Source organism: Gopherus evgoodei, chromosome 1 (genome assembly GCF_007399415.2).
Source record: "Gopherus evgoodei ecotype Sinaloan lineage chromosome 1, rGopEvg1_v1.p, whole genome shotgun sequence".
Taxonomy (NCBI): Eukaryota; Metazoa; Chordata; order Testudines; family Testudinidae; genus Gopherus; species Gopherus evgoodei.
In genome coordinates, this window is record NC_044322.1 from 159521914 (window position 1) to 159651132 (window position 129219).

A 129219-nucleotide genomic window follows, 5' to 3' on the forward strand; every position below is an offset into this window, starting at 1 on the left:
GGAGGACTAGCCACCCACCTTCTTCTTTTTTTTTAAAATGAGTTAAGACTTCACATGCACCTTTGGAGCTTGCAGACATATGGCTTCAGTGTGTGTGCCCTTCAAAGAGAAACACAAGCATTCGTGGGCACCACGCCTTCCTTATGTGCTACTCTGCATATTTATAGCACAATCACAGAATAACCTAGGAGACAAAGCACAGAAATGGCAGCCTGTTTTCTTCCACCAAAAGAGTCTGATTAAAAGCATACCCATCTGAAAGCTACAGTGCAATACTTCTGTCATGTGAAGATTAAAAAACCTAGGGCCAAATTCTGCCCTCGGTAATACATCTGGAACTCTGTTCCAGGCTCTGTTGTGGCGTCTAGCCATGAACCTTCATTGGGGGCGGAATGGAGGAGCACTACTCCAGCACTGGCACTATTGTGCATGCAGCTTGGAATTCCCTTGTGTGCAGATGTAACTCTGGCTGAACATGTGCTACATCTGCCCCTCTCTGACGAGACCCAGAAGATAGGAGTTGTTGCAGTCCCTAGTGTGACAGACCCAGACCAGTGGGGTACAGGAGTCTGGTAGAGGGCAAATATACTGGTCACTGGATGAGTAGTTTTCTGTTTCCTGAGTGACCAGAACAGGGGCTGCATTAGAATAATCAGGAACCTGCTAGAACCAGTTAAGACAGACAGGCTGATTAGATCACCTGCAGCCAATCAAGGCAGACTAATCAGGGCACCTGGGTTTAAAAAGGAGCTCACTCCAGTCAGGGAGGGGGGAGCCAGAGGAGAGGAAGTGTGTGTGAGGAGCTGGGAGCAAGAGGCACAAGGAGCTGAGAGAGAGAGGGTGTGCTGCTGGAAGATTAAGGAGTACAAGTGTTATCAGACACACCAGGAGGAAGGTCCTGTGGTGAGGATAAAGAAGGTGTTTGGAGGAGGCCATGGGGAAGTAGCCCAGGGAGTTGTAGTTCATGCAGCTGTTACAAGAGGCACTATAGACAGCTGCAATCCACAGGGCCCTGGGCTGGAACCCGGCGTAGAGGGCGGGCCTGGGTTCCCCCCAAACCTCCCATCTCCTGATCAGACACAGGAGGAGTTGATCCAGACTGTGGGGAAGATCACTGAGGTGAGCAAATCTGCCAATATGCGCAGGACCCACCAAGGTAGAGGAGGAACTTTGTCACACTAGCTACAGAACTTTGGCTATTTAGCTCAAGCTGTAGCAGCTCATGTTTTCAGTTTGGACATCTCCTGCTCAGTTCCCCATGTGTCAGCCAAGAGGGCAGTTGTCAAGACAGAGCACATCCATGGATACACCCCAGCAGGGGGACTCCATTGTGCAGCTGGCCAACTCTGGCAGCTAGTGTCCCAGCCAGTGCTAGCAGGGACCAGTTCCTGCACTCAAGATTGCTCCAGGACTAAGATTGGGGCTCACCCCTGTAGCAGGAGCACAAGAAACAATGGTTCCTTAACACCCCTCGTCCTCCCTTGTATCCTTGCACAGGGATCAGTCACAATCTGGCCCTCAGTAGGGTAGCAGGGGCGGGAGGGACTAGGCCTTGTAAATAAACCTGCCTCTCCCACATGTCAGTGCATATCAACACTACTAGACCACCAGAGTCAAACTTTTTCTCCCTTTCCTTTAGTAACCATGTGAGGGTTAGTGTCCTGTGGGTATACACCAGGGCAGGATTTAGCTCCTAATATTTACATAACCATACATGAATAATAAAGCATTTTTCTGTTCTTACTGTTATGACACACACTATACCACATACAAATGTTTATAAAATGTCTCCTCTAAAAAGTCCAACACCCAACCCCTTCCTCCATGTACATATATGAAAACATTTTTCTTTGGGAACAGAAGCAGTTCTTTATATACACATCCATGAAAGGAAATAATTACAGCACCCAGGTTTGTATAAGAATATATTATTTAGAAGAGCAGTTGAAAAAAAAAACTATACATCAAAGTTTCCTTTTTTTGCATCCATGAGGATAACAACAGTTCTTACAAAATATGTTCTTGCCATGGCCTCGGCGGCTTTCTGCCATCTTTCCTCCGGGCTGAAGGATCCCATGATACTTAGCTGTATCAATCCACTCCACGAACAAACACAACAGACCTTTAAGGTCTCATCAGTTCTGTTCTGGTACAGAAGGGAAATTCAGATCAAATATATTAAATGTCAACTAAACATAATAAAATTCAGACAATTATATACACTGTTAGATCATAATCTCTGGAATATCACTAGGTAAACAAAGCATGTGCTGCTACACCCACTGACCCATAAATATTAGGATACAAAGATTAGTTAGATTATGCTATAATTGTCATATGGCTGCCTACAGGTATTTAGTGCATTAATCAGAATTACTTTTTTTGTTGGACTTCTGGGAATCATTTTCCAGAAAAGGGTGGCTGTTAAAACTTCATCTAATGTCTATGGACTTCCAGCCAAATTCTCTATGGGCACAAGAAGGGAAAAGTTCGCTGAAGTCAGTTGAGCTGCACCATCTTCTGTCCATGTGTGTCTACTTTTAAAATATTTAAAAAACAAACAAACTCACTTTGTGACTTTTGTGTAGCTCAGAGTGTTTTCCTTTTCACGTCTGTGTGCTGTCAGTTGTCAAACTTGTGCTTTTCTTCTTTTGCAACTAGAATAAAGAGCAAAGCAGAACAAATATTAGAACAGGTAGCAGTTGAATCGCTAATACAATAGTATATACCAGTTTGGTCATCAAAGGCCCCATTCCATCCAAAATAACTATGGTACTTGTCTGGAGAAAGTGCACCTCAGTATTTCTCATTATCTGTTGAGCTAATTTCTGAGATCATTCGCTACCTGCTATTGTTTGATGGCATTTCTGAGTTTACAGGGTTCTCATTATACCGGCCCTCCTTGTGCTGATATACTGTAATTAAGGCTCTATTTGTTTCCATAGAAACACTGTTTTTGACAGCTTTACATTTTGGATATAAAAATTCACTTCAGCTTGAAACTTCTCAAAGTATCAACAAGCCCCCACTATCATCTTGAACTTATTTTGGGTTTCTTTAAGGAATGTTTCATGTTTCTGTCATAGACTTGAGAATTTCCACAAGATTTTGTTTGCCCTTCTATAACGGCCCCCCCAAGGCCCGTCTTCTGCTCCTGTCCACTCTCAATCAGAATTAGAATTGAGCTCCCTGGAGAAGGAATTGCCCTTCCTAAGTGTTTGGAAAGTGCCTATCTCTAGTGGTGCTATGGCAAATAATCACCACCACCACCCAGGGAGTGAGGGACTAGGTCTGGTAAATAAATCTGCATCTCCCACATGTCAGTGCATCTCAACACTACTAGACCATCAGAGGCAAACTTTCTCTCACTTTCCTTTAGTAACCATGTGAGGATTAGTGTCTTGTCTGTGTGATATAAAAGCTGTATGTGCTATATAAACCGTGGGGAGTGGAATACTGTGCTCTGTATGTTTTGCTATGTAGAAATTAGCCTGCTTGGAAACTAATTTTTATTTGCATGACAATGAAACATTCTCTCAAAGAGCTGTTAAAGGGACTCAGTAACTAAAAAGATGTTATAGGAACTGCCTGCTGGTCATGTTTCCTTATAAGGCTTGTCTACACTGTGGTAGATTCATAGATTCAAAGTTCTTTTCAACTTTCCCTTATGGTACTTGTTGACTATTGGTCTCGTGCCAGTATTTAGCTTTAGATGGAGTTTACCACCCACTTTGGGCTGCATTTCCAAGCAACCCGACTCCGAGAACACCCAGTCCTGGCACGCCGGGGGCCGCCACCGGCCTCACACCGTCCACGGGCTGTGCCTCGATCAGAAGGACTTGGGCCTCCGAGAGCGGCACCAGGTGCGGACGCCACCCGTTTACCTCTTAACTGTTTCACGCCCTCTTGAAGTCTCTCATCCTGGTATCCTGTACTAATGTAACTACAAGAATGACACTGCACACATGCCACACTAGGGTAAACAAGCGATGTGCACTCATGCAATTTATCATGTTGTCAAAGCCAGGAAAGCTACACTGATGCAATCCTCTTTCTACTCAGTGCAGGGTGTGCACAAAACATGTTTTCACCAGTGCAACACTAGTGCAATTTATGTCAGTGTAAAACTCCCCAGTGTAGACAAGCCCTTAGATCCAATGTCTTGGAGGAAATGAGAAAATGTTTGTATTACATACAGATCAGTTTTCTTATAAACTTTGAAACAGGAAAAGACAAAACCCAACTGAATAGCTAGCATCTAACCATACAGGAAGCACATTGGTGTTATATGAAAAATGAACTTGGGTTGTGCAACAGGAAGAATTACACTGTATTACTGGATACTGACTCAGATAATGGAGTTGAGAGTTGGATACTCTCTTCACCATCATACCAAAGGGAAAAATGACTCTATGAACAGAAAGATCACTTAAATTAGAGTGCATGGAAGAGGAAAAATAATTTGAGATATCACACACACACACACACACACACACACACACACACTCTCTCTCTCTCTCTCTCTCTCTCTCTCTCTCTCTTCCTAAAACAGGTTGATATGAATCTAACACAGTAGGAGAAGAATCTTAAGGCAGACAAAAAAAAGTTTTCCTAACTATACGGTAAGTAACATTTCCATACTTTGTACCACCAGCTTTGTGCCCCTCAGTCAGTGCTTTTATCAGAGCATCCACCTAGATGAGCTTAATTTATTTTTGGATTTTTTTCTGTTTTCTCTCTTGTGCCCATAAACTCTGTTTTTATATAAGGTCACTGGATTTGGTGTAGTGAAGTTGGGGTTACCTTCTGTTGGGCATCATGACAGTATGAAAAGAAACCTAAACTCTGACCTCAGAGGGAGATGACTCTGGAGTAGAGGTCACAGTCTGAGCACTGTATCACTGAAGTCAATGGGAGCTATGTCATAACTGCAATGGGAGCAGGACCAAGCACAACACTGTGATTCTCTTGCTTGCACAGTGCTGAAAAGGATTTGGCAAAGGTTAGAGAGAGCTGAAAGACCTGATGCCTGCTTACAGCTCTCAGAGATCTTTCATGCCAAAGGGAGAGACATCTGGTAAATACCATTGATAGATAGTTTAATCTGGGCCATAAAATGAATTAATGTGGTCGTCTGTTTAATCGTATTGTATGGTATGTGTGTGTATGCAGTATAAGAGAGGGAAAGAGCAATTCCCGGTGTAATGCCAATGACATCTGGTAATATCTCCGCAGGCTCTTTTTAATTACTCATTCTGTGCATTGAGAATTTTTTTTGCCATTTTCTTTTCGGTGGTTGGGTATCATGACTGCTTCTCTTGCTCTAAATATTTATTATTACTATTAATTATCCTGTGCCATAGGTATGCCCGGTGCTTTACAAATACATAGAAAGAAAAAGTGACCATAGATATAATCAAAAGGAATAAACATCATCAAAATGAAGAACAACTTGAATTGTCTGTTTTGCTTCTTAGTACCACGCAGAGCATATGTACAGAGCAGAGAGAATAACTGATTTTTCAGTTCAAATAAAAAAAATCAGTTTGTTTTGAACGGAAACTGATTTTTTTCCTTGATGAAACAAAAAGGCTGAAAAAATCATTTTGGCTTGAACACAAAATGTAATTTGAGTGAAACAATTGTTTTCATTTTGTTACATTTTCGGTGTTTTACCCTTTGAAATAAAAATGTGAACAAATGGAGCTAGATTTCAAAAAGTAATGTTTTGACATGAAAAGTCAAAACATTTTGCCTTTAAAAAGCCAAAATAAACCCTTTAGACTTTTTCAACTTTTAAAAAAAAATTGTATTCAGCCAAAACTATTTGCTGAATTCAACCCATATTCACGAATAGGTTTGGTCACTCCTCACTGAATTTTTGAGCAAATTTAATATTTGACTGAAATATGTCACCCAGTTCTGGGTATGTATAGCTTGCCTCTTTCATAGCATCATCTAGTTGTTTTAATTCCTCATAGCGGTCCCTGGATTCCCAAAGAGGTTGGAGCATCACTTCGTCAACTTCTGGAAAAAGCTAAACAAAAGTGAGAAAAGTCAAACTACAATTTCTTTAAATATTTATTTATCTGTAAATGATAGAAATGGCACGATAGCAGGTGTCACTGGCTGATTAAATGTTTATCAAAATCAAAGCTGAAATGTTCTCAGCTCCAGGAGGCATCTTAGAACTGTAAAAACTTACCTTTGTCACTGTTTCAAACATTGGGATCAGGACAAACTTAAGGAACCCAATCTGTGCTGTTGGTTTGGTCACTTTATCTCGGTCCATGAAAGGTGCCACTGGAAGTCCCTCAGACTTTTCTCGATCACTCTGGGACAGATTCAATAGTTAACAAAGATTATTATCAACAGGGAGACTCAGGGCCGATGCAACCATTTAGGCGGACTAGGCAGTTGCCTAGGGCGCCGAGATTTGAGGGCTCCAAAAAGTGCCCCCCAATTTTTTTTTAAATGGTTGAGCAGCCGCTGCTGCTAGGACAGAGAGGGAGTCTGAGCTGCTGGCGGCAGCCAGCAGCCCAGGGTGTCCCCTGGGTCAGGACGCCGCTGCGGCAGCCAGCAGTCCAGGAGTGGGGGTCCCCTGGCCCAGGGAAACCCCGGGCTGCCGGATGCCGCGGCGGTGCCCTGACCCTCAGGGCGCCGCCGCGGCAGCCGGCAGCCCAGAGTGTCTGGAGGGGGCGGCAGACAGCTCCCGTGGAGCTGCCGCAGTCATGCCTGTGGACGGTTGGCTGCTTGCGCGGCTCCGGTGGACCTCCCGCAGACACCACTGTGGCAGCTCCACCGGAGCTGGGGGACCAGCACGCGGGGTGGTGAAATTGCCGTCTGCCTAGGGTGCTCAAAACCCTAGCGCCGGTCCTGGGGAGACAGTGAGGGCAGCAAAACACAAACTGTTTGCAGACCAGTAACTAAATCATTGATATTCTGTACACATGCCTCAGTGGTATATGTGACCAGAGCAAATGAAAGGGAAACTGTGTGTCATATCTTTTAGAAGCTGACTCTTATTGTTTTAATAACCTTTGTATTGTTGTTTCTTTTGGTTTGTCACAAATGCTGCATGTACAGAAAAGTATCATATTGTAACAAGACCATGAGAGTATATATGCAGTCAGGAGTGAGCCTCACTGCCCATGTAGACTGACTCACACTAGTGGGACTCGAGCTAGAGTGCTAAAATAGCTGTGTGGATGTTTCAGCACTGGAGGAGGCTAGCCACCCCACCTGGAACCCAGGGTTGGCTTTTGCACAGGTGGCTAGCTCAAGCCTCTGCTAGTGCAATGTCCACACAGCTATATTTAGAGTAAGCTAGGGGTGAAAGTGAGCCAGTACGGGCTGGTACTCCGTACTGGTAAGAACCCGCACCAGCCCATACCCAACCCACATTAAAGTTCTGCTGGGGCAGCACTTTAATGTCCCTACCCCTTTTGCCTCCCCTGTCGGGTGCCCTGCAGGTAGGGTCCGTACCAGCAAGGCCGCCAATGGGGGTTGGGGATGGGCAGCGACGTTAAAGCGCTGCCACAGCAAAGGACCATCCTTAAAGTGCTGCCGCGGTAGCACTTTAACATCGCTGCCCCTTCCCCCGTCAGCGGCCCTGGGGTTCATACCAGCAGGGCCGCTGATGGGAGAGGCAAAAGGGGCAGGGACATTAAAGCATTGCTGTGGCAGCACTTTAAGGATGGTCCTTTGCCACGGCAGCACTTTAACGTTTCTGTGGGCCCCCCCAGGGGGGGAGCAAAGGGAGCAGTTGCCCTGGGGCCAGCGATTTAAAAGTAAAGCAGTGACGTCCAGAGCTCCAGGCCCCTTTAAATCAACATGGGAGCCCTGAGTGGTCTGGGCCAGGCATTCTGAAAGGGCTGGTTGGGGGATGCTGACCCCCTGCCCCTTCTGCCTGAGGTCTCGCCCCTTTCATAGTCTTTCACAGAATATCAGGGTTGGAAGGGACCTCAGGAGGTCATCTAGTCCAACCCCCTGCTCAAAGCAGGACCAAGCCCCAGATCCCTAAATGGTCCCCTCAAGGAGCCCCCCAGCCCATACCGGTAAGTGGCCTAATTTACTTTCACCCCTGGTGTAAGCCCACTAGCACAAGTCTGCCTGTCTGGCTTAAGAGGCTTGTGTAACACCAACAGACCTGGTCATTGTTCATCAGTATCAAATCTGGGACTTCTGGATCTTAATGCATGAGCCAAAAGACAGGTCTCTTAGCCCAGGCTGTAGCAGGCATCAATCTCTAGCTGCCACTAGAGGGGGACAGAGTGCCACACTAAGTAGGCATGGGTTGCACTTGGTCCCTGTTATAGTGTAGACATACCATAGGAGGGAGATACTCAGAGGCATACAAGGCAGTTAGGCAGCCACCCAAAATCCATTGGACTTCTTGTGGAGTAAACCACTACTCAGTGTAAGACAAAGTAGCAGAATCTAGTCCTTAGCCATTCTGCATAGGAGGGAAAGGGTCCTTGACTTCCTTCTCCTCTGGAGAATTATTCTTTTAGGTATTAAGCTAGGACTAGCCAACCATGGTCAAAAACGTTTTTTGTTTCTAGTCTATCAAGTGGCTCATAGCACATACAGATTCAGGGAGGGAGGTTTCTCTGCATTCCAAACTTTGGAAAGATCTTTACAAATAATGGGCTGGATTCTCAGCTAGTATAAATCGGAGTAGCTCCATTGACTTAAATGGGTCTACAGTGATTGGAATCAGCTGACCCTCTGAATCATTATTCCTATAAGTGCATAGTTAGTAAGGGCACAGAATATGCCAAAAATTGACACCCCTTTAACTTCATTGCCAGCATTTACTCTCATCTGTCAGACTTGCTTTGATAATGTGCGTACTGTAGTACCTTTTGTCAGATATTAGGGTGAGGAACACAATAAAGTGCAGAGACAGATCGTTTTATTTTGCATAAAAATATTGCAGAGACAATGAGCTAAAGGTGCTTCTAACATTTTGTCATTAAGATTCCCTGATGTCAAGCCTTCCCCGTTGGATAAGTCTAATGTAATTTCTTTGTCAAACTGATTCCTTTAGCACAGGGGAAATGATTAAAAAAAAAATAAAAAGAAGAAAACTCTGGCATCTTGTTCCTCCAATCACGATAAAGCTTTGCATGCTGCAAGCTGTTGTACAGACAGCTTGGCTTGGGTGGGAGAGAGCAGAGGATTGCTGTTAGTTTTAATGTTGCCTTATACTACAAGAAACCACACTAGTGAGAGATGAGAATCCAGAAAGACTGTTTTGGGAGCATAAGCTGACTTTTCAGGACTAATGAAGCTGATGGTGTCCTTTGGAAATAATCAGAATATTTTCATTTTTAAAGCAAATGTTCATCCTATGCAGACTCGATCATTTCAGATCATCACAGATATAATTTAAACTTGGCCCATTTAATACTGCCCATTTAATTGACTTTTTCTATACCCACGCTTCTTGCCCTTTTGGCTTGACAGGGGTTTACATGCCAAATAAACTCACTAGCAGCCCTATTAGTAAAAACAAGCTGCAGTCCAATGACATTAGCAGTTCTACATTATTGTAATTCATCTTACAAATTGCAGTCAATTACAGTCACTTTTGTTCTGAACATACTGTCTTATGCCACACTTCTGTCACCTTATGCAAAAGAAACCTCCTCATCCTTGTGGCACTGGAATGGCATACAGTATTACCAGTCAGTTATATTAACATAGGAATTACTACTATTATGATGATGATTTTGTATCTGTGTCTCTGTTTCTCATTCTTACCTGCATAAAATATTCCTCTAATAAGCAGTCTACCCATGGTTCCGCCACTTCCATCGGGCGGACTTCATTTGAGATATCACAACATTTTATCAGTACCATCTTCAACTGAAGGAGGAAAAATACTTTAACACTCGGGTAATATAGAAGCCTGCCTCTTTGTCTTTATAGAAGACATAAAAGCCATGAGTCCTTCATTTTGAGATAGGAAGAGGGGAATGATCTCAGACAAGAAGGGTAGTCTTATAGCTAAGGCACAAGACTGATCTGGTTTCTTTTCCTCCTATCTAGAGATATTCTATTCCTGGTTCTGCCTGCCACATACTTCCTGTATGATCTTTGGCAAGTCACTTACCCCGCTGTATCTCAGTTTTCCTTTCCGTGAAAGAGGGATAATAGTTACTGACTCCATGGGAGGATTATGAGGCTTAATCCATGAATGATTGTAAAGGGCTTTGACATTCCTGGAGGGAAGGCACTATAGGGGCCCAATCACACCCTCATTAAAGTCAATGGAAAGATTCCCACTGAGTTCAATGGGATTGGTTTAGGTCTAAAACAAAGTATTGTTATGAAGGATGTAATGGAGACTAGAGTGAAACTAAGAATTTATATCATGACAGATACAACAATTATTTCTTGCTCAGATGACTCTAGGATTTCAAAATCTGAAAGAGGAATCTAGACTTTCTTTATATCAAGTGCTCCCAGACTTCATATTGTTTTTTGGGGAAAAAGCTTTTATAAAAATCTACAAGAAATACTTTGCCGTTTCTGTTAACGTTACAGTACAAACCGTTGTTTTTAGGCACACAATTCCCTGCAGTATTTGGTACTCACTCACAGTGCCAGCCTAAAAGGGGAGGACGGATGGTTCCATAGTTAGATAGCTAGGCTGGGACTAGGGAGAGCTGGGCTCAATACCCTGTTCCACCAAGGATTTCCTGTGAGACCTGGGGCAAGTCACTTAGTCTCTCTGGGTCTCACTTCTCCAGCTATAAAAGAAGTACTTCTCTACCTCACAGGAGTGTTGGAGGCACTTATATACTACACTGAGGGGAGTTATCCAAATATTCAGTTCAAATTGATCCAACCCAAAACAAACTATTTGGATTTTTTTCTTGTCAAAATCAAAATTTTCCCCACACAAAATTTCAAGTTTGCACAAACTTCACTTTCTATTAAAAAAAACCCGATTTTGACAGAAAAATTCTGACCACTTTTACTCAACATCATGCATGATCAAGCCAAAACCAAAGTTTAGAATGTAGCAGTATCACTATGAACCATAGTAGGTACTGAAAAACGATAAACACTTAGTCTCCTTACACAGGTCACATGTTCCTCATTTGAGTAATCAAAATTATCCATTTTTTCCTTGAAAGAGTCCAGTATTTCTGCATGTCTTGCCATGTCCGTTGCCAGAATTAATGTAATTATCCCCTATCAAAACAAACATAATAATACATTGATTTAACATGTCTCACAAGGCATAGCTATTGCTGTGTAAAGACATGTGCTTAAATTAACACAAATATCTTACAACACAGACAAGAACACCACATGCATCACATCAGCACCACTGAAAGAAGAACTTTCATACTTGAGGCCACTTGACAAACTAGACCATTAATTTAAAGAATTAACAGTAACATAAGAGAATGACTAACTATGTAAATGGTTTGTGTATAATTATATGCTGGAGAAACTTCTTGTTCTGAGCTTTGTTTGATTTTTAGTATGAATGCAAAGCGCAGAAAGAAATAAACTAAAAGCTCAGTTCTAAGTGCTGAGGCCTAAGCTTGGTCCCACAGAAGTCAATGGCAGTTTTGCATTTTTGCATTTTCATTTAATGTAGATGGGAGTTGCATCCATGAATCTGAGGGCGGAACTTGGCCCATAATGCTATGCGAATTACATCTTAGTTTATTGTCATGGAAAATATTGTGATGTCACAGAATTTATTCTTATGACTTCATTGCCTCACATAACAAAAAAAGAGATGGGCTGTACAGGTTGAAGCTTTTGTATAAACACAAATATTTTTAATAATGATGAAAAATGGGGGGAGGAGATGATAAAATGTGTAGAAGGTAAATATTTGTTTATGTCTTTACAAATTTTCTGCAGTTTGAATTCCCTGTTTAAGTTCAGCATAATGTTCTTTTAATGGTTAAGTTGTTACCATATGAGCATATTGGCCTACTTACAGTCCCATTCCAACAACTCCTTTCATAATGTAAGTTTCTACACAGAAGAGTATAAGTTTAATAGTCAAACTTGGCTCATTGGTACCCAAGGAAGGACAGCTCAACAGTCCAACAAGAGTTGCTAGAGAAATAGCCCAGGAATCTCTCTGTGTTACTTCAAGTTTGAGATTATTTGAGATCAGTTCTAACCGCTTGATGGAATTATTCTGTACAGAAGGTAGATTTGTGCACACTGAAACATCACGAGTGGTTTGCATGTCATAACCTCACTTCCGGATCAACGTTCATACCTGTCTTATCCGTTTGAATTGTTCCTGGGTGACATTGGAGAAAATGTTGCATTCTGGCTGGGCAATGATCTGGAAAGCCACAGCACAGTGATGGTTCTCCAGTGGGGAGATGTCATTGTAACGCACTGCAAGCTCTGTTCGGGCATTAATCTGGTAGCTGATGTGAAGGAAAATAGTGAGGTCTCACATGTTGCCTACACCCAACACTTAAAAACATACATTACGTTAGATATTGGTTATTTTTATGTATATTGTTGTAAATACCCAAATAATTATTTATTTATTGCAACAGTTAATATTAAATCCAAATTTTTTTTGAGAAAATGATCATACTTCCACATAATTTCAAAGACTCTCATTATTTACATGTTATTACTGAATTTCTATAATTTAAAAACATATGTGGGAAGGATAGAGAGGACTCTTCTCTTTAGCTCACAGGCTTGACTCTCACTAGCTCCCAGTAAAGTCAGTGGAAAGATGCTCATGGAGCTCCATGCAAATTGGATCAGGCCTTTATTTAATAGCTGATTGCAAGTAAATTAGAGTTTATATATAGTTCACACAAGCACACAGAAGTAATAATGATTAGCACTTCTAGAGCACCTTCCATCTGAGGCTCACTCTGTGCTTTACAGACATTTATGAAGTAACCTTCAGTCACCCTGCCAGCTATCTGTTATCTCCATTGTATAGATGGGCAAATGGTGAGAGACAGTGGTTAAATGCTTTGTTTATGGTCTTTGGCAGAGCTGGGAAAAGAACCAAAAACTCTTCCCATGTAATTGAGCCTCAACCATATGACCATTCTTCTGCTACATAGGATAATTAACAAAAGAATATGACCTGAGAATGTTTTCTAGCTGCCAATTTCCTTTAATGGAAAATACGTACACTTTATGAGAAAATTGAAGAGGGAGCCATTTTCCTTTCAGAGTTTAGCACAGTTAGCAGCCTCAGCTCAGGACTGAGTAAGCTAATGGCTAGCGTTGCATATAGCCTAACCCTGGGGTCAGCAACCTTTCAGAAGTGCTGTGCCGAGTCTTCATTTATTCACTCTACTTTAAGGTTTCATGTGCTGGTAATACGTTTTAACATTTTTAGAAGGTCTCTTTCTCTAAGTCTATAATATATAACTAAACTATTGTTGTATGTAAAGTAAATAAGGTTTTTAAAATGTTTAAGAAGCTTTATTTAAAATTAAATTAAAATGCAGAGCCCCCTGGACTGATGGCCAGGACCCAGGCAGTGTGGGTGACATTGAAAATCAGCTCACATGCCACCTTCGGCACACGTGCCATAGGTTGCCTACCCCTGGCCTAACCAGTGGTGGCTCTGTCCTTGTCAGTGTTTGATCATGATAGCAGAGCATTGTGGGTAGTTTACTACTCAGCTGCCCTACTCTCTGCTCTGGACGTGAGAAGAAAATGCTGATCTGCATTGTTTTCCCAATATATTTGAAAGGAACAAAAAATAAAGGGCACACATACGTGTTGTTGTATCCTGGATGATCCAAATCATGGCATACTGCGGCAGTCATTAGAATTAAGATATCAACTTGGGGAAATTTCTCCTGCAATAGAAAAAAATAATAATATAGTGTCTCACAATTTCTATACTTGTTTTCCTCCTAACACATTCACATTTCAGAAAAACAAATCATCTGGGTAAAATTAACCATTATTCATTAATTAAATGTACTGCAGATAAGAAAGAAGATTCCAGTGTTCACTGCAGCAACAAATGACTCAGATTTGGCTTTGACGCAGGAAATAGAAGCAGTTTGGAGGAGGTCAGTGGAATTTTGTCTGTATTATGTTTTAAAGCACAAAGATGTTAATACTCAGGCCTTTAGAAATCATTCCAGTGTCTACACTAGCTGAGGGAGGGTTGGAAGACAATTTACATACCATTATCTTTCACACTAACTAGAGATGGGAAGAGAGTGAGGAAATTTTTTCATAAACATTTCAGCAACTTCCAAATAAGATGAATGTTTGTGGAAGCAGTTTTGCTCATATGAATATCCACAAGAACACAAATTCTTGCCAGTACCTGGGATTCATTTTACCATGGAACAAAATGTGGTTCTGGGTGAAACTAAATTTGTTTTGTGTGGAAGTGAAAAGAGTTTCGAAATGTTAGGTCATCCAGTGAGGGAAAAATACATCTGGCTAAGATGACCATACAGAATAAATCTGAATCATGAACATAGAAAATGCAAAGCAATATTTTCAGTGAGTCGTTCATGAGGAACCCATAGGCTGAATCTAGTTTGCAGAAAACATTTGTTGAAATATTTTATATAGTGAATGAAGTCTCAATTCATAAGAGCATGAAAGTCACTTCACTGGGATTTTGACCAGGCCCCAAATTCATACAAATGTGAGACTACCTGCATTCAGGGAAAGGGTTACATTAATACATTGTGAATGGTTCTTCCAGCTTTAATAAGCGCTCTTTCTTTGAGCTGTGATTTGGGGGTCTTCTGAAGAAGTAGTGACAAGGAAGAGACAACTTTAGCTTGATGGTTTTTTTCTACTTCTTGGTCAATTTAAATGGGGAGACCTAAATTTGAGATTAAAATCAAAGAGGCCTGCCCTTGGGCTGTTGAAGGTCAGATATACTTCAGTCTCTCTAGTCACTCAATAATAGACCTAAAAGCGGTAATTCTTCAACAAAAAAAAAACTTCAAAACCAGACTCCAACGTGAAGCTGCAGAACTGGAATTAATTTGCAAACTGGATACCATCAGATTAGGCCTGAATAAAGACTGGGAGTGGTTGGGTCATTACAAAACCTAAATTTAATTTCCTCAATACTAATTTCTCCTTACTGTTACTCACATCTTCTTGTCAACTGTTTGTAATGGGCCACTCTCTTACCACTTGAAAAGTTGTTTTTCCTCCCTTGGTATCCTGCTGTTAATTAATTTATCTTGTTAGACTGACCTCACACTTGGTAAAGCAACCCCCATTCTTTCATGTATTTATACCTGCTCTTGTATTTTTCACTCCATGCATCTGATGAAGTGGGTTCTAGCCTATGAAAGCTTATGCCCAAATAAATTTGTTAGTCTCTAAGGTGCCACAAGGACTCCTCGTTGTTTTTGCTGATATAGACTAACACAGCTACCCCTGTGAAAGATATACTTCAGTCACAACTACACCTCTACCTCAATATAATGCTGTCCTTGAGAGCCAAAAATCTTACTGCGTTATAGGTGAAACCACGTTATATCGAACTTGATTTGATCCGCTGTAGTGCGCAGCCCTGCCCCCGCACCCAGAGCACTGCTTTACCGTGTTATATCTGAATTCGTGTTATATCGGGTGGTATTATAACAGGGTAGAGGTGTACTGTCTGGAAATCTGGCATTTTACTACATCCCTGGATCACTGATATCTTTGACAGGATGAGAGAAGGAGATGTTTTCTAGTCTTCCTATTTGTAGGATTCTATTATATTATAACTAAAGCTTAATTCATTCCATGGGGCATGCCAGTCATCCAGATGTCTTGTTGATTTTCAGAGGTGTTGAGTGCTCACAAATCCCAAAGAAGTTAGTGAGAGCTCTAGGGGTGCAGCACCTTGGACTATCCCTTGTCTCCATGGGATTACTCTGTCACTTTCCTAATGCTAAGCATGTGCTTAAGTGCTTTGCTGATTCGGGCCTAGATGACTAAATGAAAGTCTCTGAAATGACTGAGCATTTTATTCAGTGATTTAAATAATGATTTTTCATATAATCAAGGGCTATAGGTTCTCATTATAATTAGATGTAGATGAACCAATCAGGGTGAAATAAGAACTCACTGGAAACATTTTTTATTTCAGAACAAAACACAACCTCCTTTTCATGGCTGGATCTGTTCATTAAGTCTCTTCCCCACGTCTTGTGAACAGCCCAACCACTTATCTACAGTGGCAGATCCTCTTTTGAGGAAGACTGTAAAACTCCTTCCTTCCTTAGGTGGCAGCTTAGCCTTTGTAGTGGCCACTGGTGCTGCAGCTCTTGTCAAGCTTCCAGAGAGTCTAGAGTTTCCCTGATACATGTTCCCCAGAATGCCCTGATGGAGCACAGGCAGGCACAAGGTTTAATTGGCTCAGGGGCTTTAGAAGGTGATGGTGTAGTCTGGGACACAAGTACTTGGGAAGAGCCAGAATGAGTGAAGTGTGAAGGACCACTCAGTGGAGACACTACTGGGTCCTGTCCTCAGCTGCTGCTTCTGGTGAAAGGGAGAGAGAGGGGAGGGCTCCTGCATGGCTTTCCACTGAAGAGAGTACCACACAGGAGGAGTGGAGAAGTCCTCTTCCCTTGAAGAGGAACAAAGAGGAAGGAGCATTGATCAGCAAAGATAGAGGAGCTGGGACTTGTTTCATGGGGATGGAGCCAGCAGGGGACTATCCAAGGTTGAGAGTTTCCAGAAGTTTAGGTCATTTCTGGTAAAGCTCTTATGCTTATGGATACTTATCTAAACTTTTGAGACACGTCTTACCTATCTTCAGTACTTACATGGCCTCCATTACTGTCATATTTGAGCATCTCGCAATTGTAATGTATTTATCTTCACAACACCCCTATGAGGTAGGGCAGTGCTATTATCTCAATTTTACAGGCAGAGAACTGAGGCACAGAGAGGGTAAGGGCCTTGCTCAAGGTCACACAGGAAATCTGAGGCAAAACAGGGACTTGAATCCAGGTCTCCCAAGCCCTAGGCTAGTTCCCCAACCATTGACCAGCCTTTCTTTGCACTATAACCAATTATAGTTAGGTTTCCTAAAGTTTCTTGCTTGCTTTCAATAAATTAATGAGTCATGTACAAACAAAATCATGGTCCTTTTTGGAAGGAAAATGTCCTGGGTTTTATGATGCTTAGTGGATGAATATTTATCTGGTGATAGAAGTGGAAATACAGATAGCTATGTGGACAAACTAGAGACACACCTGGAGATTGCAGAGTGAGATCATACTGTACATCATCTGAGTCACACAGAAGCAGTGCCGAAAATTATGGAACGGGTTGTTTCTGTAATTGTCATGAATACACAGCTACAAAAAGAGGGAGTAAAACAGTTAATGACTATAGAGTTGTTTCTGAATGGAAAGATCTGAGTCCACGCACTTCCCACTTTCCCTCGAGGCCCTGCATGTCGCTATGTGAGACATATGGAGCCCCACATCATTCTCCACTTTCGCCCCTTCAGAAATCACAACACACAGCCCTGCAACAGCACCCTCCTGCTTTTGGCTGAGGAGAACTAGGTATGGCTCCCTATGAAGATTTCATTAACAGAATCCCTGAACCATCTAATGAAGTCACTGAAAAGCACCAGGGGGCATTCCTTCCCCAGCCACATGAGCAATATGAGGCCAGAGATTGTCAGTAGTCCCTGTCTTTGTTATCTGCCTCACCCAGTAGAATAGGCAGGCAATAGCAAGCTTTCCCAGTCCTGATGCACAACACGTGCTCGGGTCTTGCATCTCTCCTGAGCAGACACCTGCTGTGCCAAACTGTGCTGGTGACAAAGGCTCACTTAGGAATATACAGAGGCCACAAAACTCATTTGTGACATAATCTGAATGTCAACCCTCAGGTCTTCAAAGGCAAGAATGTAATATTTATCTAAGTTACAAACATACATTAAAGTCATCTTACCAGACAGTCAATCATCGCCAGCACTATTGAGCTCCACACACTTAGGGCTTGATTTTGCAAGGTGCTCAGCACTCTGGCCTCCAGCATGTGCTTAACTTTAAGCATGGGACTAGCCCCATTGCGCCACATGTGGGATTACACACATTCTTAAAGTTAAACTGAGTCTAAGTGCATTGCTGGATCACGACCAGAGTCCTCAGCACACTGCAGGATCAAGCCGCTTGTTCTTGGCCTTGATTTTTCAGATGTTCTTAGCATCCAAACCTCCAGCTGGAGTCAGTGGGAGCTGGGAAAGCTCAGCACTTCTGAAAAACCAGGCCTGTGTTGTTTGACTTCTATTCAGTAGAGAAGGATTTTTGAAAATAACTTTAAAAATTGTATGTTGAGGATCTCCTCAAATGTTATAAACATCATCTCATACAACTTCTGCACTGAAATGTGGGTCATACATACAGGGCCGGCACAACCCATTAGGTGAGCTAAGCGGTTGCCTGGGGCGCTAACATTTAGGGGTCGTCGTTGGTATTTCGGGGGCGAGACTGTCCGCTGCCTAAGGCGTCAAAAAGGCTGGCAGCGCTCCTGCATACACATTCATTGTGCAAGGTAACATGATTGTAATGCATGCATTGATCAGTGGAAGTCAGAACATTAAATGTGATTCCTGATTCAGAAGTTGTATCAGCCCTTTATGTTGAGCTATTAAAAATATTTGGTTGCAATAGTCATCTTGTTCCTCAGTTTCTCGGTGGCATTTTTGAGGCAGGTGAATGTGGGACTGAGAAAGGAAATGTTCAATAAAGTGAGGTAGCTCTTTTTGTCCACCTGAGTTCAACCCTAAACACACTGTAGTCTTTGGGAAAATATCAGCACCTGGAAGTAGGGACTGTATCATCCCTTTTTGAAAAGCCAATATTTGCAAAGGAATTTTTGTAATACTCAGATTTTTATAGAATATATAAGGAGCCACACACATGGTTCAGAATGAGATTGTATTAACTATTAATGGTAGCACTTTGAATTACTCAGGGAAATTTGAACTGATGTGAACGCATCTCTACACATATTGTAGGTGGCACAGATTCATAGTTTTTAATGTCAAAAGGGACCATTGTGATCACCTAATCTGACCTCCTGTATAACACAGGCCATAGAATGTCACCCCGTAATTCCTGAATTTTGCTCGACAATTTGTGGTTGAATAAGAGTGTATCTTAAAAAGACAGCCAATCCTGTTTTAAAGATTTCAGGTGATGGAGAATCCACTACATTGCTAGGTAAGTTGTCCCAATGGTTAAACACCCTCACTCTTAAAAATCTGCACCTTATTTCCAGTTTGAATTTCTAGCTTCACCTTTCAGCTGCAGGCTCTTGTTATGTTTTTCTCTATTAGTTTAAAGACCTATCTACTACCAGAAAGTTCTGTTTAGATCCTTATAGATCACACTCAAGTCACCTCTTGAATTTTTTTTCAGTAAGATAACTAAATTCATCTCCTTAAGTCTCTCACAGGAAAGCATGTTTTCCAGTCCTTGAATCATTCTTGCAGCTAGTGCCATTTTACCGACATTTACTACTTTTGGCCAGAGAAAGAGCAATCAAATAGTTTTCATTGCATCCTCCAGACAAAAATGATATAATCCTGCAGAGCAACATGCTACGTGACATGCACTTAAAAGGCAGTACATTTTCTGCTGTGCATAGAAGTGCAGGGGCAAGCCGTGTTTGTGAAAAACACTCAAACAGCCTACACACAGGGGTATCGTGAGTCAAATCACTTCCAGTACTAGTAATTTCAAGCTAAACCAATGTATAATATAGGAACACAGAAAATGCCATACTTGACATAGGTGTGGGAAGTAGTGGTGCGGGGATGCTGCCGGTCCCAGGCTCCTGGCAACAGGCCCCGCATGCAGGGTTCCAGCCACTGGCTCCACGCCTGGGGATCCGCCACTGCCCCTATCACTGGCCTCAGCCTCTGCTGCCTTACCTCTGTCTGCGTTCTCCCCTTTCCGGAGCCATGGCCTTGCTCTCAGCCCCAGCTCTAGGGGGCAGTGAGGGACGCAGACAGAGAAAGTGGGGTGCAGCTCAGCACCCCCACTCCAAAAACTGTTCCAGTGCCACTGATACAGGATCAAACCCAACGTCCATCTAGTACCAGATGCTTCAGAGGAAAATGTAAGAACCCCATAGGGAAAGTGGGATAATCTGCCCCCCCACATCAGATCTACCTCATTTATAATGTTAGAGATTGGCTTAAACTCTGAAACATGAGATGTAATGTCTCTTCCAAAAAAAAGTCTTAGTATTTATCGTGATAACTCTGGGTATTATTGATATCTATATGTGTCTAATCTCTTTCTGAATCTTGTTAAATTCCTGGTCTCAACAAAAGACGGTTACTCACCTTTGTAACTGTTGTTCTTCGAGATGTGTTGCTCACATCCATTCCAGTTAGGTGTGCGCGCCGCGCGTGCACGTTCGTCGGAAACTTTTTTACCCTAGCAACTCCAGTGGGCCGGCAGGTCGCCCCCTAGAGTGGCGCCGCCATGGCGCTCTATATATACCCCTGCCGGCCCGCCCGCTCCTCAGTTCCTTCTTGCCGGCTACTCCGACAGTGGGGAAGGAGGGCGGGTGTGGAATGGATGTGAGCAACACATCTCGAAGAACAACAGTTACAAAGGTGAGTAACCGTCTTTTCTTCTTCGAGTGATTGCTCACATCCATTCCAGTTAGGTGACTCCCAAGCCATACCTAGGCGGTGGGGTCGGAGTGAGAAGTCGCGGCCCGGAGCACTGCAGTTCCGAAGGCCGCATCCTCCCTCGACTGCTGGACCAGGGCGTAGTGGGAAGCAAAGGTGTGGACCGATGACCAGGTCGCTGCCCGACAGATTTCCTGGATGGGCACACGGGCTAGGAAAGCCAGCGACGACGCCTGCGCCCTGGTAGAATGCGCAGTCACACGGCCCGTAGGGACATGGGCCAAGTCATAACAAGTCCTGATACAGGACGTAACCCAAGAGGATATCCTCTGGGAGGAGATAGGAAGACCTTTCATACGGTCTGCTACCGCCACGAAAAGTTGGGGGGATTTTCGGAAGGGCTTCGTCCTCTCTATGTAGAACGCGAGAGCCCTACGGACATCCAGCGAGTGGAGCTGCTGCTCCCTGCCTGAGGAGTGAGGTTTTGGGAAAAAAACCGGAAGGAAAATCTCTTGGTTGATATGAAAGGCTGAGACCACCTTGGGCAGAAAAGCAGGGTGTGGCCTCAGCTGCACCTTATCCTTGTGGAAGACCGTATATGGGGGGTCTACCACCAGAGCTCGGAGCTCCGACACCCGTCTAGCTGAGGTGATAGCCACTAGAAAGGCAGTTTTCCAAGAGAGGTAGAGCAGGGAGCAAGTAGCTAACGGCTCAAAGGGGGGTCCCATGAGCCGGGACAACACCAGGTTAAGATCCCAGGTTGGAGCAGGGGGACGGACGTTAGGGAATAAACGTTCCAGCCCTTTAAGGAATCTCGACACCGTCGGGTGAGAAAAAACGGAGCGACCGTCCGCACCCGGGTGAAAGGTGGAGATAGCTGCTAGGTGGACTCGCAACGACGATAAGGGCAGACCTTGCCCTTTGAGGGACAAAACATAGTCTAAGATTTCGGAAACCGAAACTTCCATAGGGCGGAGATTTCTCTCGACGCACCAACAGGAGAAGCGCTTCCATTTCGCTGAATATGTGGCTCTTGTGGACGGTTTCCTGCTGCTCAAGAGCACCTCTCTCACAGGCGTAGAGCAGCGCAGCTCTGAACCAGTCAGCCACGCAGGAGCCACGCCGCTAGGTGCAGCGACTGCAGGTCTGGGTGACAGAGGGTCCCGTGGTCCTGGGTAATCAGGTCCGGATGAAGGGGCAGGGGAACTGGGTCGGCTATGGCCAAGTCCAGCAGCATGGTGTACCAGTGCTGCCTGGGCCACGCCGGGGCCACCATGATCACGAGAGCCCTGTCCCCGCGCACCTTCAGGAGGACCTTGTGGACCAGAGGGAACGGGGGAAATGCATAGTACAGGTGGGTTGACCACTGGATGAGGAAGGCATCCGCTATCGACCCCGGCTCCTTGCCCTGAAAGGAGCAGAACGCTTGGCACTTCCTGTTCCCCTTGGACGCGAAGAGGTCCACCCGGGGATAACCCCACCTCCGGAAAATGGAGAGAGCGACGTCCGGGCGAAGGGACCACTCGTGTGACAGGAAGGATCTGCTCAATCGATCTGCCAGAGTGTTCCGTACTCCAGGGAGGAAGGAAGCCCTGAGGTGAATGGAGTGGGCTACGCAAAAGTCCCAGAGACGTATCGCCTCGTGGCACAGGGAGGAGGACCTGGTGCCGCCCTGCTTGTTGATATAGTACATGGTCGTCGTGTTGTCCGTAAACACGGCGACACAACGACCCTGAAGCTGATGACAAAACGCTTGACAAGCAAGGCGGACCGCTCTCAACTCCCGTATGTTGATGTGGAGCCCCACCTCCTCCTGGGACCACAGGCCCTGTGTCCGCAGGGTCCCTAGGTGGGCCCCCCAGCCTAGATCTGAGGCATCCGTTGTCAGGGATACCGATGGCTGAGAGGGGTGAAAGGGAAGACCCGCACATAATACGGACTGGTCTAACCACCAGCCGAGAGAATCTAAGACCTTCTGGGGGATTGTGACTAACATGTCTAAAGGTTGCCTTTGCGGCCTGTAACGACTGATAAGCCACAGCTGGAGAGGCCTCATGTGGAGCCGAGCGTAGCCGGTCACAAAAGTGCACGCCGCCATGTGGCCTAACAGGGTTAGACATGTCCTCACTGATGTCAATGGGGCTGACCGCAAACGTTGAACGATCGCCGCCATGGTCTGGAACCGTTGCAGAGGCAGCGAGGCCCTGCCCACAGTGGCATCCAAGACGGCCCCGATAAATTCCACCTTCTGCGTGGGCCTCAGAGTGGACTTGTCTGTGTTTATCAAGAGGCCCAGACTTGCAAATATGGCGGTGATCATGCGGACATGGCTGTTGACCTGCTGTTCCGACGTGCCCCGAATCAACCAGTCGTCCAGATAAGGGAACACGTGGACACGGTTGCGCCGAAGATGCGCCACGACAACTGCCATGCATTTTGTAAACACCCTCGGGGCCGTGGACAGGCCGAATGGGAGGACTGCAAACTGATAATGAAGAGCCCCCACAACGAAGCGGAGAAAGCGTCTGTGGCGCGGCCAAATGGCAATGTGGAAATACGCGTCCTGCATGTCGAGGGCGGCGTACCAGTCTCCCGGATCCAGGGATGGAATAATGGTCCCCAGGGATACCATGCGGAACTTCAACTTCACGAGGTATTTGTTGAGTTCTCGCAGGTCGAGGATAGGCCTGAGGCCCCCCTTGGCCTTGGGGATCAGAAAGTAGCGGGAATAAAACCCCTTGCCTTTCTCGTTTTCCGGAACCGCCTCTATAGCTCCTTTGCTGAGGAGCGTCTGCACCTCCTGCCGAAGGAATTGCTCGTGAGAGGGGTCCCTGAAGAGGGACGAGGAAGGAGGGCGGGAAGGAGGAAACGAAACAAACTGCAGGCGGTATCCCGTCTGCACCAGGCTTAAGACCCAGCGGTCCGATGTTATTTGGGACCACGCCGGGAGGAAAAAACGAAAGGCGGTTTGAAAACGGGGGGAAAGGATCCATAGGGGAAACTGTTACCGCGCCCTCGGGCGCACCTTCAAAATGAAGGCTTAGGACCAGGCGGGGGTTTTGAGGAGCCTTGGTTCTGCCCCCCTTGGTTCCCAGACTGCCTGCGCCTGCCGTTCCTGCCGCGGCGCCTGTAAAGGTCCTGCCGCTGGCGGAACTGGGAAAACGGCCTACGTTGTTGCTGTTGTTGCGACCTAAAGGGTCTACGCTGCGTCACGGGGGTGTGCATCCCGAGGGACCGCATGATGACCCTGTTGTCTTTTAGACTCTTGAGTCTGGGGTCCGTCTTATCGGAAAACAGGCCCTGGCCTTCGAAAGGAAGGTCCTGTATAGTGTGCTGGAGCTCCGGCGGAAGGCCGGAAACCTGCAGCCAGGAGATGCGACGCATCGTAACTCCTGACGCGAGGGTGCGGGCAGCCGAGTCCGCAGCGTCCAAGGAGGCTTGTAAGGCCGTGCGTGCGACCTTCTTGCCTTCGTCCAAGATGGCCGTAAACTCTTGGCGAGCATCCTGTGGCAGCAGCTCCTTAAATTTGTCCACTGCCACCCAGGAGTTAAAGGCGTATCTGCTCAGCAGGGCCTGCTGGTTAGAGACCCTGAGCTGCAGCGCCCCAGCCGAATACACCTTACGGCCAAGGAGGTCCATCCGCCTGGCCTCTCTGGACTTGGGGGCCGGAGCCTCCTGGCCGTGACGCTCCCTATCGTTCACCGATTGCACTACCAGTGAACTGGGAGTCGGGTGAACATGTAGATATTCATAGCCCCTAGAAGGGGCCATGTACTTTCTCTCGACTCCTTTCGCTGTCGGAGGGATGGAGGCCGGGGACTGCCAGATAGTATTGGCATTGGCCTGGATGGTCCGTATGAAGGGCAGGGCGACCCTGGTGGGAGCATCAGAAGAGAGGATGGTGACAATTGGGTCCTCTATCTCCGAGACCTCCTCTGCCTGCAGACTCAGGTTTTGAGCCAATCGCCTGAGGAGGTCCTGGTGCGCCCTGAGATCCAGCGGGGGGGGGGACTGTTGGAGGAGGTACCCGCCACCGCCTCATCCGGGGAGGAGGATGATGAGACCCCAGGCACGATAGTGTCCAACTGAGGGTCTTCCTCAGCCCTCGCCTCTGCCTCCGGAGCCACAGCGGAGTCCTGCTGTTTGGACCCTTCGTCCCCTTCCGGGGAGGGAGGGGGGCGAGACAAGGAGGCTTCAGGGGCCCTACGCTCCGCAGTCGCCGGTCTAGCAGGGAGCTGCTGGGGGCCCTGGGCCTGATGGTATGCCCAGGGTGTCCAGAATCCCCACTGTTGTGGGCCTTGGTCTTGCAGCGGCGGATCCCCGAACAGCGCCGCCTGCCGGTCGGTGCCCAGCGCATACCCACTGTCCGTCTGGGAAGATACGGACGGCTGTCTCGAGGGCCACGGCGGGGCCGACCCCGGATGGTAAGGGTCTGCGCGGGCCGGCACGGAGGATCGTCTCGGTGCCGGGGACCGGTGCCGGGAGTCATATCGGTGTCGGGACCGGGATCTATCACGGTGCCGGGATCCTGATCGGTACCGGGTGCCGCTTCGGTACCGGGACCTGCCACCAGCTCGGTGCCGGGAGGTCGACCGGGACCTACCACCAGCTCGGCGCCGGGAGGTCGACCGGGACCTACCACCAGCTCGGCGCCGGGAGGTCGACCGAGACCGGGACCTGCCACCAGCTCGGTGCCGGGAGGTCGACCGGTGCGGCGAGTAGCGTCGGGACCTGCTCCTGGAGTCGCGGTGCTGGTGTCGCCGACTGGAGCCTGACCGCGACCGTCTCGATGCCGACCGTTGCCGCGAATGCGACCGGTACCGCTGAGGGGAGCGGTGCCGGGACTGCGAGCGGCGTCGGGATCCGGAGCGCCCAAGACGTCGGGACCTGGATGGCGAACGACTGTCTCTGGGCGGCGCCGACAGCATGGGCTTGCCTCTGGACACAACCCGCACCGGAGGTACCGGGGGTGGCAGCCGAGTGGGCTCAGTCAGGGCAATAAGGTCCCGAGCCGAGGCGAAGGTCTCCGGTGTGGATGGGACCACTATCTCAACCCCAGATCTCATGGGGGAGCTCGGCGGCACCGGACTCAACGGACCCGCCGGGCCCGGAGTCAACGGTGCTGACGGTGCCGGCGGCGCCGCGGCCGATGTCGAGGCCGGGCGCTCAAGCCGGGTCTGCCTGGCCGGAGTATCAGACTTCGACGGCCTTGGCTCTGATTCCGGTGCCGGAGAAGGTCGGTGCCGGGGAGTCTTCTCGGTGCCGGAGCGATCCGGTGCCGGTGCCGATACCACGGCCTGCGAAGCCGACGGGTCAAGTGCCGCCTCCATTAGGAGAGTTCGGAGCCTCTGATCCCTCTCCTTTTTGTCCTCGGCTTAAAAGCCTTACAGATGCGGCACTTGTCAGATCTGTGCGATTCCCCGAGGCACTTCAGGCACGCTTCGTGGGGATCGCTGGTAGGCATGGGCTTCTTGCAGGCCGCACACTGCTTGAAGCCCGGCGAAACAGGCATGAGCCTGGCGCCGGGTGCCGGGAAGGGTTAAGCCCCCGGCAAAGAACTACTTAACAACTATTTAACTAAACTATCTACTTAACAAACTAATTAACAACTATATGGAACTAGAGATAAACGATAGACAAGCGATAGAGAACTAGGAGAGCTAGGGACGTGGAGGACAGCTAAGCCGCGCTCCACAGTTCCAACGACCGACACGGCGGTAAGAAGGAACTGAGGAGCGGGCGGGCCGGCAGGGGTATATATAGAGCGCCATGGCGGCGCCACTCTAGGGGGCGACCTGCCGGCCCACTGGAGTTGCTAGGGTAAAAAAGTTTCCGACGAACGTGCACGCGCGGCGCGCACACCTAACTGGAATGGATGTGAGCAATCACTCGAAGAAGAACTTCCTGTGGCAATGAGTTCCAGAGTCTAATTATGCATTACATTTTCTATTTTGAATTTACCACCTTTTAATTTAACAGAATGTACTCTAATCATTCTGGTGACCCTTCTCTGAAACCTCTTTAATTCTGCAATATCCTTTCTGAGATACAGTGACCAGTACTACCCAAGGTATTCCAAATGAGGTCACATCATTGATTCACATAATGGCACCATACTATTTTCTGTGTTATTCTCCATCCCAATCCTTAGGAATTCTAATATCCTGTTAACTCTTTTGACCACCGCAGCACATTTTGCAGAGGTCTTCATTGAACTGTCTGCAATAACACCCAGGATATTTTCCTAAGGTGACACATCTAATTTAGAACCTTTTAAAGCATACTAGTAGCTTAATTTTTGCCTCCAATGTGTATTACTTGGAATTTATTGACACTGAATTTCATTTGCCAATTCATTTATTTAGGTCTCTCTGAAGTACTTCAGTCTACCTAGTCCTGACTAATTTATATAACTTTGTCTCATCTGTAAATTTTGCCACCTCGCTATTCACTTCCCTTTTCAGATCATTAATATTAAACACTGTACCTAATATCTAGTCTTGAAGCATCCTGTGTTAATCCATTTTTCCATTTAACAATTGAGTTACTCAAGGAATAAATTTGGCTGCAGTGAGTCCACAGAAAGCTCAGAATCAAGAATTAAGTAAACAAATACAGAGCTATTCTAAAACATGTCATCTGATCATGCAAACACTGGGACAAATGCTTAACTTTAAACGTGTGAGTAGTTCCACTGCCTTTAGTGGGATTACGCATTTGAATAAAGTTAATGTCATGAGGAAGTGTTTGCAGGATTCGGGGCTGTATTTTAAAAATCACAAATACTGGGAATTTTAAAGAAATACTTACCAACCATCTCTTCAGTGTGATAGGGTTGATATTAAAGTCTTTCACCAATCCGAGATCATGGTACATATGTTCCAAACAACTCAGCATCTGTAAAATGAATAGACAGGATATTGTTTTAATCACTGTAATGTAAATGTTCACATTACAAACACTAATGTCTAATGGAGCCCTACTGTTAATCATGAAACAAAGCTGTTCAAAGATTGCAAGATCAAAACCAGTTCACTAAGGACCAGATCCAAAGCCCACTGAAGACAAAATACAACCTTCTATTGACTTCAATATGATTTGGATTGGGCCCTAATTCATCCCAGAGCGCCTTAGTGATCATTGCTCATGAAAATCAAAACTATATCACCTCATGAAGAAGTAATTTGGTTTTGCTAATGGAACTGGTTTATGGGCCTGATTCAAAGCCCATTGAAGTTAATGATGGCCTTTCCATTGACTTCAATGGACTTTGTATTAGGACCCAACTGCATAGAAATATGACAACAGAAGAGAAGAGTGGCTGGAGGTAGAGTGGATTCTAGATAAGTGGGCACATCTAGTTCATGTGTGACTCCCTGGAATTTTTTACAAATCAAGTATCCTCAATAGACTAAACAGATTTAAAAAAAACCCTTAGATTGTAAAATTACAAAATTAGAACAAGTTTGTGCATATTCCCTTCCAGAACTGTGTATCTATGAATACTAAAACGCAAAGGCAAAATATTGTTTAAGACAACAGCATAGACATTCATTTGTGTTTTCAGAACAGAACACAACTAGATCAGCTATGCCATTCCAAGTCTAGATTTTGTTGTGTCTGGAAATATTATAGAAAATAACTTATTTATATGCTACTTTGGTCTTGGTGTAAGACTACCTGACCCAGTTTTTGCATCTCAATTATAGTGACATTGGAATAATGTTATAAATATGTCGTAAGAGATATTTGAATTTTAAGGCCTTATTTTTTAGGCATATATAGCTTCCCGGAAAATCTGCTTTAGTGAAATTTCCTATGTTTGTCAGCTCATATTTAATTTAATAACATGTTTAGTAAAATTCCATTACGGCTGGCTTTGGGTCGTTCCAATGTGAATGAAAAAGGTTTCCTCGCAAAATCTCAGAAGACTGATTGGTGCTCAGATAATACCATCACAATTTTGCTTTACAGCATTATGCTTGGTTCCCTGGCACCCAAGGCCAAAACATATTGTTTGATACATTAAAAAACAAACAAACAAAACAAAGCCTGTTACTGAAACAAAGATTTAAGCCTGGTCTACACTGAAAAGTTGAACTGGTATAATTTTGTCAGTTAAGGTTGTGATTTATTACCAAAATAGTTATACCTGTACAGCTGCTAGTGTAGATGCAGTTATAATGGTATAAAGTGCCAGTGCAGCTTATTTCCCTTCCCATACTGGTATAGCTATACCAGCATAAATCATCATTATGACTGCACTCATGCTAGGATTTTAGTTAACAAGGTAGAACATTTTATGTGAAGACGAGAGGATGTTGTGAAAGCCAAGACTATAACACGGTTCAAAAAAGAACTAGGTAAGTTCGTGGAGGATAGGTCTATCAATGGCTATTAGCCAGGATGGGTGGGGCTGCCCAGAGGATTTAGGGGGCCTGGGGCAAAGCAGGGGAGCTGCAGAGCTTGTACTCACCTGGTGGCGGTCCAGGTCTTCAGCAGCGCTGAAGGGCCCCCCGCCATCAAAATGCCGTCAAAGACCCGGACCGACGCTGGGTCAGGGCTCGCGGGGCCCCTGCGGGGCCCGGGGCAAATTTCCCCACTTGCCGCCCCCTCTGGACAGCCCTGGGATGGTGTCCCTAGCCTCTGTTTGCCAGAAGCTGGGAACAGGCGACAGGGGATGGTTCATTTTATGATTACCTGTTCTGTTCATTCACTCTGGGACAACTGGCATTGGCCACCATCAGAAGACAGGATACTGGGTCAGATGGACCTTTGGTCTGACCCAGTATGGCCGTTCTTATGTTCTTAAGAAATTGAATGCAGGGCATCATTATCAGTAGAACTTGAGTCAGAGGGCCCATGTTCCCTGGAGGTACTGTTATAGATGAGACACCAGTAGAACAGACAATGCAGGGAGGTTGGTTGGAAGCTCCTCAGCCGCATGGACAGAGCAGGACACAAGGTTTAATAAAATTCAATTTATTCAACTTGACCTGCATTCCACTTCACTCTTTGCTAATGAAACAAGCAGCATACTTCACATTTTCTGAGCTTTATTTTCCTTAATGATTAAACTGCATTTAGTGCAACAATTTAGCAGGCATATATTTGGATCTTGGCAAATTAAATCTTTTGGTTCAGTATAGGATCCCAGTCATTTATAATAAAATAAGGGAAATCTGATGCAAAATGACAACATTATGGTTGAAATTCTGCAGATACAAAATTCAGAAAATTCAAACTTTTAGTATTGACAGAAAAATTTTAATTTATAAATACTACACATCTATTATATATTTTATATCTGGCTGTCACAGTTTGGGCCTGGATGATGACATTATGGAGATGCTACACAACTAGTCCCAACCCCTGCTTAATCAATTTGCCAGTTTACAGGTTATTATAATTGGGCCAGATTTTCAAGTGCTCAGCTTCAATTGAGGCATCTAAATGAAGTGGCAAGATCTGCAAATATAGACCCAGTAGCTCCATTAAGGTTAATGAGAAGCTCCCTTGAGGAGGTGCTGGATGATGAGTACTTTTGAAAAGCTGGCACATTATTCATGTTCAATTACTCATTGTGATAGCACCCGGAGGCCAAATATGGATCAGAGCTCCACTGTACAAGGGACTGTACACAGATGTAGACACACACCTTGTCCTGAAGAGTTTACAGTCTAAGGCCCTGATTCTACTAGCTGGTGATCGGAGGGTGGAGTGGCGGAAGGGACACAGTGATGCTGACACAGAGCCCCATTTAACTCATTGGGCACAGGGGTTTGCCAGCATGGAATAGCTTGCAGGACTGGGATCAAAGAAGAAAAGTGGCAAACAAAATGTGGGGGAGAAGGAAATACTAAAATACAGCGTTGACTAGTCTTTGTGATTTTATTGTGAGTCTCACAATATTTGGAGTTTTTCTTAAAGCCCCAGCCCCTAGAATCAGGTGAAAACACGAGAACCTTGGGGATGGGAGTTAAGCCAGAAGGAAAATAACATCCCTCCTCCTCCATTTATTAATTTAAAAATCTCATGATTTGGGAGGGCGTTATGATTTTTGAACATTTGGGGTTGACAACACTGAAAACATATACAATTTTCACATATGATTTGTTAATGTACAGGTATATGGTAAGCTTCTTTCCTTCCTTTCCTTCCCTTCAGGGCTGAGCTTAAGCATCATCTATTGGCAGATACATTGTTAGCAATGTGGAAGAGGTGGCTTCCACATTGAGGAGAGATTTGAAAAAGATACTGACCTTTATGGACCAGTTCAAGGATGTAAGGAGTAACATGGGCTTAAAAATATATATGCAGCATAGTACCCCTCTCCAAAGACATGGGCATTAAAGGCTTGGAGTGAGGAGCCATTCTGGTTCCTCTCAATCTCCATGGGGAAGCTCCTTGTGAGGTATTTACAGCCCTATGGCTGCAATAACTTCTGATAGTCTGCTAGCCCTGTCTGGGGAGAGACGGGGCAACAGATTCACAGAGATACTCAGTGTGGGCAGGAAGTCAATTTATGAGTGCGCCCTATCTCCTGAGCAGCTCCATACATCCAAACAGAAAGTGGTCACCTCATTTCTTTTTCCTCCTTCTGCATGTAGCTCGACTGTACTCAGGATTGATCTGGTAAACTGCTTTAGAAGGGAACAAGGGACTAACACCCCACTTACTACTGCATAAGAGAAGGTTAGGTTTTAGCCCCACTGGACAAAATATGATTATAGTGTCATATATTCCTCAGGGAGCAAGAGATTCTCCAGGTGGGTTGATGAAATACTGTACACCAAACCATTACGTTATTGCCTTACGCACTGGTTACATTCTAGCATGGTGATTTATAACCCACTTGCTCAAAATCAGGCACATAAACCACCACTTACTGTTAAGTAAGTGTTAACATAATGGAAATCGTTCATGTAAACATAAACAGAGTCAAAAGGGTGAAAATGTCAACAGACATTACCATATGGTATTGTGCTCACAGTGGTTTGTGTGATTGTTTCTGAGCCTAAATCCCACATATGGTATGTTCCTAATCTCCATATCCTCATGCTATCAGTGTGCATGACACAATGTAATGGTTCCCATTACGATGAATGAGTTACGCTGTTAAAATACTGTGCTTCAGTGTACAAAAATCCATGGATAATGCTTTTTTCCCTAGTCCTACTCTTTATTAATGGTCTGCTAAACAATCTGCCAACATTTTTATGATCCACCTGGCATGTTGTAAATCTTAGGGCAGTAAAGACATCACAGGCTAGATATTTGAAAGATGGTGGGTAAGTCATTTTGCCTGACTAGTAAATGACTTTGATGCTTAACTATAGGTGCCTGGAAAAAAAATAACCATAAAGAATCTCCCTCAAACAGGCAAGAAGCGTGTGGTGAAAATTCTATTACCTTCTATGTGAATGTGCATGGCCATATATTCGAACAACCAACAGGAGACTGAACTCTGAACCACATAAAAGTCCTCCAGTTAGTCCTACCAACTGGAAGCATGTTAACAAATAAACTGAATGAAGAACATTATTCATATTGGTTTTTTTTAATCTTTGGAAATTTGCTTAGCCATGGAATATGTTCATCTAGCGATTTTGAAGCAGAATGGCTCCTGTTTGCATAACACTTCCCTGAAGATGTAATTTGTGCTGCAAGTTTGCAACTCCACTCTCTCTCCTTTTTTTTGTTGCTATTGTATTGATCTAGTTACGTCCTTCTTCTCCCTTTCCGTGCTATCATTTGTTACATCCACTGGTTGAATCATGTTTCACATTATAACTTTCCACAAAAGGGGCATCCTCTTCCGTTGTGTTTGTATAGCAGTTGGCACAATGGGGCCCCTAGGAGCTTCCATAACATAGATGATGATTAATAATTAATAAATAATAATATGCTGTGCACTTAGATTTGCATCTCCTCTGAATGTATTGCACACTAACATCCCTGTACAGGAGCATACAAATCAATGTCTGCACCCAGGCCCTGATTCAGCACAGCACCTAAATTACTTGTTTAATATTGAGCAGGTAAGTAGTGCCATTGATTTCAGTGGGATTGATCACTTGCCTAAAGTTAAGCATGTATTTAGGTGCTTTGCTGAATAGGCATAGACTCACTCATACTAGATGACATGAAAAAACACTGGCTGGCATTAACTTTGTTGCACTTGTCCTTGAATGACATTACCAATATTTGGACTATGAAGAAACAAACAAGGAATTCTATAATAAGGACAATCTATTTGGCACCTTTAGGGAGCAAAAATTATTGCACTCCAGAATGATTCACTCAGTAAAGAATTAGATTTCAGGCATATTACCCAGACCCACCAATTCCGTGTTTAAAATAGCAAATTTCAACTTAAAACCTGAGGTAAGGTAAGAGGATCTGAAAAGGAAAAAACAAAACTTTCTTGAATGGATATTTTTGGCCTCATCTACCTTTGGGAATAGCACTGATCCAGCAATTGGTGTGGCTAGCCAGGTGCTGCTCTAAGGATATGTCTACACTGCAATTAGATGCTCATGCCTGGCCAGTGCCAGCTGACTTGGGCTCAGAGGGCTCAGGGTAAGGGGCTGTTTAATTGCAATGTAGACATTTGGGCTTAGGCTGGAGCTTGAGCTCTGGGACCCTCCCACCTTGCTGAGTCCTAGAGCCTGGGCTCATGCCTGAGCCTGAATGTGAACACCACAATTAAACAGTCCCTGAGCCCTATGAGCCTGAGTCAGCTGGCATGGGACAACCCTGGGTTTTTAATTGCATAGACATACTCAAAGGCTATGTCTTCATTGCAAAAAAGGTATGTTTATCTTGCTGTAAAATCCTAGTGGAGTGAAGGCACAGGTAGTGTTTACCTCTGTCTAGCTAGGTGAGGTCATCCCTATGCCCTCCACCTGGGGTTTATCTTGACTAATTGCATGAAGGTAAGAACTATGTTGCCTTGTCTCCACTAGGATTATAGCTAGCTCGAGTTAGCTATCGCCATGTAAAAACACCCCCTTTTAAGCAGTGAAGGCATAGCCTTAGTGTAGAGAAGGGCATGCAGGGGTTTGTACAGACTGAGCAAACGAGGCGCACCCTTACTTGTAAGTGGCATAAAGCACGATGAGCTCAGACAGTGCAATCCCTTGCATGTTCATTTCTACTCTTTGGGGTCAGCACCCAGGTGGCCTCATTGACTTCTGGCTGCCAGTCGATGAACAGAGGGTATTTCTGAGTGTAGGCCAGGTCTTTCTTCCGCATTGCCTTCACTAGGCTTCCATTGCTAGATACTGAAGACGGCTTTCCTGACTGTCTCAGTGCTGTCATGGGAGAAGCCACAAGTACCAGCAACTTGTTTACTCATTGCCTCATTACCTCATTAGGCTCCCACAGCCAGACGTCAAATGTTGGTTTCCGAAGTGCTTCTATGGTCTCCTGAGACAGCATGTACTGTGGACAAAAAGACAGTGTCTATTATTAACCACTACTGTGTTCCCCTCATGTCTTTGTGGGAGCTGTGTTCTGCCCTCATCAGAAGTTCTCCAGCATACCATTAATTAATTTTCCAAAATGTAGTGCCTCAGCCGTGATTTGGTAAAATGCATCGTCTCTTGTTGGTTTTAATCTTAAATTCTTCATATTTTGGGGGATGAAATATTTAACTGCAGGTGATTTATATTGTTATTTTGAACAGCTGTTTTTCTCAAGGGTTCCCACATTTCAATCAGATGCCAGGCAGCAAAGCGGTTGCTTATTGTGTACTCAGAGCTCCAAAACAAAATCCAACTCAACCTCCAGCAGGACTTAAAGTGTGCCGGGCTGGCACAGGACACAGACCCTGGAAAGAACATTTCTAAAAAGCAAGCTGGGTCACCCAGGGTGCACATTTTTAGTACCCCCGGGGGTAAAGCCCCTCTGATTACTTGCTTTCCCTGCTTGCCTGCATCCTGCGGAAGTGCAGCCAATCAGAGCTTCTGCAGGAAGCAGGCAAGGCTCTTTCCCCCTCCCCTCAGGAGCTGACACTGTTCTCACAGAAGGGGAAGGGAGGAGGGAGTAGAAGGAGACCAGCAGCTCAGGGCTGGTGGTCGTGGTGGTGGGGCTGGGGGTTTCCTGATTGGTCCTCTGGTCAGGTGCTTCAGGTTACCTCTTTTCAGGTGTAAAAGACATTAACCCTTAGCTATCTATTTATAACAGGGCTGGGGAGACAGGATTGATTTGGAGGTTGAGGGCAGGGGACGGGCAGATGTGAAGGGGATCACAGACCTCTCCCCCCCACACATATTTTTTTCACAGAACTTTAAGCATTTGACCCTGTCAGGGTTCCTTCCCCACTCTGAACTCTAGGGTTTAGATGTGGGGACCTGCATGAAAGCCCCCTAAGGTTATTTCTACCAACTTAGGTTAAAACCTAGTACTCTGCCATCACCAAGTGATTTAACAAGAAACCAGGAAAGGACCACTTGGAGTTCCTTTTCCCCCAAAATATCCTCCCAAGCCCTTACACCTCCTTTCCTGGGGAGGCTTGAAAATAATATCCTAACCAATTGGTTACAAAGTGATCAAAGACCCAAACCCCTGGGTCTTTGGACAATGGAAAAATCAGTCAGGTTCTTAAAAGAAGGATTTTATTAAAAAGAAAATGTAAAAATCATCTCTGTAAAATCAGAATGGAAAATAACTTTACAGGGTAATCAGATTCAAAGAGCCCAGAAGAACCCCCTCTAGCCTTAGTTTCAAAGTTACAACAAAACAAGGATAAACCTCCTTCTAGCCACGAGCGGCTTTATGTTTTTTGCCGCTCCAAGCATGGCATTCAGGCGGCCTTCGGCAGCATGCCTGTGGGCAGTTTCCTGGTCACACAGATTTGGCGGCGTTTTGGCAGGTGATCTACTGCTCTCGCGCTTTCATCGTACCTTCAGCCAAATAGCTGCCGAATCCGCGGGACTGGTGGACCTCCCGCAGGCATGCTGCTGAAGGCTGCCTGACTGCCACTCTCACAGTGACCGGCAGGCCACCCCCCGTGGCTTGCCACCCCAGGCACGCGCTTGCTGCGCTGGTTCCTGAAGCCGCCCCTGCCTCTAGCAAAGGTAAAATTCACAAGTTGAGAAAACAAAGATAAACTAACATGCCTTGCCTGGCTGTTACTTACAAATCTGAAATATGAGAGACTTGTTCAGAAAGATTTGGAGAATATGGATTGATGTCCGGTCCCTCTTAGTCCCAAGAGCGAACAACAACAAAACAAAGAGCACAAACAAAAGCCTACCCCCCTCCTCACAAGATTGGAAAGTATCTGGTCCCTTATTGGTCCTTTGGGTCATGTGTCAGCCAGATTACTTGAGCTTCTTCACCCTGGCCAGGAAAGATTTTATAGTATTGTATACAGGAGGGTTGTTACCCTTCCCTTTATAGTTATGACAGACCCCAAGTGTTCTGGGTTGATACTGGATTGGTAACAATTGCCAGCAATTTGTAAAAAATTCTAGAGTATTAGGAGATGTGTTAGGTATCTAACCACTACTGAACTGTGTTTTTGAGACAATGTGATCAAAATATTCGTGGAATATGTCAACCTAGTAGCTTAATTGGTCCACTTACCATAGTTGGCTGTAATTAGTTTTGGTATACTATATTGAGAATATAAATGAAATTATCTGAGCCACTAAATTGTTATTTAATTCAAGCAAGAAATACATTTGAGGATTAATTCTCCATCTCCGGAAGGCAGTAATCTTGTGTTTGCATGATACTTTATTTGTAGTATAGAGTTTTACTAGACAGCTTTAAATTAGCAATATTGATGTATTAATTAATAACAGCACTGTAATTACCAAATCTGTTTCAAGCGACATGCCTGAGGTCACACAAATCCAGTATTTAAAGCCATAACAAATGTCACACACAGAGCAAACAAAACCTAAACTTCTCCTAAAACCATACAATTAAAAGCCTTTGGCTCTAGGCAGAAAGGAACAACAGCTTACCACTGTGTTCAGTTAGTGCAGCTCTCAACAGTAATGGTTAATCTCAGAAGACAAGCATTCTAGCAGTGGGTAAAAAGTTAATGTATTGTTGCCGTCTACATATCGTGGAACAAAGAAATGTAGAGCAGTTTGAAAAAGCATGTGTTAGTAGTGTCAACAACACATATACATTTAAGCAAAGCCAAAATGGAAATGACATTTTATAGCTCATTAAATCCATTTTCAAGAGACAGATGCCAGGACTACATAAATTACTTTAACTGAAAAATAATTCACTGAGAGGAAAAAAAAGTAAAGGCGCCATTACAGAATAGAGAATAAAGTTATAGACTATAATAAATCTTGCTCCGAGCCTGCAGACTAAGTATCATTAGATAAAACAGAACACTAAATGTTCAACAAATTTCAGGAATCCAGTAACATTTTCAGCATTAATGAGATTCTGAATATTAAAGGTCATTGAGGGTCGGATTTCAAACCCATTGAAATCAATGGGAGTGTCATGATACAATTCCCCACTCTGAACCTTAGCGTCCAAAAGATAGGGTACCAGCATGAATTCCTCTAAGCTCAATTACCAGCTTAGAACCTGTAGCGCTGCCACCAACCAGGAATTCCAGTGCCTGGTACACTCTGGTCCCCACAAAACCTTGCCCGGGGACCCCCAAGACCCAGACCCTCTGGATCTTAACACAAGGAAAGAAAACCCTTTCCCTCACTGTTGCATCTCCTAGGCTTCCCCTCCCTGGGTTACCCTGGAAGATCACTGTGTGATTCAAACTCCTTGAATCACAAAACAGACAATTCACCTTCCTCCCTCCTTCTCTTTCCCCCTCCCAGACTCTTCCTGAGAGAAAGTAATCCTGGCACAGAGAGAAATCAGCCTCTCTCTCCCCCTTCCCTCCTTTCTCCCCACCAATTCCCTGGTGAATCCAGAACCAGTCCCCTGGGGTCTCACCAGAACAAAAAAACAATCAGGTTCTTAAACAAGAAAAGCTTTTAATTAAAGAAGGAAAAACAGTAAAAATTATCTTTGTAAATTTAAAATGGAATAGGTACAGGGTCTTTCAGCCATAGACACTGGGAACACCCTCCCAGCCTAAGTATACAAGTACAAATTAAAATCTTTTCAGCAAAATACCAATTTGAACTCCTTTCAGCCAAATACACATTTGCAAATAAAGAAAACAAACATAAGCCTAACTCGCTTTATCTACCTAGTACTCACCATTCTGGATCTATAAGAAACTGTATCAGGGAGATTGGAGAGAAACCTGGTTGCACATCTGATCCCTCTGAGCCCCCAGAGTGAACAACAACCAAAATCTAACAGCACAGCACAAAAACTTCCCTCCGTCAAGATTTGAAAGTATCCTGTCCTCTGATTGGTCCTCGGGTCAGGTGACAGCCAGGCTCACTGTTCTTGTTAACCCTTTCCAGGCAAAAGAGATATGAAGCAGTTTTGTTCTATTAACTCTTACTTATCTGTTTATGACAGGGAGTCTTTCTATTGGCTTCCAGGGTCTTTGGATTAGGCCCTCCATCTACACCAATGGTTCCCAAAGTGGTGACTGTGGGAGATTTGCTATGTGTCATGTGGGGGTCCATCTCTTGAGCCAAGGCTGGAACATGCTAGAACAGCAATCCGGTATTTTTGTTGCATGGAGGAGGCTATTTTGTACTCAAAATGACATCCTCAGCGCAGCATGACTTTTCGCACACTGTGCATGAGAGGTCACACTGGCAGGGGTGTTCCCATATTGGTAGGGTTGTTCCAATAGTACAGGAAATGAAAGGGGTCCCAAACAGTTAGTTAGATGCCAAAGGCGTCCTTGGTGGGAAAAAGTTTGGAAATCAGTGACCTAAACAATTAAGCAATAGAGTGATGGGAAGTCATGCATTGTATTCCAGCTCCTCATGGGAAGGCATGCTCTATAAATTAATATCCTGAAAACAAAGTGCATCTCATGGTACCTTTGGATAGGATGGTACGTCTCTTCGGGGTGTCAACTTCTTGTTTTCATCTAAGAAGCTGTACTTACAGGGACAGCTGGTCCTGCAAATAAAAAATTCAGCCCTCAACACTGGGACAACAGCAGGTGCATTCTCTTGAGTAGCATTGACTATATTAAAATATCTTGGTATGTGGTCACATAGAGGGTATGTCTACACTGCATCTTAAGCCTGAGTTCTAACTCAGGTTGAGCCCAAGCCCCACTTCCATTCACACACAAATCAGTCTATCTTGGGTTAGCAAGCACTCGATGCCTGGGTTTTAGGACCCACTAGGGCAGGGATTCTCAAACTGGGGGTCAGGACCCCTCAGGGGGTTGTTAGGTTATTACATGCAGGGTCATGAGCTGTCAGCCTCCACCCCAAACCCCGCTTTGCATCCAGCATTTATAATGGTGTTAAATATATTAAAAAATGTTTTCATTTATAAGAGGGAGGGGTCACACTCAGAGGCTCTCTGTGTGAAAGGGGTCACCAGGACAAAAGTTTGAGAACCACTGCACTAGGGGTGACTCCGAGCCCAAGTCCTGCTGTAACTGAGGTTCAAGCCCTGTGATCTTGCAGTGTGGATGAAGCTCAAGCTGCAGACTCAAGTCAGAAGATCTGTGTGGTGCCATATGGATGTGTTGGCATGGCTGTGAGACCTGGGTCCAGCAATTGTAAACCCAGGTTTACAATGCAGTGTGGAAGCTGAAGCATAGGCTTGGAAACACCAAACCCACAAGCCAAGGTCCCAAAGACCTGGGTTTACAAAGTAGTGTAGACATACCCTTAGAGTTACACTGCTTCCCAATCTCTCTTAACAATCTCATTTTCTCTAATCATAAGAAACAGTCAGGGCCAAGTCATTTTTACCCCCTGTACGAGGCAATATATAATTGAGGCCACCGTAATATCTAAGAAACTCTCCGGAAACAAATATAGGTGTATCTGAAATTCATTCATACTCTTTAATTTAACAATCTTTCCATTCTACTGATTCGATCCTTTTATTATATTTTGTGTAAAATAGTTCTGCTTGAGTTTGGCATTTATTCCCAGAATCCTAATGTTTAGATTATCCCCCTTTATTTTAAAAACACCCAATAGTAAAACAAGAAGCAAAAAACAAAGAAAACTAAAAAACCCAAACCCAACAAAATCTAAACAACCTATCAACTTAATTTCCTCCTTTCATAATTTTGGAAATTTCTATTATGTCACAACGTTTCCTCTATTCCAGTGTGACTATCCCAACTCTCTAATTTCTTCCTTGTAACTTTGCTGTCTGCTTTCATCTCTGTTGCTGTATTTTATATTCTTTGCAAAGCAATTTTGGCTTTTGGTTGATGGTGATCAGTACTGAACACTGACTAACAAGGGCTTTACGAATTAGCAGTATCACTGGTGAGGTCAGAGATTGTCCAAAACAGTTCTAAGAAATCAATCAGTTTATGAACAGTAATAGTATTACTCTTAGTAGCTCATAGAGGTCCCAGCGGAGATTGGGACTCCATGGTGATGGCATTGTCCGGACATTGAATAAGACAGTCCTTGCTCCAAAGAGTTTACAATCTAAATACACAAAACGGACAAAGTACGGAAGGAAGGAATTATTATCCCAGTTTAAAAGGCAGGGTGCTGAGGCGCAGAGAAACCAATGGCTAGATCCACAAAGGGGATTTAAACTTAGCATTGCATCTCCTAAGTTCAGGTGCTCTGCCACCTACTGGAACCCACAGCCCCGAGTCAGGCACTCAGGCTCCCTATACAATACATGAGGAGAGTTAGGTGCCCAGAAATGGGATCTACAAAGCCAGCACATTGAATAGGGAGCTGCCTAAGCTAGCCAATAGGAAATACCAAGGAGATGGATGTGGCCTCCACCTACCCCTCTCAGGGATTTAGGTGCCTAACTCTGGCCCAGAGGTTGGTACCTATCTCCACCTGGAATTCACAGCTGTGATCCTGCTCCCACAGGCGCTGGCTTCCTCCGGGCCCCAGGAGTGCTCAACCCCCAGCTCCGCCCCCGCCCCCATCCACCCCTTCCCTCAGGCCCCCACCCTTTCCTCACCTCTTCCCACCCCCGCTCCAGCACAGGCCCCATCCCTTCCCCCAAAGCCCTATGCCTGCCCTGCCTTTTCCCACTCCAGCTCCACCACCCCCTCTTTCCACCTAGTTCTGCCTCCTCCTCTGAGCACACCCCATCCCTGCTCCTCCCCCTCCCCCTAACGCCTCCTGCATGCCATGAAACAGCTGATCACAGTGGGCAGAAGGCACTGGGAGGGAGGGAAAAGAGTTGATCAGCGAGCCCATTGGTGGGTGAGAGGGACTGGGAGGAGAGGGGGAGCTTGGCTGCTGGTTAAGCACCCACTAATTTTTTCCTGTGGGTGCTCCAGCCCTGGAGCACCCATGGAGTCGGTGCCTATGCCTGCTCCCAGAGTTAGGTACCTAAGTCAGGTCAGCCCTTTCTTGCAAAAAATTGAGGAGGAAGTTCTGCCAGCCCCCTTCTACCCAACTGCCCAGTCATTAGAGCTGTAGGCTGGTGGCTGTAGTCACCAGCTGGGGATAGACAGACAGCCACACCCAAGTTAGGTTTCTGTCCTTTTCTTCAGGGCTCTGTTTATTGTCTTTCCAAACACAGCAAGAAAAGTGTACACAAAGCAACACCAATAACAATCTGCTTAAGGGTTCGGACTGGGGTCCTCTGGCCTCCAGTGGCTTCAGAATAGGGCCCTTTCTGACCCCAGCAGAGCTCCAAAGGGCCAGCTGGCCCATCTACTCTGTTTGCCAGAGAATATCCTCTCTCACCCCTTACCCTGTTCATGGCTTGAGCTCTCCTTTATATTCCAGACAAGAGTATGGGCCAATCCTAAGGTGCTGATCAGCTGTGTCAGCTTGATCCCACCACATGTCTGCTGGGCTTCTCTCTAGGGTAGGGATGGCTGCTCCCCTCTTCCCCCCACCACCATGGGCTATTAAATGGGCAGATCACCTGTTACATGAGCACTTGCCCCGGACATGGGAAAGCCAAGTTCAAATTCTCCATCTGCCTGAGAAGAGCAAGAAATTGAACCCAGGCCCTCAATTCCTGAGGTCCCTTCCAACTCTGATATTCTATGAGTTCTCCCTGGTGAGTATCTGTGCCACTAGGCTATGAGGTATTTCTGGAATGGGGTGGGGGGTTGAGTGTGTGTGTCTATCAGTCATCTTTGCTGGGCCAGAGAGAGCCCAGTGGCTAGGGCACTCAGTGGGAATGTGGGAGAGTCAGGTGCCAGTTCCAGCTTCAATGGATATTAAGTATTTTTTATAAAGTGGAACAGTTTCAATGACAGAGACTGAGAAAGTCCCACCCCAGAATGCCCCATAGCCCATTGGGAGACCTGGGCTCAAGTCCCTGCTCTTCTGAGTTAGAATGGGGATTGAAACCCAAGTCTCCTACTCCCAGGTGTCCCAAACATTGGGCTATTGTCTATACATTGTGTTTTGTGCAGGGCCTGACCTCTAGGAGCATTGCTGGCAGATTGAGGGAAGTGATTATTCCCCACTATTTGGCACTGGTGAGGCCACATCTGGAGTACTGCATCCAGTTTTGGGCTCCCCACTACAGAATGAAAATGATCAGGGGGCTGAGGCATATGACTTACGAGGAGAGGCTGAAGGAACTGGGCTTGTTTAGTCTGCAGAAGAGAAGAGAGAGGGGGGATTTGATAGTTACCTGAAGGGGGGTTCCCAAAAGGAGAACTCGGCTATTCTCAGTGGTACTTGATGACAGAACAAGGAATAATGATCTCAAGTTGCAGTGGGGGAGGTTTAGGTTGGATATTAGGAAAAACGTTTTCACTAGGAGCGTGGTGAAGCACTGGAAAGGATTTACCTAGGGAGGTGGTAGAGTCTTCTTCCTTAGAAGTTTTTAAGGCCTGGCTGGACAAAGCCCTGGCTGGGATGATTTAGTTGGTGTTGGTCCTGCTCTGAGCAGCGGGTTGCACTAGGTGACCTCCTGAGGTCTCATCCAACCCTAATCTTCTATGATTCTATGGTAGGCCTGCTCCAAGGCACCATCTGAGCACACCTACAGGGTTGGGCTCCACAGGCGAGATAGTGGGGGACACCTGGTTTGAGGATCCCATCAGGGTTTAAGTGTGAGTGAGGTGTCAGAACTTCAGCAGCTGCACACATGCCCGCTGCCAGATTTTTAGGCACCTTGGAAATTGAGGTACCTACAGGGTTAAGCAGTAGCTGAGTGTGGGTTTTGAGGATCTAAATTTTGGACTTAAGCACCTGAAGTAGCAGTTAGGTGCCTAAATCCCTTTGTGGATCTAACCTTAAGTGACTTGCCAAAGGTCACAGAGAAAGCTTGTGCCAGAACGTGGGCCTGACCCCACATTTCTTGAGATGCAGTCCAATGCATTAACCATAAGAACAGCCTTCCACATTATCAGAGCCTGCAAGAGAAAAGCAAATCTCTGGGCCAGATTCATCACTAGCCCAAAGCTGATTTATGCTGCTTTGAGGGGGAGAGGTACTAAACTTTGTACACTCATCTTAACCAGTCAGTTTCTCCTGTCTAGTGTAGGAGGAATCCCCAGGTGGAGGCCAGGCACATTAATGGCTCATAAGTCACATTCCTCCAAGCCCCTGTGCTAGGGATATGATAGGAGAAAAGCTGGCGTGGCCAGGTCATCCCTGCACCTGGCTGAAAATAGCTACTGCAGGAGGAGGGCAGAGCAGCATGGAACAGCCTTCATGTTGCTGTAACTTGCACCAGTGCCAGGATGTAATCAGGCACTTACGTATGTGCATTACCTAAATAATATCCCACAAGCACCTTCATGTTATTAGCCTCTACAAGCTGCAGGTGCAAAAAAATAGAGGCCAGTATTAACAATCTGACCCTTAATGTGTAGGTAAGGGGAAGGGAGCTTTGCTCCTCTTCTTTGAAGAAGCTGATGTGCTTTCAACTGTATGTGATGACACTTCAAGAGGGGCATTTTAAAAACATATATGTTGAGCATTACTATTCTATTCTATACCATTCAAATATTACAGTATGTCTATATACATTTTAATAAGCTGTGTAGTGAATGAAATACTGTGGTACAAAGGCTGGATGAAGTGCAAAGAAAACCACTAAGTTGCTCTTAGATGTCTTTTTTAGACTCCTCTAAAAAAGGGGAGGAATTTTTTGCTTAGCAACTCAAGGATGAAGCTCCTCTTGCATTGAGTCAACACTCCTTCATGTCAGTGCTCAAGGTTGCTAGGGAAACCAGTAGTTACTTGTAATTACTCAACAACTTCAATGGGGGTCCTTCTTAGGGACAATGCCACACAAGGAGCAGACTTTCCTTGCTTTAGAAAACCAAAGCAATTCACTGGGATCTTTGATACTATTCTGCATGGCTCAGGTCCAGCTGCTGATGCAAGAGCCATCTGGTTAGGCTGATGACTACAGTGGGCGGCTTATTCTGCACGCTTTTAGGTCATTCAGCTTGGACCTCAGTCTTCACTTTAAAAATAAGAATGAGTACGCTGATACTTTTCTTTTACCTTGGTAATGTGGGAAAGGGAGTATGTGTGTTTGTGGGATTCCTGGCTGCAGCCGTAAGTTTAATGGAGAATCTGAGATGTAAGCATTCTCAATTAAAGTAAAATCAATTAATTAATACAAATAATTAATTTTGCACTTTTACAGTGTTCTCCTCCTGAAGATGTCAGAGTGGTCAACTCCACTCATCAAGTCTCATAAGACTCATGTAAGTAAAGTAAGTATCATGGTAGGAGGGATGACCTTGTGGTTAAAGTACAAGATGGAGAATCAGGAGACCTAGATTCTAATCCTGGCCCTGCCACTGGTATGTCTACACTGCAAAGAAAAACCCGTGGCTGGCCCGTGCCAGCTAATTCAGGCTTGCAGGGCTCAGGCTGTGGGGCTGTTTCATTGCTGCATAAGCTTCCAGGCTCGGGTTGTGGTCTGGCTCTAGAACACTGAGAGGTGGGAGGGTCCCAGAGCACGGGCTCCAGCCAGAGCCCAGCCCTGTAGCCCTTGCCCTGCATGCCCGAGTAGACTGGAATGGGCAAGCCATGAGTTTTTCTTTGCTGTGTAGACATACCCATATTTACTGCATGATCCTGGCAGGTTGTCTCTTCACCTCATCTTCCTCATCTGTAAAATGGGGATAAATGCAGTAAATTGGCTAGGAGCCCTTGAAGCAGAGGGCCTCAAGTTTAAATGTAACTGGGATTTGACAATAACTGGATAATTAAAGCTGCTGCCTATACCTCTCTGGAAATTAAGACTCCACTACCCATGTGGGAGAAAAAAGAATCAGCTGGGGTTAGCCCAAGATCAGCCAAAGAGAACTCAAGAAGAGCAACAGTCGCTACCACTACCTCTGAACAGTGGCCCCTGCTGGTACAGGTCCCTCTGGCCTTAGGGGAACCAGGTTGCCTTGACCAACCACAATCAATCAGCAATTTTATTTTTTTTTCACCCTTCATACTCTGTAACAAATTGATTTCAATGGCATCACATCAAAATAAAACTGGAATTTTGCAGTTGTGAGGCAGACCCCAAGTTTCTATCTTTTTCCACTGCAAAGATGCAGCTACTTCTGTGTAAAGAGATCTGCAGCCTTGTAGAATAACCGCAGCAGCAAAGATGGGATCTCACTTCTCCAGTGCACCACTGACCTCGAGGAGGTGTGAACTCCACATTCTAATTGGATGCATTTAAATGGTCATATTATTAAGCACAGACAAGTTTGTTCTCTCTTTTAAAGCCTAGTTACTTAAATACTAAAAACCTGTGTTAAATCAACTCTGTGACTGCCCAAGTAAAACCACAAAAATACAACATTTCGGTTCCACAGCAATGTTAACTTGACTGCATTGAATGTATGTAGTATTTTCTATTTCTGATTTTCTGGTTAAATGGATAGCTTACTATATTGCTGCTCATATTACAAAATATAGACCACAAAACAACAGGATGTACCCCCCGAACGAGTCAAGACTGTGGTTAGAACAATGCATTTTGCATTTCCTAATTTTGGTGTGATATTAACTGTACAATCTTAATGTAGCATTAACATAATTTTTTGTTCTGTCTCTCTCTGTCTCTCTATGCATGCCTGCATGCACACACTCACATTACAAAAAGTCAGGAATCAAACTGCCTCTCCCCTCCTCCCCCACAGTATGCAAATTGAATCTAACATATATTAGAATACAATTTTTTTATTTTGCTGCCAAATTCATTCCTAGCCATGCTAATGAAATTCCCTCAGCTGCCTTAACAAGTCACTATGTAACCAGCAGGGCAAATTTGTGTCAGTCACGCTGTTGTAAATCCGGAGTAGTTTCACTGAGGTTAATGGGTTACTCCAGATTTACACCAGAATGACAGGGCAGAATTTGGCCCTAAGATTGTAACAATACAAATGTGTTTTTTGAATTCTTGCATCACATTCATCTGGATAATCATAACATTATAAAACCAAATTATTATATATCCAGGTTCCATGGTGTTTGAACAAATCTCCCATCTACTTCAATGAAAGATTTGTCTGCTTAAGGACCAAAAAGTGTGACCCTATAGAACAAAAATGAAAGGCTTTCAAGATAACACACATAGTTAACTTCACTTAGGAGATACTCTTTTTAGCAAAAGTCTGAATTGCCTGGTGTATTTCTCTTTAATAACTCTACCAGCAGTGTTAATAATATCTTAGTTGCCGATATGTTTATCTTAATGAGATATTTCGGAGACATAAAGGTCCAACTCTCCAGCTGATTTAGTGTACCACAACAAGATACAATCCCCTCTGCTGTTGTTTTAATTACAGCAAGTCTAAACTTGGTAATAGCTGATCAGTAGGGTGACTCCTTGAATTTAGAAGGAAATCCCACATTGCTAGTTGAAATTGAAAGTCAACATTTTGCAGAAATGTGAGATCATAATTAGAAGAACGGTTATGTATTTATTGTGATATTTTCCCAATTTACATTTTAAAACTTAGTGGAGCTAATTAGAACACTAGCCTCTTACAAAATAAACATTTTCTTTGACAAAAGTTTCTCTCGCTGCATAAAACTTGGTGCAAAATTCCTCTGACTGGATGGCTGAACACAGAACAAACAAGACATTAATCTCTGTCTGCAAGAAGATTTTTCTTTCAGTCATCTGGAACCAGCTTTTTTAACTACTGAATTTCCATAAATTCTTAAATGAAACCACAGTCTTTGCAAATGAAGCCAATCCCTGTGCAGCACTGAGCTGCTGCTTTGCTTCTGTGTTTAAAAAACCAGAATGACTAAATTCAATGGAATTACTTCACCAGAGTTTGAATCCAGACATCCTGCTGGATTTTTCTTTTCCCCAATGGTAACTGAAGCAAACTTACCTGGTGCTTCTTGCTGCCATTTCCTCCCTCATTTTTTTAATGTCACTCTTGCATTTCTCGATCTCTACTATTTTCAGTCCTTCCACTGTCAACAAAGCAAAAACAACAGGGGTGTTACCGTGGAGAAACATTAATTGTGCAGAATTTCAAAAGGCTTGTAACAGTGGGGTTATCCAGTGAGCCAACAGGTTCTTACATGCTGCACCAGTTCCCATACCTGCAGGAGCTACTGACACCACGTAGCTTTAAAATCCATAGGAATTTTCTGTTGCCAATTTTTGAAATGAGCTCAAAGTGTTTTAATTCACAAAATGGCCATAGCATCTGATCTTTTCAGAATAGTTAGTAACAGTCTACAGCTCTGTTACCTTTTGCACCCCCTCTTCCTTAGACCACTAATCAAAGGAACTAGTTGGCAAAGAAATGCTCCAGTGATGTGATAAGATTGTCAGACAGAACAGTCACAAAAGTGTTCTACTAGAATTCAAATTCCCATTAAGATAAAAGGTTTTAATTTAAAAAGTTCCCCAAGGAGCAATAGGAGACTTTGAGAGGCTTGCCTGGATACAGAGAAACCAAAAATAGACATTTTAAAAAATGTCTTGGCACTTAGAAATAATTTTATTTTAGTTAAGTACCTAAAATATGTCATAATTCCTTGCGGATAAGCTGTTGTGCAATCCAGGGTTATTGTTGCATACAGCACAGGAAATACTATACTCTCATCTGTATGTGTTATAAACACCACAAGGCAGAAAGTTTGTCTTTATGTTGCAGCTTGTTTCATTCCATGCAGCCTTGAGAGCCTCACACAGGTCCAATGCGTGGATCTTCCTCCCTTCTCACTCTCAGGCTACCAACATACTCAAGGACACAATACCAAACCATTTATTAAGTGCATATCATTCACAGTGTGATCATGCCACAGCTCATTTGTTTACTGTACTCACTGCTTACGTAGATGAGCTGATGTGCAGGAAACTCAAGGGAACTTTTAACTGTAGGATCAGTATTCATCCACTCTCTCTTAAAATAGTCATCATCCTACCCACCCATAGCATAACATGCAAGTGATGAAAAATTGCTTGGGAGGGATATAACCCTGTAGATCAGCAGAGAACTCAGATTTCATCTAATTGCTACTAACGACAGTTATTGCTTTTGGGTGTGGGAAGGGGAAAAACACAAGGAATACACAAGCTCAGTCCAAACTATTACATATGAGAAGAGGAAAAGGAGAGAGTTCTGAAAATAATTCATGTTTGACTAAAGGGACCTGAAAATCACATTTCCATCTGAACATTTTGTACTTAATATTGTTAGGAATAACCCTTAAGATGATGAGGGCTGAAAGGGATGAGAGAAAAAAGTTTATTTAATTTAGTGGTTTTTTGATGTGCTTTTGACAGCACTTGGTGCATGCTAAATTTTACTGCTTTGTTGGTAGTCAGCTGCACTTCCTGTCTCATACACTGGTATGATGACCTCTGTGTCACATGACTGGAAAGAAGAACAGGAGTACTTGTGGCACCTCAGAGACTAACAAATTTATTTCAGCATGAGCTTTTGTGAGCTACAGCTCACTTCTTCGGATGCATAGAATGGAACACACAGACAGGAGATATTTATACATACAGAGAACATGAAAAGGTGGAAGTATGCTTACCAACAGGAAGAGTCTAATCAATTGAGATGAGCTATCATCAGCAGGAGAAAAAAAACTTTTGAAGTGATAATTGAGATGATCCATAGAAGCAGGACCGGCGCCAGGGGTTTGAGTGCCCTAGGCGGCCAGCAATTTCGGCACCCCGTGCGCTGGTCCCGCGGCTCCGGTGGAGCTGCCGCAGTGGTGCCTGTGGAGGGTCCAGTGCTCCGCGGCAAAGATCTGTGAGAGTGAAGGATCATCTTTAAGGATAGGTTGTAGATCTTTGATGATGCGCTGGAGAGGTTTTAGTTGGGTGCTGTAGGTGATGGCTAGTGGCATTCTGTTATTTTCTTTGTTGGGCCTGTCCTGTAGTAGGTGGCTTCTGGGTACTCTTCTGGCTCTGTCAATATGTTTTTTCACTTCAGCAGGTGGGTATTGTAGTTTTAAGAATGCTGGATAGAGATCTTGTAGGTGTTTATCTCTGTCTGAGGGATTGGAGCAAATACGGTTGTATCTTAGAGCTTGGCTGTAGACAATGGATCCTGTGGTGTGTCCTGGATGGAAGCTGGAGGCATGTAGGTAAGTATAGTGGTCAGTGGGTTTCCGGTATAGGGTGGTGTTTATGTGACCATCGCTTATTAGCACAGTAGTGTCTAGGAAATGGACCTCAACCTAGATCAATCCACACAAGCGGTCCAGATCTTGGGAGACAGGCCAGTCCTCGCTTATAGACAGCCTCCCAACCTGAAGCAAATACTCACCAGCAACCGCACACCATACAACATAAACACTAACCCAGGAACCTATCCTTGCAACAAAGCCCGATGCTAGCTCTGTCCACATATCTATTCAAGTGACACCATCATAGGACCTAATCATATCAGCCATGCTACCAGGGGCTCGTTCACCTGCACATCTACCAACGTGATATATTCCATCATGTGCTAGCAATGCCCCTCTGCCATGTACATTGGCCAGACCGGACAGTCTCTACGCAAAAGAATAAATGGACATAAATCTGACATCAGGAATCACAACATTCAAAAACCAGTGGGAGAACACTTCAACCTCTCTAACCACTCAGTGACAGACTTGAAGGTGGCAATTTTGCAACAAAAAAAACTTCAAAAACAGACTCCAAAGAGAGACTGCTGAACTTGAATTAATATGCAAATTAGATACAATTAACTCAGGCCTAAACAGAGACTGGGAATGGTTGGGTCATTACACTAATTGAATCTATTTCCCTATGTTAAGTTCTCCTCACACCTTCTATGCGTTATCTTAATTATCACTTCAAAAGTTTTTTTCTCCTGCTGATGATAGCTCATCTCAATTGATTAGACTCTTCCTGTTGGTATGCATACCTCCATCTTTTCATGTTCTCTGTATGTATAAATATCTCCTGTCTGCGTGTTCCATTCTATGCATCCGAAGAAGTGAGCTGTAGCTCATGAAAGCTCATGCTGAAATAAATTTGTTAGTCTCTAAGGTGCCACAAGTACTCCTGTTCTTTTTGCGGATACAGACTAACACGGCTGCTACTCTGAAACATAACTGGAAAGGGTTAAGCATCCTGCAGGATAAATGACTCAAATTCAACCCTTAACAACATATGGGGAGATAATGTTTGTGTTTTTACATATATATTGGTAGAGGTCAACAGTGTAATCAAACAGTCCCTATCTAGCTGTATTCTGTTAATTCAGAGATTAAATGGACTGTAAACATAGGATATTGCTGTATTCATCTTTCTTTGAAATGTATAGCAACTCATCTGCGAATGGTGGAAAAACAGGAAATTGCCTTATGTTAATCTGTGTGGATAATTACTGGCAATGTTTAGGAACTGGGTCCACTTAAAAGTCCCCATGAGTGCCTATTGTTCGCCTAAGGATTCTGAGCTGTCACAAGAAGGCCTGAAACTATATAAAGATATTTGGGTCCCAATCCTTTTTATCTCAGATCTGCTTGAGGCTTCAGGCAGAAGAAGCCTAAGGGTATGTCTACATCTACAATTTTGCAGCGCTGGTTGTTACAGCTGTATTAGTACAGCTGTATAGGACCAGCGCTGCAGAGTGGCCACACTTACAGCAACCAGCGCTGCAAGTGGTGTTAGATGTGGCCACGCTGCAGCGCTGTTACACACCGCGGGGAAGGTTGGAGAGGGGAGTCGGGGAACGCCAGAGCACACCGCGGGGCTGGATACCTCCTTGGAGGGGGGGTCGGGGAACGCCAGAGCACACCGCGGGGCTGGATGCCTGCTTGGAGGGGGGGTCGGGGAACGCCAGAGCACACTGCGGGGCTGGATGCCTGCTTGGAGGGGGGGTCGGGGAATGCCAGAGCACACCGCGGGGAAGGAGACCTGCTTGGAGGGGGGGTCGGAGAACGCCAGAGCAAACCGCAGGGAAGGAGACCTGCTTGCAGGGGGGGTGGGGGAACACCAGAGCACACCGCGGGGAAGGAGACCTGCTTGGAGGGGGGGTCGGGGAACGCCAGAGCACACCGCGGGGAAGGAGACTTGCTTGGAGGGGGGGTCGGGGAACACCAGAGCACACCACGGGGAAGGAGACCTGTTTGGAGGGGGGGTCAGGGAACGCCAGAGCACACCGCGGGGAAGGAGACCTGCTTGGAGGGGGGGTCGGGGAACGCCAGAGCACACCGCAGGGAAGGAGACCTGCTTGGAGGGCAGTGGAGTTTGCTTAATTACCAGAGAGTCTTCCTCAGGTATGCTGGGATACCTGCTTATTCCACAGAGGTCAACAAAAACGCTGGTGAGTGTCTACACCTGATGAACAGCGCTGGTGATCCAGCGCTGGATCCTCTACACCCGAGGCACGACCGGGTGTACGGCCAGCGCTGCAAACAGGGAGTTGCAGCGCTGGTAATGCCCTGCAGGTGTGTACACATCCTAAGTTGCAGCGCTGTAACCCCCTCACCAGCGCTGCAACTTTGTAGTGTAGACAAGGCCTAAGCCACAGGGACTGAGATCCCAGTTCTGACTGGACAGCCCTAATATAAACACTGGATTATAACCTGTGAACTAATTCTGAAAGAACTCTTTGCAACTACAAAGCTCACCATCACTGCTATGAATTTGAATCTCAAGAATTGCACTCATGTCTGTTTGTGTACTGGTCTTTTAACCAATAGTCTCTGTTTTCTTTTTTAATACATTTTAGTTTAGTTAATAAAAATTGGCTGTAAGTGTGTATTTGGGTAAGATCGGGAATATTCATTAACCTGGGAGGTCATCTGTCTGATCCTTTGGGATTGGTAGAACTTTTTTATATGATGAATAAGATTTTCAGCAATCCTCATCATACTTGACTTGGGTATCTGGGTGGAGGCCTGAGGCTGGGTTACTATAAGGAAACTGTGTTGTTGGCTTCTGGGTAACCAGTGAGGTATTACGGAAGCTGTTTTGTGCTGGCTGGGTAAATCTAAGTGTTGAATTATCCACCAGTTTGGGGATTGTCAGCCCCATTCTTTGCAGTTCACCCTAATTGAGTGACCTCAGTTGGCTCCCATGGGACCCTGGTCACAATCGCTCTTCAGCTTTCCTCAAACCTGCTCACCATCAACACTGGAGCAGAAAACTAATATAATTATTTTTTTAAAGGGTGTTTTTAAAATTAAAAAAAATTAAGTGTTCTTCTCCTTCCTTACTGAGGGTTAGGAAGAACTTTTGGACAGGCCTGAAATGGTCATGAAATTAATTTGTAGTCATGAAATTAATTTTTTTAGCATTGTACAGTCACATATAACAATGGTTTAAGTTGGGAGGCAGGGCCAGATTCTGTCCTCACTTTACATTTGTGAAATACTTTATGGTCCTTAAATGTAATGCCATCAACCATGCACCAGTGATAGATAGATAGATAGATAGATAGATAGATAGATAGATAGATAGATAGATAGATAGATAGATAAAGTGGTTGGATCTCACTTATGGCCTTAGATGTCATTCCTTTAGGTGTCCTTTTCAGATGATTAATTTCAGCTATGGTTGCTGACCTGTCTAATAACTACTGTGACATGATAGACCTTTAAGCAGGGCAGAAGGGTCATTTTTCTTCCTCCTGGCATGATGTGGTTGTGCATTTTGTTCAGGTGCACCCTGGGTCATGCTCCTTTGGGATTCACAGTTGTACTCTTCCATGCCCCTCGTTTAAGGCCATTTATTCTACTGCAGGATGCTTTGCTGTCTTAACTAAGTGCTTATCTACACGGTGAAGTTTTACAGGTCTAATTTTAGAGATATTACTCCCAACTTTTATTTCAGCATAAAAATGGCTTGGGGGTGAGGAATGGGAGTTAGCTGTAATCCCTTCCCAAGCAATGTAGGAAAAGGAAAAGTCACTCTTATACCAGAATAGGAGTGTCCCAATGAGGGTTGCTCAAGTATAAATACATTGGATTATACTGAGAAAATTTTCCTGTGTAGACAAGACCTTACACACTTCAGTCAGTTAAACTCTGTAGGTGTCCACTTGGCACCCATTTATATATTTCACATCCCTTGTATGCCAGCACCTGGTCTCCATTGCTGAAGTCAAGATCAAAGGAAGCAGCTGAAAAAAAGCGTAATTTGCTTCACACTACTTGTATATGATAAACTGCCTTGTTTATGCACACAGATCAAGGCCCTTTACATTAATTTGCAGCAACAAATACATTTTTAAAAGACCCCGTAGTTTAAAAAGGCTTTGGGCCAAATTCTGAATTCTGCACTGGATCATAACTCTTATTGAACTCAGTGGGAGTCTGCCTAAGTAAGAAGTTCAGGATTCAGCTCATTGCACTTATACACTTAAAACACGAAGACCTGGAATTATTTCAAAATGTTGCATACTTGGCACAGTTGCAAGATCTTGAGGTCAAATTCTGAGCAGATGTGTGCACTCGTAGACAGGAAAAAATGAGCACCTCTTCACCAACACTGGCTGTTGGAGATGCAATCTGATCCATTCACGCAGAAATAGCCCTGAATAGCCATATCTGTTGTTATTTCTATCAGTAGAGAGATCCAGTTTAAGAAAGAGCCTTGTTTGGGGAAAATTTGTCAGCTTTGTGAATGCTGGCTTCCCAAATCCAACTACCAAGCCCCATGTACTGCAGATATGTAACTTATTTCACCATGTAGCTGAAATAAGACAGTTTGCAACTGTGACCCTAAAAGCATCCCAGTGCCAGAGGAAAAGGGACTCGCTGGTATCAGATAATGAGTTTTGGCAGACCCAACCAATTCAATGTGCCCTAACTCACTATGGTTATAATCTGTATCTAAAAGGTATCATGCAATACGTCACTGGAAAACTAATAATTCACCGATCATTAATATTCTGTCATGGTGTATGCAAAGGGTGTGGACAAAAAGTTATGAGTATGTGCTAGAATTATATTCTTAACATGTGTTTGGTGCGTGTTGGCATCTTTCGTCTGCGAGAGATGGTTTGAATTGTAGCCAACGTTGTAGACGGTTTGCAATGTCTCATGTGACTGAACAGTCCAATCAGAGATATGCATGATCATTGGCACTTATTGCAAATGTATGCATCTTGGTTGTGAGCTGCTTATTTCCTATGGACTCTTTTCTCTTCAAGCTGTAGGAGCCAGCTTCTGTCACAGACTTTGATACCCTGATGGAGACAATGCCGCCACTTGTTACAATCACTTGCCAAGATTTCCCATTGGTCAATACCATGTGTTTGGTAAGCAATGCATAAACACAGGCTGCCTCAGACAAAGGAATGTGTATTTGATTCTCTGACCAGACAGGTCTTCAGGCAAAGACCATGAAAGTCCATAGTTACATATTGGGTAAACAGGGCTATCGAGCCGAGTAATGGGGGAAGAGATAGGGTGGTGTCTATGCCCCAGCAGGACAGAGAAGTTTGGTCTGGGTTTTACTTTTCAAAGAACACATTGTAAAGTTTTACTTGTCTATAAAGACAAGGGGGGCTGAACCTCGAGTGAAAAGCAATTGAATCAACTGATTATATTGAATATTACTGTATTATAAAAGTGTATAGGGTAAGGTATTTTCTGAAAGCTAATGACACTAATATCATTGTGAAATGTATATATTTACAATATATGAGGAAATTTGGATATTTAATGATATTATGCTTTACAGTCTGTGGCCAAACAGGGAGAAACAGGTACTCCCGCCCTTCCCCCCCAGACAGGAGAAAAAGCTGCTTTTTATCTGTGTCCTATATAAATGAAGCATGGTGAAAGCAAAACAACAGAAGCCCCATTTACATACGGAGGGATGAGAAGCCCACAGGAAGGGAAGAACAGCATGAAGCCATCCTTCTCTTGAAACAAATTCATTGAACTTTGCAAGATATAAGCAAAGACAGAAGCCATCTTTGGCACCCATCACTAGACAGACACAAGAAGCCAGAGCTCTTGCAAGCTGAGAAAGATGGGTCCTTCAACCAAGATGGTGGGGTTTGAAGTCTCTGGAAACTGAATACAGGTTAGAAACCTGCTTAGGCAAAGATGTTTTACCAAGGGAAGCCAGCATCTTATACTTTTGTGGAAAGTCCTGACTAGGGAAAATCAGCCATGGCTGGGGAGAAGAATGTCTGGTGAGAGAAATGTTGCTAGATTAAGTTTTAGACTTTTAGATGCATGTTTTCATTTTTATTTGCTTGTAGCCCTTTCTAACTTTATTCCTTTTACTTAGCATCACTTAACCTATGTCCTGTTGTTAATAAAGTTGATCTTTTTTTTGAAGGGCCAAAATCCATTTGCTGTGCATGTAAAATCTTAACTACAGTTTCTTCTAAGAACTTTTCATATAGGCCTGGATGAGGACTAGCAATACATGGCTAAGAGAAAGCTGGGGTAAACAGATAACCTTGTGTGTTTCAAGTCTATGAGTGAAGTCAGCATAACTCTGAATGTAATTGGATGTCCTTATCGCGAGTTATAGACACATGAAGTGCTGAGAAAGGCCTCATGCTTACTCCCTAATGCAGGGAGGAGATAGTGATACAATACCCCTCAGATCCCAGACAGAGTTCAGGGAGAGATCTAATATAATTGACATAAGTTATGACACCCTCTCCTCACAGATGTATGCCAATCCTAGCCCACAGAAATCCAAGGGTAAACTAATAAACAATTGTTATTGTTAAATACTAATTACTGCTTTTTTGCTTTAAATCCTCATTCCCCTTCCCAAAATTAGGATTTAACCTATACACTTTAATAGACATAGTTTGAGGGCAATTACCTGATTGTCAGCTATATGTTAATTTGAGCTGTGGGTGGAGCCATTATGTAATCTTTTAGACCATTGGCTTATTGGCCTTATCTTGTCTTGCTGCTAGAACCTATCCAGGGCTTGGGAAAACCCATCCCCGTCGCTTCTCTCTGCCCAATGAGCACCCTGTATAATCTATTGTAATCAATTGTTCTGCAATATCTCTGAGCCTAATAAGCAAAATGATACTCCGCCAGCGCTGTGCATAATACACTCTTGTGCATGACTCTGCATGGTGTGGATTATTGTTCTTTCAATTTTTAACTATAAACCAACTCAGAGCTGTGTTTAAATGGAAGAATGCATTTACCCTCGTTAAATTAATAAGTTGCGATGTGCTTTTGTGTCTTCAGAAGAACACAGAAACCTTATAATTTCTCTGAACTATCCAGGAAAGGATGGATATTGCAGAGCGCACAGTTTTGTGGAAACAAGGCTGGAGGAAGCTAGAGTGGGGCTGTAGACAGGGTGCTGGTGTCAGAGCTGCTGAATTAGGGCTATCTAGCACATAAACACTTCATGGTGTGACCTGCATGCTTGTAGGCTGTTTGTGAGCGTCCCAGGCTGGGAGCTACAGCAGCAAAGCATCGTAAGGCACTCAGGGTGGCAGGGCAAGTGGTGACATAACCCCTCACTGGTCTGGATTGGACCCTGAACCATGTGACAGCAACCTTTTGTTATCTCCTCCCATTCCTGCTGGCCTGCCAGTGCTGAAAGGATGTGCATGCAGAGCGCATCTGTAGCTGGGGTTTAGTAAGCCACCTGGGAGACAGCCAGTGGAAGAAGGAAGCATTTGTCTGGCTGGGATAGTTGGATACAGCACTCACTCTGGTGCTTGCTCTGTACACCAGTTTGATGGGGAGACCCACAGAAGTGCCGGTCTCACCTGCTCTGGTCCATGGATTCTGGCAAGCTGCTGGTACTAGCCTAGAGCGAAAAGGTATTGCTGCAGCTGTGATGTGGCAGAAGGCTCCATCAATTTCTGTCTTAAATTTCTGCCTGTGGAGCATATAAATGAGAACTTGACCCTGTCAAAACTGTGCTGTATGCTAGTGCTTTATGTGTCCTATTGCCCTCTCTTCCTTAGGTCTATTTTATGCACCACACAGGGTGAAAAAATAAAAATCAGACTATATACAGAAAAATGCTGCTTTGAACTTTACTTTCTTGCTGCAGAGTAATGAAGAACAATAAATTTTACTGTTAAAACAATAAGGAAGAATAGAAACAATAATAGAGCCATGCAGTGTTTTAATCTGCAACCAGGAAACAGGGGATGAAAGGCGTGGGTGTTCTGTGTTTACAATTCCAGTTTCGGCCGAGATAATTTAAAGCCTCTGCCTCTTTAATAAAAAGCATATGTAGCCTTTCTTGTCTAAACCATGTGAAGTCACACAAAATATATGTAGTCTATTTTATATATGCAGTACATTTATTGGTATGGACAATATAGTATTTTACATTTTACTTATATTACATATTCAGAATCAGTGTGTGTGTTGCAGCTAGAATAGGAACCACAGTAGGTGAAAACCTGCACTGATATTAATTAGGCTTTTTCCTTTGACTTCAGTGAGACCCATATTTCATACAGTGTGAGAGTACAGAAAGGGAAAAAGAAAGTGAGATACTTTCAGTATATTGGCAATACCTTGAAAACCTAAAGCTACTAACGGGAAGTCTGGAGTATTCAGTGAGAAGAAGATATTCAGTGGTATTCTCTTTAATATATGGTAAATGTATTAATGAAAGAGGTTGACAATAAGGGGAGGGAGTATAAATGAATAACAAGGGTTCTGATCTGTGCAGATATCCAGTATAACCACATAAGATGGAAGAAGTTAACGACACTATCCTCATTTGATTATTTTTTTTGAAGTAGTAAAAAATTCAAGGAAAGAGACTATATTTTACAGGACTATCCTCTCTTTATTGAGTGTAGGCACTTATCTTTTGGAACTGTATATCACATGAAAGTGAAAACACCACTATAAATATATATCTATCACATCCACATCCAAACAGCCAACATATTTGAAAAGTACAGTATTAAGGTTGAACAGTCAAGCATTAAAAGATAGGAAATTCCAGAATTAATTCTGCTCCCTTGTGGGTATGCAGTATGATACAGTCTTCAATTACATGATCACATACTATTTTTTCCACAGGCGCTCTTCCTCATTTAGTGCACAGGATGGGCAGTGCTCATTTAATGAGCAGCTATTTTGTTTTCTTTTCATTGTTCAATATGTGGCCCCAGGCCTGATTTACTGCACACTATTCAAACCCTGCTCTGAATATACAATGATTAATTTCCTCATTGGTTTTCATGCTCATCACTAGGTTATCTGAGTGCTTCACAAACAGTACTTTACCTTCCCAATCCTCTGTAAGGTGAGAGAGTGGGATATTATTATCTCCATTTTACAGATGGAAAACGGAAGCACAGCAAGATTAAGGTAAAAAGTTTCATTAAGGTTCACTAAGTTTCGGTGCCCAATTTGAGATGCCCAGGACCTCATTTTTCAGAGTGCTTAGCATTCTGTACCACTTTATATGTTCACCTTACACCTCCCATTGACTGCTGTCGCAGCTCTGAATTCTCAGCACTTCTGTAAATCAGATCCCAAGGTCTCAAGTCAGGAATCCAGAAAAGGAGGGACACACTATTGGTGATCACCTTTGAAAAGTGTGGTTTAAGTGACTTGCTCTGGGGCAGAGGAAGGGACAGAATCTAATTCTCCAAGCCAGCATTTACTACTGTAATCATGAAAACATCCTTCTTCTTCCTGCAGTCCCCTGCCTCATTCACTACACACCTTCCAATTTCTGTAACAAATAAAACACAAGTCCAACAGACAACATTTTCTTTTACTACACAGCCCTGATTCCTCTCCAGAGCTGGTCTATCCTGTGTACTAAATGAGACAGGGGTCCTGCAGAAAAATAAAATAAAATGTGATCATGTAATTAAGGACTGTATCATAACGCATACACACAAGAGTGCTGAATTAACGTAGCACAAGCCACCGTAATTCTGGCATTTCCTAACTTTTGAGTGCTTGACTTTGCAACCTTATATTGTTCTGTTAACATAGTGGTGTGTGTGTAATTTCCTAGGTTTTTAAAAAAGCAAACAGAAAAAACAGAAATTCCATCATGTGGCATCTTATTGACACCAACATGGGTCATTAGCTGGACTGGAACCTTTACATTCACCTTACATAACTCTGCCACTTGAGTTGATAGACTAACCAATAGTAGTAGATTGTCTTCTCCCATGTGGACCAGCAGACGAGGGGGACAGGACACTTTGCCAGTGGGTTTCACAGATATTTGCTGGCAGCAGAGGAAAGGTGAGACTCAGGAATCCTTGGTTCCATGTCAGGCTCTGGACCAGAGTGTGCTATGGTGAGCACAGACTTATGTCCGTCCCCCATAAACATGACCCTTCTACCCCATCCCCTCCAACATGTCCCTGTCCCAGCCCTCTCTTCCCCATCCCTTGTTCCTCATTCCCATCCAAGTCTCCGCTGCTCTAGCTTCTCCTCCCAGGCCCACTCTCCTTGCCTAGCAACTCCAAGTCTCAACTCTTTGGACTCCCTGTACCAGTCTCTCCCCCACTCCCACAGCCACTCCCAGTTCTCCTCCATAGCCCAGCTCTTTGTCAGATCAGTCTCCCCTCCTCCCACATCTCCTTATCCTAGTTCCATTGGTTCCCAGTCCCAGTCTCCTTGTCCATCCAGTCCCAGTCCCCCCCCCACAGCTTCTCTTCCAATCTCAGCAGTCCCTGGATCTACTGGCTCCCAGTTCCCTCCTGTTTCCCTTCCTAGCTATCACTCTGCCCCTCAACTTCCAGTCTCTGTTTCTCTCTTCCCCCTGCCAGTCTCCAGTCCCAGTCTTCCCACGGGCTCCTTGTCACCATCTGCTCCTTATGCTTCCCCTGCAAGTGCGGCTCTTGTCCACTCTGCATTCAAATTAGGCATCTTCTTCCTACAGGCTACCTTGTCATTAGCAGCAGAAGGGTGTGGTGAGACAAGCTGTCTGCCCTCAGTTTCAGTGTCTGGCCCTGCTCTGGCCCATGGCAGCTCAGAACTACAATCATACAGAAAATCCCGCTAATCACTGGACCGGAGCATGCTCAGTACAGATGGAATATTTGGGGAATTTTGCAGCTAAAATTGAAGTAGTCTCTACTGAGCATGTGCAAACTGTGATTTTTCAAAGACTTATTACTTGTCCAAATTCGGGCAAGTTTTCATAGGGACAGAAAAAGGCACATTCTGACATATTTCAAGTCCCTTCTCCAAAGCATAGGGGCACTAAAGCTTGTCAAGGAAAAGGTCACCAGCATTTTTTAACATGGACAAAACACCATATTTTCCCCTAGCCTTCTTCTTGGAAATGGCTGAACTTTTTTTCCAGAACAATTCAGCCTCAGGCAAAGACCCAGCATGGAAAATTTCAGCCCAAATATCTGAAGTCTTGTAAATTTATAAGTAATTGAAAACAGGGTGATATAATGAGAAGTGTCAGGAGACTTGAATAATGGGCAATTCTACCAGACCCTTGTATTATAATTAAACAGATGTCAATTTTATATATAGTAATTCCTAATTTTGTTAAAAAATTGAGGACACTTACGTTCAACCTTTTTCTCCAGCATTGCCAAGTGATTTGCTACTTCAGTTTTCAGTTCATTGATTTTAAACACCCTGGGGAAAAAAGTCAGATATGAAATATACATTTGTATCTATATGTATACAATAAAGAAAAGATTTTGTACTAGAAACCACACACCAGTTTCAAAGGGTAGACCAAGGAATGACATTTAACATCAAGTAAAGAACAGCAAAATCTGTGCTGAATGTACAACCTTGAAGAAAGATGTGCACATTCAAAGGCTCTGGAGAGTCCATGTATATTAAAAGAGAATGCTATAGTTATAGCTCTGAGAAAATGAAGTCATATCCCATCTTCCAGTAGATACTTGTTATCATGTCCCTTAGGGAAGCAAAACTAAATTGATGGTGCTTCAAGACCAGCATTCAGGTATCTGTACACCTTTGAAGCTCTTTTTTCTTTCAATCATATTGGTGGCTTACAGAGATATAGTAGAATTAATCCCTTTTACTGAAGCCAGTGAAGATAAAATAAGCATCTGTAAAAACATTCAGAATTGTTATCTGATGGAAGAAAAATGTGCACATTAAAATCGATGAACAAGTGCTGAGCCTACAAAACTAAACAAAGATGCACTTTTTTTGCTGCCAATAAGATGATGGAAGCACAATTAAATCAATTAACCTTTCATTTCTTGTGCAAATACCATCCAAATTCCCTCTTGGCATAAGCCTTGTGCATCTCCTCGTTGCAGTCAATGGGAGTTGAATGGGCTGAGTCCGGCAGTAAGGCTGGAATTGTCAAGAGTTCTAAGGGCATGAGGTGCCCAACTCCCTTTGAATTCCAGTGGAAGTTGGGTGTCTCACTTCTTTAGCCCCCTTTGAAAGCCTTAGCCGGTGTCAATAAAAGAAATAGAACTTTGCATTCATAATAATGATGTAAAGTTTTTACCTTGAGAATTGTTCAGCAATCTGTGTCAGTACACTCTGGAACAATTCCTCTTTCTCTAAAAAACAAAATAATGGGAAAACATAGGATGCGACACAGAAGAAGAAGGCAGTGAAGTCTGACACTGTATGCATTACTTCAACTTTAGGGCTTGGCAAATGCCACCCACCTGCTGCAACATGTGGGGGAACTTGATGGAGCCACTAGTGAAGGGGGACAGTCCCAGCAGTGAGGTAGGGAGCTACTCACGGAAGGACCTCTCCCTTGGAGTCTCTGGTACATATTGGCCAGTTGGAGGGGAAAAGGGTGCTGATTGGCTAGCATTCCCCAACTCCCAGGATTTAACCTGGAATGGGGAGCCATGTGGAGCCTCTTTGGACTTCATTCCTGCAGCCCCATACTACCCACCCTGAACTAGGAGTGGGAACCTGGCCTGAGAGATGCTGCAGGCCTAGCTGATCGTCTGTTTAGGGGGGTCAGGAAAGATTTTTTTCCTCCCATGGGCCAACTAGCAGAGGACCAGAGAATATTTTGGCTTCTTTGCAGCACCTTCAAGCCACAGTGGGTTAAGTAGGAATGCATTTGGTACTTAAAGGGAGTACTTTGAGTTGTTGATTTGTCACAATTTGCAGCTGGTTTCCCACATGGTTGCAAGGATAAAATAAACAGTTCCCAGAGATAAGAGACCTAGGATTTTGACAATGGGTTTTTGGGACAAAGTGAGACCTTGGGGCCCTGCGGGCAGAGTCCCCACCCTGCTGCACCCTTTGTTCCCCTTGTGGGAGTACATTGTGCTGGAACTCAGAATGAGCTGAGTCCCGGGGGGTAGACTGAGGAGTGCCTACGCTGAGTTATGAGTGATGTGGTCGGAGCCCTAGAAATCTTGCACTGGAACCAACTAAATGCCTGGTATAGGCGAGCAGGGGTGATGGTGGGTAGCATCCCTCCCCTCTGTTAAAGTTTAATAAGATTTGTAGCCTTTGGCTTAAAATCCATCCACGTGTCTGTCCTGTTTTTGTTGTGGGTCTGCATCAAAGAAACATATAGCAAAGCAGCTATTCTGGTGTATTGAATATAACCATTCGTTTTGGAACAGAACATAGATATGCCAGTGATGGTACCTTTCACTATATTTGCTACTTCCTTGGTTCTACCACAGTCTCATGTCCTCTGGCTACAGGTTACAGCCAAGGTTTTCAAGAGAGGCTGATCATTTTGGGACACCCAACTTTAGATATTTGAAAAATATCTGATTTCCAGAAAGAATTCTGCACCTATCCTCTGACCATTTGGCCCCTTTCAGGTGTCTCAGGGTGGACACCCAAAACTGGAAGCACCCAAAATCACTAATCGCTTTTGAAAATCGTGGCCCACTTTCCTCCTTCTGGTTCACACAGGTTGCATTTACACTATAAACACACCATGTGAAGAACCCAGTAACAACATGTTAATGCTTCAACGTGGCTAAAGCACAGCTTGGGATCACACTGTAGTCCTATCTTTGGCACGGACTGTAAAAAGCAGCAAAGTTCAGTAACTTCTTAAATCTAGGAACTGTCATTCCATAACCATGCTGTATTCTAGGGTAGGTAATAGTATCAGAAGCATCTTCTTTAAAAGGGCATAACACACCATTGCTAAATAAGGTCATTTTGCAGAGTTGGAGCTGGCTGGTTGACTGTGGAGTCTGTAGTTCATTTCAGCCACTGCCTGCAAAAACACTCCCCAGATATTGGCCCGTCCTCCATTGTTCTTAACTATAATGTGGAAATAAACTGCATTACAGGAAATATAAAATCTTGACCTTTCTGGAGACCTAGGAAACCACTAGATCCTTTAGTTTGTTTGTTTTTTCTTTAAAAATTTTTAGGTAAATTTAGTGCTCGTGCAAGTTATTGACTAGTAGCATGATCTTAAATCAGGTAGAGTGCAAACAGCTGTAGCGAAAGTCTCCCACACGATACAGTAAATGGACCTCATGCCTGACCTGCAAATCTCTTTTACTTACTTCCCCAGAGACTGCTAGTTCTGCAGTGGTTTTTTGTTTTTAAACTTGTCTGCAGGAGGAGAGGAGACCACTATATTCATTTGCTTTTGTAATCCAAACTAGGATTAAAATTCAGGTCCCGAAACAAGAAAAACCAGTCAGTGTATTAATTTACTCTATTAGCTTTACTCCAAGAATCCCATTCTAATTTTCTAGAAGACCCGACACATGACATTGAAAAGGAAGTCAAACTATAAATGATAGGATAGCACTAGGGTTGCCAGGCATTCAGATTTCGACTGGAATGCCCGGTAGAAAAGGGAACCTGGTGGCTCTGGTCAGCATCACTGACCAGGCCATTAAAAGTCTGGTTGGTGGTGCTGCGGGGCTAAGGCAGGCTAGTCCCTACCTGTCCTGGCACTGCGCTGTGCCTCGCAAACGCCTGCAGGTCTGGCTCCTAGGCTTGTGGGCTGGGGGCTCAGCACGCTGCCCCAGCCCTGAGCACTGGCTCCACACTCCCATTGGCTGGGAACCATGGGCAATGGAAGCTGAGGAGGTGGTGCCTGCAGGTGAGAGCAGTGTGTGGCGCCTCCTGGCTCCCCCACCTAGGACCTGGACCTCCTGGCTGCTTCCAGGGCATAGCGCAGCATGAAGCCAGGACAGGCAGGGAGCCTGCCTTAGCCCCACTGTGCCACTGGCTGGGAGCTGCCTGAGGTAAGTCCACACCCAAACCCCAACCTCCCACCCCAGCCCTAAGCCCCCTCAAACCCAAAGCCCCCTCCTGAACCCCAACCATCTGCCCCAACCCAGAGCCCCCTCCCATATCCTAAACCCCAAACTCCTGCCCCAGCCTGGGGCACCCTCCTGCACCCCAAACCTCTCATCCCTGGCCCCACCACAGAGCTCGTACCCCCAGCCAGAGCCCTCACCCCCTCCCGCACCCCAACCTCCTGCTCCAGCCCAGTGAAAGTGAGTGAGGGTGGAGGAGAGTGAACCACTGAGGGAGGGAGAATGTAGTGAGCAGGGAGGGAGAGGGGCTTGGGGAAGGAGTGGGGCTAGGGTGTTTGGTTTTGTGTCAGTAAAAAACTGGCAACCCTAGACAGTACTGAGTGATTTGATCAGGTAGCTAGAAAACAGCAAGTAAAATTCCTTGTTTTTGTACATATTAAAAAACAGTCTAAAACCTACAGAAGTGGTGTCCATGTTCACAGGTAAAACACATTGCTAATTCTGCAATGGGAGGAAAGCAATACACCAAACATTGAGACCAATTCTTACTGAAAGAGAGAATTCTAGCCCTTTACTGTTCTTTATGACAAGACAACTACAGCAAGTACATTTTAGACACATAGGAAAGGTTCACACTGTACCTTGGCTTTACAATGCTTAGTACGGTACTGCGGTGGTTGACATGATAGCAAACCTTAAGACAGATAAGTAAGAAGCAACTTTCCAAGACGCTGATATTTGATGGAATGAAAGACATTCAGGATATACTTGCCTTTGACAATTTCCAGTAAATAATTATTGCAATAAAAACTAAGAACTACCATACTGGGGAAGACCCTTGATCCAACTTGTCTAGTATCCTTTCTATTCCTGACAGTGGGTAACTGCTCTAGTTATGAAATGCCATACTATAGGGACATTATTTTTTATTTATGCTTATGCCCTGAAGCATGAAATGTGATAGCCAAATTACATCCTCCCTAGTATAGCTGCAGAAGCTATATCCATCACCTATATCTGCACACATAGATCTATAATCTATATGTACACCCTCACATGCACATATTATATATATATATATATATATATCTTTTATACACACACACACACACACACACACACTATATATATATATATATATATATATAATACACACACTATATATATATATATAATACACACACACACTATAAAGGGCAGATCCTCAGCTGATATAAACTGTCATAGCTCCATAGAAAATCAATGGACCTATGACAGTTTACACCAATTGAGGATCCGTCCCAAACTCTTTGTTTTGAGCTATTTATTCAAATGTTATGTAACCAATAGAGAAGAAATCAGCAATAGACATTTTAAAGTAGAACAGGCCTATAATTCTAAAAGTAAATCTTGGGTAAACATTTTCAAAGCATTTAAATGACTTACACGTCTAAGCATCATTTTCAAAAGTAATTTAGGTACTATTAAAAATGGTACCCCTTAACTCTTGTCAGAAATGTTATGATCCTCACTGGCCTTGATATCCTTTGCTGGCATTTGGTTTGGTTTTTAAGCTGTATTTACTGACATTCAGTAAACTATAATATGTATGAAAAAGAAATAATTTAGGACAAGAGTCTGTAGCGCGAATGCAAATTAAGTAAGATGGAGCATTTGATATAATATTAAACATAAATGTGTCCAAAGTTTTGGATTAAATGAGGTAAATCTAAAAAGTAAACATGGAAGATGTATTGTTGTTGACATTGCTTGGGAGATAACCTACTTCTACATTAGATTTTTCTACTCACGCTTTAATTTTTATCTCTGTGTACATGGCTTATGCCTTCTTCCCCAGTCAAGCATGGACTTAAGTGAGAAGCATTAACACCTATGCATCCCACCTGCAGTAGAGACCACCTAACTAGTCTGTACATTCTGCTTTACCAATATGCTACAGGCAATAATTTATTCCTTGCATCATCATAGTGCCCAGCAGCTCCAGTCAAGGACCAATCATAGTCCCAGTATTTCCAAGTAAAACCCGAATCACAGAGCCGTGTTCTAAACCATTGATAATGCAGCAGGACAGCAAAGTCACAGTGAGCAACTTGCCTTGTACTGCACAAACATCCTTAGGATAAAGCAGATAAGTGTCTAATCCTGAAGTGTTACTCCTGGGGGAATTCTCTGCCAAAAAATTAAAAATTCTGCACACAATATTTTAAAATTATGCACATTTTATTTGTCATAATAAAACAATATAATCACACCAATTTCAATTATTTTGGTAATTTATTTCAAAATGCCTGTCAGCAAATTTGTCTGTTACAATACAGACAACAAAAATGATTCAGGAAATGTTTTTAGAAATAGATTCATTATTTGCCATATTAATACAGAACTCTGAGTAATAATTAATTTAAACTACAACACAGAACCATATTCCCATATTCCTCAGAAGCAGTACAAAGGTTTGGGGGAGCCCATGATAACAAAGGAGCTGAGGGAGAGGGAAGTAATTGCTGGAGGAGGCTGGGTGTGAACTTGGAGGGTTGTTGGGGGTGTGGGTGGGAGATTGTTAGAAAGCGTTCCCATGTAGACCCTGGCTGACCCCTATTTTCTCTCATTCATTCAGGCACATCTGCCCCTGTCCACATGTGTCCCTGTACCCCACTCAGCCAGCCCCCCCCACGTGTCTCTGCAGTCCCCTCACGCTGCCCCAGGTGTTCCTGTACCCCCATTCTTATTCAGTCCCTGCTCCAGTCTGTGCTCCCCACTAGCCCTTCTGAACCCCAATCTGTGACCCCCCAGCAGCTCCATGTGCCACATCCTATTCAACCCTCCATTCCCCTTGCCTTCTGACCTGGCCCCATGGACAGGGCACTGTCAGGAACGCAGCCTCTTCTCTTCCCTTCCCTATTGGCAGTTCGGGCTGCTCGCACCCCAGGGTGGCTGCTCTCTGTTCTGGCACACAGTGGCCCCTAGTGGGTAAAAGGCATAACTGCAGCACTTCTTGGCAGAATGTATTTTCTGCTGAGAAAAAAATATTCTGTGCTGCACTCGAATTCTGTGTGTACGCAGTGGTGCAGAATTCACACAGGAGTAGTCTCTACACAGCAAAAACTCCTAATGGAGTAATGGGAATCTTGCCTACATAAGGATGGCAGGATCAGGTCACTAAATTTATATTATATGGTAACATATTAATTTATTTATTTAAAAAAAACAGACTTTCTTTAAAAAATCCTTAATATACTTTAAAAAGTTGCTAACCTTTAAAAAATGTAAGTGCATGAAGTGCTAATATGAAGTGCCGGGTTCACAGCTCTGGAGAACGGAGTCCTCTGAGTATCCATAGGACAGGGAGAGCACTAGCATTTGCAGTACAAACTTCCCAAGCACTTTCCCCTGAAAATCAAACCTAACCCTTGAAAATCAAACCTAACTCTACAGCCTTGTCTACAGTAGGTAATAAAAATGTAAAAATGCTGTATTGCCCGCACTGGTTCAGCTCCACTGTTGTTAGCAACTTTGGAAGTCCTAGTGTAGACAGCTCTCTCGTCTCCAGCAGCTGTGTCAATTAAACTTGCTCTGCAGAGTAGTTCAGGTCTCCTTTATCTAGTAAATCCCCAGACTCTTTGCTGAGATGAACCACAAGACCGTGCAATTAGTGTTTGAAAGAGCAAGTGCTTCTTAAACAAGACACTGGATTTCAAGAAATAGATTCTTTTAGTCAGTTTTAAAAAAGTAAAATGACAAAATGGTGCTAATATAATCCCCTGTCTTCCACAAATGAAGTCCAGTAGCAATATGTTATATTTCTCTCAATCTCTCCTGGAAATGCAAGATAAACATTTTATATTCTCTCATATGTTTTAAATATATTTTTAATATATTGGCACACACACATTTATACCTTAAGCATAAACAACATATTTGCATTTCTAACAGCTGCCTCTTGTACTTTTCTGATATATCAAGATGTATCATAAATATAACATACACAATGCAAAATATATGTTTGGGAAAAGATTTGTTCCATTACAGGGAATAGTTTTCAGTTATCCCAGAAAGGGTATAAAACTGCTGTTGAAAATCAAAGAGCTGAAACAAAACAAATAATACTTATTTAAGATACCAGGAAAGCTTCATCTCTACTTACCATATACAATGCCTGGAATGCTACAAGTCCAGCAGTAATAATAAATACAGAAACCCGTGTACCCTGAATTCAGCACCTCTCAGATCTGTCTCAATGGCTGTAGCATGCAAGAGACTGACAAGTTGCTTTTAAAAACCAGCTCAGTAACAAAACTAGATGTTCTATTTTCACTCCTTCCGCCTGTCAAAACTCACTAAGAGTACCAGGACATTCTAATCCAGGGAACAGTCAACTGCAATGTGATGTTTATAGATGTAATAAATGACTTTCAAAACAAAATATATGTTTTATAACCCTAGAATACAGTAAAGATATGACTAACAATGGCACTTCCTCTCATTTTAAAGAGACAAAGCACCATTTCTTTTAAACATTTTAATCAAGAATGCTATAATTTCTTGTTGCAAAAAAAATTTGAGATTTATGCAGACACCATTTATAATACTCAAAGACATTTAGGACCCTAGTTCCCATTGAAATCAATGGGTGTTAGGTGTCTAAAAACTTTTGAGGATTTGCACTTCTGTGTCTCAGTTTTCCATCTCTAAAATGAAGATAATAATAATCCTTCCGTTCTCCTGTCCTCTGTTTGTTGTGTCTATTGAGCTTTTTTGGGCAGGGAATGGCTCTTACTATGGGCCAGATTGCAAACTCCCTTCATGCTGAGTACTGCTTTATGCCATCAGTAATCTCATTGATTTCATTGCAACTCCTTGTGTAACTCAATGTGCATCAGGATATCACAATCTGACCTTACATGCATGCACACTGCATAGCACAATGGTGTTCCAGGCTTTATTAGGGCCTCTAGCTCCTACTGGAACACAAACATGAAATGTAATTGTCACCTTCATTCTGAAATTCACATTTACAAAAGTGGATACAGTTTTGCAAGACAACGTTTTTGCATAATTTGCAAAGGACTTCAGTTTTGCTCCCCAACATTTTGCAAGTGAAAACCAGAAGGTTTACACCTACCCAATGATATTGCAATAAACTAATGCTGCACAGTTTACAGGCAAAATTCAACTCTTCCTGCACCTATCTGTTGCCTATTCTTCACTTGCTCTGTGTAGAGCTCTTGGCAAGGTTTCTTGTATGACAGCAATGGGAATTCATCCCCAAATGAGGGCATGATATTCAGCAGTGCTTCCACAGCACAGATATGAGATCTGCAATATAAGATCAGAGAGGAGGATTTTAGGTTGACTTACTGGGGCATCTGCACCATGCTGGGTCACTCTGCCATCGATTTAGCAGGTCATCTCCAGACCCAGTAAGCCCTGGTCTACACTGGGTTGGGGGTCGACCTAAGATATGCAACTTCAGCTATGAGAATAGATTTTTGTAGCTGAAGTCGGCGTATCTTACGTCAACTTACCTGGCAGTGAGGACAGTGGCGAGTCGACCGCTGCCGCTCCCCTGTCAACTCCGCTTCCGCCTTTCGTGAGCTGGAGTTCCGGAGTCGACGGGAAGCGTGTTCGAGGATTGATTTATCCACGTCTACACAAGATGCGATAAATCGAACCCTGATAGATTGATCACTACCCACGGAAGATCTTCCCTAAATCACTACCCGGTGCATTGATCACAGCAGTGTTGATCCTGCAGTAGTTTAGACATAGCTATTTGTGGAGGGCCTTACTCCTGCCTCTGGCCCCAGACAGCTACTACAGCCATGGGGAGGCTGAAGCAGGGATCTTATAGACTTTAAGGTCAGAAGGGACAATTATGATCATCTAGTCTGACTCCTGCACAATGCAGGCAACAGAATCTCACCCACCCACTCCTGTAACAACCCCCTAACCTATGTCTGAGCTATTGAAGTCCTCAAATCATGGTTTAAAGACCTCAAGGTGCAGAGAATCCTCCAGCAAGTGACCCGTGCCCCATGCTGCAGAGGAAGGTGAAAACCCCCAGGGCCTCTGCAATCTTCCCTGTAGGAAAATTCCTTCCTGACCCCAAATATGGTGATCAGTTAAACCCTGAGCATATGGGCAAGACTCACCAGCCAGCACTCAGGAAAATTCTCTGTACTAACTCAGATCTCAGCCCATCTAACATCCCATCACAGACCATCAGGCATATTTACCTGCCTGGGAGAGGGAGGGCTAGCTCAGTGTTTGACCATTAGCCTGCTAAACTCAGGGTTGTGAGCTCAGTCCCTTGAGGGGCCACTTAAGGATCTGGGGCAAAATCAGTACTTGGTCCTGCTAGTGAAGGCAGGGGGCTGGACTCAATGACCCTTCAGGGTCCCTTCCAGTTCTAGGAGATGAGTATATCTCCATTATATTATATAATCAAAGATGAATTAATTGCCAAATTTAGGCTATCCCATCATACCATCCCCTCCATAAACTTATCAAGCTTAGTCTTGAAGCCAGATATGTCTTTTGCTCCCACTACTTCCCTGCCCCCAAACTTCACTCCTCTAATGGTTAGAAATCTTCATCTAATTTCAAGTCTAAAGTTCCTAGTGTCCAATTTATATCCATTTGTTCTTGTGTCCACATTGGTACTAAGCTTAAATAATTCCTCTTCCTCCCTGATATTTATCCCTCTGATATATTTATAAAAAGCAATCAAATCTCCCCTCAGCCTTCTTTTAGTTAGGCTAAACAAGCCAAGCTCTTTGAGTCTCCTTTCATAAGACAGGTTTTCCATTCCTCGAATCATCCTAGTAATCCTTCTCTGTACCTGTTCCAGTTTGAATTCATCCTTCTTAAATATGGGAGACCAGAACTGCACACAATATTCCAGATGAGGTCTCACCAGTGCCTTGTATAACAGTACTAACACCTCCTTATCTTTACTGGAAATAACTCACCTGATGCATCCTAAAAACGCATTCACTTTTTTAACGGCCATATCACATTGGCGCCCCATAGTAATCCTGTGATCAACCAATACTCCGAGGTCCTTCTCCTCCTCTGTTACTTCCAACTGATGTGGATCTTACCACTTAGCACCCCTTCCTACTGACTTGCTCATGGAGCAGGAGGAGTAGCAGGCAATTTGGTCCTGCTCCCCTGAAAAACAGTTAGAATTGCAATCTGAGCAGGTCAAAGCAGTGGGTGTGGGGGAAGGCTGGCTTACCGCACCACACTTCTCTAGGTGGCCAAGCAAGGCCTGTGATAATCTCGCCCTAAGGACTAGAATCAGGCTGGATAATTTCTGCCCTATGGTCCCATCCTCACCACACGTACCGGAGCTTGTGCCTCTGCCCAGCTCACAGTCAGGATTTCTCTCAAGCATTTTATTTGATAAGGAGGATAGTCCTTCCAAATGTAAAAGATTCGAAGAAAAAAAGCCTTAAAAATGTGCACAATGAGAGCTGGTTGGGATTTTTTTGACAAAATGTTTTTTCATTGGAAAATACCAATTCATGAAAGCCAAAACTTTCCATGGATGCAAACCTTTGGATGGGAATGTTGCTGAGGTCTAAGCTGGAATTTCTGGGAACAAGAGAGACGCTCCGCATAATAGTCAATTGATTAGGGCCCTTACCTGGGATATGGAAGACCCAGGTTCAAGTGCCTGTTCTGAGGTAGAGATGCCTCCCACATTCCAGCTAAGTCCCCCAATCACTGGACTATAAAGTCAGTCTCAATTTCTCATGTTGGACTTTGCAGAAATAATTAATAATCACAGGACCAGAGAACTCAGGCAGAGCATAGGCTTAAACCCGCATCTCCCAGGCGAGGACCCTAACCACTAGGCTATTCTCTTGCTCAAGGTCTCTTGCTCTGCCTCTCGGAAAATTATTAAAAAGTCATAGTTTTGATCCACTGCAGAACAAAAACAAATTCTGAAACCTTGAAATTTTTCACAAAATGAAATTCTTGTTTTGTAGTCAGCTCTAATTTGGACCCCAAATCCACTGCAGTTAATAATCTAAGATTGCTCTACAAGTTCATTAGGGCTGAAACTTGCAAACTCTTCCTGGGGTGAGTAATCTCTTTGCAAGTTACAGTACCTGCTGTTGGATTTACACTGGCATACCCGAGATCAGAGTCCAGCCCACGGGCTACTTGTGTGAGTAAGTTATGTAGGGAATAGCTTTGCAGGATGGGCATCTTTTTCCTGAAGACATTGTTTAGAATGAGCATGTCACACTCTTGCATAAGTTTTAAGAGTTATCTTAGCTCTTAATGAAAATAGATCATATATGTAGATTCAGGCATTGTGACAAGTTTCTGTCATTTCACAAATAATGAAAAGGTACAAGGAAGATAGGTCTATATATAACCATTCAAAAAAATCTGTGGGTCTCACTTATATATCATCAATGGGCTCATCAATCAGCAAGGCAGGTATATAAATAAATTTGCACACAGGTCTCCTACCAGGCAGCTACATTAATCATGGGCTACAGAAATCATGGACTTTCTTCCATATGAGTGGTTGATAACAAGCTAATTGAAAAGACAAATAAAGAGCAACTGAAGTTGGAAGCAAAGATGCATTCTTCGCCCTTTGTCTGGTCAACAGACTATGAAATGGACTAATAATTGTTCCTAATGCTGAGGTTCTGTAGAAAGAAGTGGTAAAAGGCACTGTGTGTTGGTCTAGATCTCACCTCAGTTGATAAGACAAAGAGTCTACTGACCTCTTTGCATTTCAATATGCAGTCCAAGTTTGGCATGAGGTTATTTTGTTACCCTTTTCCCAAGAACCTGTCTGACTGAGCTAGTGATAGTGGCACTAGGAAAGGCTCAGAAGTGAATTCAGTGCATCTAAGCAATGACAGATCAGAGGCCTCCAAAAGAAAATGCTAGAGCAATTTAGTTTTATTGTTTTCCTCAAGGGTCAGAATTCTGTAGGATTTGCTCTTCAGCATAATTTAACAGGCATCTATCGTATTAAGAAGTGCTTGAGCTTTAGTTGTTGCACAACCCTACGGTCATGAATCTGTGAGTCCTAAGACCATTTTAACTTCAGGAATGAGACAGATTTCTGCAATGTGAAGACAGTAAAGCTACTTGTGATAGAACAGTACTCACTGGAGTTGATGGAGGATGCCCCTATTATGTGACTGCAGTCCTGACCCACGTGACTATGGCCAGGACAAAGACTGGCCTCTTACCAGTACTCCTGTGCATCACACCTTTACACCATGTCTGTACTACAAACTTTGGTTGATGCAAGTTATGTCAGAGTAAAGCTGCTGCAGTTCGTGTAAGCTTGTGCATGCATACTTGTCTCCTTGCATCGGCACTGTGTGGTAATCACCAGGAGTGCTTGTACTGATGCACAACTACTGGTTCAGCAGGTGCAGAATGACAGTTGAATGTACTTTTGGTAGATCCGGGGGTCGGGTGGGTTTTACTCACAAGATTGGATTTCAGTGAGAAAAACATCCCAACAGTTATAGCTGCCTGCTGTGCCCCTGCATAATAGCTATGAAGCAAAGGGGAAAATGTTGCTGCTGGAGTGGAGGGTTAAAGCAGCTGTCTGCCAGACACAGGGCTGCTAGAAGATCTCAAGGTGGAGCTATATGGCCAGGGAGGCTTTTGAAAGAGCACCTTTTTATCAGTGAGCCACAGTAACGTGGTGTGGTGAGCTGTGCTCTACCTGGCCCTGCAGTGTGAAGGACTGTTAGGAAGTTGTAGGACGCTGGTGTACATTCTATGCATATAACACTGTCAATATACCTATTCATTTTGTGCTGCTTGCTGTACATTTATGATTATTACACTGTGCGTGTTTGTCACTGATCCTGTGAGTTGTATCACACTATGCAGGAACAAGTAAGTGGGTGCTTTCAGAACTGCTAGGTACTCTGCAGCGTATGTTATGAACTGATGATGTTCCAAATAACTGAATTTTATTCAGTAACAAAACCAATGCCGAGAAAAATCTGTGCAATTTAAAAGCAAATACACTCAAAACTTTAATAAATTAATAGAACAGAATGTATCAAGGGGAAAGAACATTCATATCCATTTGTGCTACACATACAGTTTCCGTGGCTTTCACAGGTCAGTGCATGTGAAGCAGTGGTTGTCCTTAACGTCCCCTGGGCTGGTAGGGCTGTAATCCCTGGTGCCATGTGGAATGTTGACGGGGGGGCTGCAGGGAAGTGCTGTAATGGAGTTTGCCATGGACTGCAAAGGGAGGTGGCCCCAGGATTGTTGAACCCGTAGATCCACAAGAGTCTGCAGAGTCTGTGTTTGCTGCCAGAAAAGCCCCATTAGGTCCTGATGCATCTCCCTTTCCTTTTCCTGCTGTGAATCCTGGGCTTTTCTTCTGTTCACACTTTCCTTCTCCCGGCTGTCTGCAATGTTCACCTTCCAGGCCTTTTGCTCCCAACCACATGCAGCACTGGCTTGCAGGATCTCATTTAACATGTCATCCCAAGTCCTCTTCTTTTTCCTCCTTATCTGGTTCAGGTGTTTCATGGTGTGAAGGGGGAACACCTCAAGGTTGCAAGAGCAGCAGCTACAGATACAACACAGGGGTACCCTTGTCAGTATAATCACAACAGAAAGCAAAAGTTAAGGTTCAGAACTCACTTCCCTCACTCCCCCAAAGTTTTAAACAAGCCATACATGTTGATACTTCTGCTTTGGAGTGCTTGTCTATGGCACCACTCAGCACCTGCCATGGTGAATAAGGCTTGCTAGAGGTGAGAGAAATGAGGCAAGAAATTGCTCAGTTGCATGAAACTAGGGAAGTGGCACTGAATACGGGCACTATTTTCTACAGACTGTGGTGATTTTAGCTGATATCTCACTACTGAGGGTAACAAAGACACAGAGATCACAGCTGCTACTGGTGACTCAAAGTCGCTTACGTCTGTTTGCTGCTAGCCTGTGTACTGCAATGGCCTGCTGAAGTTACCGCTGATTGGCATGGGAAAATGTCCTACTGCAGAGGAAGAAATAAGGCTGACATCCTTAGAAACCTTCAGGAAAGGACTGCAAAGTACCTCCATGAAAGTTTCATCGAGATCTCTCAGAAGAATTCCAGGGACATCCCTGTAAATATAAATAAATTTCTCCTCATGGCTCCAATCTTGCCTAACTCTACAGGGGAATAAAAAGTAGATAACATTATTTCTCTTTTTTGTACTGCTACCTCTTCTAGTACAAGTAAAATAATACAAAATCCATAAATGTGTCCTGTTAAGTTGGGGGTGCCATCACTGTAATGGGAAATAAATTTACACACTTACCAGAAGATCCTTCCCTTCCACTGGGCTCACTCATTCTTGATTGCCAGGACTGAGTAGATGCATTGGAGTTTCAAACAGGTCCTGGCTAATGGCACAGCTGGACCCTCCCCCGGTCGCTTGTCTCCCAGCCTCATCCTCCTTGCTGTTCAGGTCAGGGACCTGTGGCTCAGGCTCCCAGGAGGTATCCATGGTGGTGGGTTCTCCTCTAAGTATGTCATGCAGCTCTTTGTAAAAACAGAAGGCTTGTGGATTGACTGTTGGCCTTCCTGGCCTTCTGGTATGCCTGACACATTCCTTTGCTTTCCACATGGCCCTGCTGCTGGTTCCTGTTGTACACCTTCTCCTGTAATCCCCATGCAATCTGCTCATAGATGGCCACATTCTATGGCAGGTCCATAGCTGTGCTTGCACAGCCTTTTCTCGCCACAGGCCTAGGAGATCCAGTATCTTCTGTCTATGCCAAGCTGGAGCTTCTATGGAGCATGTAGCCAGCATAGTCTGCTGGGCAGTAGTGCACAACAGTGGAGAGCTTCCAGGTGCGCTCACCAGGCTGGACAATCAGGAAAAGGCATTTTAAATATCCATGGGGCGTTAAAAGGAAGGAGAGACCTTCTGGTCTCTGTGACTTCTGGGCAGTGGAGTTCACAACTGAGACCAGAGCGGTCAATGTCGAGATTGTGGGACAGCTGCTGGAGGACTGCTAAGGTCAACACAGGTAACTCAGTGTCTTTGCTTGCACAGCATTGACCTCGTACATCAACATAGCTCAGTGCCGCTTGGGGAGGGAGTGTAACTGTGTTGCTGTAACGGGGTGCTTACATTGGTGGGAGACAAATTTAAGTGTAGACACATGCACAACTAGGTCAATGCGAAATGGCTTATGTTGACCTAACTTTGTAGTATAGACCAGGCCTCACTATAGTGAAGCTGCTGCTTGTATATTCCTTTCTAAGGGTCAAACTTTCCAGTCTCATCTTTCATGCTCTTCTTTGCTCCACTTACCCGTACTTCACTGTTTTCCAGCTATGTCAGAGAGCAGTGAAAAAAATAGTGCTAGCTACACCCCTTGTGGAAATCGTTGTGGCCCTTTTTTGGCATCTATTTGACTACCAGCTAGTTGCTCTTGAAAGCAGAATGTGGTTGCATCCTCCTTTCATGCAGTCAGGTTTGTTTAAAAAGAAGAACTAGACTGAACATTTTTACAAAAAAGAACAATTTCCCACTCTCAATTCTTTTTATGCCCCGCAAAAGGTCAGGAATGTTTAAAATTAATGGCAACCAATGTAAACGAGAAAACCGAAACGAAAGGAACCTTAATTCCCTTGCATACAGTCCAACTTGCTTCCTTTTCCAGAACAGAAACTGTTTGCCTGCTTTGGCTACTAAACCACCAGGAATTTCCAGCCCTTTTCAGCTTAGATCTTTGGGAATCCCCGCTTCATAAATGAGCAAGAACCCACAGACAGTATTAAAATGATGAGCTGTACTCTAAACAAAGCATGCTCCCCACCTGCCCCCTTCAGCTGGGCCAAAGAAACATGACTATCAGAAAGTGTGAAAAGGCAAATTGGAAAATACAAAGTGAGCTTCATGTAAATAAAACCAAACTACCTGGAGACATTGGGTCAGACTCTCTGCCAGTATAAATCAGCGTAGCTCGACTGCAGAGCCATACTTACGCACACCAGATGAGGATCTGTCCCTTTTTGTAGATTAGGCACGCAAACAATGATACTAGTCAGTATTTAAGGAAGGTCACGCCTCCTAAAACCCCTTTCCTTCTCACTTGTAATGCAGGTATTTAGCTCCTAGGCCAAGAGTTCTGACACTTTCTCAGTGTGGAGCACATTTTAATAAGAAGGACTGTTCATAGGCTTGCTCCCTTCCCATTTGATACTAGTCAGTATTTAAGGAAGGTCACGCCTCCTAAAACCCCTTTCCTTCTCACTTGTAATGCAGGTATTTAGCTCCTAGGCCAAGAGTTCTGACACTTTCTCAGTGTGAAGCACATTTTAATAAGAAGACTGTCTCATAGGCTTGCTCCCTTCCCATTTGCTATCACATGGACCCCTCTCCTCTCATTTGGATAGCCTTCCTTAGTCTTCAGCAGTCACTGCTATGTGAAGTCTTTTAAGTCTCTCTATTGTCATAAAATCCTTTCCCCCTTCCAATCTATCCTATTCCTTTCCCTTGTCCTGCTCCCTTGAACATGCTTCTCCATCACCTGTTCCCTCCCTCTGGACATGCTTCCCAATTGCCTGGCCCTCCCGTCTCCCCTGGACATACTGCCAGGCTGCCTCATTTCCTTTTCCTCTAGACATTGCTCTCCCAATGGAAGCTAGAAGATGCAGCTAGGGCCACGCCATTCTTCCTTGTTTCCAACTGCTTTTATAGCCTCTGTACACTTCTTTGCAGTGCAAAGCCAGCGCCCCTCTAGAGCAGGGATTCTCAAGCTTAATTGCACCACGACCCCCTTCTGACAACAAAAATTACTACATGACCCCAGGAGGGGGGACTGAAGCCTGAGCCCACTTGAGCCTACCGCCTCGGGCGGGGGGACCAAAGCTGAAGCCCAAGGGCTTCAGCCCCAGGCAGGGGCCTGTAACTTGAGCCTGGCCACCCAGAACTGAAGCTCTTGGGCTTTGGCCCTGGGTGGGGGGGGGGGTTGGGATTTGGCCAGCAAGTCTAACGTCAGCCCTGGCGACCCCATTACAATGGGATCCCGACCCACAGCTTGAGGACCACTGCTCTAGAACCAGCTAGACAGAAGCAGCCAGTATCACATGACTAGCCAGCTCCCTGCTGAACACAAGCAAGTGCTCTGTGGACCTCCTGTGCACCCCACACCAAAATCTGGGAGCTGTTGGCCTAAGCATGTTGTTCAAAAGTAGAGAGAAAATGTGAAGCAGATTGGACTGTAGTGAAAGTGCCATTTCTATTCCATTTGGAGGGGGAACAACTTAGCTGCTTTGGAGAACAGGCCCCTGAAAGCACACATGGTATATGCAATGTTGTTGTCCATCCAGAGCTTCTTCAGTCATGTCACATTTATTTAGAGCTACTGAACCTGCACCCAGTAAATGTTTGAAGGAACACCCCCCTTTCCTACGGTACAAATGTTGTGCCCAACTTTGATGAGATGTTTGCAGAGGTAAAAAAAAAAAAATCTGACAAAATACTACACATGGGATTTTCAGAAGTGATCAGTAATGGCCCTACCCTTATTGACCTCACTGGAAACGGCAAGTCTACACAGCAACTAGAAACCCGTGACTGGCCCGTGCCAGCTGACTTGGGCTCACAGGGCTTGGGTTGCAGGGCTGTTTCATTGTTCTGTACACTTCTGATTTTCCTATCTTGCAGGGTCCTAGATCCCAGGCTCCAGCGTGAGTCCAGACATTTACACAGCAATGAAACAGCCCCACATCCTGAACCTGAGTAGCTGGCACAGGCCAGCCATGGGTGTCTAGTTGCTGTGTAGACATACCCTGATACCTTTAGCATTGACCTCAGTGGGAGCAGAGTTCAACTAATGGGGAGTACTTTTGAAAATTCCATCCTACATTTTCACAGATGTGTCTCTAACTTGAATATCGGCTGATTTTAACCACTTTTTACCTGGGAGTTAAATATTTTGCACTATTCCTGATTATGGCATAGTTACAGCCATGTCAGATCAATTTTTTTTGCATGACAGCTAGAGAACATACAAGTTATACATTTCCTAGATTTTTTAATCCCAAATGACCAGCTCAGTCAAGGTGTTTTAGTAAATATGGCTAAAATAAAGGTGTTTTACCTGATAACTGTCCAGTGGCCACAGGTCTCACTTTATATGGAGTACTGCAAAATATCAAAGAGGGCTGGTTACAATGACACTGATAAAACACTGTGTTTTCTATATAGGACTGGTATACATGCCATGAAGAGTGGGAAGAAGTATATGGATGCATTCTGAGCTGGCTTGAAATTTGTGGGTTGAAAATTTACCCATGGAAATAAAGAACATGTACTTTCTATGAATTTATCACCTTCAAATTTGCCACTGCATTAGTGGTAAAGGACTTGGTCAGGCTGTTTTAGTGCCATCAGAATACACCATTGTCACACTGCAAGTACAGCAGAAATCTTTCCCCTTTGAGGAGAGTCAGGTTAGCTTGGAAATAGGGGTGTCAAGGAAATGGTCACTGGGAAGAAGAAAGTTCCTTGGGGCAGGGACAGTCTTTTTGTTCTGTTTGTACAACGCCTAACACAGTGAGGTCCTGGCCCATGACTGGGGTGGGGCCTAGGCACTATGGTATACAAATTAAGAAAGACTAATGAGAGTGGCCACAGTGAAAAAAATAGCAAGGCAGAGCAAGCTCTGAGATGCCAGGGAACAAAAGCAAATAGGGTTTAGAGCCGTGTTGGGCTTGGAGCAGCATATATATGAATCCACACCTCATAAAAGCCGGGACCCACAGTTTCTAAATACTGGCATGCCTACGTTCTAACAGAGAAATAAAGAAGCCTGTGAATTAAGGGAGCTGGAAGCTTTGGAGTAAACATAGTGGGTTGTAAAAAGATGTTCTATATTAAAAACTTACGTGCAATAGTTTTTCCTACTTTAACAACAGGTAAAATTAAAAACCAAGAGGCATTCGTGTTATAATCTTGTGCCCACTTCTGCTGACAGCTACCTCCCACTGCACAGGCTTTCCTGTCATGTTGCACAGGAAAGGTGTTTGTGGCTACGCAAACCCTGTTCCCTTGGCTTGATGCTATTTTACAGGACCAAGCCCTCCTCAGGCTTACCTCTCTGAGTTTGCTGGCATTGTTGGATCGATGGATACCATGCAATTATCAACCGTCAAAAGTGAGATAGTTGTGTTCCTGAAAGACATAAATCAAAGAGGTTTATTTAACCTAGAAAGCGATGGTCCTGATTCTGTGCTGCCTCAGACCTTGCATTGCACTGGTATAACTGGTTAAGTGGGCTTAAAACACTCCCATTCTGAGTAGCTACTGTATCGCACCCATTTTGAACTGGTGTAGATGACTACACAAGGGGTAAGGCCAAGGAGAATTAGGTCGTTAATGGCTATGTTCTGTACAGTACAACCACAAGAGACATTTGTGACTAAAATGCAACTGTACTCTTGTCTGTTCCCAGAGGGAACTTTGCTCCCTATAAAATCACATATGCTGTGCTGCTGAATAATCAGATACTGACTTCCACTGAGGAGGTATGATTTATTGACTTGGCAGATAGATATTGACTGAGTTAAAAATCAATAAAAATACTTACCTTGAGATAATACATACAAAATCCAACCCCCTTCATTCTACACAAGTGATTATCAGTGTTGTTATTCACTTCTTTTACAAAAAGGAACTCTGAAAGTGTTAAAGAAACTCCTTCACAACAAACAAAAACAAAACACCAACAGCAACTGAAAAGAGGGCAATGTTTTCTGAATATTATTTTGCTAGTTTTGGCACCACAAACTGAAATGGGTTTACCAGAAGCTCGTTTGAAATTAGTGAAACTTCAGCAGCCTTTTGTACGGCCCTATTTAAAACAAACCATAACCCAGCCTGTTTAACTGAAACCCTCCTGCTATTGTCCACGAATGGCTTACGTTATTAAACAAGGTTTTCTGAGTGACAGTGGAAGTGTTTAACATCACAGGCAAATGACAATTGTTGATTTCTCCAATATCAAAGGAGGGGTAACAGCAAGGGTAAACAGCAAAGCTTATTGGATTCCATCCCAGAGTTTTATGTAAATAGTAGTCAATAGGATTCTCCAGATGCCCACAGAGTTAACCACACTCAATAACCCTGTGATTTAATGATTTGTTGTTGTTTTTCTTGGATTTTGTACTGTGGGCATGTACATCTAAAGCACATCCTCCTCCTCTCTGCATACTCCTTTTCGAGGGTTCTGTGATGTCCGGGGAGCAGTGGGAACTGGACTCCAGCGCACAGACACAGGGCTGCTGGCTGATTCCCCCAGATTCATGGGTGAAACCTCCAGCCAACTCCCTTTGTGAAGGATAGGAACACCAAACTCTATCCTAAATGAAACAATTAACAAGAAACTTCAGGAGTGGAGACTCATGGAATTTTTAGACCATATCCCCTCCACAGAAATAACCCAAATAAAGGAGAACATGGCCTGGAACAAGGGACTCAGTGACATTTTTGTTTGTTTGTCCCACTTGTGCACAGTTCTAGTGGGTACTCTGTTTGGATACCAGGAGCCTTGAACAAGATTGGTATAGTTCTATTTGACAGTGCCTCAAATGTAAAACTGGTATCCTTGACTGGGCTTGTCTGTGCACAGTTTCCAAAACACTCCTCTCTTCTCTTCTATTCCTTATACCAGACCAATATTGAGATATCTGAGCACCTTCCAATAGTGCATTAAGCCCTCCTCTATTTATATTTATGCATGAATTACTGGTACTCCAATTTCTGATTCCCACCTACTGTAACTTGAGATATGCCGAAGATGCAAAATCCAAATCTGGGTTCAGGTCTGGATTTTGAAATATCTTCTCCTCTTCCCAAAACTCAGGAATTGTTGGGTAAGGGGTTCCATTTTGGAGTGACTTCTGAATTGTTCTGAAGAGGGAAGGAACCAAGGTGAATGGTGTGTTAGCCCTTGTCAAATGTACCTAGTGATACCTACCTTGGTAACCCAGTTGCAATGCAGAAGAGGTCCACAATATCTCTGGAACTGCAGTATTTACTGAAGACCACCTTCCAAGCAAAACAGCAGCAGCAAAGGAAAACAAGAAAGAAGAGAAGGTATGGTTAAATTCCATTGGACATTAACCTCATGTACTGGCTTTATGTAAATGATCATCCTTGCTTTTGAAATATCTGATTTGCCCTGAGTGTTGGAATTCTTTCCTCTTTTTCTTCTCTTCCCACTTTTCTAATTCATTTATTTTCAATGAGAAAGCAGAGGAGGAAAGGGAATTTTGCAATCCTAAACCAACTATCTACAAATATAGCATACGGTACCTGAAATGATAGCAAAGAAACTTTATCATACACAATCTAGCTAATGATCATGACCACATATTGTAGAAAGAAACAATTGTAAGTGCTGAAGGATGTCTATATAATGGGTTAGATCCTCAGTGTCAGTAGGCATCGGTTAATTCAAGTCAACAGTGCTACACTGATTTATATCAGCTGAGGATCTGGTTCTGTAATTTAGACAGAATGTAATGTTTTCCAAGTATGCCAAACTTCCCACTGTAATGTACGGCACTATTGCAATACAGTTAAGTAAGCAGTTGAATCCACTTGAGACAAATGCTAATTTTTCCCACTGCTGTTGACCCCAAAGAATGCCCATTTTTCCTTTTACACACAAAAAATCATGTTAAAAAAACACTATTAAGGTTGCAAAGACAATCCTAAAAGATGTCAGTTTAAAAATCTCCAAAAGTCAGGAAATGCTGGAGTTAGGTTTTCCATGCCACCCCTTTGTACATTTGCATTATGATATAGTCTTTAACTACATGATCACTTACTATTTTTTCTACGGGACCCCTGCCTCTTTCAGTGCACAGGATAGACCTGCTCTGGAGATGAATCATGATATATAGTAAAAAAGGCTGTTGTCTGTCAGACCCCTGCTTCATTTGTTGCAGAAGTTGGAAGGTAACAGAAAGAGAAAGGACACACTCATGGTCTTCCTGTAATCCCCTGCCTCATTCCTTCTGCCACACAGACCTCTTCCATTTGAGATAACAGAATAACTGATAGCAGTAGTAGGTTATCATCCTGTATGTGGATCAGCACTAGAGGGGAGACAGGACACTTTGCCACTGGGTTTCACACATATTTGCTGACAGCAGAGGAATAGTGAGACTCAAGGATCTTGCTTTCCATTCCAGGCTCTAATGGGAAGTGTGCTGTACTAGGCATGGATTTTTCTGTTTATTCCCCCACAAGCATGAACCCTTCTCCAGCCTGTTCCAATCCTGTTGCTTCCTCACTCCTGGCTCCTTCTTCCAATCTCATTCTCTTCACTTTGCAGCTCCCAGTCTCCATGCCTCAGGCTTCTCATTCCAGTACTAACCTCTTTGCTCAGTGGTCCCAGTTCTCCCCTCCTTGCTTCTCATCCAGTCTGCCTCCCTCCTCCACCCTGGCCTCCAGTTGCTCCCTCCACCCACATTCCCAGTCTCCTTCCCTAGTTTCCTCTTCCAACTTCACTGTTCTCTCTTGCTTCCCAGCTCTTTGAACCACTCTGTTTGTCCAGTCAGTCCCACTTCTCTTGTGCACCCAGCTCCTCAGAGCTCTTTCCCCTCCCTGGTCACTTCCTTTACCCTGCCCCCCCTCACTTCCAGTCTCCTCCCACCTACTGGCTTGCTCCCCATTAACTTCCCTGATTTCCAGTCTTAGTCCCTCTCTTGCCCCAACTCCTGATCTGAAACACGTCTCCCTCCTTCCCTAGCTCATAATTCCAGTCTCTTTATTCAGCCAGTGCCAGTTTCCTTGACCAGCCTGCCCAAGTCTCCCTCTCCCCACCCCACCACCCTCTATCAGCATGCAGCCCCCTCAGGCTTCTTGTTCTATCTATTCTCCCTCAGGTCTGGCTCTTTCCTTGCAGCACCCTCCTCCTCACTGCCTGGGCCCAGCAGAGGGGCCATTAAGAGCCCAGTGTCTACTTTCAGTTCCAGGGCCTTGGCTCTGATTCAGCTTGGCCTGTAGCAGCCTAGAGCTGTAATTGCAGAGCAAGTCCTGCTCAGACCTGGGCTATAATGTGCCCGGTGCTCATGGAATCTTCAGGGGATTTAGCCACTAAAATCTAAGAAGTCTCTACTGAGCATGTGCAAACTGAAATTTTTCAAAGGCTTAAACCTTGGCCAAATTTGGGCAGATTTTCACAGGGATGATAAAAGGCACATCCCTGACACAAAGACCAAATTTCAAGTCCCTGCTCCAAAGCAAGCTCCCCTCCTCCTACCCCCATATCATTTCAAAGAAAAGGTCTCAGAAGTGGTTAAACCTGGGCAAAATTTACGTTTCCCTAGTCTTGTTCTCAGATATGGCTGAACAGTTTTGGTTGAAATGAAACTAAATAAATAAATTCAGCCTGAAGCAGACATCCAACACGGACCATTTCAACCCATATTAGTCAAAGTTTGGCAAAATAATAAGCAACTGAAAACAGGGTCTTATAATGTGAGGTGTCAGGCAATCTTAATAATAGGTGGTGCTACCAGCCCCACCTATAAGATCAGGACTCAATCTTGTACTGATGCTTGCAGCACTAAGCAGTCAAATAAATCATAAATTAGGCCAAAAATGAGATTTATCTCATGATTTTGAAACCAAAGTATATATACAGATATTGGGTTCTTATTTGCCTCCTGATTTTTGAGCCTTTAGGGATCATGTTGGCAAGCTTTTCTACACAACCCTGGGGCAGAAACTTAACATTTTCTGCCCAGACAATGAAAGTTGAGATTTTCACATAATAAAAAGATTCCAGGAGTTGGGGATTTAAGAACACACACCAAGTATCACAAAAGTCATAATAGAATTTTAAGAGTGGGCAATGCACAGGATATGTGAGACTAGGTAAGAAGTGCTACCTTTTAGAACAGATATTTAATCAATGTTTCATATCCCAGTCTCTGGGAGAAATTAAAAACCTCACTGTAGTGGTGGTGGCATGTGGTTTTTGTTGGTGATGGGGTTTTTTAATATTAAGAGAAAGGGATAAATGTTAATGCATTTCCCCACTCATTCAGGTATCTAGATTAAATTTACAGGATTGAACAGTTAGATCATTAAAAAGCCGAGGTAGATCGTTACCAGTTATTACACGTTATTTGGAAAGTAATTGGCATCAACAGTCAATTTATCCTATATGGCTATTTTGATAATCACCACAGTGATGGACCTTAGTTTATTATAGTCCAGCTGCAATCAAAGCAATACATCAAGGTTTTAAATATATTTTTTAATCAGATTTAGATATGGCTGAAATCCTGCTCTTAGCAAAATGCAGCATCTTTCTGAGATGCTAGCTACTAAAACTGTCTGACACAATATCACAAGCCCATTACTGTACAAACAACTGACAAATGCAATAATTTAGGAGATGATGGCAATTGCAGCTGAACTCAGAATGAACTTTTGTGACATGCTGGGAGTGTTATTTCAGGTGTCCAGGGTTCTCATTCTGGAAATCAATTATTAGTGACCAGAAACTGGGATAAGAGTGGGATAAGATAAATATTCAGGAAGCACTAAAGGTCAGAAAGCCAGCCTGTTTCATGAAGGAAAACACAGGGCTTTCAATGAAGCCAGGATGATTTTTTAAAAGTTCCAGATAATAACTGTAAGCAGTGTCAGGATGAGCTCTACCCTGACATCTGGTGGAAAGAATTTCAGAGAGTGTATTTGCATAGGCACGCCTACCCCATCCCAGGCTGCCGAGCTGTGGGACTGCTTTGTGACAGAAATGACTCAACCTCAGTTGGGTGGTACTTGCTAGACAAGGGACATGGGTTCCAAAACCCAGTGAATTGAGAGAGGCTGGGGACAGGTATCTGTGCCTGGTGGGGCAGTCTCCTTGTGGAGCCAGAAGCACCAGTTCCACCCCCTCCTCTCTCCACTGTGGAATGTCAGAGTTGATTTTTTTTATTCCCTCAAGAATCTAGACACAGGTTACTGAGCTGAACCCACTTTGGGCTAATGGTGCACTAGCACTGGGGCTCCCCTACTAAGAGCTGAGATCACTAAGAGTTGAAATCACTAAAGAGCTGAAATTACTGAGCTGAGAGCACTGAGTACTGTGCTAACTAGTGGGGGAGCCTGAAGCTATACTGTGGAACAGAGCAGCTGGCGGAGTGGAGCAGTTTGTGGGGATGGCTGGAGCAGATCACGGGACAGCTGGTGGAGAGGAGCGGCTGGCAGAGCGGAGTAGCTGCGGGATGGGTGGAGCGGCCCATAGAGCAAGTGGAGCCGAGCAGTTTGCAAGGAGAACTGGAACAGCTCATGGAGCAGAGCAGCTGGTGGAGCGGAGCAGTTTGCGAGGACGGCTGGAGGAGCAGAGTGAAGCGGCTGGTAAAGCGGAGCAGTTCATGGAGAAGGCGGAAGCCGAACCCACGGAGAGGCAGGGCAGTTGGCCTCGGACCACGTAAGGTGCCCCTTTCTACCCAGGCTGGGGGGAGGGACCTCTACAGATAAACTCTCGAACCCCAGGGTGGCATTGACCAGAGACTTTTGGGTTGCTGGACTTTGGGGGGATTGGACTTAAAACCCTAAGGGGAAAAAGGACATTGCCAAACATACTTGGAGGTGGGTTTTTGTTTATGGTTTGTGTTATAACCCTGTTTGTGGTGTGTCATAAACAGATAGCTAAGGGTTAATATCTCTTTCACCTATAAAGGGTTAACAAACAGTGACCTGCAAACACCTGACCAGAGGACCAATCAGGAGACAAAATACTTTCAAATCTCATGGAGGGAAGCCTTTGTTTGTGGGTTTGGGGTTTGGCTTTGTTCTCTCTGGGTCCTGGACGGGACTAGAGGTGCAACCAGGTTTCTGCCAATCTCCCTGCTACAGTCTCTTATCTATTCAGAACTGTAAGTAAGAAAAGGCGGTCATAGTCTTTTAATTTGTTTTTTTTTCATTTGCATATGTGTACTTGCTGGAAGTAGCTTAAATTGTGTTTCTGCTGGAGAAAGTTTCTTTCTATTGTTTATAGTTGAAAGATCCTGTAACTTTTTACAATCTAAAGTGCAGAGATAAACCTTTTACTTTTTTCTTTCTTTTTTTTATTAAAAGTTTTACTTTTTAAGACCTGTTTGATTTTTTCCTCCTAGTTAAGGTTCAAGGGAATTGGTGGGGAGAAGGGAAGGATAAATTTTCTCTTTGTGTTAGATTCACGCAGCTTGAATCTGTATGGCCTCTGGGTGAGGGGGAAGGTAACACTCCTCTCGGTGTGGTGATTCAAGAAGTTGAATCAGGCGATCTCCTAGTGTTCCCAGGGCGAGAAGGAGCTGGGAGGAAGAAGGGAGGGGGAAGGGAATGGTTTATTTCTCTTTGTTGTGAGACTCAAGGAATTTGGGTCTTGGGAGCCCCAGGGAAGGTTTTTTGGGGGAGACCAGAGTCTATCAGGCGCTCTACTCTAAGTCCTGATTGGTGGCAGCCTATCAGATCTAAGCTGGTAATTAAGCTTAGGGGAATTCATGCTAGTACCCATATTTTGGACGCTAAGGTCCAGAATTGGGAATTATACTTGACATGGTGTTTCTCCAATGGGATGCCGCATTGATTCCTTCCTTTATTAAAAAGATTTTGCTACACTCAGACTCTGTGCTTGCGAGAGGGGAAGTATTGCCTCCTAGAGGCGCCCAGGGGGGTGTGTTATGTGAGTGTCCCAGGTCACTGGCTGGGGGCTCGAGCCGGTTATGCATTGTGTTACTGAAACGGAACCCCTGGATACTGAACCCGGCCCTTGTTGCTGCCAACTCAGAGGGGCAGAAGGGTTACATAACAAAAGATTGCAAAGTTATATTTAAAGTGGACTATGGGCTAGAGTCCTAATTTTCTTGGTCTTTTAAAAGTTTGATAGAAACTGTGATTCATAAATCACTTGTTGCATTTTGATAAGGAGCTCAAGATTTAGTTGGGGCTTGGTCCTGCTTTAAGCAGGGGGTTGGACTAGATGACTACCTGAGGTCCCTTCCAACCTTGATATTCTATGATTTGAATGATTGTCTTTAGGGGTTTTTTCTTTAATCCAATGATTTTAATGCTATAAAAGGTATTTTCCTTTGTCAGCTGCTGAACTCTTCTCATTAGCTTCCTTCTCTTTTCAAGCAAAGCAGTCAGCCGGCAAGCAATCATTTCCCAGCAAATATACAATTGTTTCTGTGATTGCCTGCACATTCTTACTCCCAATGAAGTAAACGGGAGTTTTCCTGGTGACTTCTCAGTGGGAAAAGGGTTGGGCCCTTTGTTTTGAGACTGAGGTGGTGAGTAATTTTGCCCTAAGGCCTGATTAATGAGCTAGTAGTATCCTTTCTATTTTACATTATGTGTAACTCGTGTAGGGGGGTGGGGATGGGGGGGATGGACTTTGGGCACATGTGTGCCATTTATAGCCCTAGCACAGTCTGAAAAGCCCATTCACTCAGAGCCCGCTTTTATTACACAGACATTAGCAATTTTCACCATCTATGGGTGAACCACAACGATATTAATATGCAAACTTCCATTGCCACATAGGGTTTGGCTACACTTCCAGCAGTACAGCACTAGGAGTTACAGCTGTCTTCATCCAGCTGTGTAGGGAAAGCGCTGCAGTGTGGCCACACTGACAGCTACCAGTGCTGCAGTGTGGCCACATTTGCAGCGGTGTTGGGAGTGGTGCATTATGGGCAGCTATCCCACAGAGCACCTCTTCCCATTCTGGCGCCGTGGGTTGTAGGAAGAGGGCGGAGGGGGCGGGTCATTCTGCTTCCTGTTCCAAAGCCCCGTGATGCATCATTTCACATCCCAGCAATCCCTGTGTTCCCATCCACACTTGGCGCCATCTTTGCACGGTTTCAGTGCAGCGTGATTCTGTGTTCCGTTTTGGTCTGCAGGAAATGGAGCCCAAACTGCTGAGGAGTATGCTGATGAGTCTCGCCAGCACATCATGTTTGGCAGTTAAGCTATTCCTTAAGATCCAAAGTGACAATGAGGAGTCCGACGATGATAGCGAGTCGCATAATGCGTACGACACGAAATTGCTTGTGGCATTCACGGACATGCTCAGCACTTTCATGGGACTGTGTGAGGAGCTCGACCTCACCCTGCAGCGCAAGGACATGAGATTGAGAGCTGCCCTGCCAGTGGAGAAGCGGGTGGCTATTGCAATCTGGAAGCTGGCAACTCCAGACAGCTACCGATCGGTCGCGAACCAGTTTGGAGTGGGAAAGTCGACCGTTGGAATCGTGTTATGCAAGTTTGCAGGGCCATTAATTGCATCCTGCTAAGAAGAACCGTGACTCTGGGGAACGTGCAGGACATTCTGGAGGGCTTTGCACAAATGGGTTTCCCTAACTGTGGAGGGGCAATAGATGGGACGCATATTCCTATTCTAGCACACCCCACCTAGCATCCGAGTACGTTAATCAGAAGGAGTATTTCTCTAGGGTTCTCTAGGCGCTTGTGGAAAAGCTGCAGGGAGCACCTACACTGAACACTATCCCAACATTTTCCACAGGAGTTAATCCTGGAAGATATCTCACTGCTGTGGGTCACCTGGGAAGAGCGGGAGGGTCTTCTACAGCAATACGGATTCCACCCTGGCCCCTATGCGGCTTGCCTGTTTGCAGCAATGGTCCCCCCACCCCTCGCGGCACAGTGGCGCGGACGCGTTAGCCTGACTGGGACAAGGACCACAGTGGCTCTCCCAAGAAACCTGCGCAAGAACACTGCCCACGCTCTGGCTGAAACTTTTGAAGAGATTACCGAGGCCAATTACCGCGACGTGATAGACCACATCAATGGGCTATTCCACATCTAGGCATGCATGCATGCAGCCCTAACCCTTCCTCCTCTCCCAAAACATTTCCATCCTGAAACTAAAAGCCGCTTACCGGGAACCCACTCCTCTGCTTGTCCTTCACCAAGTACCGGCTGCTGCAACTGGCTACCTTCCTCCTGGCTTGAGAAGAGCTCCTGGCTGCATGCCTTCTGGGACTCCAGGGTGTCTCCCCGCACCCCAGTACCCTCACTCTCGCTTTCCTCCTCCTCCTCCTCCTCCCCCCCTGCTCTGAAGTGTCCATCGTGGTCCTCGGAGTGGAGGTGGGGTCACCCCCAAGTATCGCGACCAGCTCCTTGTAAAAACGGCAGGTCGTGGGGGCAGCGCCGGAGTGGCGGTTTCCCTCGTGGGCTTTGCAGTAGGCACTCCGCAGATCCTTCATTTTAACCCTGCACTGCAGTGCCTCCCGGTCATGGCCCCTTTCCATTATGGCCCTTGATTTCTGCCCATAGGTATCGTAATTCCTACGGCTGAAGCACAGCTGGGACTGCACAGCTTCCTCCCTGCAAACAGTGATGAGGTCCAGCAACTCGCCATTGCTCCATGCTGGGGCTCGTTTGGCGCGTGGAGGCGTGGTCATCTGGAAAGATTCACTGATTGCACTCCACACCTGGCTGAGCAAACAGGAAGGGGATTTTTAAAATTCCTGGGGAATTTAAAGGGCAGGTCTGATGGTTGGTCACCTGAGGCCAGGGCAGTAGAGGTCAAACTGATGAGCAGAGTGGCTAGAACAGGCATTCTGGGATACCTCCGAATACTTCTGGAGGCCAATAACAGCGCTTTTGGTGGCCACACTGGCCGGGCAGCACTGCATGAGCAGTGCTATAGTCGTTATTCCTCTCGTTGAGGTGGAGAACAACCAGCGCTGTAGCAAGGGAGATACAGCGTTGTATGTGCCTTGCAAGTGTGGACGGTGATTCAGTTGCAGCACTGTAAAGCCACTACCAGCACTGCAACTGTCCAGTGTAGCCAAGCCCATAGGGTGACAAGATAGCAAGTGTGAAAAATCAGGACAGTGGATGGGGGGTAATTGGCAAAGCCCCAAATATTAGGACCTTCCCAATAAAATTGGGACATCTGGTCACCCTAGTTGCCAATGGCAAAATGATTAGCCACCGACCTGTCACAGTCTATGATAATCTGCTTCCAGATGGCAATTGCAACTCACTTCTGGCCTCTCTCAGCTGCATGTCCCAGTACTTAAGGGCCAAGGGAAGCTCATCACACACTCCAGAAAGGCGTATTTCCTTATACAGAAGTTCTAGAACCACCAACAGTCATCATCCTAGGTCCGCATGATAATGCAGTCCCATCATTCTCCTTGTGGTCCTGCTCCAGAATTGCCAATCAGCTTACTAGGATTCCACAGCTATTAAAAGCTGCATCAGCTGTCTCCACTGCTCCATATCTGCATGCAGCCTGCATGATCTTCTTAACAAGCCCTGCTGCCATTGTTTTCTCAGGATGACAAGCGGCTACTGAAATGCCCTCTATTGTGTCTGATGTCCTGTTTCCGTCTTGAGTTGCATTAATGCCAACATCTCAGAGTAGGAGCCATGGTTACCCACAGATTGGGACAGAGGTCCACCCTGGACAGAAATCTAGAGAGTGCCAAACAAGAAGTACTTCATTGAATTGGTGGGCTAAGACCACTTCCACACAGGTACCCAGGTTGTCCCAAAATATGCTTCCAAAAAAATAAATTCATAGAGTGGCACAGCTTAGAGCAGGACTAAAAACTATGGGATGTGCTCTCAGAAGTTTTATGGCCTTACAGGCATGAGTACAGTACCAGTGTGGATGCAGCAATTCCCCTGTGGCTTTGCAGTGTGGACACTCACACTGCTGCTAGGCCAACCTGGGTGCCAATCACTAGAGTTACCAAAATCATGTGACTGTAGTGAAGGGTGCTGGATTGGAACTCTGAATGAATTCTTCTGCTTATCCATAGAAGAGATATAGCACAGGCAGTGGCAATTCAGGTGGCCATACACTGCCCCAGCAACACCCCGGAGAACTGACATCTAGAGTTTAGTGGTGGGTTGAGGCAATATAACCATTCAGTCCTTAGTTTCTTTGTTAACTCCATTGGCAAGGGTGACAAGATTGTGTGGATTCTTATCTGCTGGGAACTCGACTGGCGCCACTAGGTTCATTTCAAATAGACCTCATGTTGTAGTTACCAAAAGTTGCTACAATTTTGGACTGGACTTGAATGCACCACCTTGAGACAGAAGGCTCTGTCTTTCACCAGCTATTTCCTTCCCTGTCCAGTTCCCTGCAGAAATACTGTCACAAACTTCTCTTTATTGAACTATCAAAGCCAGCTCAGTTTAGTCATTTTTATTCTGGTTCTCTTTTAAGAACACTCTAAAGGTGGGGGAGAGGGCGCTAGAGGGTTCAGTCTGAATTTGCAGATTGCTAACTTCAAGATCCCCAATCATATATAAATCCAGTTAACTGCCTCTCCCATGTGCATGTGCCAGACAGCAATGGAAGGCATATAATCCTCAAAAACATTATAGCAACTGCACATAGTTGCTTCCCTGGTTTTAGGGTTAACATTTGCTACATTTCAGTCCCTGTTCCCCCCCCTTGTCTTTAGATGAATTTCCAATAGGCTTAGAAAAAAGGACAGTGAAACTGGTCATCATTTAATAATATTTTGCACAATCATTTTAATAAGCCTCCAACAAACCCAACATGTAGCCATTTGATTTAAGCACAGAACATGCTCGGGTTGCTTCTGAGAGTAACATGAAGCAAGGAAAGAAAGCAGAGTGACTAATGAGATGACTGAGACTTTCTGGAGTGGAAATAATAGTTGGATTAAGCGTGCAAAGAGTGTGAAATAGGCCACTGAGTCAGCACTAATGCTTATTGACTGAGTTTTGGGTCACAGCCACAATGCTAATATTTCTGTAACATTTTTAGACAAACATCCTTTCTATCTTAGTCCCTTGTGTACAGCTCTGGTGTATGTCAAAGATCTCATGGTACGTTGCGGAGAGGGTAGAGATTAATAACCCGTGTCTTGCCCAATATTCCCACTCAATAAAACACATTTTAATATTCAAGGCTGAGCAGGAGCAATTATTAAAGACACAATAACTGCTCTGATTACACATAGTCTCTACCCTACCAGTTTACAACTAATTACTTTGTATTTCACTTTGCGATCTGGATACCATGAGCAGAAAACAGTGTATAAACTCAAATTCTGTTCTATGTTTAGCTTCAGAGTAGCTCATCTTCCGCATGTCAGAATTCTATCCTTTATTAATTTTTGCTGATAATTGGATTTTGTTCCAATTTTTCAACAAGCATTTGAATTTTTTTCCCCCCTGGTGAAATTCCTAATTGAGTAGTGCAAAAAATACTTTCGAAGCAAGCCTGTGCTTGGCTTCCAGCCCTTTGCATGGTAGCATCAACCTGTTGGATCTGACATCAGTACTCTTAGGTGATGTATTTTTTCAGACAGTAAAATAGGCAGGATCACTGTCAAACAGTATGGGGTTTGCGACCTTTTAGAACTGTGTAAAATGCTAGTGTCTGTAGAAGAACACTGCAGCATAGCTTGTCTCGTACAACATACCATAATAAGCCAGCAGATGGTGCCTAAGTGCAAGCAGCCAAGTTTTGGTGACTCAGTCACCAAGAGGGGCAAGAAGCCGGAGGATTCCAGAACAGATGGGAGGAGTAGGTGGAGAGGCAGCGGGGAGAAGCGCCTCGGTGGAAAGGGAGGAGGACTGTGTTGCACTGGGTGTGGGTGTCTGTGAGGCCAGGGAACAGGACTGTGATGAACACTGCTAGACTGCAACTGGTGGTGAACACTTTGGATTCAGACTCACATGTGTCCCAAGGGAAGGTGAAGGCTGAGTAGCCAAGGAACAAGGGTACCCCAACAGGTCAGAGATCCAAACTGAGCGGCCACCGAGCAACGCACCCCACCAACCTAGCGCATTTCTGCTTTATGTGCACTACTGGTGTGATCTGAGGCCTTAGGTGGGCTGCACATGTGTGTGAAGGTTTTGGGTACCTTTGGGGGGGCGGAAAGGGGAGGGATGATACTATTGTTTCACTGTTGCTGTTGAATTCCCTTCAGTCCCCCTCCCCTTTCGACCCATCAGTCTATATCCATTCCCTTGCTTATATTCCTTTATATAAATGGTCTCAGAATTCCTGTGTGTGAAATTGGGTCTTTGCGTTAGGGGCTTCTGGATCCTTGTAAGCAAAGAGGGTTTATGCCCAAACCAAAAAGAGAAATAGGTTCAAATGCATGCTTCCTTAGGACATCTACCAGCACTTGTGTCTAGCTCAGAGAAGGGGTGCAGAGTTGGCACAATATGATTATGCCTTATTGTGTAATGTTTCTTGTCCAGGCTGTGAAAAGTGTTATTGAATTGCTTTAGCAACAGTTTTCACAGAAGAATTTTGAACTGCTAAACAGGAAGACTGATGTGATGTTTCTCTCATCATGATTATCCTTTCCTCTCCAATAGCCTTACATGGCCATATCAATGTGAAACAGGAGCACTTAAATACTACTGTGTTGAAATCACGGGGAAAGAAGAAAATTTCTTTTCTAATTTTGTAATCAAATGGTGTTCTTGAGAAGCTGAGAAAGTACTGAGAAGACTACCTATCTTATCAGTTATATTTCCCAAATATAGATATGAGCCCCATCTAAAACCTCACTTCTAAATACCAAGAGTTTATGAGTGTTTGAAATTCAGATCCAAGTAGTGTAACTTGAGTCTATCCCTATCCAAAATATCAGGTTGTTTCTCCTTTATTTCCCAACCTAATTAATAGTTGGCCCAGTAACTTCACCTGTCAATGCCTCAGTTTCCCATCTATAAAATGGGGATAATGATACTTGCCTCTTTTATAAAGTGCTTTGGGACCTACTGTTTAAAAAAACCCACACAATTAGAGCAGGGTATAATTATAATTGGTAGTCTTGTCTAAACCATTTAGGATACAACACAACACTGAGCTAGGATGCTCATTTTGTGTTTGCGATTATCCTACTAAAGTTTTAAATGTTCTATTCAAAATGTTATGCCTGATTTTTGGTTTATGCTGGTGTAATTCTAGTTGCGGGTAGGGGAAGAGAGAAACAGCAATCCAAGAATTTAAACCCTCCACTAGCTTTTTACATTGCCTGTGTATCAGACAGAGGGGTGGATGTTAGATCAGATGGGGCCAGAGATCTAACTCCTATATGGGTCAGTCTTCTCTCAAGAACACTGGCAGATTCGGAGGATAGTCACTTCAGCACAGTACACAGATGAAGAGTAAATGATTACTTTTCTAATGATAGCATGTGATTCTGAAATGAAGCATAGAAGCCAGAAAGATCCTGCATATTGTGATTTCAAGACACACGACTGTATGATCAAACTTAAAAAGTAACAGAGGGTAAAAAGTAATATCCACAAACTGAGAGGTTTGGAAGAAAACATCTTCAGGTGGAACCCTCAGTAAAGAGAAATTATCTGGTGGGCACTTGGTGATGTGCACTGGTCAGTGCTTAATTTGTAACGAAAGAGTTACAAGCAGTTAGGTGCCGGGGTTCAAGCAATTTTTTTACTTTCATAACTGACACAGCAAGTCCAACGGTGATGGGGCTCTGAACTGCCAAGCTGAGAGGTGCCCCGCGGGGCTCAGCCCTAGAACTAAGTAAGGACTGGCAGATGAGAGCTCCAGGCTAGATTCCTGGTCAGGAATGCCATGGGAAGAAGGAGTGCTGCAGAAGCTGTGTGCTTTGTAGAGATGTAGTGACCGGTACAGGAAGTAATGAGAGCTTGGTGTGGATCTGTGCAGTACTTCTGGCCAGAAGGATGGTGGCCCTAAACTTAAGCCTTTGAAGTGCTTGGAAAAATGCTTGGGGGCTCTAAGAAATATGCTGAAGATACCCAACCAGCTAAACAGAGATACCACCTTTTAAAGAGAATGCAGAAGGGAGCATTAACTACTGATATGATCCCCTCTTCCAAATTTCTGAAGTCTGTTTTAAACCATTTTTTACTCTAAAAAATATTCACTAAGCTGCACTGTACAAATAGTTTAACATAACAGGGTGTTTTAGAATGTCCATTGCTTAATTTGCTGCATTAATAACTAGACATAAAGAAACTATTTTATCAGCTTCCTTGAATTCACTGAAATTTGATGAGTCACAGGGAAAGTTGAAACAAATTACACGAATCATGATCTGCACTATTTTTCATGGGCTGTTGTCTTTAGGGGTCTACCATCAAGAACTATGGCCCTGATCCTGCAGACAATTATTCCCACACATAACTGCAGTGGTTCTCAACCAAAGGTACGTACGTGTATCACTGGGGGTACACAGAGGTCTTCCAGGGGGTACATCAGTTCTTCTAGAGATTTGCCTAGGTTTACAACGGGCTACATAAAAAGAGCTAGCGACATCAGTACAAACTAAAATTTCATACAGAATGACTGGTTTATACATCTCTATATACTATATACTGAAATGCAAGTATAATATTTATGTTCTAATTAATTTTTTATAATTATATGGTAAAAATGAGAAATTAAGCAATTTTTCAGAACTAGTGTGCTGTGACACTTCTGTATTTTTCTGTCTGATTTTGTAAGCAAGTCGTTTTTAACTGAGATGAAAGTTGGAGTATGCAAGACAAAATCAGATTCCTAAGAGGGATACAGTAGTCTGTAAAGGTTGAGAGCCACTGCAAAACAGTAATCCTATGGGCAGAGCTGCCTGGGGAGGGGGGCAGAAGTGGGGCAATTTTCCCCAGGCCCCGCCCCGAGTTTTCGGCAGCACTTCCATGGCGGGCCCTTCACTTGCGCCGGGTCTTTGGCAGCGGGTCCTTCAGTGCAGTGGAAGACTTGGAGCAAATGAAGGACTCGCCGCCTGGTGAGCACAAGTGCAGCAAGTAGTGGAAAAAAAAAAAGCTGCGATGGGCGGCACTTAGGCTGCTCTACTGACGCCGCTTCATTCTTCAGCTGCATTTGGCGGTGGGTCCTTCCCTTCGAGACGGACCCGCCACTGAATTACCGCCGAAGACCCAGCCCTGCCACAGGATCCCTGAATCCTCTGAGCAGCCCTGACTATGGGTACTCATATAGGACTACTCATATGAATAAAGAGCATGTGAAAGTTGGCCGGAGTACTTCAGAAAGGGATCTGGGGGTCAGAGTTGATCACAAGCCTAATATGAGTCAACACAGTTGCAAAAAAAGCAAACATCATTCCGGGATGTGTTAGCAGGAGTATTATAAGCGAGACATGAGGAGTAATTCTTTTGCTCTACTCTGTGCTGATTAGGCCTCAACTGGAGTATTGTGTTCATTTCTGGGCCCCACATTTCAGGAAAGATGCGGACAAATTGGAGACAGTCCAGAGAAGAGCAACAAAGATGACTTAAGGTCTAGAAAATATGAACCATGAGGGAAGATTGAAAAAATTGGGTTTAGTCTGGGGAAAAGAAGATGAGAGGGGACATGATAAGAGTTTTCAAGTACGTAAAAAGTTCTTATAAGGTGGAGAGAGAAAAAATGTTCTCCTTAACCTCTGAGGATAGAGCAAGAAACAATGCGCTTAAATTACAGCAATGGAGGTTTAGGCGGAAATAAGGAAAAAACTTCCTAACTGTCAGGGTGGTTAAGCACTGAAATAAATTGCCCAGGGAGGGTGTGGATTCTCCATCACTGGAGATTTTTAAGAGTAGGTTAGACAAACACCTATCAGGGATGGTCTAGAACTCTAGATAATACTTAGTCCTGCCATGAGTGCCAGGGACTGGACTAAATGACCTCCTGAGGTTCCTTCCCAGCCTACGATTCTCTGATTCTACTGCCGAATTCTCAAACAAACACTTTCATTCTGCAGATTACCAGGATCTCAATACACTGAGCACTCTGGTCTAGCAGTTAGACAGAGTCAGGTCACGTACCAGCTTTGTGCATCAGTTTACCTAACATTACACTTACCTGCTAGGATGTGATGCTTAATTAAATGTGAATGTTTTCATTAACAGCTCCTCAAGTGTAATGTGCTACATAACAGATCCTCAGGCATAATACTCAATGAGTCTGATTGTCCTCTGATTTAAATGAGGAGTAGCTCCACAGAGGTCAATGGTGTACTCCAGTACAAAACTGGTATGAGGTCAGAATCAGGCCATTTAAATGCAAAAGTATTTATTATTATCATCATTATCATCAGATGCCCACCTCCATTACAATACTCTGAAATGTTCATCAGCACGGTCAGACTTTGGGGCTAAATTGTTTCAGACTCAAACAATTCTATAATGATCATATTTCAGTAGTGGGTAAAGTAAGGAGTACTTCAGCATTAGTTTAATGAGCTGCCTTTAGAAATCACAAATACTGCATTCCTTGGAAGATTATGGATTCCTTTCGTCTAATTATATCTTTACTTAGGAGGCATGAGGCTTTGCGAAATGCTCTGCTTACCCTGAATGAACCCCCATTAACTCTATATTTTTACTGCAGGAATCCTTCCAAACATTGCACAGATGGAATTTCACATCTGACAAAAGAAACAGATAACGTTTATCGAGCAAAATTTATATTGCTTGAGTTTGCGTTGCTATTTCATGCAGTCATGCCTCTGGAGTGTTCTTCTGCAATACAATTACTCTCCAGAGACTAATCCTGGGAAATGCTCAATTTTTAGCAGGAAGAAGTGACAAGTATTATTTAGTAAATACGATGTAAATGCTCTTGATCTTTTTAAAATAAAAATTAAAATCTTAGTTTTTCTATTTTTGAAGGTGTTAGGGAACTTCACACAGCATGTGTCATTTCCTTGGATTATTAGGAAACTAGCTCTGCTAGACTGTGGCAAAACATAAATCCTCCCTCCTGTTTAACAGAGTTTGGATGCTCCTTTCTGCTAGTGACGAAGAGCTGACAGCAACAGAGATTTCACCTTCAACTCAAAGCCCTCAAACTGATGAGGTGATAATATTCTGCTCTGGGGAAACTTGTGCAGCTGTACATTATCCGAGATCTTATTTTGACTATATGCCTAATTCTCTACTGACATGCTTCTGTGAGCTTATAGGTGACCAGAGCAGAATGTGTGTGTGGGGGGTGGAACTGCAGGCAAAGGTGACACACTTTGATATGACTGTAGGCAGCTAATCCTAAATTACACCTCTATTTTTATATAACACTGTCCTCAGGAGCCAAAAAATCTTACTGCGTTATATCGAACTTGATTTGATCTGCCAGAGCGTGAAGCCCCCCCCAGCACTGCTTTACCGCGTTTCTATCCGAATTTGTGTTATATCAGGTAGCGTTATATCGGGGTAGAGGTGTACCTGTTTATAAGGTCATTTAAAACATGGGGGAAATGCACACTGCTTTTTTTTCTTTTTTGCAAAGGAAAAGCTGAGGCTAGGTGAAATAATAATTTAGGCTTGAACCTTAAAAATATGGCTATTTTGAATTTTGCAAGTCACAGTAAGATCACTCTTTAATAGCTTACTGTCTTCTATTTGCTGTATGAGACAAGTCACTTGATTTGTGGCTGAAAGATGATCTAGGATAAATTAGCAATAGAAACAGTAGAGTGTTTATGTGTAAAATGCATCTCTAATATATTTCACATATTCTGAGCTGTATGTTTTTTAGTTACTAAACATTCCTCAGATCAGGGAAAGCATCTTCCTCTATGTTCTGTATAGCACTGAGCACACAAACAATATCTGAAGTTTTGATAAAAGTTTAATGATATGGAAGAAGGACTTTGCCAATGTTATTGGGGATCCCTACCTGATGCTACAGATACATAATACACTATAATAATGAAATAGCTTCCCATACCATTTAAAGTGTATTTTAAAATGTCTTCCTGCCATTAATATCGGTGTGCTAGACAATCTCAAAATAATGCAACATAGCTTCTTTTCCAGTTACTATTGATCATGTGAAAACCAGGAAAGCACCTTTCCACATGCGAAACTTTGCAAACATGTAGAGCACTCCTGGAAGACTATTAAATCAGGAATTCACACACACACACACACACACACACACACACACACACACACACACACACACACACACACACGTGTGCGCGTGCGCCCTGAAGCACAGAGTATCCTAATTGCACTTTAAAAAATCCCCCAAACCCTATATTCATTTGCAAAACAGAAGTTACTCAAGAGCATTTTGGAAAGAGTCAAGATCCATGCCAGAGCTGAATATAAACATCTTTCATAGCTTATAGGTCACATACTAAATACAGCCTGCCATCATTATTGCTGCTGCTTGCTGAAAGAGACACCAGTTTGTGAAAAATAAGAAAAAGTACCTTTTGAATTCTTCCATCAACATCCAAATAAATACACTTGGGTCGGTAAGTTGAGGAGCCGGATCCCATCTTGTTACAGTTGGACTTTTACCGTACTTTCTCAGTGTCAGCTATATAGCAGGAAAAAGAGATTAGCCAAACAACGCTGAGCCACCTCTGCCAGATCCTTTAGTGTCTTTGCTATTCCATATACCACAGTCTTATGCTATGAAGATCCCTCCTCTAACATGCATGCATTTTGCTGTGGCTGTGTGTGCGCGTGCCCCCTCCTCTTAGTTTTTCTTTTCTCTGACTCCAGCTGCCTTGGACAGGGAAACACAAGCTTCAGATCCTGTCTTCAAGTGCCCTCCCGATTCCCATAGCAACCCCCTTTGATTTCAGAGCTGGGAGCCTGTGGGCAATCAATCTGTAATGCTGTACGGGAGAGCGGGGTTTGATTAGTTGCTTTCAACACACAAGACAAAGTACCACTTGTCACTGGGAGAATCCTCTACATTAGACTGCAGTCAGTATCACTTACTGTTATGGTGAAATGGAAACAGAATAATCAATTAACATCTATCCTTTCAGTTGCCTTTCTATGCATTTTAAGAAGTGTGACAGACTCCCAGCTGCACTGAACGCTGACACAACCCATTTTAAAAACATCATGTAGCCAGAGCTGGGACTGACCCAGCTAAAACTAAGTAGTTTCATTTATATACCGCCTTTGTTATCATTGCATTGAACACAAGCCAGGCAAGAAAGAGTTACAGTAATAAAGTTTGCAGAAAACAAATCCTGCCTGTTGCTATTGACTAATGTCCTAAATGCAATTCCTCTGTTTAAAAGAAATTTAGGTAAATGTTAAGTACTCCGGGAAATGTGTACCATATCTGAAAACACAGTCTGAAAACTGGAGGGAGCAATACATTTGCTGTTTGATTCTAAGAGAACTCCAAATGCCATCTGCTGAATGTCCGTCTTGTTTTCCATTGTCAGTGTCTATGGGGAACAAGAACAGTGGCTGGTAATTCTCCGTGGCAGCGTGAAGAGACTTTGAGACAGCGATTCCTCTGACTTCACAAGGCAGACATGATCAGGCAAGCTGTGAGCAGGCAGTGCTGCTGGAAATAGCGCATTAGATTACTTTTATTTCTAAGTGCTTTCTGCGGCTTTTAGTGCTTCTGCAGCTGAGTTAATAAAATATTTCACTGACTTTTGTGTGGCAGGCTGAGAGAAACTATGGAAGATGTGAAACGGTGGATGCACTGAAGGCCCAAATCTGTCTCTCTGATTCACCTGATGGCCCTTATTGTATGAGCTGATGTTAATGGGACTACTTGTGTAGTGCGGCACTCCTCAGTTATGAGTAAAGGGGTCAGAATGGGCCCTAAGTAACTGAGGAAGAGGACCACGGACAGAGTCAAAAGTGAGTCAGAACCTGCAGGCTTTATTCAAGCAGAACTCTCATGGATTTAAGTGGGAGCTTTGCCCAAGTAATAAGTGCAGATCAGACCCACAATTGTGTCAATACCACCCTAATAGTGTCAGCAGACAATCTTTATAAATGATGAGCTAGAAGTCTTTATAAGATCTCAGAGTTTAGTAAAACACTTTTATTAGAAGGTCTGCTCTTGTATTTCATAATCTCATTGTAGATTTATAAAAGTTGGTTGAAGATAAGCAGATTTTTTAAATTCTCTTGTAACAAACTTCATGACAGATCAGGAGTAGGATTTGAATCCTGGCCATTTAGCACCAAACTATACAACTCCAATACTTGAAATAAAGGAAAACCTCCATTACACAGCAGCAGTAGTAGGCTGTTATTTATTAGTGTAACTCCTGGAGAAAAGGGGCATGACACACAGTTTAGCAACATGTTTCACTTTCCCTGCTGATTTGTTTAGCACATTATTCTGTTACTGAGGCTCACATGCCTCATCATATATTCAACCAATAATCTTGGGTATTAGTTACATCACTCACCTGTTTTTGTGTTTGTCTAGTTTGATCAGTCCTCTGTTCTTTTCAAAACACTTTGAGCTGGAGAGAACCACCCCTTATCCCAAGCATCCAACCAAATGGAACATGTCTAGGTTAGCATTCAGAAAAATGCAAGAAGTTCCTCCAGTTCTCATTTCAGTTCAATTCTGTCCATGCATGTGTAAGTGGGGGAATGATTCTGCTATTGTGGGGAACTTTGCTGCTTTATACACTACCCCGGTGAAATGGGCTAGCAAAAGGGTCTGAGTCGGGGTGGACAAACTATGGCCCAGGGGCCACATCTGGAGAGCAGGGTCCAGGGCTTGCCCCACTCCGCATATCTCCCAGAAGCAGCAGCAGCACGTCCCCCCTCTGGCTCCTATGCATAGGAGCAGCCAGGGGGCTTCACATGCTGCCCCTGCTCCAGGCATCACCCCTGCAGCTCCCATTGGCCAGGAACCACGGCCAATGGGAGCTGCAGGAGTGGTGCCCCTGGCTGCCCTACCCCAACCCCCTGCCCGAGCCCCAATTCCCCTCCTGCCCTCCAAACCCCTTGGTCCCACCTGGCGCACCCTCCTGCACCCCAAACCCCTTATCCTCAGCCCCACCCCCAGCCAGAACCCTCACCCCATCCCACACCTCAACTCTCAATTTTGTGAGCACTCATGGTCCATCATACAATTTTGATACCCAGATGTGGCTCTCGGGCCAAAAAGTTTGCCCATCCCTGATCTGAGTCCTTGCTTCCACTTCCTTTACCCAGAGGCCTGCCTGATCCCAAGGGCTCCCCTTCCACTCTCCTGTGTGGCAGAGTCCTCATAAGCCCAACAAGGCTGGGCCCAGGATTCTTGGGGGGATCAACCCCCAACCGTGTTGTGGTCACTTAGGGCAGAGGCTAGGGTGTCCCCGCTCTGGGGTGCTCTCTGGAATGTAAGAGAAGTTCAGTCTTTTCCTCACAAGTCCCAGGCCTCCTTCTCAGGCCCTGGCTGTGCTGCAGGGATGCTGCGGGCCAGACATTTGCTCTGGCAGTGGCCACATGCCCTCAGGCTCTAGGTGGCAGGACCCTTCTTCCCAACGTTGCCCCTGCCCCGTCGGGGTTATGATCCCCCTCCAAGTGTGGCCTGCAAGGCCTCTTGGTTGGGGGCATCTCCCTGCATTGGGCCTGCTGCCCAGGGTCCCCCTCGCTCTCCCCAGCTGCTCCCCACATCCGGCTCCAGACTGCTCCAGCCCCAGCTCCACCACTCTGCCTCAGCTCCAGATTCTCTCTGCCTCAGCACGGCGGCTGCTCTGCCTCCAGCTCCCTGGGCTGCTTCTCTGGCCCCTCTGGCTCTGGTTGCTGCAGCTCTCCTCCCAGCCCAGGTCTGCTCTGTGGGCTCCTCCCAGCTCTGACCTGCTTCCTGGGCTGCTTTTTTGGCCCAATTCTGCTCTGCTCCCCAGCTCAGCTTGGGCGCCTGCTTTCTCCTTAGTTCTGCTTCACTCTGTCTGACCCAGGCAATTCCAGCTCACACAGAGGACAGGACCTGGGGCAATGGCCTCTTCCCATTGCCCATTGGGACTGTCAGTCTCAGAGTCCTGATTTCCCATTGACCCTTCCCGTTACTGTTAGTGCTGGGAGCTAGCCAACCAAAGCACCCCCACTGAGTTTCAATAAGAGGACAACAGTCCTCTAACACATGCAACTTCAGTCAACTTCAATAGTATGTCTAACTACCTTTGAGCCTAGTTTTTATAACCTGACTTCTATTTTTGTAGAGACACTAAGAATTACTAATACAGCACTTCATCCAAACTCTCTCTACATTGAAAAGCACCATTTGCTTAAAACACTGGTGAATCATAAACATCAATAATAAGAGACCTAAACATTAGAGATGAGAGGTGACAGTCCATCTCTGACAATATAGGGATTGTATCCAAAAGTACATTTTTGGTAGTGTTCTGTTCAATCTAGTTATAAATGTTCCAAGTGCTGGACTGTTGGACCAATTTCTTTGGTGAACTATTCTTCTGTCTAATGGATGTTCAGGTTAACGAATTTCTTCATAATATTCTGCCTAAATTTCCCCTCTGTTAACAGTGCCCCATCACTTCTAGTTGCATCGTTTTGTGCCAGCCTAAATAATTCTTCTCCTTCCTTGGTGCCTGATCCAAAGCCCATTGAAGTCAATGGAAAGACTCTACTGATTTTTGGCCATTGCGTCAGTTCCCTGTGCTTATATTGTTCATTTAGCAAATGCTTAGACTGAAAAAAACACCAGCTATTCCTAGCACTAAGTGTGGTAACGTGTTTAAAAAAAAAGTATGAAAATACAACAAAAACAAAAATAAACGAATAAAATAACTCTGAAAGCTCCCTACCCACATGACAGCAAAGATCAACCAGCTGCCAATTCCCCACCCCTCTATACAGCTCAGCCCTCACTCAAAGCTCAAGAAAATAAATGCACCTTACTCTTCAGAATGTGTTGTAAATTCAGACTATTGTATGTGCGTACTGCAGATGGAGAAGTGATCACTTGGGTAGACACTCGCTAGCTTTGATCAAGCCAGTACACTAAGATTGTAGCATGACAGGCTAGCTGCCTGAACACATGCCTAGGTCAGGATTGTACTCAGGTAGCTTCGACTAGGGAGATGAGTAGTGAATTCCAAAGGCCAAGGCTGTCATAAGGAACCTACTGTCAGCTCCTCTGTCCTAAACCAAAAAGGACTCCAGCTAGAGTGTCTTTACTGGCTGTAGCATGGGGTGATAGGCAAGTTCCTAGCTCTTCAGGGATTTATATAGGACAAAAACCAACAACTTAAACATTTCAATTACAAAGTTCAGATTATTTTTCCCCAGAGATACGAGTTTACATTCATCAGTGTTGAACCTCGTTTCATTATTTCCTGCCCATATTTTGGCTCTCTCAGTCCTCACACAGACATGGCATCATTGGTGAATGTCCTGAACATGCTGTTTACTCTCTCTTCATGATCATTAATGAAGATGTGAAAAGATCAGACTAGAGGACCACCGTGGTCCATCTTGGCCTTAGAATCTATGATAAGCATGACTGAACCCAACACCAATCCCTTTGGTACCCCCATTGATCTCTCTTCTGACTTGATGATTGCCATGTACCATTTCCTTTTTCTTGTGGCTCTAGAATTAAAGAACGACTAAAGCCATCTAATCCAATTCCCTGCCCATGCATATTATTCCCTACTCTACATTTACCAGCATTTTGTCCTCCAGCCAGTTTCAAATCCATGTAACTGCATTCCTACTCCAGACAACTAGAAGTAATTTTGAGAATAAGACTTCGGGCTTGTCTATGTTTAAAATGCTACAGTGGCACCACTGCAGTGTTTGAATGTAGATACTCCCCATGCCGACAGGAGGGGTTCTCCCGTCAGCATAGATAATCCACCTCCTTGAGAGGCAGTAGCTAAATTGATGGAAGGATTCATCATCACTTTAGTGCACAGTCTGCATCAGATGTTAGTTCGGCTTAACTATGCTGCTCGGGGGTGTAGATTTTTTACACCCTTGAGCAACATAGTTAAGCCAACTTAATTTTCTAGTGTGGACCTCAGACCTTTGTGACATTGGGTTCAATCATCCTGCGCACTAGAGCTGTGCCCAGCAATCCTGGCAAGGGAGGCAAAGCCATCAAGGCCACCAAGGGGAAACCCCTGTACTACTTGCAGAAAGCACTGCGGGTTCTCTAGCATTTATATAGGAAAGTTTTTAATGCTCCATCTGAAAGAGAGAGACAGAGAAATGGAAATGGAAATGTAATTTCTGCCTCAGAAGCATGAAGGGCCAGACGCTGGTCTTAGCATGATTTGAACCAACCGTTTCAGGAAGTTTAGGTATTTCTTGGGATTAGGTTACCTAGCCATCCCTCTGGCTAAAGAACCGGGAGGTTATTAAAAATAAATCAAACATTTTTCTAGCCTATTTTGTATCTCTGCCTCCCATTTTGCTTCCTCTGCCTCACCTGTGTCCTTTTTCCAATTTCCGAGCTTCTACTATAAGCGTCTCTCAGGTCTGACTTTCACAGGTTCCCCTGAGGGCCTTGTCTTACTGTTTTAACTCTTCCATATTTTTTAACTTTCACTTATTCTAATGCATCATTTTTGCTGCCCCGAAGCTCAGAAATGTCCCTCTCACTATCCTCCCCTGCCCCCAGTTATCTCTCTGAATCCTTTTTTCTCACTCATCTCATTTTAGGGTTTCTTCCCCTCAGTTTCTTCATTCTCACTCCTAGATTTCCACCCCTACCCCCTTAATCTGTGTTTTAGGGCTTGTCTTCACAGGAAAGTGTTACACATTATACTGGGATCTTTATACTGGGCATAACACAGCCACCCCTGCCCCATGTGTGGATACTGTTATTCTGGAATCAGAGAGGGGTTTTTTTGGTTTAGCTTAAACCCCTTTAAATTCTCACCTTCACTTATACCAGTACAACTTTCCCATGTAGACTAGCCCTTATGCTTTCTCTCCTCCCATCTCTTTTATGCCTTTGTCATTTCCCCCCTAGCCAGCACTGGAAACAATCACATTTGACACTGATTACACCCTGCTGAATCAGTGATCACAGAACATTTCTAAGATATCATTGCACCTGTCTGTCCAGGTTGCCAAGGTGTGTGTTCAAGCCTTCATCCTCTAGCACCTCTACTATTGGCACCAGCCACATTTCCCCCCTCCCTGCCAAAAATCCATTCAAAGGGCTGCTGCCAGGATCATCTTCCTGGCTCACTCCTTAGACCTCCTTACTCTCCTCTTTGTACCCTCCTTCACTAGCTCTCCCTGCTCCAGCCAAACTCCTCATCTTTGCCTTGAAGGCACTTCAACACTTAGTCCTCCACTATTGATCAGATCGATTCACTTAGTGAGACATCAACCCCCTCCTTTGCTCCACCAGTGACACCAGCCTCAATCCACTTCCCCCTTATGCAACTTTGCGTGTTTCCCCCTAGCCAGCCCTCTATGAGTGGGGGAAAAATACCCATTAAAATGTGCAGAGCTCCTTTAAATCCTTCCTTAAAACCTGCCTCTTCTGTGATGCTTACAAATCGCTATCATCTGGCATTAGTTTGGAAAGTGAAATTCTGAGACTTCTCCTTTCATAGCAAACTCTGTGGTATTGTTACCAAATCCCCCACCTCCACCCCTGTTTCTTACAAATGTTGTATGCAGTCTACCTTGTAGTTTGGCAGCTCTCTGGAGCTTTGACTATCTGCACTGATACTTGCCCTGTCCAGAGTCTAGCACAATGAGGCCCCAATTCTTGATCAGGGCTCCTAAATGTTACTATAACATAAATAAATACATAATGATGATTTAAAAGTGTAGCTTGTATACCATTTCATTGTCCTTTAGAACTACTACTTCACTAGCATACCAAAGACTGGCAGATGACAATTAAAGGGTTTTAGCACATGACAGCATCTAACTGGAGCAGAGGGAAACAATCCCATAGTTGGGCCCCTCCTTTTAGATGATGTTGTGGTATCCTCTTGCACTGAGGATACCTCTCTGGGAGGGAACTCCAGTTGTTAGGAAGAGACAGGTGTTAGTAATGGGAGATTTGATCATTAGAAACATAGATAGTCTGCGATGACCAGGAGAACTGCATGGTGACTTGCCTGCCTGGTGCTAAGGTTGCAGATCTCTTGAAACATCTAGATAGACTTATGCGTAGTGCTGGGGAGGAACCAGTGGTTGTAGTACATGTAGGTACCAGTCACATAGGGAAGGATAGGAGAGAGGTCCTGGAGGCCAAATTTAGGCTGCTAGGTAAAAGATTGAAGTCCAGGACCTCCATGGTAGCATTCTCTGAAATGCTCCCAGTTCCACGTGCAGGGACAGTTAGACAGGCAGAACTGCAGGGTCTCAATGCGTGAATGAGACAATGGTGTAGTGGGGAGGGGTTTAGATTTATTAGGAACTGGAAAAACTTTTGGGAAAGGGGGAGCCTATACAGGAAGGATGGGCTCCACCTAAACCAAAATGGAACCAGATTGCTGGCACTTAACATTAAAAAGGTTGTAGAGAAGTTTTTAAACTAAGGGCTGGGGGAAAGACAACAGGTGCAGAGGAGCACGTGGTTTGGACAGAGATATCCCTTGGGGAGGATCTATTAGAGATTCTCTATGTCCTAGTGAGGATGGAAAATGAAAAAATACAGGCAGGATCTGATCAGAAACAGTCAAATTAAAAAAAAGTCCCATTCAATTACATTGTGTAATGGTAGACAGCTAAAAGGAAACAAGATTTTAAGCTGCTTTTATACCAATGCTAGAAGTCTAAATACTAAGATGGATGAACTAGAGTGCCTGGTATTAAATGAGGCTATTGATAAAATAGGCATCACAGAAACTTGGTGGAATGAAGATAAGTAACGGGATACAGTAATACCATGGTACAAAATGTATCAGAAGGACGGAACAGGTCGTGCTGGTGGGGATATGGCACTATATGTGAAAGAAAGCGTAGAATCAAATGATGTAAAAATCGTAAATGAATCAAACTGTAGCATAGCATCTCTACAGATAGAAATTGCATACTCTAATAACAAGAATATAGTGGTAGGGATATATTACCCGCCACCTGATCAGGAGGGTGATCATGACTGTGAAATGCTCAGGCAGATTAGAAAGGCTATTAAAATAAAAAACTCAATAAATAAAATAATAATAATAATGGGGGATTTCAATTATCCTCATATTGACTCGGTACCTGTCACCTCAGGATAGGATGCAGAAATAACATTTCTGGACACCTTAAATGACTGCTTCTCGGAGCAGCTGGTCCTGGAACCCACCAGAGGAGAGGCAATTCTTGATTTAGTCCTAAGTAGAGCACAGAATCTGGTCCAAGAGGTGAATATAGCCGGACAGCTTGGTAATAGTGACAACAATAGAATCAAATTTAATATCCCTGTGGCAGGAAAAACCCCACAGTGGCCCGATAATGTAGCATTTAATTTCAGAAAGGGGAACGACACAAAAATGAGAAGGTTAGTTAAACAGAAATTAAAGGGTACAGTGCCAAAAGTGAAATCTCTGCAAGCTGTGTAGAAACTTTTTAAAGACATCATAGTAGAGGCAAATTAAAAAACATAGTAAGAGAACCAAAAAAGAGTGACTGTGGCTAAACAACAAAGTAAAAGAAGCACTGAGAGGCAAAAAGGCATCCTTTAAAAAGTGGAAGTTAAATCCTAGTGATGAAAATAGAAAGGAGCATAAACATTGGCAAATGAAGTTTAAAAATACAATTAGGAAGGCCAAAATGGAATTTGAGGAACAGTTAGCCAAAGACTCAAAAAGTAAAAATAAATTTGCTATTAAGTATATCAAAAGCAGGAAGCCTGCTAAACAACCAGTGGGGCCACTGGACGATCGAGGTGCTAAAGGAGCACTCCAGGACGATAAGGTCATTATGGAGAAACTAAATGAATTCTTTGCATCAGTCTTCATGGCTGAGGATGTGAGGGAGATTCTCAAACCAGAGCCATTATTTTTAGGTGACAGATCTGAGGAACTGTCCAAGATTGAGGTATCAGTAGAGGAGGTTTTGGAACATATTGATAAATTAAACAGCAATAAGTCACCAGGACCAGATGGTATTCACCCAAGAGCTCTGAAAGAACTCAAATGCAAAATTGCAGAACTATTAACTGTAGTCTGCAACCTATCATTTAAATCAGTTTCTGTACCAAATGACTGGAGGACAGCTAATGTGATGCCAATTTTTAAAAAGGGCTCCAGAGGTGATACCGGCAATTACAGGCCTGTAAGCCTGACTTCAGTGCCAGGCAAACTGGTTGAAACTGTAATAAAGAACACTATTGTCAGACATATAGATTAACATAATTTGTTGAGGAAGAGTCAACATGGTTTTAGGAACGGGAAATCATGCCTCACCAATCTACTAGAATTCTTTGAGGGGGTCAACAAGCATGTGGACCAAGGGGATCCAGTGGACTTAGATTTTCAGAAAGCCTTTGACAAAGTCCCTCACCAAAGGCTCTTATGCAAAGTAAGCTGTCACGGGATAAGAGGAAAGGTGCTTTCATGATTGGTAGCTGGTTAAAAGATAGGAAATAAAGGTTAAGTATATAGAGTCAGTTTTCAGAATGGAGAGAGGTAAATAATGGTGTCCCCCAGAGGTCTGTTCTGGGACCAGTCCTATTCAACATATTCATAAACGATCTGGAAAAGGGGTAAACAGTGAGGTGCAAAATTTGCAGATGATACAAAATTACTAAAGATAGTTAAGACTCAAGCAGACTCCAAAGAGCTACAAAAGGATCTTTCAAAACTGGGTGACTGGGCAACAAAATGGCAGATGAAATTTAATGTTGATAAATGCAAAGTAATGCACACTGGAAAACATAATCCTAACTATAAATATAAAATGATGGGGTCTAAATTGGCTGTTAACACTCAAGAAAGAGATCTTGGAGTCATTGTGCATAATTCTGTGAAAACATCCACTCAATGTGCAGCAGCAGTAAAAAAAGTGAACAGAATGCTCTGAATAATTAAGAAAGGGATAGATACTAAGACAGAAAATATCATGTTGCCTCTATTTAAATCTATGGTTCTCCCACATCTTGAATACTGCATGCAGATGTGGTCACTCAATCTCAAAAAAAGATATACTGAAATTGGAAAAGGTTCAGAAAAGGCAACAAAAATGATTAGGAGTATGGAACGGCTTCCGTATGAGGAGAGATTAATAGGACTGGGACTTTTCATCTTGGAAAAGAGACAGCTAAGGAGAAATATAATTGAGGTCTATAAAATCATGACTGGTGTAGAGAAAGTAGATAAGGAAGTGTTGTTTACTACTTCTCATAACAAGAACTAGGGATCACCAAATGAAATTAACAGGCAGCAGGTTTAAAACAAACAAAAGGAAGTATTTCTTCACACAACACACAGTCAACCTGTGGAACTCTTTACCAGAGGATGTTGTGAAGGCCAAGACCATAACAGGGTTCAAAAAAGAACTAGGTAAATTCACGGAAGATAGGTTCATCATTGCTATTAGCCAGGATGAGCAGTGATGGTGTCCGTATCCTCTGTTTGCCAGAAGCTGGGAATGAGCGACAGCGGATGGATCACTTGATGATTCCCTGTTCTGTTCATTCCCTCTGGGGCACCTGGCATTGGCCACTGTTAGAAGACAGGATACTGGGCTAGATGGACCTTTGGTCTAACCCAGTAGGGCCATTCTTATGTGATAAGTCCCGGCAAAGTCTATGGGCCCAATTTTGCAAATATTTGCTAGAGGGTGTAGTGCTGCAAGTAGTCTCATCAACTACATTGACTTCAATGGAACTACTTACTGCAGTAAGCACTCTGCTCAGTAATAAGAGTTTGTAGGATTGGGGTCAAAGCTGAGGGTTTCAGCTATGGTGTGTGGGTGGAAGATTTTATTGTAGAGCACGTCTGCTCTTGTACTATTTAGCAGAGTTTATCCTATTGCAGTTAGAGCTTATTATTACTAGTATAAATGCATGTATAATATACCATTTCTCAGCCCAAAAGGATCCCAAAGCACTTGATAATTTTAAACTGAAATACATACCAAGACCAGTGAAGTGGAAAACAGCAGCTGTTTCACAGCACACAGAAGCTCTAGAGAACAGTTTAGGACAGGAAATTAATAATACTGTATCCAACTATAAATTAAAGAGGGAATAGTGTAATCAAAGCTGGGTTTGGCCAGGACACTGAGGTTAACTCCCCTACTCTGGTAGTCCAAGCCTCAGTGACATTTTAGCTGAAAACAGACTTAAAAAACATATATAATACATTAGTGATCAAGAAAAAAATGCAGAGTTTTTGCAGAATGAACACAGTGACGAATTACTAAACAAAGTGTAGGTTTCCGTGAATACGTTTACACGGCAAAACAGGCAGCAAGTCTCACAGCCTGACCCAGGCTTGAGGGGCTCACACTACAGCACTAAAAATAGCAGCATAGATGTTTCTGAGACCCAGTTCCCTCACCAGCCCTCAGAGCCGGAGAGGGAATGTCTACGCTGGTACTTTTAGCCCAGTAAAAGCATGAGCCTGAGTCAGTTGACGCGAGCTATGGAGATTTGCTGCTGTGTCTTTTTTTTTTTTGGCAATTTAGATGTAGCCTGAGATACAGTATTTTATAAGACAGGCCAGACCAGAATAGGGCTATAGATATGGTGTGATATATTAAGATGCAAATCATGCTTTTTTGAGAGACATTGTCCTTGATGTAAACCCATTTTCCTTCTAAAGAATACACCTAAGCAAGAGAGTCAGACCTCTACAGACCTGGCCTCCAAATGCAGTGGGCAATTTGAAATCCTCCCTCCCCTACATTTCCTTTCACAACATTTTTGCTAAGAAACTTGAAATATTAATTAATATTCAGTTTTGGAGGCAGTGCAGATTTTTCCACAGTTTTAAGTGCCTGTCTTTACAAAATTCATAGTACTTTCATTAATTCAATGAAAGCCATATTGATTTAATGAAATTTCAGTGACTTTCTCAATTTTTTATTTATTGCCCACAAAAATTGTAAAGATTATGCTTTACTTCTATTTTTTTTAAAAGCCACATTCACCAGTAAAAGACAACTCTTCGGGCTGGTAATAGCTGAAGTATGCTGTTAAGCTGAAGGGCAGTTTTCATGGGAAAAAAAAATAGAAAAAAATTTCACACAAAACCCATCACATTTGAAGTGTCAAAAATGTGATTTTAAATTAAAAATTACTCATTTGGGAGACCATTTGCATTCATGGCAGATATCTATTAGACATAACTTCAGCCACATATCACATGACACGTAGCTAGAGAACCAGACAGTGCTAAAGTACTTTCCTGAATACGTGCCATTAAAAGGGGATGTGATTTTTCCTACTTAAATGTAAATTTTATTGCTAGGGCCCTACCAAATTCACAGCCATAAAAAATGTGTCACAGATCGTGAAATCTGGTCTTTTGTGTGCTTTTTCTATACAGATTTCACATGAGAGACCAGCATTTCTCAAATTGGGGGTCCTGACCCAAAAGGGAGTTGCAGGAGGGTCACAAGGTTATTTTAGGGGGATTGCAGTATTGCCACCCTTTCTCCTGCACTGCCTTCAGATCTGGGGAGCTGGAGAACAGCAGCTGTTAGCCCGGCGTCCAGCTCTGAAGGCAGCACTCCACCAGCAGCAGCACAGAAATAAGCAATACCATACCATCCTTACTTCTGTGCTGCTGTCTTCAGAGCTGGGTGGCTGGAGATTGACAGCTGCTGACTGAGGGCTCAGCTGTGCAGGCAATAGTGCAGAAGTAAGGGCTGTGAACCTGGTCAACAGCTGCCACTCTCCGGCAGCCCAGCTCTGAAGGAAGTGTCACTGCCAGCAGCAGCACAGAAGTAAGGGTAGCAGTACCGCAACCCGCCCCAACTCCTTTATGGTCAGGACCCCTAGAATTACCACAAGGTGAAATTTCAGATTTAAATAGCTGAAATCATGAAATTTATTATTTTTTAAATCCTACGACCGTGAAATTGACCAAAATGGACCATAAATTTGTTAGGGCCCTAATTATTGCACAGTTAATCTGAACCTCCCTTGCTGAACCTGCATCAATATTGATGTTTGTGACGGCCTCCTCAGGGTGCAGCCTGGGACTGTGAGACTGCTGTGCCCTTTGAACTCTCTCCAGCCTGGGCTGTCTATCACAATGCCTTGCTAGTGATCAGCAGCAAACCCCTGCATATTATCACTCAGCACAGCCGCATGTGGAGACCCCACACCAAGCTAAATTGCATGCATGCTCCCAGAGCCACTCATGAAGCACACAGAGAAAGGCACCAGAGCCAAATCCTCCCAGCACTGTACCTCAGGAATATACTGTCATGCATTGCTCAAGACGAGCAATGCAGATTTATTAATTGGTTCACCACTTCATCAGCGGAAAGTGAATATACACCAGCCTTTGCAAAACCTGAGCAGATTTGCCACACACTTCATACAAACTCACTGGTAAAGATAAACAGTTAAACAAATGTATTGACTACAAAAGATAGATTTTAAATGATATTAAGTGATAGGCAAAAAGTCAGAGTTAGTTACCAAAATAAAATAAAATATAAGCATGCAGTCTAAACTCTCAACCCTATTAGACTGGGCAGTTCTTGTGTCATAAACAGGTAGCTAAGGGTTAATGTCTCTTTCACCTGTAAAGGGTTAACAAACAGTGACCTGCAAACACCTGACCAGAGGACCAATCAGGAGACAAGATACTTTCAAATCTCGTGGAGGGAAGCCTTTGTTTGTGGGTTTGGCTTTGTTCTCTCTGGGTCCTGGACGGGACTAGAGGTGCAACCAGGTTTCTGCCAATCTCCCTGCTACAGTCTCTTATCTATTCAGAACTGTAAGTAAGAAAAGGCGGTCATAATCTTTTAATTTGTTTTTTTTTTATTTGCATATGTGTACTTGCTGGAAGTAGCTTAAATTGTGTTTCTGCTGGAGAAAGTTTCTTTCTATTGTTTATAAGTTGAAAGACCCTGTAACTGTTTACCATCTAAAGTGCAGAGATAAACCTTTTACTTTCTGTTTTAATAAAAGTTTTACTTTTTAAGACCTGTTTGATTTTTTCCTCCTAGTTAAGGTTCAAGGGAATTGGTGGGGAGAAGGGAAGGATAAATTTTCTCTTTGTGTTAGATTCACGCAGCTTGAATCTGTATGGCCTCTGGGTGAGGGGGAAGGTAACACTCCTCTCGGTGTGGTGATTCAAGAAGTTGAATCAGGCGATCTCCTAGTGTTCCCAGGGTGGGAAGGAGCTGGGAGGAAGAAGGGAGAGGGAAGGGAATGGTTTATTTCCCTTTGTTGTGAGACTCAAGGAATTTGGGTCTTGGGACCCCCAGGGAAGGTTTTTGGGGGAGACCAGAGTCTATCAGGCGCTCTACTCTAAGTCCTGATTGGTGGCAGCCTATCAGATCTAAGCTGGTAATTAAGCTTAGGGGAATTTATGCTAGTACCCGTATTTTGGACGCTAAGGTCCAGAATTGGAAATTATACTTGACATGCATATGTAAATAAAAAAAAACAAATTAAAAGACTATGACCGCCTTTTCTTACTTTTTTCACTGTTTGTTAACCCTTTGCAGGTGAAAGAGACATTAACCCTTAGCTATCTTCTTGATAAACAGATTTTACTCTAGAAATCTGGGCCAGTCCCTTCAGTTGTAGTCTTCAGAGTGTCCTTGCTGCTTGCAGCATAGGTGGGTGAAGGAAAGGCCAAGCATAGGCCCCCTGTGTTTGGTTTTATACCCTCAGTCCATGTGCTTGGAAAACACAAGTCCAGGCATGTCTAGGTGGGCATTGCTGAGTCTCCAGGCAATGTTGAGCAATTCCCCCGGTGTGGCCTTGTCATAGTATAATTCCCAGATCTGAACCTTAGCATCCAAAATATGGGTACTAGCATGAATTTCCCTAAGCTTAATTACCAGCTTAGATCTGATATGCTGCCACCAATCAGGACTTAGGTAGAGCGCCTGATAGACTCTTGTCTCCCCCAAAACCTTCCCTGGGGACCCCAAGACCCAGATTCCCTGAGTCTCACAACAAAGGGGAATAAACCATTTCCCTTCCCCCTCCTTTCTTCTTCCCAGCTCTTCCCACCCTGGGTACACTAGGAGAGATAGATAGATTCAAGCTCCGTGAATCTAAACAAAGAGATTCCCCCTCCACCCTTCCTCCTTCCCCTCACCCAGGGGCAATATAGATTCAAGCTCTGTGAATCTACCACAAAGAGGAAATTTATCCTTCCCTTCTCCCCCCCAATTCCCTGGTGAGTACAGACTCAATTCCCTTGAGCCTCAACTGGGGAAAAAATCAAACAGGTCTTAAAAAGCAGTACTTTTAATAAAAAGAAAAAAAAAGTACAAGTTATCTTTGTAATTTAAATGGTAAATATTACAGGGTCTTTTAGCTTATAGACAATAGAAAGAAAGCTTTCTCCAGCAGAAATACAATTTAAAATACTTTCACCCAAATACACGTTAAAACTCTACCAGCCAGATACACAGTTGCAAATACAGAAAAACAATTAAAAAGACTAAACTGTCTTTCTACTTTTGTACTTACAAAACTGGAACAGAAGATTAGAGAGCCTGTAAGTATGTGTGGTCACTCACAGAGCCTAGAGAGAACAAAGCAAAACCCCAAAAAACCACAAACAAAGGCTTCCCTCCACCGAGATTTGAAAGTATCTTGTCTCCTGACTGGTCCTCTGGTCAGGTGTTGCAGGTCACTGTTTGTTAACCCTTTACAGGTGAAAGAGACATTAACCCTTAGCTATCTGTTTATGACAGGCCTCATGCAGGTGAGTCATTGCATTGTAGGTCCCTTGCTGGACAATGGTTGTTGATGGGTTGATTGACACTCCACCTAGGTGTTGGCTACTCTCCTTGCTGCTGCCTCTGGGAGCTAATATCTGGCTGATTCCCAATTTACAGCATGTTTTAGTGACCATCATACAACACAATTTTCATAACTTCATATGCATTAATAATATACACATATGGATAGAGAAATGACTTTTAGCAGATCATAATCTGTCCCCTGATACCTTACAAGCCATGCTTTATATGATTATATAAAAATGAGGCATGTGGGGGTTCCAGGGTGCTCCCCCAAGGTGTAGAATGTCACAAAATTATAAGCTAGGTTCTCTGGAGAGCTCTCTATTGCAAACATTTGTTCAAACTCGTTGGCCTGTGCTTGCATCTTTGCTGCGTGTCAGTTAAAACTGAGGAAAGAACACAGTAATAAAACCCACATGTGCCCTGTGTGAGGGGAATTTTTCCTGTTTATGAAAGCAGATATCTATCAGACTGTTTAGCATTTGCTACCTTTTGTGCCTAACTATACTCCAGGCAGACTTTTTTTTTTTTTTTTTTTTTTTTTAAATCTTCCAGTTTCTGGTAGCTACTTCAGAATGGCTGACTTTAGGAAAGCTGGTTTGACACATTGCAAAGCCCAACATTTTTGCCATTTTCCATTACAAAAGGAAGTTCAAGTGGACAAGTGTTTATTGAAACTTTATAATCATCTGCTTGTAAGATGATGAGGAGACTTGGTAGAACAAACAAGTGCTGAGATGAAGAGTTGTTTCCTGGTATAACCCTTCTGCCAGTCAGAGTTGGCAGCAACAAGGGCCAGATTCAGTATCTAGGAGTTCCTTTTCAACAATACAACATGAAACCAGCTCGAGCCCCCACCCCAGTGACCTGGGACAATTACACACCACCCTGGGGTGCCTCTAGGAGGCAACACTTCTCCTCTCCCAAGCACAGAGTCTGAGTGTAGCAAAGAAACTTTTAATAAAAAGAGGGAAGTAACCCAGCATTCATTTGGGAAAACATCACAAACAGGGTTCATAAACATAAACCATGAGCAAAAGACCCACCACCCACAAGTAAGTTAGGCAATGTCCTTCTCCCTCAGGTTCTTAGGTCCAGCAACCAAAAGTCCCTTAAGCGTGCACGTACCTTCTCTGCACCCCACTCACTATTGTTGTCTTTGGTCAGGGCAGACTCAGAGTTGAGAGGCGCATCTGCACAGTTCACCTCCCACCCTGGGTGGAGGCGGGGGAGGGGGTAAGAAGGCACCTTACTTACTTCGCTGCCTGGGCACTCGCTCGCCCTTCCTCGTCGCCAGCTTCCCTGCTGGCTGATCGGCACTCTGCTCTCGTTCACTGGCCACCCTACAACCCAATCATCACGCCTTTCTGCAGGTCTCCACTATGGTCCTCTCCGCTGGCCACCCTATCACCAATCCTCTTGGATGTCTTCAGGTCTCACTGATTAACACAGCTCTTGCTGGTTTCAGCTGGCTGTTAGTGGGAGAGCCTCACTGCTGTTGCACACTGGGCAGCCTCTTGTATCAGAGACCCTGTCCCAAAGCAGGTCTAGTGCTTACACCTAGATATCAGTGATTTCAGCTCTGTGGTGTGTAACAAGACTCTCAACTGAGTCTTAATCAGCTCTGTTATTACACAGTGAAGAGAGGAAGGGTCAAACAGTGTCCAGGGCCCACACCACCAGGTACAAGTACCTGTTCCCACCCTTTCTCCACTCACTAGAAGCTGGAACCCATGTCCCCTGCCTAGTAAGTGTCCTTTTGTTGAGGGGGAGTCCCTCAATCAGGGTATGCTAAGTAAAGTTTTCCTGTCTTTAATTCACACAAGGACAATAACTCTTTATTACTCCTGCCCCAATAACAAGGGGTCTAGGAATCCAACACCAGCCAAAAGCCATCATTTGGGCAAGCAATCCCATCATGCTGAGCACCTAGGCCCATGCAAATGACATCAGCTCCTGAAGTCTTCTTCCATAGCTCATCACTACATGTCAGTGGAGAGTTCATTCAGACCCTGCTTACACTGATTATACTAGGACCCTGCACAAAACTGGCTATAGCTATTTCTCATCTCTAAGCAGTTTTCTTTCTGACTCTCTTTTGAGTGTTCCCATAGAAAGTTCTTTCTTAAATTGAATATGTGATCAAACCATAGGGCCATCTGCTGGCAGCCTCCAATATTGCAGAATGACAACAAACTTCCCACCCCATTTGTGTTACTGTTTTTTTATCCCTCTTCTCTCATCTCACCTCCCCTACCACTACAACCCTTCAACAGCAGTGTCTCACCGTTCCTGCTTATAACACTACTTTCTCCCTCCTTTCCCTTTTCTTCCACTCTCCTTCACTTATCCTGTCCCCCTCTTACTTCAACAATTCATTCCTACTTATGGTAGGTACTTATATTGCCCTCTTTGCCACGGTATCTGAGCACCTCACTATCTTGCACATCAGACATTCTGCACTCTTCTACAATAAGAAGTATAAATGTTCTAACAAACGGTTGGGGCTGTAGTCAGAATACTGGCTCCCACATCCAGAGTTTCTGGGAAAGCCCAGCCTTAAAATCTGTCTGGACTTGTTTTCTCAAGTTATGGAAGAATTTACAGAAATAGCTGGAAACTTCAGTAACTGATGGGCAAATAATCAAATTAACTGTGTCTAGAGACGTCTGCTGGATCAGTCAAAGAGATGATAGCCAAGAAATGGGAAAGTAAAGTCCCTCCACTAGCCTAAAACTGGCTGACCCTCTTGGCAAGGAAGCTGAGCTGGAGGCAACAGTATATGCCTCAAAACAGGAGACAGACAAGTATAAGGTTCTATTTAGGGACAATCCTCCAGGAAAGTAAGATAATTCAGATACAGGGACCAGAAGGTAACATTTGAACAGGTTTATCCTGCTAAGTGAATCACAGCTTTATCTATAAATAGGTTATGTATTTGTACTTTTCATTTTTCTAAGAAGATCCTGGGTATCACAATAAAAAAAAGTCTGCAAACGTTTTGAAATACTTAGACTGAAAAGAAGCATAGATATTTTCATAATATCAGTTCTGGAATACTGTGGGCAATGCATTATTTGAACTTGGAATGGAAGATTCAATGGACTTTTATATCAGGATGAAAGGATTCACAGACCTGATAGAGTGTCAAAAAAAATTTTCAGACATGCTGGATGCATGAAGTCTTAAATGCTTTGGATAATATTGTTTTATTTTGGGACTATTGTATCTATTTTTCTCTCTCACATGCTCATTTTGCAGAACAATTATAAGGACAGTAGTTCTATATAATTGCTTCTCTCCTCAAAGGGAATTATGCACAGATCCTTTACCCATCAGGGTTTACATTCATTTCAAAAGGGGACAAGAATTCAGAGGCAAGATTATTGCTGCAGCTATAAATCACCCTTTTGTGTTGGTAAGATTATCCACTGCTTACAGACTTTTTTTTTTGCTATGTCTAGACATACTGGAAAAAATTAAAATGGATGTAACATACAAAACTAAATACTTTGTTTTACAGCAAGTTATACACTTCCAGGGCCTGCCTGTGATCTCACTTTCAGCTGTCTCGCACCAGTACAACTCAACTAGCAAAGAAGTTAATTCTGATTTACACCCATGTACAATAAGTGAGATCAGAATCAGCTACCTGAAGTTTGCTACATCAGTACAGGTGAAGTTAGCTTACATAATTCTTCGCATGATACAAAACCAGATTCCTTTATAATACATACCAAATCACATTTTTGTGCTGTGTGCATATGATCCTGCACTGCTTCCACTAACATGCAGAGATATGTATGGTTTTTCAGTATAAAGAGTCAGAGAATCCACATATTAGAGTGTATGGGGATATACTCACTGATATGACAGTACAAGGTGGGGGAGAATATTTTAGCAAGTGAAGAAGATAAAATTAGATCCACAATGGGTCAGATCAGCACTGACGGCTTCTCACTTGCCTCAGTGGAGTGCTGAAAAATGTCTGAAACAGATGAAAATAGTGCGAAGTCAGAGACGGGTGAGCCTCATGAAGTTCATTTTTTTGTAAGGCTCTCAGACTGTCTTTTGGATTCCACAAATTAACCTGAGAGTTCATTAACCATTTTTTCTTGTAATTTACAACAAACACACAAACATACATCATGACACAGGGACCAAAAAAACACAATTGGCTTAAAAAAATCAAGAGAGTTTAAAAAAATAAGTAAATTTGGGCTCTTTTTCTTTGCCTTCTGGTTTCTTAGCCTTTAGGTTGCCATATTATCAAGCATTTATTTGCAAGCATGAAGAATAGATTTTTTATTTTGTTTTATAAATGAAAGCAGAGAATCTTATGTAACAACCACATGACTTCTGTGATCAGGCTATGTCTACACTCTAAATCATCCTATGCTACACAACTCCAGGTATGTGAATAATGTAGCTGCAGTTGATATACCTTTGGTCGAGTTACTGTGGGGTCTACACCGCGCGGGGGTGGGGCATGATGGGAGAAAATCTTCCATTGATTTACCTTACTCTTCTCGTTGGGGGTAGAGTAGAGGTATCGATGGGAGAGCAATCTGCAATCAATTTGGTTGGTCTTTACTAGACCCACTAAATTGACCAGTGGTGGATCGATCTCAGAGTGTTGATCCCAGCTGTAGTGTAGACCTGCCCTGAGGCTTGAAGTCAAACAGTAACTATTGCAAGACTAGTGATACAATTGTGAGAAATGGTAACACAGCTACATAGCGAAGATAGGTGAACAAAATGTGCGTGGCCCGTATAAGACTTTCACACTGTTTTCCCCCCTGCCATTATAAATTTCTCTCTGCTCCTTTCCCCCCACTCTAAGCTCCATTTTTCACCTTTGCCCTATTAGTTTTCCCTTTTCCCTCTTTTGTTTTCACAGTCTCTCCTAAGTTAAACAGGAGCCTAATAACATCTGATTTAGAGGTCAGTTTTCAAGCATGTGATATTGCAATAGATAATTAAATTGGGAGAAAAGCAGCTCATCCATTCCTACCAACCTCTTGCAAAGTTTAGACATTTAAATCAAGATATTCCTAATATGCACTGGCTTTCTTAGGTGCAGCCTTAATTTGTCAGTCAGTTCCTGGGACTCCCACACCCCCTCGTGTCAAGCCCCAATGAGACCAAGTCCGGCTTTCTTTGATGTCAATGACAGCTGAGCCTTGTCTTTGCTGGAAGGATAGGACCAAGTACAATATATCAGTTTGTTTTCATTAATCAAACCTGTGATCTTGATCTAAATTCGTCTTGCTTTCTGCACACGTCCCATTCCAATGGAATTATGCACATGAGGAAAGTGAACAAAATTGGCCTTTTTATAAGTATTCTTCACATAGAAGCCTCTTGTTGATGATCTGCATCTCAGAATTGGTCTTGGTGTTTTTATTTATTTGTGTGTTTTACAAATTCCTGAAAATGTATGATCCATTATAAAAACTCTTACACGTTTAAATCAACTACTCACTACTAATTGGAGACATGGAGTAGAATCATAGAATATCAGGGTGGAAGGGACCTCAGGAGGTCATCCAGTCCAACCCCCTGCTCAAAGCAGGACCAGTCCCCAACTAAATCATCCCAGCCAGGACTTTGTCAAGCCTGACCTTAAAAACCTCTAAGGAAGGAGATTCCACCACCTCTGTAGGTAACCCATTCCAGTGCTTCGCCACCCTCCTACTGAAAAAGCTTTTCCTAATATCCAACCTAAACCTCCCCTACTGCAACTTGAGACCATTACTCCTTGTTCTGTCATCTGGTCCAGGGCAAAAGAAGGTGATGGCTTTATAAAAACACATTCTTAATATGCTGTGTTACATCAGCTCATAAATACTAAATCATTGGGTCTACATTTACAAACATTTTCCTGGCCAAGTATATTTGTAGCCATGTCTATAGCACACTCACTGTGTTATCAGACCATCTGGTAAGATTAAAGATACATTTTGGTACCTCTAAAATGTAGTATTCTTTTCATTCCATTGAAGTCAATTTCTTTCCTAGCTTAGGTGCTGCTAATTGATTCCATCTGTGCTGAGTTTCTCACTATCTGAGATTGCTTGAGGGGCTGCCAGAATAATCAAGTGGGTCTGCAATGGGCATCATAGTTGAAAGGTGATGAAATCTAGGCTCAACCCAATCCCCTGCAGCAGCCAAATCCATCATCATGGGTCTTCCCATGAGAACATCCTGACCTTGACCACCACAAGTTCAAACCAGGACTCTGTCAGCCAGAGCACTGCCATTGAGAATAGAAGATCTGGTGGGGAGCTAAGATACCTGAATGGGTAAGGCCCAGCTGTTTTGAAACAGATCCAGAATTTGATGCTGGATGACATGTGACTGAAATCCATGACTTAATCATTTGAACAGCCTTGCCTGACATTAGGTTCATATGTCATAGAATACTAAAAGTTTGCTTGTAAACCATGCAGTTCCTGACTGCTCATTTGATCCTGACTTTTTTTTGCCTCATACAAAAAATGCGTAACACTATGATAAATTACAGGCAGTCATTCTTCTGAAAGACAAGGTAGGTGAGGCAATATCTTTTACAGAGCCAATTTCTACTGGAGACAGAGATGAGCTTTCGAGCCACACAGAGCTCTTCGTCAGGTCCAGTAGAAGATATTACTTCACTCACCTTCGCTCCAATATCCTGGGACTGACAGCTGCATACAGTAGTTCTTCTGTCACTTTCAATGCAAAAAATTGGCTGGGCAGTTTCAGTTGAGCCCAGGAAAATTTTAGATAACCATAAGAATCAACTTAGTTATTGATATTTACACGTGTATAGATGAAAGGATAAAATGAATGCATGGCAGTTTTTAAATTCAGGAATGCTTTTAAGGGTTTGGATTAGAAGACACTTAAAAAACAATATTCCCTGGGAGCAAATAGGTACTTAAAAATAATTTCTTTATGATACACAGGCACAACATTTTGGTGTTGCTCTAACAAGTGGATTATTTTGGTGTTCTGCAAGAGGATTTTGATTAGTCAAACACAGAAGCTTTGCTTTTAGTGATAACAATTACATCATTCATAATCTTCCTATCCACAGGCTTATTTCAAACACTAATGTGCAGATGGTGTTCTGAGGAGAGCTAGCCAGCGTATTCAATTTCCTTATCTATGCAAAAAGTTAATTCCACTTTCAAAATTAACCATCATTTAGGATTTTAGATTCAGAGATTTTTTTCCCCCTGAAAACTATGAGTTCCTTAAATCTGAAGTCACTACCTATTTCAAAGTGCCTTGACTTGGATAACAGCAACATTTTTTAAAAAAAGTCAGCCAGACATAAAGGGGTGGGGTGAGAGTAGGGAAAGGAAAATAAAATGATCATTCTATGTTAACCATCCAAATTGCTTTGCACTCATACCTAGAGGCCAGTACAAAGAAAATCAATGGTATTTCAATATAGCTAGAAGAACTAAGAAAAATGTAAAAAACTGTTCAGCATTGAACCAAAACCAAAAACCTAAGTAGGATAGTCCATCCCAGTGCGCAGGACCCTCATAGATCCCTCTACGTCATTTGAGTTCTTTATTCTGTTCAAGATAAAAGGATGTGACTCTTAAAAATTTTCTGTGGTCTCTGTTGAGATGGACTTTAAAATTGTTATTCCATCATTATGCATAACCTTGTGGAGCTGAGGGCAAAGGAAAGCAAGGCAGGGAAGAAGTTATAAAGAACTTCCAATTGTGATCTGCTAACTGGAATCCCAGCTATAGTAATACATAAAACTAAGTAATCACATAAGACCTAAATACACATATTCTGTTACGGGATAACTTGCAAAGTTCAGTTCTTACCCATCATATAATTGAGAGAGAGATTTAATAACAGATTCAGAATGAGCCTTATTTATTAAATTAAAACCTCACATACCATGCAATGAAATTATGACTGTCAGACCAAAAATATTTTTTCATGTTCTACAGCAGGATTAATATCAATGTTGTGGCTAGTCATTCAGAAAAAACCAAAACCTTCTGAAAGAAGTTGATTGTACTTTAAATTGGCTATTTGTTCCGTTTAAAGAATTGACTCTTTGTATTATAACACTGAAAATAGGAACATTCATAGACCAGTTTGTTATTTTGCTACATCTGTTCTTTTCCTTATTTTGAAACAAATTCACTGACTCTATCAGACTGCAGTTTTAATTCTGTTTTCCCAGTGAAGATTTTGAGTCCCTACCCAAGGTTCTAGCACAATGCCCTGTCCCACGCATGTGCGTGCACACACACACACACACACACACACACACACACACTCTCTCTCCCTCCCCCCCTTGGGTTAGCCAATAAATTCACCTTTTAATGAGAGCTGCTAGGTGCTCTGCACTTTTGAAAACAGGCCACAATTTTGAAATCTACATAATGATTTATCAGCTTAAATATAGACACACATTCAAAACAAAATCTTGGCCAAGTGTTCTTCAAATAGCATATGCATATGTTTTCTATTGCTAAATAGTGCTATAGCCCTGACATTTCCTGTCTTGGTTCACTTGCTATCTTCTTTTTGTACATGTGGAACTTATACTAGTTAAAATAATATAATTAAAATGTCATTTAAAAAATAAAATAAAACAATCAAGTCATAATCAAATCAATCTCTAAAACCTTGGATATAGCCCAGGCTCTAGCTTTTGAAGCATCTACTTCACATCATCAAATTCATTCATTTGTATGCAGCAAGAGGCCTGTCTTATCGTGTATCCAAAACCGTAATCATCACTTAATGTTGGGAAATCATCATCAACATTGCCAGAATTGAAAAAGAATGTTCCCTCTGATAGCAGAAAATGACACAAAATGATTTTCACTTTCAATTTTTTCTTTTTGGTTTCTTTTCGCCTGAAAATAATATAAGCATGATAAGAAAACAGGAAATAAAGCATCACAATGGCCCTGTTTAAATGCTACATTTTCCCCATAGATTTGATAACCAAACTATTTCTTAACTAGTGATTAAGGACAGGTGAACACAAGGTCATTCACGGTTTCAGAAGTCATTCAGGAATTTAAAATAAAAGTCTGCCGGACTTGCAAGATGCATCTGAGTTGTGTCATTTACAGCAATGATGTAGTTAGACTGTACACTCATGTGGCAGGGAAACTGTTTCCATTTTGTACACATACCTATGCATACGGTACCTATCTTAATGGAACCCTGGCCTCTAGGCAGTACTGCGATGTAAGGAAACTAAAAATAAACAACAACAATTCAATTACAATATGTTTTTCTATGAAGGGAAGCCTGTGCTCTATGTAAACAGAGAAGAAAGCTGTGAAATACAGCACTGTGTGCTGCTGTTCTTCCACAGGAACATATACAAGCCCATTGTAGTGCAGAGTTGCCTTAAAGATGGAGTCAGATTCTGGATCACTCATAGAAATGAAGGCCCTTCTGTAAAAGCGAGGGTGGGAGTGTGTGTGGAATCCTACCCTACCCTGCATATACCTAAAAAGTGGAACAGGCAGATGAAGAAAGTAAATAAAAACACGGCAAAGGAATATATAGCCCTCTACAGCTTCAGGAACAGCTTGTGACAGATTCTCACAGCACAGTGTTCAAAGCAAGTGACAGACAGTTCAGCTGCAACATGTCTGAGAAAAGTTGGGCTGTGGAGTTCATAGTCTTTGAATGCACAAAAAGTTCATGGCAGTCGAAAGAGGCATGTGCAGTAGAATATTCCCCTAATGGCAAGTAATTCTCTGCTTGTATGGAGATATATTTCCAGCATTGCTCCACACTGAAAATTAGCCGTAACAAGGGAAATGAACAGAGGAAATGCTAAATTCTTTACATCGATATAGACAATTACATTCTGAAGAGAAATTTGTATTATAATACAGCTACAGCACTTGAGAGTGAAGCATAAAAACATTTGAATCAACCCTCGATCAAGAGGATACACAAAATTTTAACTCAGCGTTGTAGGAAATATGGGGCGAAATTTTCAAAGCCATTTAGGGGGGCTAGATGCACAATTCCCCTTGAAATTAAGGAGCGATGTGTTTCTACATTTATATAGCAGCTTTAACAGTCTCATCTGTAATTACAAGAGAAGACAGACAATGTAAGTGATTTCCACTTCAAAAGTTTTAAAACACTCACCCAAAAACCAGACACCTTCCCCCAAATCTTAAACAGTCATAGTTCAGAGGTAAGGAAATCATACTTCTTGGATTGTAAGGACAGAAGAGACCATTAGATCATCTGCTCTGATATTCTGTATATCACAGGCCAAATAATTTCACCCAGATCTCTTTTTATTGAGCCCAGTAACTTGTATTTGACTAAAACTGATCTTACTAAAATCAGACTCAGGTTTGAAAACATCCAACAACTCTGAACATCACTGACTTCTGTAATATATTAGGTCAGTCTGACTTTGAACAACATTTATAACTGATGTTTGCAGAATCATCATAGCCATGTTGGTCCCAGGATATTAGAGACAAGGTGGGTGAGAGAATATCTTATACTGGACCAACTTCTGTTTGTGAGAGAGACAAGCTTTTGAGCTCTTTCACCAACACAAGTTGGTCCAATAAAAGATATTACCTCACTCTCCTTGTCACTTTTAACATTAGCAACCCTGTCTATTGACCACTGCAGGAATCTATGAGTGGTGGTGACTAAATGGAATCGTAAGTCTGAATCTATTAAGAGGTCACTGAGAAAGTCTGAATTAATAGGACATCAGCATAAATATAACTTAGACATCCCCGATATTGTTCTAAAGTCTTTGTACCTGAGACAAACACACTTAGCATACGGAATAACTTTTACAAATGTTAGGAGGAATCCTATCCGATATTCCTTTATTGAGATGCAAGAACCACCACAATGGGAGTTTTTTTGTTTTGTTCTTTAAAATGACACATGTACCCCCTTGCAGGAGGCAGAAGACAAAAAAATCTTCAGTGTAGTCTCTTTAGTATTTGAAGGTGAAATGCCATTACAAATAAAACTCCACTTTTTCAGGCAACGGAGATGGGCATTTCCAGGGAATTTACAGCAGCATCTGCCAGAGTTAAAAAGACTTACATCCCAAAAGGTATACACAAACAATGGATGGTTAATGCTATTATGGCTTCCATTCAGGCTCTCATGATTTGATAAGCAAAGTTCCAGAGTTATTATTCTTTTTAATTTTATTTCAATTAGATGAGAAAGGAAAGACTGACACTGGAATGTATATACAGTAATTTGGCTATCTAGAAGATGGACTGTAATGAGGTACAGAAGTTTACATTTCTGCTATGTTTCTTTCATCTTTGTATTCTGTCACCAAACTCAAAGCACTGAAGCCCCTCCATAAGCCTGCATGAACATCACATTTGTATTATATAGGAATATAAGCACTAGGATGAGAAAAGAAATCCTAGGAGCCAAAGGTCCCATCTGTTTTAATACAGCACTTCTCCCAGGGCACTTTCAGTAGATTTAAGTTACTTCCTTTACCTTTGTCCTCACTAGAAGTTTGAACCATGGTTTTGTAAACTACTAGACCCTTACTTGATTGGCTAAATGGGTATGTTTTTTCCAATAGGGTTAGCTCAATTGAGTTTGCTTAGCATAACCAAAAAGCCCTGAGAACATGCAGGCTAAAATGTCTGAAGTCATGTTATCAAGTCACGTTTTAGTATGGTGGGAGAGGGACGTAGTCACCTTCACTGGTTACAGGCAACATGGTTCAGTTTGTGTCCATGCAGCAGCTTTACTGCCATCAGAACCATGTTTGTACATCTGCACCTACCTTGTTTGTATTAATCCATTCTGGGAAAAAGTAGGTGGCTATCCCACAGTGCTCCAGAGAGGACAGAATTTCTGCAGGGCCTGGGCACGGAGCAGCAAAAGCAGGATGTGAGGCAATGCATTCTCGGATGGCCTAATGCAAAGAAAGCTAGAACGAAGAATGACCAGCCAAACCAGTTACAAAGCATGGCTAGATATTCTTTATTATTTTCATTTGGGTTGTGTCTAAAGGTTCCAATTAGGATCAGGGCCTCATTGTGCTAGGCACTGTACAAAACACATAGTAAAAGAATGTAAACATTCAGTTTAGGGACTATCTAAGTAAGGAATCAGCTTTCACTTTCAAGGCCTCTGAGACCAGGTTACTATATGGATCAATTACCACCCTAGAACTAGATGTTCTCAGAGAACAATTTAATCTAGTGGCAGAGCGGGACTGAGAAGAACCTCAGGGAGGCACACCACCAGTGGACTGATGGTAAATAGGGTGGTAACTTGTGAAAGATTGGCCACTTAGCTTCGTCATTTCGAGTTGAGAAATGAGTTGTTTTATTGAGTGGACCAATTTATCCAAAAACCGAAAGAGTTCCGATATCTGACATCATTCTCGAAGCTAGTTCAAA

At 43.5% G+C, this 129219-nt stretch overlaps 1 protein-coding gene across 6 annotated transcripts; it reads right to left on the reverse strand.

The window, feature by feature from the left end:
- Nucleotides 1–2046: 2046 nt before the first annotated feature.
- PDE9A (phosphodiesterase 9A) lies at nucleotides 2047–100968 on the reverse strand. Of its 6 annotated transcripts, XM_030577067.1 has the most exons (20): nucleotides 100894–100968; nucleotides 100426–100535; nucleotides 82206–82276; nucleotides 80324–80401; nucleotides 79329–79372; nucleotides 61496–61550; nucleotides 60566–60636; nucleotides 46998–47082; nucleotides 38578–38659; nucleotides 33995–34069; nucleotides 27434–27520; nucleotides 17214–17318; nucleotides 13756–13838; nucleotides 12266–12422; nucleotides 11095–11208; nucleotides 9769–9873; nucleotides 6206–6334; nucleotides 5942–6037; nucleotides 2571–2657; nucleotides 2047–2146 (listed from the first exon to the last, which is right to left on the reverse strand). In XM_030577067.1, the coding sequence occupies exons 2-19, from the start codon at nucleotides 100492–100494 to the stop codon at nucleotides 2607–2609; spliced, it is 1557 nt and encodes a 518-aa protein (XP_030432927.1). In that variant the 5' UTR covers nucleotides 100495–100535; nucleotides 100894–100968; the 3' UTR covers nucleotides 2047–2146; nucleotides 2571–2606. The 6 variants fall into 6 exon arrangements, with proteins under 6 accessions (XP_030432927.1, XP_030432936.1, XP_030432919.1 ...); XM_030577076.1 differs by lacking the exon at nucleotides 100894–100968 and having other exon boundaries at nucleotides 2047–2141; nucleotides 100426–100747; XM_030577059.1 differs by lacking the exon at nucleotides 100894–100968 and having other exon boundaries at nucleotides 100426–100747.
- Nucleotides 100969–129219: the final 28251 nt, after the last annotated feature.

Bases quoted from the DNA above. Each gene is read 5' to 3' on its own strand.
- PDE9A (XM_030577067.1), bottom strand. From the start codon at position 100,494: ATGGGATCCGGCTCCTCAACTTACCGACCCAAGTGTATTTATTTGGAT. The intron at 47,083-60,565 runs GTAAGTGTCCTC...CTTTGTTGACAG, and splicing joins GCTGGAGAAAAAGGTTGAAC to TGGAAGGACTGAAAATAGTA. The intron at 6,038-6,205 runs GTAAGTTTTTAC...ACTTTTGTTTAG, and splicing joins TGTTTGAAACAGTGACAAAG to CTTTTTCCAGAAGTTGACGA.